Source organism: Triticum urartu, chromosome 2A (assembly GCF_056163025.1).
Source record: "Triticum urartu cultivar PI428250 chromosome 2A, HENAU_Tu73, whole genome shotgun sequence".
Lineage (NCBI taxonomy): Eukaryota > Viridiplantae > Streptophyta > Magnoliopsida > Poales > Poaceae > Triticum > Triticum urartu.
Genome location: NC_141874.1, coordinates 173,368,265 through 173,512,443, shown reverse-complemented (window position 1 = coordinate 173,512,443; position 144,179 = coordinate 173,368,265).

Sequence of the window (144,179 nt, the reverse complement as noted above, 5' to 3'; positions counted from 1 at the left end):
CTTGCCTGGGGGTGACGGAGACTCCAAGAGGAAGTGCGGTGAAGTCACAGAACGAAACACCGGCGGTTCTTTCTTGGAGGGGGGCTGATTTGAGGCAAGGGAAAATGGTCATTTTCACTATGAGACCACCTAGTGAAAATGTTACCAAAAGATAGAGCTTCACAATATGAAGAAGTGAGCGTTGGTTTCACCTCAATCGGAGTTACGGTTGCGGAGTTATGAGGTGTGGAAGAAGAAGGACCAATCTGTGAATATTTCTTCAGCAAACAGGTCCCTGAGTGGATAAGGCAGAGGTGCAAAATCAGAAATACGCTTTCTGAACAAGAAAACGCACTTTAGAGAAAAGAAGAAGGAAATACTCTTTCGGGCAAATGAAAGCGTATAAGCGAAATACGCTTTCAAAGAACTGAAAGTGCACTCACCTAAAGGGCGTCTCCACTTATCCACGTGGCAGGGCGCTGGGCCACTGGCGCGTGGGTCCCAGGCGCAGGGGGGCGATCGGGCGTGGCTTCTTCCTCCTTGCCCCTGTGCTCGCGTGAAGCAGAGCAGGGCGCGCGGGGAGGAAACGTCGATGGGGCCAGCCGGCCCAGGCTAGCTCCGGCCAAGGGGAGGGCACAGGGCGGCTGTGGCGGGCGGCGGCGACCCGAGGAGGACAGAGAGGCGGACATGCGGTGGCGGCAGGGGGCTTCCGGCGACTAGGAGGTGAGGGAGAAAGGGCGGGGCGACTCGCCGAAAGGAGGGGGAGGTTGTGGTGAGGTCGGGGAAGCACGAGGAGGCTCGGGACGGCCGGTCGGTGAGGTGCCAAAACGGAACGAGCGACGTCCGGACTTGGGAGACGCGACCACGAGGCTCTCCGGCCGATGGACAAGTGGGTGGGGCGACGCGTGAGGATGCGGGAAAGCTAGTGGACAGCTCTGGAGGAGAGGGGAGGGGCTAGGTTTGCCGGAACCGAGGCAGCCATGGCGATCTCCAGCGAAAAGAAGAGGGGGCCGAGGACTCCGGTGGGCTAGGGAAGCAAATGAGGAGTGGGAGGGAGTGATGCGGTGCGGAACACCTTGGGCACGCTATATATAGCTGCGGAGGAATGCTCTAGCGCTCAAGGACGAGCTCTCAACCAAGATTTAATGGCGGGCAAAGGCTGGACGCGGCACGGGCATGGCACTAGCTGCGCATTTAAGGCGAACCACGACAAGGCAGAGGCACAGGGCGACACGGGAGCTCACGGGGCAGCTACTATACATGGTTCGAGGTCGAGACGAGGAGGGAGGAGACGAGCATAGTGGCCGAACCGAGCTAGAGCTTGCAATGTGCGTCACGCCAGCGTGATCACCACAGGCACTGGTGCAAACGACGCATTCTAGCCAAGCCGACCATGTCTAAGGGCAAACAAGAGATTTGCAGATGGCCCCAAAGCAAACCAGCAGCCAAGTGTTTGTGCTGTGCAGTGGGGACACCAGCTTGGTAATGCAGTAAATAATTTTTCTGGTGATGATCACACACTAAGGTGATGTTGATCACCAAAAATTAGACTGAGAAGAGGAGTTTAGATGAGGGTTGTTGTAGAAACCACCATAGTGTCTAGAATTAGAGATGATGAAGTTGCACGCACACGAAGAGGCAAGTTGAGATGAAATTGGGCATGGCCCAATTATTTGAAGAGATGAAGATGCCCAAAAATTTTCAGGCCATTTGGATGAATCAAAATAGCACTTGTTTCACAATGCTTCTCTCCAGACAGAATTTTGGAAAATTTGCACAGGGCAAATGGATTAATGGATTGAGCCAAAAATTGGTGGAGAGAGTTGATATGGATAGGAGAATGATTTGGAAACTTTTCAGCTTAAATGAAGCAATATAAAATATAGTTGCTTCACAAACTGCAAATCTGACCAGAAACTAAGATTTGGAGTTGGGCTCACATAGACGAGTTACATGGGATCAAATTTGGTGGAGAGTCATGATTTAATCATATGAAAGACCTTGCAAAATTTCATCTCATTTGGATATGCCTAGCTTGTACTTCCTTCACAATGACTTCCCTCAGATAGGAACTTTGAAAAATTGCTCAGGAATATTTACTAGGCAAATTGAGTTAAATTTTGGCATGGGGAAATTATATGGACAGGAAAAGGTGTCCAACAAGGTTGGGGTCAACCAAGAAAAGATAAATTACACTTCCTTCTCAAATCACCACTTAGGGCAGAATCAGAAAAGGAATTTTTGTGAATTATCTTTAATGATTCCAAGGAAGGGTTTTGACATATTTGTGGAAGATATGACCCAAAAAATTTATGAGAATTATTTGGGAATTTTGGGAGTGACAGAAATATAGGTTGCTTCACAACCTAGGGTTTAAAAAGGGTTATTCCTTTATCAGAAAAAGGAATATTCCCAATAAAAAGAATATTGGGTTAGTTCAAGGATGGAAATGACATGATCTTGGCATGATGATGAGGGTGACAAGCCACTATAAAACCTAGGAAGACATGATCTCCCCAAGTTTCAGAACCACATAGCCACGGAAAAGCAACTCAAATCAGAAATCCAAGAAAATCAAAGGAAAAAAGAAAAGGGCAGAAATCCAGGCTGTTACACTACAGGAGATTTATCAAAGACTTTTCTAAAATTTCTAGGCCTCTTATGAATCTTTTGCAAAAGGATATTCCTTTTGTTTTTGGTGATGATTGTTTAGAAGCCTTTGAAACACTCAAGAAAGCCTTAATTTATACACCTATTGTTCAACCACCTGATTGGAACTTGCTTTTTGAAATTATGTGTGATGCTAGTGATTATGCTGTTGGTGCTGTTCTAGGACAAAGAGTTGATAAGAAACTGAATGTTATTCATTATGCTAGTAAAACTCTAGACAGTGCTCAACGAAACTATGCTACTATTGAAAAGAAATTCTTAGTAGTGGTGTTTGCTTGTGATAAATTTAGACCTTATATTGCTGATTCCAAAGTAATTCTTCACACGGACCATGCTGCAATCAAATATCTTATGGAAAAGAAAGATGCTAAACCTAGACTTATTCGATGGGTTCTCTTGTTACGAGAATTTGATTTACATATCATTGATAGAAAAGGAGCTGAGAACCCCGTAGCTGATAATTTATCTAGGCTTGAAAATGTGCGTGATGACCCACTACCTATTGATGATAGTTTTCCTGATGAGGAGTTAGCTGCAATAAATATTGCTCATAGTACTCCTTGGTATGCAGACTATGCTAATTACATTGTTGCTAAATATTTACCACCTAGCTTTACATACCAAAAAAAGAAAAAAATTCATCCATGATTTAAGGCATCACTTTTGGGATGACCCACATCTTTATGAAGAAGGTGTAGATGGTATTATTAGACATTGTGTACCTGAGCATGAACATGGATAAATCCTACAGAAATGTCACTCCGAAGCTTATGGAGGGCATCATGCTGGAGATAGAACTGCTCACAAGGTATTTCAATCTGGATTTTATTGGCCTACTCTCTTCAAGGATGCCCGTAAGTTTGTCTTATCTTGTGATGAATGCCAAAGAATAGGTAATATCGGTAAGCGTCAATAAATGCCTATGAACTATTCACTTGCTGTCGGACCATTTGATGTTTGGGGATTTGATTACATGGGACCTTATCCTTCCACTAATGGGTATACACATATTTTGGTTGTTGTTGATTATGTTACTAAATGGGTAGAAGCTATTCCAACCAGTAGTGCTAATCACAACACATCTATTAAAATGCTTAAGGAAGTTATTTTCCCAAGGTTTGGAGTCCATAGATATTTAATGACTGATGGTGGTTCACACTTTAGTCATGGTGCTTTTCATAAAATGCTTGCCAAGTATGATGTTAACCATAGAATTGCATCACCTTATCATCCTCAGTCTAGTGGTCAAGTTGAACTTAGCAATAGAGAAATAAAATTAATTTTGCAAAAGACTGTCAATAGTTCTAGGAAGAATTGGTCTAAGGAATTAGATGATGCACTTTGGGCTTATAGAACAGCATATAAAAATCCTATGGGTATGTCTCCTTATAAAATGGTTTATGGAAAAGCTTGTCATTTGCCTCTTGAGTTAGAACATAAAGCATATTGGGCCATCAAAGAACTCAATTATGATTTCAAACTTTCTGGTGAAAAGAGGTTATTTGATATTAGCTCATTAGATGAATGGAGAACCCAAGCTCATGAAAATGCAAAATTATACAAAGAAAAAGTTAAAAGATGGCATGACAAAAGAATCCAAAAGCGTGAGTTTAAAGTAGGAGAATATGTTCTTTTGTACAACTCTCGTTTCAGATTCTTTGCAGGAAAACTCCTGTCAAAATGGGAAGGTCCCTACGTTATCAAGGAGGTTTATCGGTCTGGAGCCATCAAAATAAATATTGCTGAAGGTACTAACCCAAAGGTTGTTAATGGGCAACAAATAAAACATTATATCTCAGGTACGACCATTAATGTTGAAAGTAATATTATCCAACTTTGACACCGGAAGAACACATAAAAGAGTCCTTCCGGAACACTCTAGAATCATGAAAAAAGGAGGTACGTGATACGTAAGTAAACGGACTCCAAAATCCACAGAAATATTTTTCGTTAGTTTTGGAATATTTAGAAAAATAGGAAATAAGAAACTTCCAGGAAGTGTACGTTGGTGGGAAAGACACCAGGGCGCGCCAGGCTTGCCTGGCGCGCCCAGGTGGGTTGTTCCCACCTGGGGCACCTTTCGGACTCCGTTTTTCTACAATTTTCTTGTCCCCCAAGATAAAAAATCTATAAATACTCCCCGAACCTGTTGATCACCGTATCGTGGAGAAATCCTCTGTTCTATTTTCTTGTTGTTTTCGGTCAGATCTATCAAGCCATGCATCATGTCGTCCTCCTCCAACAACAACATGGAAGAAGATTCTTGGTTGATGAAGATCGAGTTGAAGAGGGCGGAGCCTACGGACGCCGTCAAGGGAGGTAAGGGCAAGGAGGCTACCGTAGATCCACCCTTGGTGGTAGAACAAGCACTGCCTGCCGAGGAGGAAGAAGAAGATATCCTTAAGCCTTACCTTGCTCATCTTACCCTTACTGAGGTTGAAGCCTTTCGCATCATTGAAACAGTCCACGTGCAAAATAAGTATCTCACTCGCGAAAATATTCTGTATCAAGAGCATATCATCCATCTCTGGAGCGTCATCTGTCGATGGAGAATCTCTTGATCCTTAAAGATAGGATCGCTTCATCACCACCATCATATTCTTAATCACCAAAGGAAAAGTGAGTATCAGGTATGGGCACTCCCCTTCGCTTCTGCCAAGCTTGGGGGAGGTGCCCGGGTATCGTATTATCCCACTATATTTTTGCCTTTACTTATTGTAGTTCAATCTTTTTCTTTAGATGAATAAACGTTTAGTTTGATCATTTCTTCTTTGAGAGTTTTCTTAGTGATCTATCCTTGTAATCGTGTGCAAGATATATAATAAAGTTTAGTTTGAGTTTTTGCTTTCTTTACTTTCATGTTGCAAATAAAAGAAAAGAAATGAGGAAGAAAAAAGAGAAAGGAAATAAATCAAGAAGATCATATACTAATCTTATGGTAGGTGATGACACCACATAAGGAAAAGTATAAGTAGAAAATTTTATTAGAGATTGACAAACATAGAATTAGTCAATGATGCAACTCATGAAAGAATTAATAAGGGAAGAGAAGATTCACATATAAATATACTATCCTAGAAATCTTTTGTGATTGTTATCCCTCATCAAAATATTATATGCCAAAATTGTTGACGTTGCACAAGGAAGATAACCTAATGGTTTATGTTTGTTTGTATTCACATAGAAGTCATATTGTCATGGATCCTTTAACATGTGGTGCTTGCCTCCTATCTTTGCTAGCCAAAAATTCCGCACTGAGATACTACTTGTGCATCCAAAAACCCTTAAACCCTAATCTTATTTTCAAGAGTCCCCCATACCTACCTAAGGATTGAGCAAGATCCCTCAAGTAAGTTGTTGTTAGTGCAAAAAGGCAATAAAAATTGCTTCTAAAAGTGTGAGAGTAAGAGAAAATTGAGCATTGTACGAACTTGTGATGGTGAAGAATAAAAGCGACAGACTGCATAATAAAGGTTTCCATCACAAGGGGAAATGCAATGTGACATTCTTTTGCACTAAGGGGTTGAGCATACAAACAAATAAGCGCATGGAAACCTCTGCTTCCCTCTGCGAAGGGCCTATCTTTTACTTTTATGTATTTACTTTTATGCAAAGAGTCAAAGTTTTCCTTCTATTCCTTTTTTATTTTTCTCCTTTGGCAAGCATCATGTGGTGAGGAAACATCTAGGCACATATATCCAGTTGAATATAGATAGCATGAGTTATTATTGTTGACATCACCCTTGAGGTGAATACGTTGAGAGGCAAAACTACAAGCCCCTATCTTTCTCTGTGTCCGGTTGAAACGTTTTGCTCATGTGTACGTGGTGAGTGTTATTAATCATATAAGCCTATATGATGGTTGAGTATGTGGACTTTCCTAAAGGCTCCGATACGTGACCCTTCCTGAAAAGATGATGAATTGTAGTTACAAAGTTGACTGAGAACATAGTTTGTTGGTTTTTAATAGAGTTCTTGCTTTATACTTCAATAGTGTGATGAAATGTCACTTATTCATGAGAAGTATATGATAAGAGCTTTATGATAAGAGTCTTCTGTTTAAGTTTGTTGTTGTTATAATAATGAACATGATGCTTCTATGTCCGTATTTTGTTTTTATCGACACCTCTCTCTCTCTAAGCATGTGGACATGTTTTTTTATTTCGATTTTTCGCTTGAGGACAAGCGAGGTCTAGGCTTGGGGGAGTTGATACGTCCATTTTGCATCATGTTTCCTTACTATTATTTATGATGTTTTTATGCATAATAATGCTTTTTGGAGTAATTCTAATGCCTTTTCTAGCATAATTTACAAGGTACACACAAAGAGGGAGAATTCCGGCAGCTAGAAATCTGGACCTGTAAAAGCTACGCCAGGCCACCTATTCTGCACAACTCCAAACAAATTGAAACTTCATGGAGATTTTTTATCAAATATATTAGGAATATTGGAGCAAATAACTAGCATAGGGGCACCAGGTGGGCACAACCCACCTGGGCGCGCTAGGGAGCCCAGGCGTGCCCTCGTGGGTTGTGCTCACCCAGGCCCACCTCCAATGCCCATCTTCTGGTATATAAGTCATTTTGACCTAAAAAATTAGGAGAGAACTTTCGGGACGGAGTGCCGCCGTCTCGAGGCAGAACTTGGGAAGGAGCACTTTTGCCCTCCGGTGGAGCGATTCCGCTGAGGGAACTTCCCTCCTGGAGGGGGAAATCATCGTCGTCGTCATCACCAACAACTCTCCCATCTTGGGGAGGGCAATCTCCATCAACATCTTCAACAACACCATCCCATCTCAAACCCTAGTACATCTCTTATGTTCAATCTTGTTACCGGAACTATAGATTGGTGCTTGTGGGTGACTAGTACTGTTGATTACATCTTGTAGTTGATTACCATATGGTTTATTTGGTGGAAGATTATATGTTCAGATCCAATATGCTATTTAATACCCCTCTGATCTTGAGCATGAATATCATTTGTGAGTAGTTACTTTTGTTCTTGACGTGAGAAATCATGTTGCAAGTAATCATGTGAACTTGATATGTGTTCAATATTTTGATAGTATGTATGTTGTGATTCCCTTAGTGGTGTTTTGTGAACGTCGACTACATGACACTTCACCATATTTGGGACGAAGGGAATGCATTGTGGAGTAGCAATTAGATGATGGGTTGTGATACATCTCCAACATATCTACTTTTCCTAACGCTTTTCCTCTTGTTTTGGACTCTAATTTGCATGGTTTGAATGAAACTAACCCCGGACTGACGCTGTTTTCAGCAGAACTACCATGGTGTTGTTTTTGTGCAGAAATAAAAGTTACGGAATGGAACAAAACTTTGCAAGGATTTTTTATATCAATAATAAGAATTTCTGGAGCCAAGATCCACCGGAGAGGGGCACCTGGGTGGGCACAACCCACTAGGGCGCGGCCCCTCTCCTGGCGCGCCCAGGTGGGTTGTGTAACACCCCGGATATGACTTTCCCAATATGTATTCCAACTCTTGTCGTTTCTGGCCTTAAGTTATTTTATTTTCTCGGGTTCGGGTTTTTGTCTCCATGTGTTGTGGTCGTTGTCATGCATCTCATATCATGTCATCATGTGCATTGTATTTGCATACGTGTTCATCTCATGCATTCGAGCATTTTCCCCCGTTGTCCGTTTTGCATTCCGGCGCTTCGTTCTCCTCCGATGGTCATTTCTACCTTTCTTTCGTGTGTGGGGATTAAACATTTCCGGATTGGACCAAGACTTGCCAAGCGGCCTTGGTTTACTACCGGTAGACCGCCTCTCAAGTTTCATACCATTTGGACTTCGTTTGATACTCCAACGGTTAACCGAGGGACCGAAAAGGCCTCGTGTGTGTTGCAGCCCAACACCCCTCCATTTTGGCCCAAAACCCACCTAAACCCTCTCCATCATCTAGAGCGTTCGATCACGATCGCGTGGGAAAAAACCACACCTCTTTTGGACTCTCCTAGCTCCCTCCACCTCTATTTAAAGGCCCCTCCTCGAAAATCTCGGATCCCCTCCTCGAAACCCTAAAAAAATATCTTCTCCGCCGCCGCCGGACACGTCCAGACGGAGCGGACGTGTCCGCCCACCGCCGCCGACCAATCCGCGCGCGCCACGTGTCCTAGGCGGCGCCCACTTTGCTGCCGACCGCGAGGGCCCGCCAGGCCCGAGGCCGGCCCCCGCGGCCCATCCGCCACGCGCTGCAAGGTCTCCTCGCCCGCGCCTTCTTCCCGCGGCCGTGGCCGCTCTCACCGGCCGGCGCCGCCGCGCCACCGCGGCCGTCTTCAACGCCGGCGGCCGCCGCCGCCCTGCTCCGCCATGCTCCTCACCGGACGCCGCCCTCCGGCCGCCCCTCGTCACCCGCGGTCACCTCCACCGCGCCCGGGGCCGGCGAGCCTCTCCTCCGCCTCCCCGTCAACCTCCAGCGACCTTCATCTCCGTCGGTGAACAGTAACTCCAGCGGGCTGCTTTGAAATCCGTGCCAGATCCAGATCTGGAAATTGGGACGGTTGACTTTTTGCCCGAAACCCTAGTTCATATTGCCATGTTCATCGTGTTGTAACTTTGCATCCGTAGCTCCGTTTTGGGCATTTAGCATATCAAAATGTTCGCCTCAGAGAGTGCATCAATTCATCTCATTGCATCATTTTAATTTGAGTTCGTCTTGATGCCCGAAATGCTGTTCGAAGAGTGCTACTTGAGATAATTGTCAGATCTGCTGCTCCATTTAGATATTTGTCATTTTTGCCATGATTATTGTGTGCATGATATGCCCATGAGCTCTACATATGTTTTGTTAAGGGTTTTTCCATATTTCCAGAGGTGCAACCCATGTATTTTTGTGATGTGTGTGGTGACTAGCACAAGCTTGCCAAGTGAGGCACTTGGTAATGCTGATTTCAGGGACTTAGCATTTCCACCAAGTCCTTGACCTGTTTATCTCATATGGCGATATGTTCATGTTGTTTCCTAGTGATCCGTGCCTCTTTTGAGGATAATCAGTAAGGATGTTTTGTTAATATTGTAGTGCTCTATCCATCCATGTCTTTGTTTGCAATTATGGAGCACCCTAGTTTGAGTCAATCGAGCTCTACTTTTGCTACTTCATGAATCTGGGCAGATTGTCTACTTGTTAGCGATTATGCCGAGGATGTTGTAGTTGATCCGTGCATGCTATGCTATTATTCTTGCCATGTCTAGCTTGTATTTTGTGTATTCTTGATGGATGTATGCTTAGATTATCATGACATGCTCTGTAGTGAGTGCATCGAGCTCGTAAACATGCCTACTTGATATCTGTTTTCAGCATGCTCCAGTTTTCACCAAGTCTGAGAACTGATTATGTTTTTGCCATGTTCACATGCTTGCAATTGTATTTTCTGATCCCTTTTGGCTCAAGGTCACTAGGGGACTTTTGTTAAGCTCTTTGAGTAGCTCCATGCCATTCTTTACTTTGCCATGTTCAGGTCCTGTAGCATGTAGTTTTGTTGCTCCTAAGAGTGCTATCTGATCTGAAATTCCACACAAGTGTTAATTTCACCAAGTCTGAAATCTGTTTGCCATATGCATTTTTGCCATGCTTGTTTGAACCTGTTAATGGATGAATTGGCCGTAGTGCAGTGCTAGACTTTTGCTAAGCATCATGAATGCATCCCTGCCATGTAATTTTTTGTCATGTTTGGGTGCTGTAGCTTGTTCATCTCTTTGCATTTAGATGGCTACTTGCTGTAAATCGCAGACCGGTGTCATATTTGAATTGCTTGCCATTTCCAAACCGTAACTCCGATTCCGACGTTCTTTATATCGTTTTCAAGCGATTTCATCTCATATTTCCAGTGGAACAATTGGATTCCCATGTTGAGGCTAGGTTCATGCATCCCTTGTCAAATCTTGCATATGCATCCCGCATCGCATCCCGCATAGCATACCATCTTTGCATCATATTGTTTGAGCTTTGCCCGTGGTTGATTGTGTTCCGTTTGCTTGTTTGTCTTGTTTGGGTAGAGCCGGGAGACGAGTTCGCTAACGAGGAGCCCGTTGAGTTTGCTTTCGAGGATCCAGTCAACTCTGACCACTTTGCAGGACAGATGATCATACCCTCGAAATCACTACTATCTTTGCTTTGCTAGATGCTCGCTCTTTTGCTATGCCAATGCTACGATGCCTACCACTTGATTTCAAGCCTCCCAAATTGACATGTCAAACCTCTAACCCACCATGTCCTAGCAAACCGTTGATTGGCTATGTTACCGCTTTGCTCAGCCCCTCTTATAGCGTTGCTAGTTGCAGGTGAAGATTGGAGACCGTTCCTTGTTGGAACATTATTTACTTGTTGGGATATAATTATATTATCTTGTTATCTTAATACATCTATATACTTGGTAAAGGGTGGAAGGCTCGGCCTCTCGCCTAGTGTTTTGTTCCACTTTTGCCGCCCTAGTTTCCGTCATATCGGTGTTATGTTCCCGGATTTTGCGTTCCTTACGCGGTTGGGTTATAATGGGAACCCCTTGATAGTTCGCCTTGATTAAAGCTTTTCCAGCGATGCCCAACCTTGGTTTTACCATTTTCCACCTAGCCTCTTTTTCCCTTGGGTTTCCGGAGCCCGAGGGTCACTTATTTTAGCCCCCCTGGGCCAGTGCTCCTCTGAGTGTTGGTCCAAACTAGAGTCCTGTGCAGCACCCCCTCGGGGAAACTCGAGGTTTGGTTTTAGTTGTATGGAGAGCTCATCTGAGTGTGCCCTGAGAACGAGATATGTGCAGCTCCTATCGGGATTTGTCGGCACATTCGGGCGGTGTTGCTGGTCTTGTTTTAACCTCTCGAAGTGTCTTGAAGAACCGAGATACCGAGTCTGATCGGAACATCTCGGGAGGAGGTATATTCCTTCGTTGACCGTGAGAGCTTGTCATGGGCTAAGTTGGGACTCCCCTGCAGGGATTTGAACTTTCGAAAGCCGTGCCCGCGGTTATGGGCAGATGGGAATTTGTTAATGTCTGGTTGTAGGTAACTTGAACCTTAACTTAACTAAAATGAATCAACTGAGTGAGTTACCGTGATGGCCTCTTCTCGGCGGAGTCCGGGAAGTGGACACGGTGTTGGAGTAATGTTTGTGCAGGTTGCTCTCTAGTTTCTCGCTCGCGCTTTGCCTCCTCTTCTCGCTCTCTTTTGCGAACAGGTTAGCCACCATATATGCTAGTCGCTTGCTGAAGCTCCACATATTTACCTTGCCTTACCTATAAGTTTAAATAGTCTTGATCGCGAGGGTGCGAGATTGCTGAGTCCCTGTGGCTCATAGATTACTATTACACCTGATGCAGGGCCTGACGATTCCGCTCCAGGTGACGCGCTTGAGCTCAAGTGGGAGTTCGACGAAGACTCTCAACGATACTATGTTTCTTTTCCTGATGATCAGTAGTGGTGCCCAGTTGGGGTGATCGGGACCGTGTCGCATGTTGGGTTACCTTTTATTTTGGCGCCGTAGTCGGGCCATGAGTGTTTGGTTGATGTAATGTTATTTATGTACTTGATTGACGTGGCGAGTGTAAGCCAACTATGTTATCTCCCCTTTTATTACATATATATTACATGGGATGTTATGAAGATTGCCTAACTTGCGACATATGCCTTCAATGCGATTATGCCTCTAAGTCGTGCCTCGACACGTGGGAGATATAGTCGCATCGAGGGTGTTACAAGTTGTCCCCACCAGGTGGCCCCGCAGACCCTGAAACCGACACTATAAAATCCTATTTTTCTAGAAAAAATCAGGGAGAAAGAATTATCGTGATCCACGAGACGGAGCCGTCGTCACACTACAAAAAAATACACTTCCATGATGATACGTGTTTGTCACAGTAGGTCACGTTTTCTGTCATGCATGTACATCCATGACAAATTTATGACAGAATCAAGATAGTCATACCTGTGCTGTTCCTAGAAGTGTTCCATGACATTCCCAAAATTATCATCACGGAAGTGTCCACTTCCATGACGATAAATCGCGCGTCACAGAAGTGCTTTCATCAAGGGTGACCGACATGTAGCATCCACCATAACGGAACGCCATTAAGCTAACGGGTCGGGTTTTGGATCCGATAACCTGTTAACAGCCCCGACCAATGGGGATTTTCCACGTGTTAAATCATCATTGGCTAGAGGAAACACGTGTCGGCTCATCGTTGGGACAGATGTCAACCACTCATTGGACGGAAGGTGCCTATGATACGTCGACATGTGGCATGGCCCAACAGAGGCCCATTCATGTGAAAAGGCCGGCCCGTTTGACTTGGTCAAAAGCTGGCGGGCCGGCCCATGGAAAACCTGTTAACGGCCTGTTCGAATATATCCCATTTACAGCCCGCTAACCCAAGGCCCGTTACGCCCTATCCGAATTAGGCCCAGTAGCGTCATCTGGGCCATCCAATATGATTCCAGCCCGTTTTCACTTCTGGCCCATGTATGGCCCATGACGTTTTTCGGCCCATATGAGGCCCTATGTAACTCTTAGCCTACTAACCGCCCGTGGTGAAACTGGCCCGTAATGAACAGTGTATCACTTTACACCCATTAACGGCCCGTGGTGAAACTGGCCCGTAATGAACAGTGTATCACTTTATACCCACTAACGGCATGTTATTCCGTTGGGCCGTTTCCAGCCCATGTTATCTTTCGGCCTTCTCAGAGCCCATTTATTCTTGGGCTCATTTCCCGCATTCGTTTACTTACGACCCGTTACTGTCATTTTCTGCTTGTGGGCCAAATTTAGCCCGTGGTTACAGTCGGCCCGTTTGTGGTCCGTTAATACGTTGGGCCGATTTCATAGCGTCATCAAATACGGCCTATTAACGATGGCCCGTTATGGTCGGCCCATGAAGGGACGATTCCAACTCTAGCCCGTTTACGGCCATAATGCGGTCTGTTTGGCCCATATTTGGCCAATCGATTATACGGCCCGTATAAGGCCCATTGATAATACGGCCCATAGAAGGCCCACTGTTTCTACGGCCCGTAGAAGGCCCATTGTTTCTATGGCCCGTAGAAGGCCCATTGTTTCTACGGCCCGTAGAAGGCCCACTGTTTCTACGGCCAGTAGGAGGCCCAGTGTCACTACAGTAAATATTAGCCCATGGTTATTGTGGCCTAGTTTTAAAAAATAGGTTATTGCAGCCACTAGCTAACCGCGGAAATATAACTGCAATGACTACAAGCAAACAAATAAACAAGACAACAAGGAAATAAATAAGAAAGCAACTAGTGCTAAGCTATCACGGCTATTACACATATTACATCCACTGGGCATCAAAGTTCGCCACCAGTGCAAATATAGGGAACAAAGCAGCATATCATATAAACTGGTTGTCAAAGTTGGCGACCAGCGCAAATAAACGCCGCAGCAAAACAAATCCTGAACTGAAACCACTTCAGAAGATCTCAAGAAACAATATCCTGGGTACCCATAATGCTGGCAAGATGCTTAGCAAGCTTATTAACTTTTTCTTGTTTGGCGCTTAAATCCTCCAGCGCTTGCTGTTGCACCAGAAAATATGCATCTGAATTCTACAGGGACTTCCTCAGTCCTTCAGCTTCCTGTCGCAGCACATCTGATCGATGTCTTTCAACTTGAAGTTGAGAATCAAGAAGACGAACTGATTCAGGAAGCGAGTTCGAAGAGCTTGTGCCAGCAGTAGTGGCCAGTAACTTGAACACTACATCAAGACAGGACTTTTGGGTTCCCTCACTGTCGTCAAGATAGTTTTTATCAGCTTTCTTGGAGACCAACAGGGATTTCTCACTATCTTGAACCTTATTTGCATTACTTCCTTTACCATTGGATAACGCGGTACTGTTCTCCAATATTTTGTCCGCATTCTAAAAGAGAAACAAGCAGACACATCACATGTTTACCATGTTGTATATGAAACTCATTTTGGTAAATGAGTTCAGTAGTAAAGTGGACAGGATAACAACATGAAACAAACATATATCTATGTACCATGGTCACTTTATGCTCTATATCATTCTAGTTTTTGTTGCCAAATCAAGATAGAGACACAGTTAAAATAATATTTGTTCAAGACAAAGCAGAATAGACAGAATATAAGTGTGGGTAACTATAGAGCAATAACAACACTTGTAATGTGCATGACATGAGAACATAACTGTTTATTCAATTGAAACTGAAATCAACATAGAGCAGGTTACAACAACAAACCAGTTAAAGAAATAGGTTTAAAACATACCTGTTGCACCATTGGAGTTTCAATTCCATCCTTCAAATTTGAAAATAGTTGGTATGAGTAAATACAGTCATGCAAGAACAAAGGAGTATGAACCATAGCTACAGAACCTGACTTGGGAACAAATCTTCTTCTCCTTTAAGCATTGAGTTGGGATTCGGAGTGGTGGTCCTCGTGCTTTGGGCACTGCAGTTCCCTTACTAACTACTCGTGTTTGGGTGCTCTGTGGTGGAGACGGTGCTGTGTCAACTGGAACTGGGTTACTATCTGCCGGGGTTGGGGTTAGAAGGGGTGTAGTTGGATCTCTGTCCAACTAGGTAGGGGTACAATCTGCGAGAGTCTGGGTTATGTGTGGTGGATCTGGTCCTTGGGCAAGTACAATCGTGGTTCTATCTGCATCAACTGGTAGCACTATCTTTTCTGAAGACCGCGTTATTACTCCCTTAGATACTGCCATCACGCTCTCCAATTCAAATGGCTGATAAACACGAAAAGTAATTGAAAGTATAGACATTGTATGATAGACAGGTGCAATGGATAGTGGGGAATAAAAGAGGGCATGAAATAATTCATATTTATGTTGTCAAAACCAAACAAGATAGCATCAAACAATTTCATATATACGATGGCTAACTAAACAGGATAGCATGACACAATTTCACATTATGATGGCTAACTAAAAAAGATGGAAAGATATAGTTAAAAATATGAGACTATGTAAACAGGATGACATGACATAACTACATAATGTGTTTATTAAATAGGTTGGCATGCCATAATTCACATACATTCACAGATAGAATGCCATAATTCAAAATATGATGACTGTAAACACTAAACATGATGAGATGATATAACTATATGATGTCTTTATTAAATGGGTTGCCATGCCATAATTTAGATAGATGATGTGTATGTACTATGTAAACATGATGGCATGATATAATTCAAATATATGATTTATATAGTAAGCAAGTAAGCAGATGGCAATCCATATATGATGTAAAAACTAAGCAATGCAAGACAACATGCATGACATGGGTAATATAACCCTGCCAAGTTTGAGCATAGACCTCAGGGGGAAAATAGGACTGGTCATCAGTCTCTGAATCCTCCTCTGAGGAGATCTCTGTAACCAGCAAGATGTCTGCTTCAGCAAGTAGCATTGTCTGCTCTGAATACCTTGTTTTCACTCCAGATACTTCCATCACCGCTTCAAATGGCTGATGCACAGGAAGAGTAGTTGAATATACAAACGTTGTCGACAAATGGAACACGTAATACAAAAAAATTATAGCATGATATAATTCACATACATGATGATTGGCTAAACAACATGGCATTGCATAATTCACATATATAATGCCTTTGCAACAAGATAGCATTGTATAATTCACATATATAATGTCTTGCAACAAGATGGCAATGCATAATTCACATATATGGTAATTAGACACTGAACAGGTGGCATTCACACAAAGCATGTCTAAACTAATCAAATGACATAGCAATGTGAGACACCATACACACGATATGAGCAACATAACCCTGCCAAGTTAGAGCATACACCTCGGGGGGGGGGGGGGGGAATAGGACTGGTCATCTGTCTCTGAATCCTCCTCGGAGGAGCTATCCGTAACCAGCGAGATATGCGCTTCGTCAGATAGCATGGTCTGCTCTGAAGACCTTGTTTTCACTCCAGAATTTGCCATCATCGTGTCAAACGGCTGATGCACACGAAGAGCAGTTGAATGTAATAACATTGTTGACAAATGTAATATGTAACGAAAAAAAGGATGGCCTGATATAATTTACATATAAGATGACTGGCTAAGCAGGATGGCGTTGCAAAATTCACATATATGATGCCTGGCTAAACAAGATGGTGTTGCATAATTCACATAAACGATGAATAAACTAAACAGATGGCATTCGCACAAAGGATGTCTAAACTAAGCAGATGACATATTTGATGTATAAAGTAAGCAATGCAAGACACCATATGCATGATATAACCAACATCAGCATGCCAAGTTAGAGCGAAGACCTCAGGGGGTAAATAGGAGTTGTCTTCTCCTTCTGAATCCCCCTCAGAACAGATATCTTCCTCTCGATTACAATCCGAAATGCGTGGAGAGGGGCTGCCTTTGCGCCTACCATGGAGCGACGTCTGCATGAAATTTTATTGCCACGCAAGGCTTGTCTCTTTTGTTCTACATGTTCAGTTCCATTGTTTACAATAACTGTCATGCATAGGAATAAAACATAGTGAGATTATGTAAGGAGTGCATGCAGAAATCCAGAGTGATGGTAGCAACCTGTGGATAGACCCAAAACCAATAATAGCAGGCAGATAATAGCTTCAGTTAAAAAAATACAGATAATGGCTTCTTTACTGTTTGTTTCCCACCCAACATGAAACTCATAGTAGACACCGGAGATTAACCAGATAGTAGATAGATACTATTGATAGCGGCCCCGATATGTACCCCACAACCATTTAAAAACTCAAGTTTGACCATTAGTTTGGAGCTGACTCAGAGTCTAATCGATGAACATGACGATAAAGTAGCATGTAATATTAAGCGATGCATAACGTAAGCAGACACGAAAGAGTGCGACCTCTCTTGTGGACCCATGTAGTCCTCGAGGTCATCTGCTCGGTTCATGATGGTAGTGCAGTTTTCATGCCTGCCAGCGGCAGGAAAGAAGATCTGAGGCGGCGAAAGACAGTCTGGAGGCCGGATCCTTGTTGTGCTAGACCCTTCTGTCATTGGAGCAGCTGAGCTGGGGTGGACGACGACGCAGCAGGAGCGGGACAAACCACGCAAGGTTTTCTTTGACAACTATTTGTATGAGAAGTAATTCTGTAAGGGCTCGTTTGAATTGGAGGATTCCAATAATGCAGGGATAGGAAATAGACAGGAATAGGATAGGAATGCACGTGCAAAACAGAGAATTTAAAAACACAAGATTTCTGCCAATCTGGGTGTTTGATTCAGAACAATTGGAAGATCACAGGATGAAAAGAAGCATGGTGAGATTAAGTCAAACCACAAGAAGATGTACGGTTATAATGCTATTATGCTACTATCTCTTAGTCTTGTGCTTCATGAATAGGAATTTGAAAAGGAGGACAAGTGAAAATTAAATTCCTACGTTTTTTTCTTTCAAGGAGACACTAAAGGAACAAATCCGTGTGCTCAGTGGACAATATATATAACATGTAGAGTAAAAAAGAAATGCAACAAGTGTACAACCTCTTTGGCGAAGCCATGTCGATCTCAGCGTGGTTGGGTTGGCCGGTGAGGATGCTCTGGGTGACTTGGCTGTCGGAGGAGGGGAAGAAGGTCTTAGGCGTCTGGAGATGGAGCCCGAGGTACTGCTCCGCTGTGATGGAGGGTTTCGTCGTTGGATCAGCTCCAGTGAGTTGTACGACGCCGAGGCTGAAGCAGCACAAGAGAGACAACGAACAACGTTAACCTGAGTGGAATTCTAATAGCATCTCCAATACATGACATAAAATACGTAAACACAAAGTGCTAGATGTAAAATACATCAGCCGCTCATCTCTGAACTTAACTGTCGAAACTGAATTTAACTGTCGAAACTGAACTTAACTGTCGAAACTGAACTTAAGTGTCGAAACTGAACTTAACTGTCGAAACTGAATTTTGCTGTCGAAACTGAATTTTGTTGTCGAAACTGAACGCACTAGCAAGGTGAGGCTACACGTCGGTTGACTGACTTCTTCATCTCTGTTCAGTCGATTTTGCAGCCGTTGGATACGAAATCAAGGGCCTGCGGTTCATCTTCAACCTCCACCCCCCTGAGCCAGCCAAACAGCAGCCCCCCGCCGTCCGCGGTCGGCGGTGCACCGCCCCGCCCGCCCCGAAAACACACCCCACCGCCGGTCCGCCGCCGCCCCAGCCATCCCTCTAGGCCCCCCCGTGCCGAGCTTTTTCTCCGGTGATCCCCACGCCACCACCCGCCACCGCCGGCGACCACCGCCCCCATCCTGAACCCTAAGATAGATAGTGGGGTACCTCTCCGGCGAGCCCCCTCCCCGCTGTGGCTGGTTCTTCCTTCACCCCGGCGGCATCGGAGTGAAGTGTAGCTAAATCGGAGCAGCATTGCAAGCAAGAGCAAGAGCAAGAGCAGCAGCGCGAGCAAGAGCAATAGCAAGAGTAGACCAGGTAGGGGACCGAGAGCAAGAGCAGAGCAGCAGCGCGAGCGAGAGCTAAAGCAGCAGCAGGTCCTACTGATGTGGACGTCGCCGCCGAGGGAGCAACGCCATGGAGGAAGTGGCCGGCGACGCCGCCGTGGATGGAGCCGCGCAGTGTCGGCTCGGGACCGAGCGCTGGTAGCACTGTGAGATCGAATAAAGAAGAAAATGCGGCGATTAGTGTACAACCTCTTTGGTGGTGCCGATTAGGCCGCAGCTTCATCCGAGGAAACTATGATGATGATGCTCTTCCGGTGGTGCAGGTGAAGACGGTAGTGTGGGAATGGAGGTGGCGTGAAAGACGAGGGGAACGTCGGGGCAGCTCCTTGGAGGTGGAGGACGGGGTGGCTGAACCGACGGGACGATGAGATCGACGATAGATCCTCATCTGGTACGGTGGATGAGGGACGTTGAGGTGTTGTTGTGGACGACGTCGTCGGGGAAGAGGCTCCGGCTGGGTGGCGGACGGAGCAGGGTGTGGGGTTTCATCGTGGGTTTTCGCGGCCTCTGTGTTCGAATGGGTGGGCAGATGGGATGGCAGTGGGGAACCATGGCTTAGAGACGCGCTTGTTCGAAATGTGGGGTAAGTTATGAAAGTACCCCCACCGATTTGAGGTGGTTCTTTCAGTTCAAGGGTACCACGGGCATTTCACTTGTCGGGATTTCACAGGAGGTGGGAGTTTTCGCGCGCATTGTAATTTCGGAATAGCAAGGCGCGGGTTGAGATGGAGGGAGTTGTCGGAGCACAACGAGACAAAGATATATCTTAAATATTTCGGGCTAACAAGGCGCGGGTTGAAATTTCCGGACAAGCCTAACGTGTACTGTACCAAATCAATGCGCCCTACAAATGTCATTCAAAACTTTGAATTCATGTTATGTTCAATTAAAATATTTCGCTACGTGTATAATGCATGCAACCTATTACTCAAATGAACATTTTAGTGCATTCCAAACATATATACTACCGCTTCAATATGAACTAAGTTTGAATTCGTTTCTCTATTTGAATAAGATCTACAGTAATGATTGTTGTGAAGTCAAAGCATTTGAATTCGTTTCTCTGTTTTAATAAGATCTATAATCATCATTATTGTCAAGTTAAACCATCGTTTGTGTATTATCTTCACAGCACACCACATGATTAGTCTCGAGTTACATATGAACTATGTGTACTATATGAACTTGAACTAGATTTTTTTGAATCCACTTTATTTTGATTTCAAATCACATTACATTTCTAGCTCTAGCTAGATCTTCATAATCTAAGCCATGTCTCATATGTATAATGTGTTTATCACATTATGTATGGTGCCCCGCCCCCTACGCCACAAGTATTTAGATGTGAGTTGCAAACACCACACATTACCACAAATTCAAATAAAATGTGAGAATGTTTGATATATAGTATTGTTTAGATTGTTCGATATTTAGTTGTAAGCTGCAAATGCCACACATTATCACAAATTCAAATAAAATGTGAGATTGTTTGATGTATAGTATGGTTTAGATTGTTCGGCATTTAGCTGTGAGTTGCAAACACATGCATTATCACATTATGGTATAACATGTGCACAGCACGTGTATCACCGCTATATTCATGCATGCAATGTTTAAAACACTATGATCTCCTATTCAAATATATGAATCCGCTTTCATATCAAATTATGATCTTTGTTAGTATCTTACACCCACGCACTCCTCTAACCTTTGTAGCTACCACTAACTTTCTCTCGTGCATGCACACGCCCTCCTCGCCCTCCCCCTCCCTCGGCATTCTGTTCATCGGTCACATTCATTTTTTTCTTTAGGTCGTTCTCCCAGAGTCTCCACAACTCTTTTCCGACACACACCGATCGATAAACCTCTCCAGCGATGCCTGCCTACAACATACAAACACACCTTCAATCTCCTCCTTTATGTGTCCTTGCCTCGTGTCTCTCATACGGTCAGACACACGTGTAAACTCTCGCCCCTCTTTTCATCGCTCTCACAACCGCACACTCCTCCCCCTATCTAGCTAGTAGTTGGGCCTCTCGCACCACCTCCTAGCTCCATTCTCTCTGTCTATCCGTCTCGCTGGGCCTTATTTGCCTCTAACAAATGGACGTACACCGACCGATCTCTCGCTATACATATAGCTAGCTAGGTCCTTATAACTCGTTTTTACCCACACGTCAATAAATCTACCTCATTAGTTGTGTCTCTCCCTTCCTCCGACAAACAACAATTGATCTACCGATCTAGTTAGGTTTGCTTACCAAACACATAGTTCCCCTTCATCATCCATGGATGCGTCCCGACAGATCTATCATGCACAGGCACACACAGAAACACATCCCCACTCTTAGTGATAACATTGCAGTTCCACCCTCAGTTTGTCTAGTAGGCCTCTCCCACCATCTTCGAGAAGCAACTCCATCACCCATCCAGCACTCTATCCCTCTCCCTCCCTCTCCCTCCCTCTCTCTCTCCTCTATCTCTCTCCCATCATATTTCCCGTCCTTTAGTTATGTATGGATGTCGACCGATCTCCCTCAAGACATAGCTGGGTCTCTCCTTCTCAACACATATACGAGTCGTTCTACCTCTATAGTTAGGCCTCTGCCTACACCTCCCACCACCCCTCCCCCCCCACACACCGATACATCGAGCGCTCTAGTCATGTCTCCCTGCCACACACAAACTTGATGTGTGCCCTCTAACATTCCGGTAGGCCAGTCGCCCTATATCTTTGACTTGTACACACACAATTTCGATGGCTCTCTTCATCGATCTCGCACCCACCCACTTGATCCTCTCTTCGACTCTATCGATAGCTCTGACCCCTCCCTCTCTTCTCGTGGATTGCCCGACCCTCTACGTATGATATGGATAGGCCTCCATTTCACACACATTGCATGTAAATTTTCGTTTGAGATGTCATCGACACATATTCCCACAAATAATTCACGAAATCAACCCCCCACCCCAAAACAAAAAACACTCATGAACGCGGTTTGTATCTCTCACACACACCCACGTAGGTGGGGGACGTGCACGAAGAGAAGAGGTGCATGCACGACGCACGTACTCCCGTCTCTTTCCCAGCCACACCCGCGTGGGTACACGATGGAGCTCATTTCTGTACGAAAAAGGAAGCCCACGCGGTAATTTGGCACGTGTACTGGTTGTCCACTTGGTGGAGGGAGGATCGTCTACCACGGGTGAGCAAACAAATTGCGACTTGACGTGTTATGTTAAAAAAGAGGCAAACCATGTGGGGCCTACCTTAGAGGCAAGGCTCTATACACTGGAGTACTTTTTATGTGTCCCGTCAACTCGCAGAATGAGGAGAAGCTTGCTTAGTATGCCGTCTCCCCCGCCCACGGGCGCGGTGGCTCGCAGGATGAGGTGAAGCTTGCTTACTATGCCTTACGCCCGCTCCCTCTCCCATGCACGTGGTGGCTCGCAGGACGAGGAGAAAAATTTACTACTCCCTCCGTTTACTCCTCGTCCCTACTACCTTGGTTATAGAGATTATATCATATTGTTTGGAATATATATGTCCTTTAGTAGATTTCAATATGAACTACTAGTACATACTCCAAACACTGATGTATATAGACGTATTTTAGAGTGTAGATTCACTCATTTTGCTCCGTATGTAGCACTCTCCCTCGCCCCTCGACCCTCGCCCACGTGGTGGACGTGCGGCAATTCATTTGGTCTCATATAGCCAGAACGATATATACCGTACTACCATTATTGCTTGACTTCCCGAAGAAGCGAAGAGACAATCGCAAGGTTAATATTTTGGAGATGCCAAGCGCAAGGTTATGGGAGAACGAGTAGTAGGTGCCGCGTCATTTATAAATAAAGTTTTTTTTTCTTCAGTGGCACGTACGCAATATGATAGGTTCATATGGAGAGAAAAGGAAACCGCTCCACTATATACATAGTCAGGACGGGCCAGCCTACACGGTTGCTTGCTGGGGTTGCTCTCTTCACACACTCTCGCACAAAACGACTGTGGCCACATCTCTAACATCCCAGCGGATCACGTCCGCTTGGGGAAGGGGTGGTTGCTTAGTGTAGATGCGGTGGCCATTGCCGACGGCGAAAACTCATTGTCGGCACGTCCCGATCAGGGGTCCCCGCCGTTCTCTCTCACAAAGCCGGTGAGGTTGCCTTCGTACCTTGCTCACTTCTGCGATGTGGGCAGTTGCCGCCTCCCGCCGCCCTCCTCAAGGTTGAGCTACGTCCCTCAGGTACAACTCCCTTTACAGCCGGCTTGCACAACTCCTCCAGCTGCCCACATCACTCCCTGTGGATATTTCTCTACTTCTTTGCCCCGCACATACCTCTACTGGCTTCTACGTACTGTATTTGTGATGAGTTTATGTCTCATCAACTAGTCCCAGTAATCTTATTCTAATCACGCTTGTTCAATTTCTTTGCCACAGGGATGCTCATCTCGATTTTGGTGAAACTGCACAAAATGATCCGATGGTCAAAAGGTTGCGAACTTCATTTATTAGGAAGCTCGAACGTTGCCAGCAAATTGAAGCCTGGTCAGGGTTCACGGTTCAATGGCTAGGGACTGCATGGATCGTTTTTTTCTTTAGCTGCCTCTGTTCCAAAATAAGTGTCAACTTTAGTAGTAGTACAACTTTTTACTAAAGTTTGCACAAAGTTGAGAAACTTATTTTGGAACGGAGGGTGTACATATTTGCTATGATCTGTCAATCATTGAGATGCAATAGCATGCATGTTAGTCTCCTTTGTATTTGATGAAATGTTGCAACGGGCAACCTAGGATGCAAGATACATGTAACAGAAGCTGGAAGCTTCATAGCATTGTACAAATTTATCTCGCTGATAAATTACAGTACGTACTATACTAGTACTTCCTCCGTTCCTAAATATAAGTCTTTGTAGAGATTTCACCATGAACCACATGCGGATGTATATAGATGCATTTTAAGTGTAGATTCATTCATTTTGTTCCGTATGTAGTGGAATCTCTACAAAGACTTATATCTAGTAGTAATAACTAGCCCCCACTACTAGGAATTATCTATCCTCTCCTTGAGTCACGTCATCAAAATTGATGTAGCTGTTAGATGAAGTAAATCGGTCCATAATAGCTGTCTGATCTTGACGTTGAGAGGCTATGCACTAAGCCACATGCAAGCATGCAGAAATACCGTGCCACATGCATGTGAGTGGGTTTAAAATCACATCAACATGTCTGCATGCAAGCATGCACTGGTAGCATGCATGTAAGTGAGCTTTTAAGTCCCATTAACATGTCAAAAAGAAAAATATAATCCCATTATGCAGTAGGAGTTGGCTGATCTTTTTTTCTTACGTGGGATGATCTAAATGATGATGGGAGTTTATTTAGTTTGGCTACCAAATTTGTCGTGCGGTTATAGAGTTTTTTTTGTTCTATGAAATCGATAATTTTCCGCAGAGAGATATAGCGCTATTCTGCGCTAATGCGCGGGAACAGAGGGAGTACTATGTAAAGAGTTAGGTGTCGCACGGTGATAGTGTGAGGTGGGCCACGTAATCACAGAGCCTACGTGTTTTCACTGCTCTTGCATGCCTCCGCTGTAAGAATGGAGAAAATTGTAATCTAGTAGTAGTATACCTCCTTTCACCGAAAGCGTGGGACATCCAGCAGTCCTACCACATCAGTAATAAAGACCAATGAGCCGTCAAATCACACAGACCCAACAGTAAGTTGGACGGACGAAGCAACCATCACTCTTGCGCCAGTGAGAGGTCGTGTCCGCTCTGCCTGGGCATGAATGCAACACCGATTCTTTGGAGCGACACTGACCATTTAGGGCGGGAAGTGCACGCGGGCGATGGAGGGGCTTTGGGTGGGCCAGGCTGGTCAGGAGCGGGCGTGGCAGCTGTCCGCATGTCCCTACCGGACACGCCCGGAAGCAAGAGGATTCATCGACTCTCGCGGCTAAAATCGTACAATACACAACATCTCTCTGTAGGAGTAGGTCGATCTGTCGCTCTCTCTAACACACACATGGTGTTAAACACACACACACACACGCACGCACGCACGCACCTTGGTCCCGTTACTCCTTCTAACGTGACTTATTAATCCTAGACGGAGGGAGTAGTAAGTATACGAGATACGGTGGCACACTGACTTAAGTCGAATACAAGTGCCCAAAATTTGTGTGCATGTTATAATAAGGATTCACTTAAAATAGTACGTGAGCGAACAGAGGGATCAATTGGACAGTGTTCCCGAGCAGTAGCGAGATGTGTGAGGTAAGATACACCGCTGGCGCTTTTAATTTTTCTTATTAATTTGTTTGTTTCACCCTGACTGGTGGGACCCAACGCACTACGTGGAGAGAGGTAAGGTGACTAAGGCTGCATTATTTTCTGCACCACTGTGGATAGTATTACCACCAAAGCCACATGACACGATTATGATTGAAATCCCAATGACTCCCACACACACAAAAAAACACGGCATGCTTGTCACACGAATGCAAGAATGTATAAAAGGTTATTTCCCTCTCGTTGAACATAACGGGAGGGTTGTGTAGCTGGTTAGCCTGTTTGCTCATCAAACTTGAGGTCTCGGGTTCGATAACTACACTTGAGCATAATTTGTGCCAGGAGGATTCTTTGACTGGTCAAAATGTTTTCTGGGGTTTGCACGCTTCACATTCTCTCTCCAGTATATATATACACGCTGGAGCCTCAGCGCTTGTAGTTGCTCTCTTCACACTCTCTTTCCCTCTCCCGCTGGAGCCTCAGCGCTTGTAGTTGCTCTCTTCACACTCTCTCGCCCTCTCCAGATCTAAACAAGACTTCGTTGGCCTCTCTCTCCCCTCACTGCTGCTCAAAGAGCCGGCATGATCCGTCCGCCGGGAAGGGAAGGAGGCTTAACGCTGTCGCCGTCGGCGAGGGACTACCGGTGCAGCTGTTCACTTTCCACCCAGCGGCAGCGCGGGAGGGCCTCCGACCCCTTCTTCTTCGCCGTCGTCCCGTCGCCCACCGAACCACGCCCCAAGAACCTTAAGGTATAACTTACTTACTCCACATGCATTGCTCTAGCTGCATGTATACCATGAATCTAGGACGTGATTGAAACAGGAAAGGAGTGGGGGAAAGTAGTGGGAAAAGTTGTATATAGCATGAATCTAGGACGTGGTTCAAAGAGGAAATGAAGGGGGAAAGTTGTATAGCATTAATCTAGGACGTGGTTCAAAGAGGAAAGGAATGGGAGAAAGTAGTGGGGAAAGTTGTATCGCATAAATCTAGGACGTGGTTCAAAGAGGAAAGGAAGGGGCGAAAGTACTAGTTCAAAAAGGAAAGGAAGGGACAAGGCTGTAGATTTGAGCAGGACAAGATTTGTTGCGCTCACATAGGGAAAGGCGTCTAAAGATAACAAAACTAGGACCAACACAAATATGCTCCTTGGTTGTTTGTTCTTTGTTGCAACAGACTGTGCATGACCACAGTACATCGGTAGATGCACATGGCGCTGGTGCGTCCACTGTCCCGTGCAACTCATTAGCTGTTGTTAATCTAAGGCCCTGTTTGGTTAAAAACTCCCTAGTCCCTACCTGCTGGGTTCCAGGGACTAAACATGGACTAGAGGTTATTAAATGACATGCTAAAAGACCATGTTACCCCTAGTAATGAACTAATAGAGACAAGGTGCGATGCGTGGCAGAGGCAACTGTTGGAAAAAGTCCCAAAAAGACTCCCTCGGGGTCTTCTTTCTTTAGTCCCAAATGCCAACTTTTAGTCCCTAAAAGTCCCTCCTCTTTGGTTTAGATGGGACTGAAACGGACTTTTTTAGTCCATACACCAAAATGTCCCTGTAAACAAACACCCTCTAATAATGCCGCTGGAAAATTGATGCAATGCCACAGTTAAAAGCAAATTACATGTTTAATGAATTTTATTGTTAATATAATCTCTATGTTAATATTAATCAATGCCACCGTTTGGGAAATGGTACTGTCTTGCTTTCTTTCCCATTTAGATAAGGTAGATGCTTCTTTTTGTTGGCTTCTGTGTCATCCACCATTATTGACCACTAATTGTTTCCTTTGCACCTCTGTGTAAACAGGGTTATCTGCTTCACCTCGTTGCCATTGTGACCTTTTGTTGCACTGCACAAAACACTTTTGTTTTAAGAGTGTTTTGTGCAGTTCAACCAAAATGTCACACTGACAATGTTGCTTGATTGCTTGATCTTAGTGGAATTGCACAATAGGAGATCTTACTTCCTATCCGTTAAGGCGAATTTGGTTCAGATCTTCTTCTTGTGAGTTGTTTGAATTCCGCATCATGAGAGGTCAGTACTATCCTTCTTTCACATGATTCTGCAGTGTGCATTCATATGTTGTGCTACTTGTACGATAATGTTGCTTGATTTTAGTGAACTGCACAAATGGAGACAAGACTTCCAATCTGTATGTGCACCGTAATATCCCATTGAGGTAAGATAAGGATATTTCACAATTGCTGGACTATATTTTGCCACTTTCATCAGAAAATTAAGTTTAGTACTATACTTGTGCTCTCTAATTGACATGCCAAATGTTACATTGAAGGCGAAGCTTGTTTGTTATTGAAACAAGTGATGAAGGGGAAGAACAAGGGGAAGAAAAATAAAAATCAACTCCCGGTGCTGTAATGAAGCACTGGAACTGTGATGACTCAAGTAATGATATAGTTTTGCATCTTAATTTATTGCTATGGCTGGAACGAGCAATTGTTTTGCCACTGATTTGATGCCTCTCTTAATGTAATATGTAATTATCTCTACTTCTGCAAACATGGATCTTCTTTGAAGATACCATATATTTTAGTGGAACTGCACAAAAAGATGTTGGAAACATTAAACTAATCGAGGAGTATATAGTAAGCATGGCCACCACCATAGATAGCAACAGATGGTTCTGGAGAATTGCTTCATCTGGATGCTCTACACAATAAGCCTCCTGATAAAGGTTGATACTCGCCCACTGATTTCATCCATATGATTGAGCTTTGTCATCTCTATTGGTGTTGTGCTACTGTTTAGATACTGTCATGAAAAAGTGGTATTGTCCTTGAGAAGTGCTTCATCTGTGTTGTTTTAAATATTTCCTTTCCTCTTTTTCGAGCAAACAGTGATGCTAGCATTTAGTAGTCCTCTTGTCTTTGCACAATAGGACCATCTTCCTCTGAAGAAGAATATGGAGTACGTGAATTGACTAGTTCTGATTATGCAAGGATGAAGAAGCCCTGTCTATCTTATCATCAGAAGGAGCAGTTGAAGGATGGTTACATTACTCCCCACAAGACCAAAGTAACTTCAGCTCAGAAGGACTGACAAAATCTCCATTTTTTTGCTGTGATGCACGAGTACAATGTTGTTCTAGGATTCTTTCTGGTGAGTTCCATTTTTCTAAAAGTGTGCTCTACATGGACCATGTATGTGCCTGTTGAAACTGTCAATTCATAGTATAGTTTTCTCTATACTAATAACTTTTTTGTATTTGTGCAAACAGGGGTGCTCAGCTTGATTTCAGTGGGAACTGCACAAAATGTTCATGAATACATCGAATCATTCATTTCCACCACAAGAAAGGAGGTGCCGATAAGTTCAAGGCGCTGCAACATATAAGGGCGAAATCATACAAGCTACGCATGAATTTGGTTGATTTTGGTGGAACTGCACAAAAAGAATAGCTGGTTTATTTAGCACGAGGTGCCATGTCAATGTCCGAACTGATGGCAAACCCTGCACATTCCACAATCATAGGCATTTGATATTTTGGAATGGGACAACCTTGTCAAATTTTGCTCATTGATTTTAGCAAGACATGCGTTTGATATTTTCGACTGGGACCCCTTTGCTGTCAGCAACGTCTATCAATTTTTTCTTTATTCTTTAGTTGTGTAGTAAATATTGCCTCTGACATGTGTAACACCCCGGACACACCCGCCGGTGGCCGTTACTCCTGGCAGGATCTAGACTGGCCCCACAAATCAATACTAGTCTTTTCTGCGCACCTTGTCCTCACTCGTGCGCACCCGGGAGCAACTTCTCGGTCGGTCACCCATCCCGACACTACTCCAAGGTGAGCACGCTTAACTTTGGAGTTCTATCCGAATGGGCTCCCGGAAAAGAAGGAATTCCTTATTGATATGAGTAGTCTATCATCCCTAATAAGCTAGGCTATCACATACACCCCCACTCAGAGGAACCGACGTCCTCGTCGGGCCACAGGAACGTTCCCTCTTGGCACAAACGTCTGTGCATCCAGTCCGGTACATATACCATGCCTGTGCCACGACGGGTCACAAACGTCATGAACAACATGACCGCGCACCTGTCCGCAAACATCCGTGTAACCACGAGGGTCGGCTCTGATACCAACTTGTAACACCCCGGACACACCCGCCGGTGGTCGTTACTCCTGGCAGGATCTAGACTAGCCCCGCAGATCAATACTAGTCTTTTCTGCACACTTTGTCCTCACTCGTGTGCACCCGGGAGCAACTTCCCGGTCGGTCACCCATCCTGACACTACTCCAAGATGAGCACGCTTAACTTTGGAGTTCTATCCGAATGGGCTCCCGGAAAAGAAGGAATTCCTTATTGATATGAGTAGTCTATCATCCCTAATAAGCCAAACTATCACAACATGTGAGTCGCTGAGATGCATAATCATCGATTGTTTTGAATGTTCTCTATGAATTGTCAGGCCTGTGTGTTTGATTGCAATGTACAGAAATGCTAAAAAGCTGCTCAAACTCTTTGTACTCCTTCTGTTCCTTTTTACTTCGCACATTGTGAAAGTGCATACTTTTTTGTATAAGATTGGTCAAAGTAGAGATACTTTGACTGCAGACAAAACTTGTATGCTGACTAGAAAGGACCGAAGGGAGTACATGTGAAACTGCTGCAAACGAGGTGATCACCCTGGGAATAATGCTACTACGTATTGTTTTGCATGTTCATCCAATGCCAGTGATACAGGAATTCGAACTAATCGAATAAATTCATTCATACACGGTCAGATTTCATATAAACATGCCAGATTTCATTACATTTCATACATTCTTCAACTAAAAAGGGGTGCGCTGGAGGTATAATTAATTAACCGAAGCTACCCACCTGTGTCCTGATGAGCCGAACAGAAGCTTCAGCGACTTAACTACAAGTGCAGTTGCATAACTGACATGTGGCCTGTTGGGCCCACGTGTCAGTCAGCCAACTGCACCAGCAGTTAAGTAGAAGCAGCATTATTCTCCAGCAGAACTCCCCGACTCCACGTCAACACCAAGAAGCTCACCGGCCGTCAATGGTCAACCCGCCTAGCTTGGCTTCAACAGGAGGGTAGCAGCGGTGGCCTTACTTGGACCCGAGCGGCGGCGACCTACCGTGTTCTACTCTTCCACGTATTCTGTGTGGCACGGCCTCGGCGGAGCCGGCGATGTCCTCTGTCTCGTTGCCGGCGGGTGGCGCCTCAGCGGAGCAGTGGAAATCCACCCCCGCGTTGCCGGCAGGGTGGGGCCTCGACTGAGCCGACGATGTCCTCTGCCTCGTTGTTGGCAGGGCTGGGCCTCGGCGGAGCCGGCGGTGTCCTCTGCCTCATTGTTGGCGCCGCGGGGCCTCGGCGGACCAGGGCCTCGTCGACTCCAGCGGAGCGGGGACTCGTCGGAGCCGGCATTGTCCTCTACCTCGTCCTCAGTCTCGCCAAACAGCGCCTCGCCCGCTTCATTGCCCTCTTTGCTAGCCTCCGCCACCCGCATGCGGTACCGCCAGTGCTCGAGGCGGCCCTTGCGGGCAGAGCGGTACGAGTCGAGCAGCGCCTCCTGCTCCGCCCGCTCCACGGCGATCTGCTCATCCGCTTGCAGGTGCTCCTGGAGGAGATGGTGGTTGTAGGCGGCGTCGGCCTGCGCCTCCCGTAACTGCTCCTGACGCATCTGCCTCACACTGTCCATATATTGGGCACGGGCCTCGCCGATGGTCATGGTGCAATGCACCGGCGAGGATGGCGCGGAGGAGGGGGTTGGCGCCGGATCATCGACTACCATGTTCTCCATTGGGACGTCGTCGTCATTCGGCTGCCTGCCTGCCAGCCGGTCGGCAGCAATGGCTGCCAGCTCCTTTTGGTCTGTCGTCCGCCCGTCCCGAAGAGCGCTGGAGCGCGAGGAAGCCATGGTGGCCAGTAGTGGTGTGGACAGGAGAAAGGGAACAGATGCGAATGACTGCGGCTATGGCCGACGCAACAGTTTATATAGCAATGGTGGGTGGGGGGAGGGACAGACGTGTGGCACCGGAGTAGCCGCCTCGGTAACCGCGTATCACTAATGTGGGCGGAAGATGGACGGACGACACTTGTGTCCTTTGAAGGCGGAGCAATCGCCTGCACCGGGAAGCGAGGCGGGCGGCGCTGACTATTTCGGGCGGAAAGCGCGCGCGGGCGAGGAGATGACTTTACTTGGAGAGGATGACAATGGGGACCCACCAGGTCCATAGCCTCACGTACGCAAGTGCCTCCTTATTATATATATGTATTAAACTATACTCCCTCCGTCTAGGTGATTAGGTCGTATTAGAAGGTGCATCACGACCTAGGTGCAAGCAGATTGGTGGAAAAGAAGAATATTTCTCTCTTCTAAACACAACATTTAATCACAGCAGTTAAGAGGATGCCTTATTAGCTACCCATGCAGGCCATCGCAATTCATAGCATGCAAAGCACTTTTCTTTCTTGCCTAATAACCGCATGGACGTGCTGCATGCATTGGTCCTTGCCCGAGCAAAAAAAGGGAGGAAAGGGGTTTCCACGGGAGACAACGAGGCAGAGGTGGAAGCGCTCGCGGGAGTAATTTATTTTGCTTCCCCCTGGTTTCCTGATATCACGGTCCCACACCATTGTCAACCTATGTAGTAGTCAATAAATGAGACACCGACAGCTGGGACCAAGCAGCTCGAGCAGTATTTGTGTTTTTGAGGTGTGAGCACTGCAGAGTTTTTCGATGTTTAGCCCAGATATTAATTTTTCTCCTCTGAACAACAACGAAAACATCACTACAGGCATTAACTGGGCAGGCTGTTACCCGTCTAGCCCAGGCCAGATATCTAGCCCAGATATTAATTTTTTTCAAGCTAAAAATGGCTAGCCCAGCTATACTTTTTTTAGGAATACCCAAGCAAGGTCAAGTTGTTATTCTCTGCCCCGCTGGGCTGCAAATCTTTCCTAGGAGGGATGCATTAGGCTTAACAAGAAAATGGGCTTTAAGAAATAATAAATGGGATGTAATTATAAAAACTGGGCAGTACCTATAAAAAATGCACCAAACACGTGATTACTTTATAAAATATTATTTTTGGATATTGAAAATTTTAATTTCATTAATTGTTGCGAGTGTAATGTTTCGTTGGATTTTTACGCAATATAAATTTATATTGAAATTGTATTTAATCTGACTAGAAATTTCGGGATAAAAATATTTCGGATCCCATCAAAATGTGGGGAATTTGATTGAATTCTATTTTGAACGGTTGGTTGAAATGGGTTGTACTTTTAACAAACTGTAAATGGGTTGTAGTAAATTCCATTAGAATTCAAAAATGGGATACACATTCTTACAAATGTCAAATGGGCTATAAGTTCTCTGCCACACACTTCTGGCCTTACTAAGTTGACACGTCCCCTAAGAAAAACAGAGTTGACGCGTATGCAAGGCTTTGTCAACTTATAGTCAACACACGGTTCTAGCAGTAGTGCCCGTTGGATGTCCATCCAACGGATGTCGTGCTTCTTCTTCAATCTCGGATATTCTAGCTTCACCCGCCCAAAAAATGATTCCTCCCCCTGACATCTGGGGCGCACCATTTCGGAAGCTGACATGTGGGCCTACTAAGTTGACGTACCAAGGGCTTTGTCAACTTAGTCAATATAAACGATTCTAGCTGCAGTGATCGTACGATGTCCATCCAACGGTCGTAGTGCTTCTTCAACCTTTGGTCTTCTTGCTCCAGCCGCCCAAAGCAGCGCCGGTCGTGCCGCCTGCTCCTGCCTCCAGTGGCCGGCTGTGCTGCCGCGGAGGCCTCACCGCCCCTACTATTCCCACCGCTGGACAGGCCCTGCAGCGACGACAGCCTCACACCGCAGCCGAACGAGTGAACCCTCATACTCCTCTCCGCGTGGGCATCCACTGCCGCGTCTTCACCGGCTCCGTGTCGTCCCCTTCCTAGGCCTCGCCGTCGTCCACCGCCCTGGTGCTCTCGGCGCGGCGTGGTCAACGTGGTCAAGGAACGACTTCCATCGGACGTGGACTGTATGTGGAGAGGCTGACAGCTGGGTCCACGGCGGCAGCAAGGAAGTGCCTCCTTATTATGCACAAAAAAATGAATACTCCCCCGGCTAGCTGGGACCCACCTTGCTGGGAGGCTGACTTGTGGGCCTACTAAGTTGGCGGGGACGAAGGGCTTTGTCAACTTAGTCAATATGAATGATTCTAGCTCCAGTGACCGTACGATGTCCATCCAACGGCCGTAGTGCTTCTTCAACCTCTGGTCTTCTTGCTCCAGCCGCCCAAAGCAGCACCGGTCGTGCCGCATGCTCCTTCCTCCCGTGGCCGGTTGTGCTGCCGCATAGGGCTCACTGCCCCCTACTATTCCCACTGCTGGCCAGGCCCTGCTGCGACGGCAGCCTCACACCGTAGACGAACCAGTCAACCCTCGTAGTCCTCTTCGTGCGGGCTTCCACTGCCGCGTCATCCCCTTCCTAGGCCTCGCCGTCGTCCACCGCCATGGTGCTCCCCCCGCGGCGTGGTCAACATGGTCAAGGAACGACTTCCATCGGAAGAGTACTGTACGTGGAGAGGCTGACAGCTGGGTCCACGGCCACAACCCAGTTTTTTTGTGGTTTGCCAAGTAAGTCGCTTTGTCAGGCCTGTTGGGCTGCAAATCTTTTAAGGCGAGGAGAGCTTTCATTCGGCTGGCCAAGAAAATGGCCCATCAGTAATGAGAAATGGGTTGTACATTTTTAAAACACATCAAACCGGCAATTTGTTTCAAATATCTTTTTTTTCATTTCAAGATTTTAAATTACATTAATTTTTATGCATGGAGAATTTGTTGGATTTTATATTGATATACATTTACTTTTAAAATCAGTTTGAAGGTGAGTCGAAATTTCAGGATTAAAAACAGTTCGGACCGCACCGAAATATGCAAAATTTCGTATAATTTTTTAACCGTTGCCACAATATGGGCTGTAATGCTAACAAAAAGAATATGGGCTCCAAAAAAACCTTAAGAATTAGCAAATAGGCTGTAAATTATTAGAAATAATGGCAGATGGGTTGTATGCTGTTTTCCACAGATTTGAGGCTTTCCTAAAAAAAGGTTGACGCACAAGCACTGCCTATTGGATGTCCATCCAACGGCCGCCGTGCTTCTTCAACCTTTGCTCTTCCTGCTCCAGCCGCTCAAACAAGCGCCGGCGGGACTGCCTGCTCCCTCCTCCTCGCGGCCGGCTGTGCTGCCGCGCAGGCCTCACCGCCCGACCATACTCCCATCGCTGGCCTAGCCATCCCTCTACTCACCCACACCTGCTGTTACTCTCCGGCGACGGCAAACGAACCAGTAAACCCTCATACAGTCATACTCCCCTCTGCATGGGAAACAACTGCCGAGTCTTCCCTGCTTCCGTGTCGTCCCTTTCCTAGGCCTCGCCGTCGTCCACCGCCTTGGTGATCTCGGCGCGGTGTGGTCAATGTGGTCAAGGAACGACTTCCATCGGACGTGGACTGTACATGGAGAGGCTGACAGCTGGGTCCACGGCCGTAGCAAGGAAGTGCCTCCTTATTACGCGGAAAATAATGATTCCTCCACCTGACAGCTGGGACCCACCGGACGGGCCACTGTATTTCGCGAAAAAATGTTTCCCCTGACTGCTGGGACCCACTAGCTACATCTTCGCACGCAAGGAAGTGCGTCCGGGAAAAAAAATGATTCGCCCCCTGACTGCTAGGACCCACTAGCTACATCTTTGCAGGCAAGGAAGTTCCAGACAGTCGGGACCCACCTGGTCTAAGCGTACGTAGCGTTGTAATTCTGGTCGCGAACGTGTACGTACATACTCGTCGATGTAGAGGCGCGCACGTGTCGTAGTAGAGGCACGCACGTGTCGTAGTAGAGACGTGCACGTAGCATGTACACATACGTATAACGGCTAGGGTGCAAGAAAGAAAATACGGCCACGTATGTGTACATACGGGCGGGGTCTCGAACGCCTACTCGCGCATACGTACGGCGAGGGCTCATGTACATGGCTGGGTTGGAACGGAGAAACAGTGTCGTCGTCGTGTTCATGGGGAGGCAACGGAATGCGTCGTGTTCATGGGGAGGCAACAGAATGCTCGTGTTCATGGGGAGGCAATGGAACGCGTGGGAGCCAACCGACTGGGTTGGAACAGAATGCGTAGTCGTGTTCATCGGGAGGGCTTGGACGGAACATGCGAAGGAAACGAGGCCTGGTGTACCCCAAAACGGAGGAAATGGCCTTGTGTTTGACCGGCCACATTCGAAACGGGATCCTGTTCATCGGGAGGGGTTTGGCGTACCGCAAAATGGAGGAAACGGACCTCCTACAGTCGAAACGGGGGTCCTGTTGATCGGGAGGGGTGTGGCGTACCGCAAAACGGACAAAACGGACTTGTATTGGAGCGCTACGGTCGAAACGGGGGTCCTGTTCATCGGGAGGGGTGTGGCGTACCGCAAAACGAGACTCCACGGGATACTGTTCATCTCCACCGTCGACCCCCTCCAGCCTCCACGAGCTACTGTTCATCCACCGTCGACCTCCTCCAGCCTCCACCTGCGACTGTTTATCCACGGGCTACTATTCATCCAGCCTCCACCGCGCGCTACTCCACCGGCTACTGTTCAACATGCCCTACCACGGGCTCCTGTTCAACCACCCCTCCACGGGCTACTGTTCATCCTGCCCTCCACCTTCTACTATTCATCCTGCCCTCCACGGGGTGGTCCTGTTCATCCAGCCCTTCACGGGGTCCTGTTCATCCAGCCCCAACTGGCTCGATCGGTCGGGGTCCTGTTCATCCAGAGGCAACACCACGGGGTCCTGTTCATCCACCCCCACCGGGAACTGTTCATCCACCCCCCCGCAACACCCACTGTTCATCCAGAGGCAGCATCGATCGGCTTCAGTTAGCAGCAGTAGCGAAGGAATCGCTCGATCGGGTTCAGTTAACAACCATCGATCGATCGCTCGGGTTCAGTAACGCGTAGCCTGCAGTGCAATCGCTCGGGTTCAGTTAGAGCCCAATGCCTCGCTCGGGTTCAGCTAGAGCCAACGCCTCGCACACACGCGCCTACGTGTACTAGAGAAACGCGCATCGCTCGGCCCCCGACTTCCCACTGTAACCGGGAACTCCCCGAAATTTTCCTCGCCCTCGCTTCTACCATGGTTTTTTCCGTCATGGACGGCCGAAAGAATGTCATGCAGCTGCGTCTCCAGCCCGCCCAGGATGAAAAGCCCATTTTCTGTCATGATTTTTTGTCATAGAAGTAGGAGCCCACCACATGTATGATGATACCGGGTTTTGTCACAATTATCGTCATAGAAGTGTCATATGTATGACAGAAAAAAATTTCGTTCAGCCCAAAATGTCATGGATGTGTCTTTTTTTGTAGTGTCACCTCCTGTTGTTCATCGGGAGGCTAGATCTAGAGTCTGTTTGGGGCTCCAGAGAAGGGGATCTTTATTCTTCGTCATCACCAACCCTTCTCCATTGCCAATTCCATGATGCTCCCCACTGGGTGTTAGTAATTCATTCGTAGGCTCGCTGGTCAGTGAGGAGTTGGATGAGATTCATCATGTAATCGAGCTAGTTTTGTTAGGGCTTGATCCCTAGTATCCACTATGTTCTAAGATTGATGTTGCTATGACTTTGCCATGCTTAATGCTTGTCACTTTGGGCCTGGGTGCCATGATTTCAGATCTGAACCCGTTATGTTATCACCATTATATCCATGTTCTAGATCCAATCTTGCAAGTTATAGTCACCTACTACGTGTTATGATCCGGCAACCCCGGAGTGACAGATACCGGGACTTCTCCCGGTGATGATCGTAGTTTGAGGAGTTCATGTATTCACTATGTGTTAATTCTTTGTTCCAGTTCTCTATTGAAAGGAGGCCCTAATATCCCTTCGTTTCCAATATGGACCTTGCTGCCACGGGAGGGTAGGACAGAAGATGTCATGCAAATTCTTTCCATAAGCACGTATGACTATTTATGGAATACATGCCTATATATATTGATGAACTGGAGCTAGTGCCGTATCGCCCTAGGTTATAACTGTCTCGTGATGAATATCATCCAACAAGTCACCGATCCAATGCCTACGAATTTATCTTATATTGTTCTTGCTAAGTTACTACTGCTATCATCACTGTTACACTTGCTACAAAACTGCTATCACTGTTATTGTTACTGTTACTACTGTCACTACTATCAAAACTATCATATTACTTTGCTACTGATTACTTGTTGTAGATAATTAATCTCCAGGTGTGGTTGAATTGACAACTCAGCTGCTAATACCTTCAAATATTCTTTGGTTCCCCTTGTGTCCAATCTATAAATTTCGGAAAACTGTTGCAATCCCCTATACTTGTGGGTTATCAAGACCTTTTTCTGGCCCCATTGCCAGGGAGCATAGCTATATTTGTTGAGTCACTTGGGATTATTATCAATTTATCAGTATGAAGAATCTGAAGGATGCCAAGACTAAGATTTTTCCCTCAAAGACGAGGGGAGGTAAGGAACTGCCATCCAGTTCTGCTTTATGTCGCAAGTTATTGATGATGCTACTTCTGCTATGGATAATGCTTATGATGATGCTAGTACCCTTGCCTGATAATGATGATGTGCCACTTGGTAAATTTCTTGATGAACAAATTGCTAGCGTGATACAACATGATGTTGTTGAATCTGATGATGAGCTTGAAACTGAAACTCCTGAAACACCTTCTAGAACTAGTCTTCCTAGATATGAATTGCCTATGGTACCAGAAGGTTATGTTATGAGTGAAGAAACAACTAGAGATATTCTTGCTTGCAGAGATAGAGATGATCTAGAGAAATTATTATGCAAGCATAAAGAAATATCTCTAAATGCTAGAATGAAATATGATCCTAAGTTTGCTACTTCACCTATCTTTATTGATGATAAGGATTACGAATTCTCTGTCGGCCCAGAGTTAATTACTTTGGTTGAATCTGATCCTTTCCATGGTTATGAAATGGAAACTGTTGTGGCACATCTTACTAAGTTGAATGACATAGCCACCCTTTTTAATTACTCATGGTGAGAAAATTCGCTACTACTTTATTCTCAAATTAAAGGGTGATGCTAAAGCTTGGTACAATACTCTTGCTCCTGGTTGTGTGCGTAGTCCCCAGGATATGATTTATTACTTCTCTGAAAAATATTTCCTTGCTCATAAGAAACAAGCTGATTTACAGGAAATATTTAACTTTGTGCAAACTAAAGAAGAGAGTCTCCCATAAGCTTAGGGGAGGCTTTGCCAGTTACTTAATGCATTGCCAGACCATGCTCTTAATAAGAATGAAATACTTGATATCCTCAATAATGGACTAACCGATGCTTCTAGGGACTTCCTAGATAGTGCTGGTTGTGTTTTCAGGGAACGAACTATTGGACATGCTGAAGAATTATTGAATAATATATTAAAAAATCATGATGATTGGACTCTTCCTGAACCACCGCCTAACCCACTCCAAATAAGAGGGGTATATTACATCTCAGTCCTGAAGATATGCAAGAGGCAAAGAAATCTATGAAGGAAAAAGGTATTAAAGCTGAGGATGTTAAAAATTTACCTCCTATTGAAGAAATATATGGGATTAATACACCACCACTGCCTAAGGTGGTAGAGTTAAATTCTTTAATGAAGTTCAATGATAATGACAATCCTCACAATATACATCCTAGCCAATGCCTTTATGAGTTTGAAAATTATATTAGAAAACAAGATAACTTCAATGCAAACGTTATGAAACAATTGAAATACAATTCTGATATGATTGCTCGCTTGAGTCACTTGTTATTTAGAATCTCAAATGATGTTAGAGGTGTTGGAAAACATGCTTCTATGGTTCTAACACAGTTAGAACAAGTTGCTAAATCACAAAGAGAATTGCTTGATGAAATGAATAATAATATACAAGAGTTTGCTTTTAGGGTTGCAACTAGAGGAGGTAAAATGACTCAGGAACCACTTTATCCTGAGGGATACCCAAAAAGAATAGAACATGATTCACAAAGGAACAACATCACTACACCTAGTCCTTCTAAAAAGAAAAAGGAACAGGAAAATGATAGGGCTTTGCACACTTCTAGTGAACCTGAAATAGAAAAACCTCCTGATAATGATAATGAAACTTCTATCTCTGATGCTGAAACTCAGTATGGTAATGAACATTCACCTAGTGATAATGAAAAAGATAATGCTGATGTTCATGAAAATACTCAACCAAATAATAAAGAACCAGACAATGATGTTGAGATAGAACCACCAGTTGATCTTGAAAACCCACAACCTTAGAATGAAAGGTATGATAAAAGAGACTTCATTGCTAGAAAACATGGTAAAGAAAGAGAACCGTGGGTTCAAAAACCTAAGTTAACTAAAAAGAATGATGATGAAGAATTTGAACACTTTGCTGAAATGCTGAGGCCAGTCTTTTTGTGTATCGCTTGACTGATATCTTGAAAATGCCTCCTTATGCAAAGTATATGAAAGACATCATCACAAATAAGAGAAAAATACCGGAAGCTGAAATCTCCACTATGATTGCTAATTACACTTTTAAAGATGGAGTGCCTAAAAAAATTGGAGATCCGGGAATACCAACTATAACTTGCTCCATCAAAAAGAATTATGTGAGAACTGCTCTGTGTGATTTAGGAGCTAGTGTTAGCGTTATGCCTTCCTCTTTATATAAAAGACTTGATTTGAATAAACTCACACCCACTAAAATATCTTTGCAAATGGCTGATAAATCAACTGCCATACCTATCGGTACCTGTGAGGATGTGCCCGTTGTTGTTGCTAATGTTACTATTTTGACTGACTTTGTTATACTTGAGATGCCCGAGGATGACAACATGTCGATTATCCTTGGTAGACCCTTCTTGAATACTGTAGTGGCTGTTATTGATTGGAATAAAAGCAAGGTCACTTTTCATATCAATGGTAATGAGCATACGGTGCACTTTCCAAAGAAACAATTCAATGTGAATGGTATTAATGTTATTGAAAAATCTCTGGCAATCACATTTGGAAGTTTTCAGATAACTCTACCTACTGTCAAAAAGAAATATGAAATGCTTATTGTTGGGGACATTCATATCCCATTGAGGTAACTTAGTGATTTATGAAAGTTCTTCGGTTTCATGCTAATCGAAGGTGGTTGTTAATAAGACTTGATCAACGTTATTAATGGGTCATTTTTTACGGTATGAAGTTGATGAATTTAGTAAGCACTACCTTTTCTCCCAACGTTTTGTTCTCCGTTATTATTAGTGAAATAAAATAAAATGCCATGTTTTGTCTGTTTTCTAATTTTTCCGTGCTATAAAAAATTGACCCAAAAATAAAAGTTCTCAGAATGCCCTAAAAATTTAATACTATTTTTTCTGAATATTTCTGAATTTCTGGTGCAAATAATATCAGAGGGAGGTGCACCAAGTGGGCACAACTCACCTGGGCGTGCCAGGACCCCCCAGGCGTGCCCTGGTGGGTTGTGGTCCCCACGTGGTCCCCCCTCACTTATCTCTTCACACCACATCATCACTCACCTCCAGAAAAAAATCTCAATTGCTCTCTCTCCCGTGTTCTTGCTCTCAAACCCGCGGATTTCGATCTCTTTGCTCGAAGCTCGGTTTCCAAAACTGATGTAGGGTGGAACCCTATATGGCCGATCTTTCACGAAAGGAGCGGATCCCGCGAAGAACATGAAGAACACGAGGGGAAACAAGAGAGAATCACTCAAACCAACTAGAATGATTACACATGTGCTAGATCCTCGAACACAAAAGATATCACACGATCCACGATCAACAAAGGACGATACACGGCAACTGGTTCATCTCCAAAGGAGGTCTTGATGGGGCCACCCAAAAAGGGGTCTTGAATCCAAGGGGATCTTCTCCATAGAGGGGCCGCGGCCTCTCTCGTGGAGTAGATCCGATGTGGATGAGCGAGGCCTATCTCTAATATGAGCTATCACAATGCTAAACCTAACTAGGAGGAGGAGGAGGTCTATTTATACTCTTAGTGGAAATGGGGACGAAGTGAGGGGGTACATGGGCCTCGGGCCCGAATCCTGTACACAGACAGGTACCGGACGTCCGGTGTTGTAGCGGTCGTCCGGTGGCTCATGGGCGGCCGGACGTCCGATGGCTTCTGGACTTCCGTAGATTACGTTCTGTTGTGGAGGTAGCGGATGTCCGGTCTTCCATGGATTTCCGCTATTTTCATTCGGTCGTAGGGGCGCTGGTCGTCCGGAGCCTGGGAGGTGTCGGACGTCTGGTCCTGGGCGGTCGTCCGGCCGCTGTAGGCTTCGATGACCTGGTTTCCTTCGTCTGGTGTGGCCTTCAGTGGCCGAATGTCTGGTCTGGACCGGTCGTCTGGTGGCTGTAGTTTCCGTGGCAGCTCTTCTTCTTGTCCTTTGCACTTGGTGTCCTCGCCAGCTTTCCTATTGGATGTAGATGGTCCGTGGCTTTCCTCCAAGTACCTGAGCACACATAGTGTTTCCGCTTAAGGTAGCAGCCATGTCTCATGCATAAAGAGTGGTAGTTCGGAAAGGAGCGAGCTCACCTTATCTTCGATAGCTTTGGCTCGTGCTCTTGTCATTGGTCCAAGTGGTGTCGTGGGAGACGTAGGTAGGTCCATGGGGATGATCTTGGAATGCTCTGCATCATCTCCCCTCCCTTGGGAAAGATCTGTCTCCAGATCAAATTCTTCATCACCATGGTAGGGCGAGAGATCCTTGACATTGAAGACATCGCTCACGTTGTACTTGTCGCGTGGGAGGTCAGTCTTCTAAGCGTTGTTGTTGTCGCGTGCAAGCACCTTGAAGGGTCCATCCGCTCGTGGTAGGATTTTGGACTTGTGTTCGGTAGGGAAACGGTCCTTGCGAAGGTGTAGCCACACCAATGTTGAATACCATGGGGTGCTTGTTGATATTGAGCTTGGTCGCAAGTCATTGTACTTGGCGCTCGATGGTGTGCCTTATATCTTCATGCACCTTCTTTTTATGGTTCACACATGCACTTGCGTTCATATTGATGCGCTCATGGAGTGGTAGAGGAAGAATGTCCAATGGTGACAATGGGTTGAATCCGTAGACGACCTCTAACGGGGACTTGCCGGTAGTTGAGTGTCTTGCGCGGTTGTAGGCAAACTCGGCGATAGGTAGACACACCTTGATGTTCTTCTTGATTAGCACGCGAAGTAGAGCAGAGAGTGTGCGGTTGGTCACCTCTGTTTGGCCGTTGGTTTGTGGATGGTACGCCGTGGAGAAGAGTTGCTTGATTTCGAGCTCGGCACATAGGGTCTTCCAAAAGTAGCTTCGGAACTTGACATCACGGTCTGAGACTATCGTCTTTAGCACTCAATGTAGACGAAGTATTTCCCTACAAAAGATATTGGCAACATGTGAAGCATCATCTATCTTGTTGCAAGGAATGAAATGTGCCATCTTAGAGAATCGGTCCACAACAACAAATACCGAATCCTTTCCATTTCTAGTTCTAGGCAATCCAAGTACAAAATCCATGCTAATATCTTCCCATGGTTGATATGGAATTGGGAGAGGAATATAATATATGGAATTGGGAGAGGAATATAATGGCCATGGAATTGAGCTTTAGACTTAGCTTTGCGACATGTAGAGCATCGGTTGGTGAAGCGGTTGACGTTGCGAAACATCTTGGGCCAAAAATAGTTCTTGGAGAGCGTAGCAAATGTCTTGTCACGTCCAAAATGTCCCATTAGTCCTCCTCCATGAGATTCCTGCAAAACCAACAAACGAAGAGAAGACTCGGGGATGAAAAGTTTGCTAGCTCTCATAAGATATCCATCTTTGATGTAATAATGATCCCAAGAGGTATGCGTCAAACACTTGGCATAAGGAATAGCAAAAATAGGATCTTGCTCATACAAGTCTTTTATGTGCTCAAAGCCAATGACATCCAATTCAAGTTGAGTGACAAGCATGCATATGCGGGAAAGAGCGCCCGCCACAACATTTTCCTTACCTTTGATGTACTTGATTATATAAGGAAATGACTCAATCAGTTCACTCCATTTAGCATGACGCTTGATCAACTTAGTTTGACCCTTAAGGTATTTAAGCGTTTCATGATTGGTATGGATGAATGTAGCGACCAGACCTCAAACAGTCTGATCTCTGTGCTCCGATGTCATCCTTGGATCAGTAATGCTGACACCACACAGTACTCGGAGGATTTATAACAGAGTAGCAAACACAAACTTATTACATCGAGTGTCTCAAAGGAGAACTTATTACAATAAATATGGCTTAAGGCCATCTAATAACGATAGCAGCGAAAGGCTTGGAAGATAAGTGAGTCCATCAACTCCAACGGCATCACTGAGTATAGAACCACGACCTAAAACTCCTTAATCATCGTCTGAAAAGTCTGCAACATTAACGTTGCAGCCCAAAAACGGGTCAGCACATGGAATATGCTGGCAAGGTAACACATAGAGAGTAATGGAATGAAACAGCTATACTATATGCATATTTGGCTGGTGGAAAGCTCTATGGTTACAGGTTTGCGTAAAGCCAATTTTTCCCTACTGCAAAGGAATAAAATTTATTTAACTATCATCGTAGTTGTTAAACATTGAGAATGGTTGACAGCATTCTCAATCCCAATTAAGTAACATCATTAAAACCCAACAATATTAATTAAAGTAACATGATGAGATTCACATGATAATCCAAGTACTAGCTACTCAAGATGTCCATAACCGGGGACACGGCTAATCATGATTAGTTTGTTACACTCTGCAGAGGTTTGTGCACTTTTCCCCACAAGACTCGATCGCGTCCGTTTGGTTTCTCGCACTACAGGGTGTTTGACAAGACGGATGACCGAGACATAGTCTTTCAGAAGCGCTAGCACCTTACGATCGGGTAGACCGTACCACCTACATCCCCTACATCTGCTAGTCTACCACTGTAAGAGTTCGCACAACTTAGTCAACTATGCTAGAGCCCATAATAGCTTGTGGCTGCACACGGAAGTTTCTAGTATGAATAGTCTTATGATCCCTTTGAGCCTGGGTGGCGGTCCAAAAGAAAACAGGCAAGTCCTGGAATACCCAGGTGCCTCAATCCACCCAGATGTGTGTTTAAGTTGCCACCTTAGATAAACCATTTATTTAACAAACTCACATCTGTCATGGATTTCACTCACCCAATCCATGTCTACTAGCATAGCATGGCATAATAAGCAAACGTAGAAGTAACTCCCAAAGGTTTGATAATAAACAGGTAATAGGTACTACCTCATCTACTTCCCATCCCACAATTTAATTAGATCCTAATCATGCAATGTGTGAGGATTGATCTAATGCAATAAAAGTGGGTAGTAGGAAAGGTATGATCAAAGTGTTACTTGCCTTGCTGATGATCCGGGAAACCTAACGATTCGAAGTAACAGGCGGCGCACTCCGGGTATTCTATCGCAGACAAACAACAAGCATACATTAAGTACTCATCTAATGCATAGGTAAAACTCAAATAAGAGATCTAACCAGAAGGTTCAACTTAAGAACTCTAGTTGGCAAAAAGAATCAAATCGAACAAAGCAATGAAAGTCAAACGCCGAAAGAAAACAACTTTGTTCTACTAATCTAGATCTAGGGCAAATTTTACAGTAACAAAAACATGTTTAAGTTGGTTAAACGGATAAAGGGTTTCGAGACGAAACTCTAGGCGCTTGAATTGCCTGATTCTGACAAAGGAGCGAAAAGATAAACTAAAACGAAAATCGGATCAGGAATCGCGATCAGATAAATCGCGGATTTAATCCAAGAAAAAGAAAACTGACAAAAAGTTAATCGAACGGACGTTCCTTAACAGAAACTAACCGGTGAACACGTTCGCTAAAACGAACGGATCGGTGAACGTTCACTAATTAAATAAACCAGAAAAAAAAACCGATCTAGGGTTTCGAAAAAATAAACTGAGGCGGTTTTTTTTAAAAAACGAATGACGAACGGCGGCGGCTATACCTCCGGCGAGGCACTCCGGTGGGCGGGGCGGGGCTCCGGCGGGTCGGGGGGGGGGGGTGCGGCGCGGCGACGGGAGGCGGCGGGGCGGCTGCGGCGGCGCGGCTCGGCGTGGGGTGGGGTGAGGTGAGGGCGGCGGGGGGGGGGGGGTCCGGTATTTAAGGAGGGGGGGTGTGCTGCCTTGGGGAAGGGGCACAGCGGGGCGGCTCCGAGCCGGACTCGGGCGGCGGCGGCGGCGGCGGCGGCTCTAGTCTCCTGGAGGGAGACGGCAGGTGGCGGGGTGGGCCGTCGGCTGGGCCTTGGCCCAGTCGGCGCGCGGCGTGTTTTTTTTATTTCGCTTGGAAGAAAAAAAATAAAAAGAAAAACTAAACTGACTCCAAAAATTCCGAAATAAATTTTCACGGACTTCTAAAATCAAGCCTCACAAGGTGAACATTTATTTGGGACCTAAATGCAATTTTGAAAAACGCACATTTTTCCTAAATTCAAATAAAACACCGAAAAACTCCGGAATATAATCTTATTTGATTTAATTATTACATCCTCAATATTTCTTTATTTTGGGAAAGTCATTTTATTCCCTCTCTCATATTTTTGTAATAGAAATAATTGATGATAAAATAAATAAAATCAAATGATCCTATTCTCAAAATTTTAGAAAACTCAAATATGAAAATAACGAAATCCCCAACTCTCTCCGTGGGTCATTGAGTTGCGTAGAATTTCTAGGATCAACCAAAATGCAAAAATAAAATATGATATGCATTGATGACCTAATGTATAACATTCCAAATTGAAAATTTGGGATGTTACAAACCTACCCCCCTTAAGATGAATCTCGCCCTCGAGATTCGGGTTGGCTAGAAAATAGGTGAGGGTGGTCCTTGAACAAATCTTCCTCTCTCTCCCAGGTGGCTTCATCCTCTAAGTGGTGGCTCCACTGAACTTTGCAAAACTTGATAACCTTGCTGCGAGTAACTCGGTTGGCAAACTCGGGAATCTTGACTGGCTTCTCCTCGTAGGTCAAATCGTTATCCAACTGAATAGTTTCCAATGGCACTATATCTCTCAACGGTATGTCAACCATCTCCGTGTGACACTTCTTCAACTGGGAAACGTGGAACACATCATGAACTCCTGACAATCCTTCGGGCAATTCCAACTTGTAGGCCACTTCTCCCATACGCTCCAAAACTCGATATGGTCCTACAAATCGTGGCGCTAACTTCCCTTTAACTCCAAAATGCTTTGTACCTCGAAGTGGAGATACTCGAAGATAAGCTCTATCTCCAACATCGTAAACTGTCTCCTTGCGTTTAGAATCTGCATAACTTTTCTGTCTGGACTGGGCTACCTTGAGCCTATCGCGAATCAATTTCACCTTCTGTTCAGACTCCTTAATCAAGTCAGGTCCAAACAACCGGCGGTCTCCAACTTCGTCCCACGACAATGGTGTCCTGCTCCTCCTTCCATAGAAGGCTTCGAAAGGGGCCATTTTTAAACTGGTTTGATAATTGTTGTTGTAAGAAAATTCTGCATATGGCAAATTGTCGTCCCAACTAGATCCATAATCTAGCGCACAAGCTCTCAGCATATCCTCCAAAATCTGATTGACTCTCTCGGTCTGTCCATCTGTCTGTGGATGAAAAGATGTGCTGAATTCTAGCCTGGTACCCAAAGTTTCATGCAACTGCTTCCAGAACTTTGAGGTAAACTGGGTTCCTCTATCTGATATGATACTCCTTGGAATTCCATGCAAACATACGATCCTGGTCATGTATATCTTTGCCAACTTAGCACTGGTGTAAGTGGTCTTTACTGGGATGAAATGAGCTACTTTCGTCAATCGATCAACTACAACCCAAATTGAGTCATAGCCTGAACGAGTCCTGGGAAATCCTGTGATGAAATCCATGCCTAGCTTATCCCACTTCCATTCGGGTATCGGCAATGGTTGTAACAATCCTGCTGGCTTCTGATGCTCTGCTTTTACTCTCTGGCATACATCACAAACTGCTACATACTCCGCAATATCCTTCTTCATTCTGGTCCACCAGAAAATATCCTTCAATTCTAAATACATCTTGGTAGTTCCTGGGTGAATTGAATACGGTGAGTCGTGTGCCTCTTGTAAAATCAACTTCCTGATCTCCGGGTCGTTGGGCACGTAGACACGGTCTTCAAACCATAAGGTGTCATGCTCATCCTCACGAAATCCTTTAGCTTTTCCTTTGCTCAATTTCTCCTTTATAGTGGTAATCCCTTTGTTAGCTTTCTGAGCTTCTCTAATTCTATCCATCAAAGTTGACTGAATCTCCAACGCTGCTACATAGCCTCTCGGAACTATTTCCAAACATAGTTCACGAAGATTTTCTGCTAACTCCTTGGGTATTTCTCCCATCATTAACGTATTGACATGGTTCTTACGGCTTAATGCGTCAGCTACTACATTAGCCTTTCCGGGGTGATAATGCAATTTCATATCATAATCCTTGATAAGCTCCAACCATCTCCTTTGTCTAAGATTTAACTCCTTCTATGTGAAAATGTACTTCAAACTCTTATGATCCGTGTACACCTCACAATGATTTCCAATGAGAAAATGTCTCCATGTTTTCAATGCATGCACTACGGCTGCTAACTCCAAATCATGCATAGCATAATTCAACTCATGGGGCTTCAGTTGTCTTGAGGCATATGAAACAACTCTTCCTTCCTGCATAAGCATTGCTCCAAGTCCTCGACGTGAAGCGTCGCAATACACCTCATAATCCTTGGTCTGGTCTGGCAAAATCAACACTGGTGAGGTAACCAAACATTTCTTCAACTCCTGGAAACTAGCCTCACATTCCTCTGTCCGTACGAACTTGGTATCCTTCTTTAATAACTTCGTCATAGGCTTCGCAATCTTTGAGAGATTCTCAATAAATCTCCGATAGTATCCTGCGAGTCCAAGAAAACTCCGGATCTCTCCAATTGTGGTTGGGGCTTCCCACTTGGTCACGGTTTCAACTTTAGCGGGATCTACTGCTATACCTTCTCCAGATATAACATGTCCGAGGAATCCTACTTCCTTCAACCAAAACTCACATTTGCTGAATTTGGCATATAATTGATGTTCTCTGAGCTTTCCAAGTACCAAACGCAAATGCTCCTTATGCTCCTCTTCATTCTTCGAGTAAACCAGGATATCATCAATGAACACTACGACGAACTTATCCCAAAACTCCATAAACACTTTGTTCATCATGTTCATAAAATAGGCAGGTGCATTAGTCAGACCAAATGACATAATGGTGTACTCATATAGCCCATATCTGGTAGTAAAAGCTATCTTCGGAATATCCTGTTCTCGAATCTTCAACTGGTGGTATCCTGATCGCAGATCGATCTTGGAAAATACCTTAGCTCCTTGCAATCGATCAAACAAATCGTTGATCATTGGTAGTGGGTACTTGTTCTTGATCGTTACTTCATTCAATCCTCGATAATCTACAACCATCCTTAACGATCCATCCTTCTTCTCCACTAGAAGTACTGGCGATCCCCAAGGTGAAGAACTTGGGCGAATATACCCCTTATCTAGTAACTCCTTAATCTACTTCTTAATTTCCACCAAATCCTTTGCTGGCATCCTATATGGTCTCTTTGATATTGGCCCTGTGCCTGGCAATAGCTCAATCAAAAACTCGATATCTCTATCCGGTGGCATGCCTGGAAAATCTTCTGGAAATACATCAAGGAAATCCCTTACCACTGGTACTTCCTCCTGCACAACTCCTGTTAGGCAATTTACTTGAGTCCTCTTTGGCACATGCCGGGATACATACTTGATCCTTGTCCCTTCTGGGGTAGTAAGCAAAATTGACTTACTAGCACACTCAATATTTCCTTCATACTTTGATAACCAATCCATGCCTAATATCACATCCAATCCTTGAGATTCCAATACTATTAGGTCTGAGGGAAAAACGTAGTTACCAATCCTTAATGGTAACCGATCACACCATAGACTAGCCACATACTCTGCTCTGGGCGAGGTTACTAACATGGGTGACCTAAGGGCTTGGGTTGGTAGGTTATACTTATCCACAAATCCCCTTGAGATATATGAATGCGATGCACCAGTATCAAAAAGAACGAGTGCAGTAAATGACTTAACCAAAAACTTACCTATTACTGCATCGGGCTGAGCTTCAACCTCCTCCACGCTAACGTGGTTCACCTGTCCCCTGTTGAAAGGGTTCGGCTTCTTCCCAGAACTTCCATTGCCATTTTGGCCTTCAGGACATTCATTGGCATAATGTCCGGTCTTCGAACACTTAAAACAAGTGACTTGGCTCAGGTCCTTCTTGGCTGGGGTTGATGGGTTGGTGCGGTTCTGGCCGTTGCTTCCTCCATTGCCATTACCATTCTTGGTGCCATTGTGATTGTGCGAGCTACCTCCTCCATGGGTATGCTGGAAATGTCCTCCTGGTCTAGGGGTAAAACGTGGCTTCTGCTGAGCTCCTGAATTATACTTTCCTTGTCCATACTTCCTCTTGCGATTTTCAATTTGCTGTTGCTTCTCTTCAATCATAAGAGCACGATCTACCAACTCCTGGTAGTTGTTGAAGGTGGCTACCATCAACTGCATGCTCAACTCATCATTCAGTCCTTCCAGAATCTTCTCTTGCTTAGCTGCATCCATAGCGACGTCATCTGGGGCATAACGTGCTAGCTTACTAAATTCCTCCACATACTGGCCAACTGTCCGTCCTCCTTGGCGCAAGCTGCGAAACTCATGCTTCTTCATGGCCATAGCTCCTGCTGAAACATGTGCAGTACGAAAGGCCTGCTGAAACTGGTCCCATGTGACAGTGTCGACTGGGAAAGTGGCTATGAAATTCTCCCACCATGATGCTGCGGGTCCTTCTAGCTGATGTGCGGCAAACTTCACCTTCTCCGCATCTGTGCATCCTGCTGTGATCAACTCCCTAGCTATCTTGCGGAGCGAATCATCTGCTACTATCGGCTCGGTGCTACTGGAAAACACCAGCGGATTCAGCCTAAGAAAACAGGCTAAGTGGTCAACAGGTGGTGGTGGTGGGTTGTTGTTGTTGTTCCCCTGATTCTGATTCTGGACTAGCAACTGCATCAATGTGTTCTGCTGCTGGATCAACTGGGTGAGCTCCGGTGGGAAAGCAAATCCGGGGTCACGTCTCGGAGGCATCTGAGGGTTTAGAAAAGATGAGATATAAGAATAGAGGGGGTCTAAAGAGAAAACACTACCCATATGCACATGAGGCAAAAACAAACAATTCACTTCAATCAATCAAACCAAGGCATACAATCGATCTATCTATCGCAAAAGTGCTCGGACTACTATATTTACATGGTGGACTACTACTACTGAGGAGGTGGTCTACTAGAAATATTCTTCGGTCGTTGACTTCATGACATCTGATCCAGCTTCATCAACATAGTCATCATCGCTACTGTCTGATTCCGAGTCGGTGCCGTCGATGATGATGTAGTCTTCTGGGCTAATCTCCTTGGGTTCTTCGTCTTCATCTACTGGTGTAGGGCCTCCCATAAATATTCCAATCTTCTTGATCAAGTCGTTATTCTTCTCCACCAATACTTCAGTTTCCTCTTCATAATCTTCACGTGTAGCCTTGAGTTCTTCCTCCAGTTCCTTGATTCTAGTCTTAGCCTTCTTCAGATCTATCATGTCGGCGCACATCTGGTTCTCTTGTCGTCGAATGTGCTGGTTTAGCTCCTGGATAAAAGCTGCAATTGATCTATCCTTCCTGGTGCTGATCATCTCCCAGTGTTCATCTCAGCGCCCACAAATCTGGTAGATAGTATCTTTGAGATCCTTGCGGTAGACTTCTCCAATGCGTCCCATGGCGATGTGAGCTGCCATGCTCTTTTCTAGACTCCAAGTTGGTGCATCAAAAGAAAACTCTATGGGCTCAGTGACTGGCATGAACGTCCTTCCTGGAACTTGAACTTGAATCATCCAGCGCTCTTCTTCAGGTAAAGTGGCGTTGTAGGTTCCCGTGAAGCTTGGTACTCCTATGTTCAGGTATCTAGTGACTTCCTTCAAGTGTCGTCCAAAGGGTGTATCTTCATCCGGTTGTGTGAACTTGTTCCTTGCATCCGGCATACTAAAGACTAGAAAAGATGAGGAGTTAGAGAAGAAGAGAGTGAATAGTGATCTAGGTCTTTTAGCTTAGTGGTCGTGTCCTACAGTCAGCGTGTGCTCTGATACCATCTCTGTAGCGACCAGACCTCAAACAGTCTGATCTCTGTGCTCCGGTGTCATCCCTGGATCAGTAATGCTGACACCACACAGTACTCGGAGGATTTATAACAGAGTAGCAAACACACACTTATTACATCGAGTGTCTCAAAGGAGAACTTATTACAATAAATATGGCTTAAGGCCATCTAATAACGATAACAGCGGAAGGCTTGGAAGATAAGTGAGTCCATCAACTCCAACGGCATCACTGAGTATAGAACCACAACCTAAAACTCCTTAATCGTCGTCTGAAAAGTCTGCAACATTAACGTTGCAGCCCAAAAATGGGTCAGCACATGGAATATGCTGGCAAGGTAACACATAGAGAGTAATGGAATGAAACAGCTATACTATATGCATATTTGGCTGGTGGAAAGCTCTATGGTTATAGTTTTGCGTAAAGCCAATTTTTCCCTACTACAAAGGAATAAAATTTATTTAACTATCATGGTAGTTGTTAAACATTGAGAATGGTTGACAGCATTCTCAATCCCAATTAAGTAACATCATTAAAACCCAACAATATTAATTAAAGTAACATGATTAGATTCACATGATAATCCAAGTACTAGATACTCAAGATGTCCATAACCGGGGACACGGCTAATCATGATTAGTTTGTTACACTCTGCAGAGGTTTTCGCACTTTTCCCCACAAGACTCGATCGCCTCCGTTTGGTTTCTCGCACTACAGGGTGTTTGAGAAGACGGATGACCGAGACATAGTCTTTCAGAAGCGCTAGCACCTTACGATCGGGTAGACCGTACCACCTACATCCCCTACATCTGCTAGTCTACCACTGTAAGAGTTCGCACAACTTAGTCAACTATGCTAGAGCCCATAACAGCTTGTGGCTGCACACGGAAGTTTCTAGTATGAATAGTCTTATGATCCCTTTGAGGCTGGGTGGCGGTCCAAAAGAAAACAGGCAAGTCCTGGAATACCCAGGTGCCTCAATCCACCCAAATGTGTGTTTAAGTTGCCACCTTAGATAAACCATTTATTTAACAAACTCACATCTGTCATGGATTTCACTCACCCAATCCATGTCTACTAGCATAGCATGGCATAATAAGCAAACATAGAAGTAACTCCCAAAGGTTTGATAATAAATAGGTAATAGGTACTACCTCATCTACTTCCCATCCCACAATTTAATTAGATCCTAATCATGCAATATGTGAGGATTGATCTAATGCAATAAAACTGGGTAGTAGAAAAGGTATGATTAAAGTGTTACTTGCCTTGCTGATAATCCGGGAAACCTAACGATTCGAAGTAACAGGCGGCGCACTCCGGGTATTCTATCACAGACAAACAACAAGCATACATTAAGTACTCATCTAATGCACATGTAAAACTCAAATAAGAGATCTAACCAGAAGGTTCAACTTAACAACTCCGGTTGGCAAAAAGAATCAAATCGAACAAAGCAACGAAAGTCAAACAGCGAAAGAAAACAACTTCATTCTACTAATCTGGATCTAGGGCAAATTTTACAGTCAGAAAAACTTGTTTAAGTTGGTTAAACGGATAAAGGGTTTCGAGAAGAAACTCTAGGTGCTTGAATCGCCTGATTCCGATAAACGAGTGAAAAGATAAACTAAAACGAAAATCGGGTCAGGAATCGCGATCAGATAAATCGCGGATTTAATCCGAGAAAAAGAAAACTGACGAATAGTTAATTGAAGGACGTTCGTTAACAGAAACTAACCGGTGAACACGTTCGCTAAAACGAACGGATCGGTGAACGTTCACTAATTAAATAAACTAGAGAAAAAATAAACCGATCTAGGGTTTCGAAAAAAATAAACCGAGGCGGTTTTTTTTAGAAAAAAACCAAACGGCAGACTGCGGTGGCTATACCTCCGGCGAGCGGGGCGGGGCTCCAGCGGGTCGGCGGGGTGCGGCGCGGCGACGGGAGGTGGCGGGCGGCGGCGGCACGGGCGGCGGGGCGGCTGCGGCGGCGTGGCTCGGCGGGCGGCTCGGGGCGGGGTGGGGTGAGGTGAGGGCGGCGGGAGGGGGGGCGGGGGTTCGGTATTTAAGGAGGGGGGGTGTGCTGCCTTGGGGAAGGGGCACGGCGCGGCGGCTCTGAGCCGGACTCGGGCGGCGGCTCCAGTCTCCTGGAGGGAGACGGCAGGCGGCGGGGTGGGCCATCGGCTGGGCCTTGGCCCAGTCGGCGCACGGCACGTTTTTTTATTTCGCTCGGAAGAAAAAAAAATAAAAAGAAAAACTAAACGGACTGCAAAAATTCCGAAATAAATTTTCACGGGCTTCTAAAATCAAGCCTCACAAGGTGAACATTTATTTGGGACCTAAATGCAATTTTGAAAAACGCACATTTTTCCTAAATTCAAATAAAACACCGAAAAACTCCGGAATATAATCTTATTTGATTTTATTATTACATCCTCAATATTTCTTTATTTTGGGAAAGTCATTTTATTCCCTCTCTCATATTTTTGTAATAGAAATAATTGATGATAAAATAAATAAAATCAAATGATCCTATTCTCAAAATTTGAGAAAACTCAAATATGAAAATAACGAAATCCCCAACTCTCTCCGTGGGTCATTGAGTTGCGTAGAATTTCTAGGATCAATCAAAATGCAAAAATAAAATATGATATGCATTGATGATCTAATGTATAACATTCCAAATTGAAAATTTGGGATGTTACAATGAAAAATTCATGAGGGCGAAGATAACATTCCCATTCACGCAAAACTCGCACTAAAGCATATAACTATTTGTCATAGATGGGGTAATTGAGTTGCGCTCCGGAAAGTTTTTCACTAAAGTAAGCTATGGGGCGCTTCTCTCGCGTTAACACACCTCCCATGCCATTACCACTAGCATCGCAATGAATCTCAAAGGTTTTGTCAAAGTTGGGTAATGCAAGCACGGGAGCATGAGTAAGCAAATTCTTAATCTCATTGAATGCGGTATCTTGGGATGGTCCCCAAACAAAAGGCACATTTTTCTTGCTCAAAGAATGCAAAGGTGAAGCGATGGTGCTAAAGTCCTTCACAAATCTAGGGTAAAAACTGGCTAAACCAAGGAAGCTATGCACTTGTTGCAAGTTGGTTGGTTGTGGCCAAGTTTTAATAGCATTGATCTTAGAGTCATCAACATGAACACCCTTAGAGGACACAAGAAAACCCAAGAAAACAAGCTTATCAATGCCAAAAAGGCATTTTTCCATGTTAGCATAGAGACGCTCTTTTCGAAGAGTTTGCAAAACGGTTCGAACATGGGTGACATGATCTTTGAGAGATTTGCTAAAAACAAGGATCTCATCGAAGTAGACCACAAAAAACTCACCAATGTAAGGGCGAAACACATGATGCATAAGACGCATGAAAGTACCTGGTGATTCCGATAAACCCATAGGCATGACTAACCACTCATATAATCCAAACTTTATTTTGAAAGCGTTTTTCCATTCATCACCCTCTTTTAAGATCAATTTTGGAAAAAAATAGTGGCACCGCTAAGTTCATCAAGCATATCATCAAGGTGTGGAATGGGGTACCTATATCGAACGATGATAGCATTGATAGGTCTACAATTGGAACACATGCGAAAGCTGCCGTCTCTTTTTGGCACAAGAATGACCGGAACAGCACAAGGACTCAAACTTTCACGCACTTGTCCATGGTCTATGAGATGTTTTACTTGTTGTATTTCTTTGGTTTCTTCGGGGTTGACGCGGTAGGGAGCTTCATTTGGAAGTGGTGCTCCGGGGATGAGGTCGATGTAGTGCTTGATGCCTCGTAGTGGAGGTAGACCCGGAGGTAGCTCGTCGGGGAAGACATCTTGGAATTCCTGCAAAAGAGAATACAACACTAATGGTAGAGTGTGAGAGGCGTTAGCTTTTGGTGCGTCGTCCTTGCACAAAATTACATATCGTCGGGGAAGACATCTTGGAATTCCTGCAAAAGAGAAGACAACACTAATGGTAGATGGGTTCTCACACACTTCTCTTATCTCACTTTTGGTGGGAAATAGAACTGAGTTCTTCTTTTCTCTCATCGTGGAGGCACTCCATTTAGGCTTGTGGCGCTCACTCTCTTTTTGGTGGTTTTCTCTCTCACTATTCTCTCCACGATGGGTGGATTGCTTGTCGGCGATCACTTAGCTTGGAGACATAGGGCGAAGTACGTACTCATTTCCTTGCATCTTGAAGATGTAGTGGTTTGTTCGGCCGTTGTGGATGACACCTCTATCAAATTGCCATGGTCGACCAAGAAGAAGGTGGCAAACGGTCATTGGAACGACATCACAATCCAAAGTGTCTTTGTAAGCTCCGATTTTGAAGGAGACTTGCACCCTATGTTCGACTTGAATAGTGCCGGAGTTGCTTAGCCATTGAACTTTGTAGGGATGTGGGTGATTCGTCTTGGGAAATTGTAGCTTGGAGCAAAGTTCTTCACTTGCTAAGTTATGACAACTCCCTCCATCGATGATGACCTTGACGGACCTTCCATTGATGCCGGCCTTGGTATGGAATATGTGGCATCTTTGGTCTTCTTCTTGGTGATGTTGAAGAGTCAAGACCTTGGAGACAACTAGAGCGGGGCTTGAATATTCATCACAAAAGACTTGTTCTTCTTCATCGTTCACTTGCTGGTGCATGGCGACTTGCTCAACTGCTTCCGTTTCTCCTTCACTTAGGGAGTCGTATGTACCATCATCCTTGAGGATCATGGTTCGCTTGTTGGTACACTCAAATGACTTGTGGCCTCAGCCTCCGCATGTGAAACATTTGGAGGAAATTATGTTGACTGTCTCATCGGTTGGGGCAGATGATGATGAAGCTCTTGGCTTGAAGTTGCTTGTAGTAGGAGGATGACTTGAGGTTGTCGAAGCTTTCTTGTAACTCGACATGTCGGTGTTGCTTGTAGAAGGCTTGGTTGATGTAGAAGGTGTTGGAGTCGTTGAATCTTGGGTGTTGGAGAAGCCGTATGACTTGGATGAGAACTTGGCATACTTGAAGTCATCTTGCACTTGACATTCCTCTTTGGTAGCCTGATGGACTAGCTCGATGAGGTTCGAATATGGTTGGAAGTCGGTGATCTTCTTGATAGGATGATTGAGTCCATTCAAGAAACGTGCCATAGTTTGCTCATCATCTTCCGTGACATTGGCTCGTATCATTGCAATCTCCATTTCCATATAATATTCTTTAATGCTCTTGGTTCCTTGCTTGAGGAGCTGGAGTTTCTTGAATAGGTCGCGATTGTAGTAGGTTGGCACGAAGCATGCTCTCATGACATCCTTCATTTGCTCCCAAGTAGTGATGGGTAGTTCATCTTTTGCCTCTCGGCGCTCAATGACTTGTTCCCACCAAATGAGGACATAGTCTTGGAACTCAAGGGATTCCATCGCGATCTTCTTCTATTCTTCATAGTTCTGCAAGCGGAAGATTTTGTCGACCTTCAATGCCCATGAAAGGTACTCTTAAGGATCATTTCTTCCATTGAACTTGGGCATGGTGAACTTTAGCTTGCCGTAGCGTTGCTCTTCATTGTGTTCAGGTCGGGGATGATGACGTCCTAGACGAGGAGGATCGTCTCTCACAACTTGCTCTTGCCGTGGGGGATTTACATTGTCTTCTTGTTCTTTTTGAACTTGATGTTCTTGGCGAGCTTGTGGAGGAACTTGTTGACCTTGACGATGCACGCGAGCTTGGTATATTCATTCTTGAACTTCTTCACAAAGTTCTTCTTGATGTACACGAGCTTGTCGGCCTCGGTTGGCTACGGCTCGACTTGATTCTTGGAGGGCTTGTTGCGCCTCAAGTGCTTGAGCTTCTCGCAATTGTTGTTCTTGACGTTGTGCCTCAGCATCTTGTGCTTCTTGGTGTAGTCGCGCTCGCTCTTCCTCTTCGTGTTGGCGTTGTCGTTGCCGTTCTCGTGCTTGTGCAAAGGTAGCTTGGTTTTGACGATGCCGTTGTTCTTGAGAGTTGTTGTCGTGTAGAGGGTTGCGGTTTTCGTGATGATCTTGGCGCGTGGCACGACGATGAGTATTCGATGTCTGTGTACTTGAGCTGGAGATGGTGTAGTCGGAGTGTCGACTTGAGCGGCTCCGTCTTGATGAGGACGAAGTGGAAGAAGAGCGGTTGAGCAACAAAGCACGAATCTCGTCCATTCTTGCGTCATTTTCTTGCTTGTGGTCGTCGAGCTTGTGGTCGAAATAATCTCTTGTACATTGCTCGGGGAGTCACAAGTCGGTGGCGAGGTTGCCGATGCGTTCGCTCATTGCTTGTTGCTCTTGATGCAAAGCACGTTGTGCACCAAAGAGGTGGCTCTTTGTGACGTAGGAGTTCATGTCGTCGTCTTGCCCGATGAAGAGTGGGTTGGTTGAAGTACTTGGCCTATCCATCATTCTAAGGGAAATATGTGAGTGGGAGAAATAGAAGAACGTATACCAAACGTACCTTGACAGATGTTGAAGATGGATCAAAGATCACTCCAATGTAGAACAAGGAAATAGCACAATTGGTACCAATTCTTATCGGTTTCTCACACCTACACAAGTAAAAGCTTATGGTGGATCTTGGTTAGGATTGTGGAACAAAATTTGATGCAATTGTTAGTGAGCTTCAGTAATGTTGGAAAAGATTCGCAAGTTTGCAATGCAACAAGTAGACCAATAGCAAAATTTGGTACACTGAGACACACACGTAGAGAGATAAGTAGGGTCGTGCAACCAAGGATGAGCCAAAATGTGGAATCCACAAAAATGCTCTTGTTGCACAACACTAGAGAGATGCTAGCACGATTGCACGATAGGCGGATACGAAGACTTGTGCACAACCTACTAAGCAAAAATGCAACGACTTCTATCCCAAGTATGCTCTATGTATGGTATTCTGATGATATGATCCAAGATGATCTAGTATGACAATCTTAATGTTGTATGATGCTATGGTTCTTGCTTAAAAGCTCTTAGCTTATCTTTCCCTTTTGCTTAAAATCTTGTTTGGCTCTTTGTGTTTGAGCTCTTTTCTCAGGCAATTCTTTACGAACTAAGATAGCAAATGATTATGCGATGACACTTTGTGACACAAGAGATAATATGCACCAATGATATGTATGTATGCTATGGGGAGTATGATCACTAATGTGCACAAGTCACATTGCCAGCAATACTCAAAGGCTAGTCTCGATGGGTAAGTGATGTGAAAGAGTAAGGCTATGATGGCTAGCAATGTAATGGCAAGAATGATGTATCACAATACCAAGATGAGGTTACCATTCTTGCTTACAGTATGGTGTCAAAATGGTGGAGTGGTCGTTGTCAATGACGCGTCCATGGTGAAGATGAGAGGCAATAAGACACAATAGGACACGGAACCGCAACTCAAATTCTCAAAGCACAATGTGGCAAAAACGCATCGGAGAAACAAGTAAGCAATGGTGGTTTCGGAAAGTGGTGGTGGTATGGGGATGTGTATGCGGAAGTGGGGGCGGTGGCTGACATTTTCGGGGGGGGGAGGATTCAGTTTCGTTAGGGTTTTATGGACGTCCTGTGGTTTACGGTCGCCCGGTCGTCGGACGTCCGGTGCCTGGGCAAATTTCGGGCACGGGCGGAACAGTTAGGGTTTGTGGTGGAGAGGTCAAAATCCGTCGAATCGGGGCGATTTTGTGGATGAAAATGGTGGAGACGAAAGGGAAAAGTTAGATCTACTCAAGGCAAAGCAAATTCACGGATCAAATCCAACAAAATTTCATCACACCAACAAATCACAAATTTTTTTGGGGGGGGGGCCTATTTTTGTGGGGAATTTTCAAATTAGAGACAAAATCAACAAAACAAGGCTAGAAAACACAACGTGGAGGCTACGAAATCGTGATCAACATGGCTATAGATACCAAGATGATGTAGGGTGGAACCCTATACGGCCGATCTTTCATCAAAGGAGCGGATCCCGCGAAGAACATGAGGGGAAAACATGAGGGGAAACACAAATCACTCAAACCAACAAGAATGATTACACATGTGCTAGATCCTCGAACATGAAAGAGATCACACGATCCACGAGAAACAAAGGACGATACATGGTAACCGGTTCTTGTCGGATTCGGGTTCCGACAAAACCCTTGAGGTTCGAACTCTGGGGTGCGCACGAAGATCTCTCCTCCCTCTAGCTGACGCCCTCACCACAATCTCAAAGCTCGGCACGTCAAACTCGTAGAACAAAGGACACGGGGTTTATACTGGTTTGGGCCAGCGATGTGGTGTAATACCCTACTCCAGTGTGGTGTGGTGGATTGCCTCTTAGGCTGAGGATGAACAAGTACAAGGGATGAACAGCCTCCTGAGGGGAGGTGTTCTTGAGCTTGGTGAGCTTGTTGGTCGCCTTGGTGGAATGGATCTAATCCAAGATGAGATGCCTCCCTACGGTGGTGGCTAGTCCTATTTATAGGACCCTGGTCCTCTTCCAAAATATTAGGCGGGAAGGGATCCCACAATGGCCAGTTTAAAGGGGGGCAACTAGTACAAGTTATCCTGACAAAAGGTGGTCTTCACTTGCCAAAGGCTTTGGTGGTGATGCCGTCCTGGGCTCTTCGGTGACCTCCGTCTTGCCGTCCTGCTGGTCTTGGTCTTGTTGCACTGATATGGAAACCTTTACCTGGTGCCACGGGACTCCTTACCTGCGCTTGCGTCTTTAGCACCAAAGCGGAAGCGAGGACACTATGTGCGCTGGCGCCCGCCTGGCCTTGGTCATCATGGCTTCCGTCATAGGGATCTCGCGAGGTTGCCCCTTGCCTTGATCTCTTTGCCCCTCGCGAGTCAGCCTGGTGAGGCCGCCCCCGAGGAGGTCTTGCATTGTCTGCCTTGTGAGGCTCATCCCCTCGAGAGGGTCTTGAATGTTTGCTGGTGAAGATGGGCCGTACGAGGCTGCTGGCGGAGCCACGCCGTGGGCCGCATGCAGGAAAGTCTAGGAACACCCATTCCCAGGACGCCGACAGTAGCCCCCGGGCCCAAGGCACGCTCGGACTTGGCTTCGAGGTGAAGCCAAGGGGGCAAGTGCGGAGCGCCGCAGGCCCCAACAGCCTATGGCCTCGGTTGATGCGTGGCGATTGACAGGACATGGACGGCCCCGCTTCCCCATGCAGCCTTGATATCTGCCTAGCTTGGCGGCCACCGTGACTTACACAGTTATTCTCCCATTGCAGGTGACGCGCCGCTCCAACTCTCCCGCCTTTCCGAAACAATAACCTCCTCTTCCAATTTGTCCCGAGCTCGGCCCTCCTTGTTGCCATGGCGCCCCGGCGAATGGAGAAGGGGAAGAAGAAGTCTCAGTCTTCAGTCGGGCCACCCCCAGCCGTTGAACCCGCCATAGGCCGGTCGTTGGTGCTCAACCAGGAAGCCATGGACAAGGTGCGCCCCGCGCTCGCCGCTGACTTCAACGAATGGGGGAGGATGGCGGCCTGGCCCGCATCCCACGCCTCCGTCGACAGGACAGCCATCGAAGTCCAATTCTTCATCGATGCCCTGTCGGCTGGCCTGGTTCCTCCCTTCTCCGCCTTCTTCAACGATGTGCTCTCCCACTATAAGATCCATATGTTGCACCTAGATCCCCAATCTGTCTCACTTCTCGCCGGTTTTGCTTTCGTCTGCGAGGCCATGGTGGGCATTCCCCCTTCCATAGCCCTATTGTGCCATTTCTTCTCGCTGCACCTGACTAGCCCTTGGTAGTGCTCGGGAAGCTTGAGCTTCCAGGCTGTGGCTGCGACGGTTGGCTCAGGGATTTATTTTGAGCTTCCACCATCCACAAGCGAGTTTCGAACATGGTGCGTGTTTGTGGACGTCGGTGTGCTCAGCCCCTTCTCTGGCCCCCTTTGGCGCCCGCCGTTCCCAGGTCCGGCTGGGGCCACGAGAAGCTCGCAGACCCCTGCCTTGCCTTTGTCTGGCTCCGGTTGAAGAGGCTGAAAGATCTCGGCGTGACTGCACCCATGGTGATGAAGGAGTTCCTCCGACGCTGCGTCGCCCCACTCCAGCGCCATTCCCGGCCTATGTGGGCCCTGTCCGGCAGCCAGGATCACATGAGGCTTCAGGAGTCGGGCCTTCCGCCCGAGGAGCGAAGAATGGTGCTCGAGGTCCTCACGGGTGACCCCTCGCCAGCCGATATGCCTCAGGAGGGCTGTCTTTTGTACTGTTGCTCAAACTGGGTGGAGTTCGTGGGGCAGATGCCCCTCTTCGATGAATGTGGGTTGCGTCCAGTCGGCCTTGAAGAGCCCCGCGAGAACCCTATCTTCTTGGTTCCCCTCCTTGCCGCTAGCGCCGAATTTACCCCAAGAGTGGATGCAGGGGGGCGAGCACCGCTGGAGGCCGGTGGCGCAGGTGCTAAGGCGTCGACACTGCTCGAGGCTCTCAAGGTGCTATCCTCGGGAGCCTGTGACTCTTGCCCTGGGGTGACAGCTGAGGGGGCGACGCAATCCGCAGCTCCTGAGGCCGAAGACTCTGAGGTCTCAACAGGTCATCATGAGGCGCAGCCACAGGGCTCCTATCAGCCCAGCACTCCCAAGGTCGTCTCCTCGGGCGCCTCACCAGCAGCGCCCTGCGCTAGTTGCCACATCCAAGGCTTCGGCCGGCTCCGTCTGGACTTTGATGCGCTCCGCAAGAGGAAAGGGTCTCCAAGCTGTAGCAGTGATGCCTTCCGGCCGTTGAAGCAGAGGAAGTATATCGCCATAGACGAGTGAGTACCTTATGTTTGTAATTCCTCGAGTGCTCCTTCCCCTCGTGACTGTGGTTCCTCAGGGTCCCTTTTGCTAAGGCGGCGAAGTCTCCCGGGAAGCAACCTCCTCCTGCCTCGAATCCCCCGCTCGCCTTGAGCGCCCCAAGCCAGCATGCCGCACCCGGCGCGAGGTCGGCCGGAGAGGCAAATGTCGGTGTTCTGGGAACGGGGGTCCCCAGACTTGCCTACCTACGGCCTGCGGCGTGGCTCGAGTGGGGGGCCAGTGCGGCCCAGCTTCATCAGCTCAAGCTCAAGACCCTCGCAAGGGGCCAAGACTTGCAGGGCGGACAACAGGAGGCTTCCTCAGGAGCAGCCTTATCAGGCAGGCTCGCGAGGAGGCGGAGAGATCAAGGTAGGGGTGCCTCGCAAGGAGCCCATGACGCAAGCCATGACGATCGAGATTAGGCGGGCGCCAGGTGGGCGCCGGTCTACGTCGTGTCCTTGTTTCCCGTTCGGTGCAAAGGGAGCGAGCACATGTCAAGGCATCGGGCAAAGGTTACCATTCCGGTGCAACGAGACCAAGACCAGCAGAGTGGCAGGACGGAGGTCACCATGTACTAGATGTTCCCCTTCAAAATGGCCAATTGTTGGCGCCCTTCCCGCTCATTCTTTGGGAAGAGGACCAGGGCCTCTATAAATAGGACTAGCCACCATAGAAGGAGGGGAGAGGAGAAAAGGAAAGAAAAGAAAGAGAGAAGAGAAAGAGAGAGAGAGAGATCCAGACCGAGTAGAACACACTGCGCCAGCTCAAGAACACCTCTCGCGAGGCCGTTCTGCCCCCTGTATTGTTCACATCAGCCCCTGAGTTAATCCACCATGCCACACACTGGAGTAGGGTATTACACCACATCGGTGGCCCGAACCAGTATAAACCTCGTGTCCTTTGTGTGTTCTTCTTTCTAGCCTAGATTTCTTGCGAGCATAGAAGCGCGAGTCGGTAGGGGAAAGATCTCCGTGCGCACCCCGGAGTTCGAACCTTAAGGGTCTCCCGGAACCCGAAATCCGACATTTGGCGCGCCAGGTAGGGGTGCGCCGGAATCTTTCTTCCGCTGTTCGCGTGTGATCTTCCGTCGTGTCCATGGCTGACGCTCGTCGGGCTCGCGTCGAGCACCGGGCTGCTCTCGCCACCCACGTCTCCCAGACGGCGCCCGTCGGCGGATGCCCTCGTCGTTCCCCGTCGCCTGCCGCCAACGTCGCCACCTGCCCGGCGGGGAACGAGCAGCAGGCCTCGTCCGAGCATCCTTCGGTGCGGTGGGAGGGCCGCACTGCAACCCCGTCACTGACTCCAGCCGGTTCGTCGTCCCACGCCCGTCGCGCCCCCATGGACGCGCACACCGCGCTGCTCCTAGCAAGAGAGCTCCTGCACTACCGCCCCGTCGACGACCTATACGAGGACTGGCTCGCCCGCATCACCGAGCTCGTCAGTGCCGCAAGGGGCTCTCCTTTGTCGTCCCTCTCGCTGCCTCGCCCTCCATTCCGCGCAGGGGGCGAGGATCAGGAGGCGCCTCCGCCACCTCCTCCCCATGAAGGCGCCCTGGCTCCAAGGCGCGCAGCCCCAGGGCGAGACCCTCCATGTCCGGCGCCTCAGCGGCAAGAAGGGAGCTGCCAAGAGATCCCTCGTCCCCAAGAAGGTGCTCGCGCGCTCCCAGCACCGGCGCGCCAAGATCGCGTCCCTACGCCTCCATGCCGAGATCCTGTGCTGCTCCAAGCGGCAGCACGTGGTAATCACCAGGAGTAGGTCCAACGCCAGCAAAGGGCGCTGGTGGCCACAACAGGCTGCCACGCCTTCACCCCCGAGCTACGCGGCGTCACATGGCCAGGCAAGTTCAAGCCTGATCTGCCCGCTCGCTACGATGGCACGGCGGACCCCACGGAATTCCTGCAGCTCTATGAGCTGGGCATCGAAGCCGCCAACGGAGACAAAAAGGTCATGGCGAACTGGTTTCCCATGGCGCCCGCACCTGGCTCCTGAACCTGGCTCCTAGCATGATCTCCTCCTTGGACGAGATGCGCACTCGCTTCATCGCCAACTTCCAGGGCACTCGCGACCGGCCCCCGGCCACAAGCGACCTGCGCCACATCAAGCAACAGCTAGGGGAAACCCTGCAGAAATACATCCAACGCTTCAACAACGCTCGCCTCAAGATCGCCAGGTGACTGAGGAAGCCATTATCTCAGCCTTCTCCGACGGCGTGCGTGACATCAAGATGAAGGAGGAGCTGGCAATCCATGAAGACTTGTGCACATTCCTGGAGCTGTTCAACTTAGCGACCAAGTGCGCCAGGGCTGAGGAAGGACACCTCTCCCTCCTCGAGCTCCCGGCTGCCGACCCAGAAGAGAAAAAGACCAAGGCCAAGGACGTGAAGCATAAGGGAGCTTCCGTGCTTGCAGCGGAACCAGACACCAAGCGAGGCAAGGACCAGCCTGAGTCGTCCAAGGGCAGCCGATACTGCATGTACCACGACCTCCACACCCACAACACGAATGAATGCCAAGAGCTCAGGGCCGTGCGAGATGGGCGTATCGGCCGATGCCCCGAGCGCAATGACAGGGGCTATGGCCGAGGAGGAGGAAGAGGTGGAGGACGATGGAAAGACCGTGGCCCTCACTAAGGGTGGCGTGACCGACCTCGCAAGGATCGCTGGCAGGACCAGCCTCGTGAGGGAGGCTGGAGGGATCAGCCTCGTGAGAAACGCCCACACGGCAACGCAGGCCTCCCTCCTCTACCGCCACCACCAAGAAGGAACGAAGACCAACATCAAGACGAGGGGGCTGGGGGCTTCCAGGAGCCGCACGCAATCGCTTTCATCTTGGGTGGCGCCCAGGCCCCAGCCTCACAGCGCATCTTCAAGCAGTTTGCTCGCGAGGTGAATGTAGTCCTCCCCAAGCTTGAGGCCACGCGCCCTCTCAGGTGGTCTGCGTGAGCAATCACGTTCAGCTCAGCGGATCAGCTCAAGTGCACGGCAACGGCTAGAGTTCTCCCGATGCTTTGCTCCCCAGTCATCAGCAATGTGCAGGTCACCAGGACCCTCGTTGATGGCGGAGCAGGACTCAACGTCCTGTCCGTCGAGACGTTCGACAATCTCCAAGTGCCGTATGATCAGCTCCAGCCGACCAAGCCTTTCTCAAGAGTCATTGATGGCTCCACCGTTCCGATAGGGCAAGTTCGCCTGCCAGTCACCTTCGGGCAGCGCAACAACTACCGCACCGAGCTCATTGACTTCAACGTCGCCCACATTCGCCTGCCATACAACGCCATCCTCGGGTACCCAGCCCTAGCCAAGTTCATGGCAGTGACTCACCATGGCTACAATGTCCTCAAGATGCCAGGAAGCGGTGGAGTCATCACCATACCCTGTGAGGAAAGGGACGCAGTGTGTTCACTTGAGCGTGCGTTCCAAGCCGCAGCAATCGAAGACCTAGATCACAGGAGCGGAAGACTTCCCGAGGCGACCCTTAAGAAGAAGAAGGCTTCGCCTGGCCCAAGCCATAAGGAGGCATGCGCCTCCGGAGGCGTTGCGTCAGGATTCGTGCCCGTTCAGGGAGCGCCACCCTCTGTCTCATAGGAAAGCGCGCCCGGCGCCCTCCTCAGGCAAGGCTCGGGGGCTCTTTCTTGGAGAGCCACCGACTTTGCCAAGGTCATGAGGGAGGCGCTCGGGCACCACTTGGAGGGGTGCTTCCAGGCACATTTCCCTCAGGAAGGTACGAGGCAAGGAAGAGTAAACCCTCAGGAGTTCATCGTAGGAAACACCCAGGAGCTACAGGAGTCGAGAGTCATGCGCGACAGCCGCCGCTTGCCCGCTGTGGCCCCACATCCAGGAGAGGATGGTGGGCTGCGCGTCTGCATCGATGTGCCAGGGCTCAATCGAGCCGCGTCTCTGGAGCACCTCAGGCCTTCGCGCGTGGGGCGTTGCGAGGGTCCACCTCACAGCTACGCTCGCATGCCTTTCGGCCTGCCGAACGCGGTCGCCGCTCATCAGCGCCTGCTGAGGAGCATTCTGGAGGCTCAGGAGATCAGGCATTGTGCGGTCCTGGCGGAGGTGGAGATGGCCCTTGAAGACCTACCCGTGACCCCGGAGCCTCCCGAGGCTCCTGGGCCTGGGGGCTCGTGAGGGTCGACGTCTTCACCGCGCGTCGTCCACTTCTGCGGCATCACTTCATCTTCAACGGCATCAGGTGACATCTTTCAAGTTCCATTTTTAGCTGGGAGAGCCCATAGGGCCGCGTCGTTCCCAGGTCGCGTGGGTCCGTCCCTGTGGCATGTATCCGTTTTACTTACGCACTTTACCTACCTTGTTGGGGGCGCCCCTCGGGCTGCATCATCCCCAAGCTGCTCGGCCCTGGCCCAGCGGCGTTTGCTTTTCCCGCATCTACTTGAAATGAATTTGCTCCTCTGCGCTTAATCTGGTTCCCATGATAGTCATCTACTGCTTATCGCGGACTTCTCCGCTCTCATGCAAAGCGCTTGCACGTTAAAAGGGGGGTACCTGAGCATTGCGACTCATGGGCTCCTACTGGCTCTCCAGCCCTCACCCCCTGGCCTTGACCCACGGCATCGCGACCTGTCATACCAGCGGCGGCTGAGCTCACTCGAGGGCCGGGACCTGAGGACGTAGAGCATTTGTATTCTAACCACCCTGCAGGAACACACCATTGGTAAAGGCCCAGAGCTAGGCGCAACCCGCCTCGAGGTAGGGCCTCGTGAGTCCCGCGCTGGCTCACGAGTGCCCAGATACACCTCTCCTAGCCCTACCGTGCCGGCCATGTGTCAGGGCGGGGCTGTACACGCCCCAGGGGCTCCTCCTGGAGGGGAGCCCCCTCCCACGTACCAGTGGAAGCACCATGCTCCGTGCTGGCTGACGACACTGCCGAGGAGCGGCTATGCTCGTACACATACGGAAGCGCTATGCTCCGCGCTGGTGATAAACAACTGAGGGCCGCCCACGTACCAACCTCAGGGAGCCCGGAGCTCAGTATGTGGCACCATCGCAACGCCTCCCCTCGGGAGTGCCACGCGAGGGGGCTGGACACGGGGGCTACGCCCGGGCCATGCCCGAGCGCACGCCACCCAGCCAGGTCCCTCGGACCTGGTCGTCGCGCGCCCCTCCCCGAGCGGAGCCAAGGTATGAAAACCCATTTGAACGTCAAGGGGGACTCCTGAGCATCGCGACTCAGGAGCCTAAGTTGCCACGTAGCCCCTCACTCCTTAGTCCCATCCTGGTTTCCGGTCGGGGCTAACAGCGGTTGAGGTATGCGCGGGGCCGGGCCCTGCCGACGCAGAACGACCAATCCACTCCTTTGCTCCCCCCTTCCCTACTTGTTGCTCGCGCGTCAAGGGGGACTCCTGAGCATCGCGACTCAGGAGCCTAACTTGCCATGTAGCCCCTCACTCCTTAGTCCCGTCCTGGTTTCCGGGCGGGGCTAACGGCGGTTGAGGTATGCGCGGGGCCAGGCCCTACCAACGTAGAGCGCAAGCAAATAGGAGGGAAAAATGCAAATTCCAGGGAATTTAAAGCAAATATTACAAGCCATAGATTGTTTCACGACGCCAAACACAAGTTTAAACGCCTCCGCGAGGCATGGTGCATGTTGCAGGAGTAAAAACAGGACAGAAGCCGCGACGGGATCACTCTCAATTGGCGCCGCCACCTGTGGTGGAGTCACGCTGGGCGACTCCGCCTCCTGAGGCCGCGGAGCTGGCGGCATCTCACCCGGGCAAGCTACTGAAGGCGCGGAACCTCCCCAGCAAAGCCTCGGCTCGGCCTTTCACGGCCTTAGCGGCAGCGGCAGCAAGGTCACGGCTCACGCGTTCCAGCAGGCTATCGAAGTCGATGTTGGGGTCGCGCAGGTAGACGTGGCTGAGGACATGCGTCAGCGCTGCAGAAGACAGGGCACGCGCCGCGACATCTTCAAGCGCACGAACCAGGAAGGGTAGCAGCTCGGCAGGGCCATCCTACGCACCAGCCAACGGCTCCTCCAAGCCGCCCTCGTAAAGCGTCTTCAGGGCGGCGCGAGATTTCTTCTCCAGCTGCGCGAAGGCCACCGACCCTCGGCCAGCACCTTCGCCTTGGCGTCAAGCTTGGTCCTCTCCGCCTTCAGCGACCGCTCCAGCGTCAACAACCAGCCGCAGCGGTCATCAAGCTTGGCGCCCTGGTCCTTGATGGCATCCTCCCGAGCCTTCATCTCCTTATCCTTCTCCCGGCGGTCGCGGACCTCCTTGGCGAGCTCGTCACGCAGGCCTTGCAGCTCGACCTCCAGCGCCTTGCAGCGGCCCTGGGCAGCTGCGGCGTCGCCCAGGGCAGCGTCGCGAGCGGCCTTGGCTTGGCTGGCGGCCTGCTTCTCCCCATCGGAGGCCGATATGGCCTGGCTCAGCGCTGCTCGGACGGAGGCGGTAGAACGGGCCCAGCCAGAAGCTACCTCCAGGCGCCCGGCCATTAGGCGAGGGTCCGCGCTCAGGTGATCCTCCCGCAGCTGGCTCAATTCGTTGGCGACCCGGTCCAGGACGGCGACGGAGGGATCAGAAGAGACGGGAACCAGTGGAGCGGGCGGAGAGGACGGCAACATGATCATAGCTTGGCAGGAAGGAACCCCCTGGGCCTTGGCTACCCCGGCTGCAGCATCGAGCGCAGCCGCCTCCACAGTCAGCAGGACCACGGGGGCTGACTCCTCGCCGAAGCATCCCGGTTGGCCTCGCGAAGACGATCGGGCAGGAGAGGCGCGAGCCTCACCATCTCCTTCCCCAGCAGATGAAGGCGCCACCCCGGCAGATGGACTTGCCCCAAGCAGGGCCGCAGAAGCCCCTCTCAACCTCTTCGCTGTAGGTGCCGGCCTGGCAAAAGAATGTAGACGTCAAGCCTCGGCGGCAGAAACCAAGCGAAGCACGGATAGAGCACTTACTGGTCGTCGTTCGCGGACTCAAGCAGCTTCCGGCCAAACTTGAAGCCCGAGAGCCTGCAGCTGGGGTCAGCCTTGGGAGGCCCGGAAGCAGAAGGCACGTCAGGAGGGCTGGAGCTAGCCTCAGACCACCCGGGGACCAGAGCAGACCTTGGGAGAACCGGCCCCGACCTGCCCTTCATTGTGACCAAGGGAGAGTCCTCCCCTCCTCGCCTGGTGCCAGCCTCGTCGTCGTTCGGCATGGAGCGGATGGCCCGGGACCTGCGCCGAGGGAAGGACTCCCCTGACTCCTCGCCAGTCGCCTTAGAGTCAGACTCTTCCTCCTCTGCCTCTTCTTCCCTCTCACTCCCGCTGGAGCTGCCGGAGGACACGTCCACCATCACCAGCGCCGCCAGATCCTCGGGAGCTTCCACAGGCACCAGCCCCTCACCATTGAAGGTGGGCATGGAGTTCACCACCTGCTCCCAGTCGTCACGAAGGAACAGGGGGACGGGGGCACCCACCGGACTCGCCATGTCTCCCCCAACCAAGGAGTGGAGGGCCACGACCAGATCCTTGTCGGTCAGAGCCTCGGAGCTTAGGCGCAGGACGGCGTGCGCTTCCCCAAGCCTCCACAATGGGAGCGAGTGCTCCTGGAGTGGAGCCACCCGGTGCTCCAAGAACTCCCTCAGGAGTGTAGCCCCGGTCAGCTTCGTCGCCCCCAAGTTGCCTGGCCTCAGGTCCGCGTTCATCCTCTTCAGCACCGCCTTCGCACGGGGGTCGACGAGCTCCGCGCGGGACCACGCGTCAACGGCCTTGGGCTGCCCCGTAGGCAACACCAGTCGGGGGTGGAGGCGCCCGACGTCCACCATGACCCACTTGCTCCGGAAGCCTTCGATTCTCTTCCCAGGCTTCGAGTTAGCATTGGAGTTGGAGTATGCGATAAAGCTCGCGCATGCGGAGACATGGGCACGCGAAATCCGGAGGGAAAAATAGTGGCGCAACAAGGCCACCGAGGGCTTCACCCCAACGTGAGCCTCGCAATAGTAAGCGAAAACCGCCAGGAGAAGAACAGAGTTGGGGTGGAGATGCAGAGCTTGCAAGTTGTATTGGCGGAGAACAGCAAAGAAGAACTCGGAGAAAGGAGGCACAAGACCGGTGATGATGGCGCTCACAAAGAACGGATAGAAGGTGCTCCCCTTGCCCTCAGGCTGGTCGGAGCCGGTCTTGAGCACAGTCACCCCCTTGCCGCCCTGCGCGACCGTCATCAGGCGCGTGAGGGCAAGGTTCTTCTCTGACAAGTTCAGGGGATCCAGAGCGGCGAGTACCAGGCCTCGGTTGGGGACTTGCGAGGTGCCATGGCGTGCCAGATGGGAAGGATTGAGATAGATCTGGAGGATTTCGGGAGAAGGAAGGAGAAGAGCGAGAAAGGGGATCTGGGGCAAGGCGAACGAGAGAAAAGCAAGTAAGCCTGGCCTGGGCACCTCTTTGTCAAACGGACGGTTGCTGAGGCGTCGTGGGGAAGCGCAGATGCCCATGACCAATCAATCACCACGCGGTGCCCAAGGCCGCAGGCTATTGGGGCCCACGGTGCTTCGCGCTTGCCCCTTCGCTTCTCTGCTAAGCCAAGCCCGGGCGCGCCTTGGGCCCGGGGGCTACTGTCGGTGTTCTGGGAACGGGGGTCCCCAGACTTGCCTACCTGCGGCCTGCGGCGTGGCTCGAGTGGGAGCCCAGTGCGGCCCAGCTTCATCAGCTCAAGCTCAAGACCCTCGCAAGGGGCCAAGCCTTGCGGGGCGGACAACACGAGGCTTCCTCAGGAGCAGCCTCATCAAGCAGGCTCACGAGGAGGCGGAGAGATCAAGGCAGGGGTGCCTCGCGAGGAGCCCGTGACGCAAGCCATGACGATCGAGATTAGGCGGGCGCCGGCCTGCGCAGTGTCCTTGTTTCTCCTTCGGTGCAAAGGCAGCAAGCATAGGCCAAGGCATCGGGCAAATGTTACCATTCCGGTGCAACGAGACCAAGACCAGTAGAGCGGCAGGACGGAGGTCATCGTGGAGCCCAAGACGGCGTCATCACCAGTGCTTTTGGCAGCCGAAGACCACCTTTGGTCAGGATAACTTGTACTAGATGTTCCCCTTCAAAATGGCCAATTGTTGGCGCCCTTCCCGCTCATTCTTTGGGAAGAGGACTAGGGCCTCTATAAATAGGACTAGCCACCATAGAAGGAGGGGAGAGGAGAAAAGGAAAGAAAAGAAAGAGAGAAGAGAAAGAAAGAGAGAGAGAGATCCAGACCGAGTAGAACACACTGCACCATCTCAAGAACACCTCTCGCGAGGCCGTTCTGCCCCCTGTATTGTTCATCATCAGCCCCTGAGGCAATCCACCACGCCACACACTGGAGTAGGGTATTACACCACGTCGGTGGCCCGAACCAGTATGAACCTCGTGTCCTTTGTGTGTGTTCTTCTTTCTAGCCTAGATTTCTTGCGAGCATAGAAGTGCGAGTCAGTAGGGCAAAGATCTCTGTGTGCACCCCGGAGTTCGAACTTTAAGGGTCTGCCGGAACTCGAAATCCGACAGCAAACACGCTAGCCTGTCACCTTAAGCCCGCGCCTTTGCCGTCTCTCCTTCGTGGTCTCGCCTGGGGTGCGGCAAGTGTGCCAAGGGATCATCCTCTGGTTATGGAAGGCGGCTAGATGACTTCAATCATGGCTTCTTCTTCAAGCAACGGGCCTCAACACATCCGGGCCCCTACGGAAGCCCGATCGGTGACATGGGAGGCGCCAGCCCCCAGCCCCCTGCTAAAAGGGGGTGAGACGCTTCGGATCCCGTCGGCAACCCCCACTGTGGGCGACAGACCCGGTTGCGCACTTAACTTTGCGCATGAGCGGAGTGTCGTCCGCCCCGAGCTCTTTCAGGAGGCAATGGGCGCAATGAGCTGGCTTGGCGGAGAACTCGTGGATGTTGCCGCGCGCCTTGAGGCCGAGGGTCTCCAGCGGGTGGAGGAGTGGCATCAACTGAAGGTGGCTGTCAACCTCGGGCGCCTTCAGCGTGAGCACACCAATGCGAAGGCCGAGGCATCCTTGGCAACCTCGCGCGAGGCCAGCTTTCGAGCCTTAGAGGAAGCCAGGGAGGCAGACTGTCGCTGCGCGATTGCCGAGGAGCGCAGGCGGGAGCTCCAGGCCTTGAACGCCTCCTTGGAGCAGTAGGTGGAGGTGCGCATAGCCGCCTTAGCGGTGATGAAGGGCGCACCGTCCGACAAGGAGGAGATCTTGAGGCGCGAAGAAGCACGGCTGTTGGAGGCCACGGAGCGTAGCCTCAAGCTTGAGCGTTTGGAGACGAGGGAGCGCCAGGTCGCCCAAGCAGAAGATGACGTCGGTGCGCGTGAGGCCAAGGCTTAGGAGGAGGTCGACCGCCGGGTGGCCGAGGCTCGCGCGGTCCTTGTTGGCAGGTATGACCTGAAGCTGGTGCTCGTGGAAGCCGAAGCTATGGGCAGGACCACTGCCCTCAAGTCAGCACTGGCTAAAGCGGAATAATGCGAGAAAGCCGCCTCAGCCGCTCTGATCTCTGTGCAGGCCGAGCTGGCCTCCGCCCAGGCCGAGCTGCTCTCTCTTCAGCAGAGGGCTGCCAGAGCCGAGTCCTTTGTGCGGCAAAGCAGGGAGGAGGCACTTCACCGGTAGATGCTACTATGCAAGCACGCTCCCATGCTTCGGGACCTCAGGATGATGGCCAACCAGGCGCTTGGTACCATCTGCGATGAGCATCCCCCTCATCCCCACACCGAGGATTACGCCAGCCATCTTCGCTTCTTCACTGATGTTGTGATGTGCCTGGAGAGCCGTGCTGCGAGGGCTCGCGAGCTTGTGGACGAAAAGAGTCGAGGCCTTCTCGGGTGCGCATTCTCCCGCGTCTTCAGCCATCTCCTGAACACCAATCCTGACTTTGATTTTGCCACCGCCACTGCCACAGTGCCTGAGGTCATCCGGGACAACCTAGTGCACTGGGTGGACGACAATGTGGATGCTCTAGTTAGGGCCTTTGCTTCTAATGATGACGCAGTGGTGGTCGCGGCGGATGAGGGCGACGTGGTTGATGGTGGCGAAGACAGCGACACCAACGGTGCCAGCAGCCTGTCCGGAAGCGATTCGAGAGACGAGGTTAGCGATATGTCCGACTGAGCCCGCGCTCCTTTACTTTGAACCTGCACGCAAAAAGCTTGGGTACGGCCCCTCACAATGTAAGAGCATTTTGGGGAGGGGAAGCCCCTCATGTAAATAGACTACCACTTTATTCCTTAGGCTATGCTTAAAGCGCGCTTTTGGGTGCTCGCAACACCCCTTGCGGGCTTGCTGTTGTAACTTACTTTGGTTTAGTCGAGCTTCAAACTTATTTGGCAGCTGCGGATGTGCATTTCTTCTGAGAGGAGCCCCTCATGAGCTCGCGGGGTTTTGGTTTCCTGAGGGGTCTGCCGGTCCACCCGAGAGGGCCTCGCGAGAAGCGAACGCCAGTAATGGCGAGGTGCGCGCGTAGTGCGTGTGCGCCGCTCCAGCCCTACTCGCGAGGTTTTAGAAAGGGGGGAGATGGCGGACGCAAATCTCAACAAAACACGAATCCAGAAATTCACAAAATCAATGCGAACAAGAAAAGATGCTCCCCACGATTGCCAATGGAAATCCAACTTCAAATTCAAGATCAAAAGCTGCAAGTCTGAGCTACATAAAAGAGGTCAAAAGCAAATGGCCGCATCCGGCACCTAGCTAGTCTTCTTATCTTCGAGTCTTCTCACCAGCGCAGAGCTAAGTGCTTTCACTTGCCGTGAGCATAGTCATTGGGGGGCAGTGCTGAGGGCCAGCACGGAGCATGGTGCTTCCACTAGGACGTGGGCGGGAGCCCCCGTGGCCCGAGGGCGGCACTCCGGAGACTCCGGGGCATGTACAGCCCCACTCATTATTACGTGAGAGTGTCCCGAGCAGAGACCTTCACAGGCGTGAGCCTTGCTTCATATCGCTAGGCGAGGGCCCCGCCTTGTGCCTCCCTCGACCACTATACGCTAGCGGCGCCCTCGGCGACCGCAGGCCCTCTACTGAGGGGAAGGCTCGCCAGTGCCTCCCCGGCAGAGGACCTACCTCCGGGCGACGCCTTGCTCCATGTGATGCAGGGATGGGCCTTGCTCCCGGATCCTCCCACGCATCCCCCAATGCGCTTGCCCGGTGGAAGGGGGCTGCCGTGCTGTGGCCGTCGTCCACCGCTGTGACCTGATTCACTTGCGACCCATGGTTAGCGTAAGCCTGCTCCTGAGAGATTAGTGGTACCCTGTAGCTGTTGTCGCCAGCATGCTCGGCGAGGCTCCCGGGTGGCTCCTGGAAGGCCTCAACTTCTAGCATGCTCTCTTCCCAACCCGGCTCGAGGAACGAGCCGGGGTCATCATCCGGCATGTACTCCTGGTCCATCATGCGGGGCACATAGGCCTCCGGAGCCGTCGCCCCGGAAACCTCGCTCAGGTGCCGCTCTGAGGATGGTAGGGCGGCATCCTGCCGGGACCGTGGGTGGCAATGCTTATGCCTGCGCCCATTGGGGGAGGCACATCTGCGGTTGGGTGTCCGGTGCTGCTGGTTGCGCCGATGTCGACGAAACCTCCTGGTGCGCCTGGGGGCGCGCGGGCGCGACGAGGCCCACCGTGCGATCCAGCCGCAGCATGAGGCATAAGCAAGGAGCAGAAAGGCGGCGTACCCTGGCTGCGGTGTCCAACAGCTTGGCAATGCGCTCCAACAACGCATCTCGGTCACTCTCCATCAGTCGGCACTGCAGCAGCTCCCGCACCACTGTGAGCACGGCCCTAATGTTCGCTTGTTCCCGTCGAGAGTGCGGCGCCATCGCCACGGCGTAGCTTGAGGCCCTTGCGGCGGCCCGCGCGCGCCGTGGGGTAAGGGTGGAAGGTATCGGACCACGCCGCCCGCGCCCCGTGGCGTTTGGCAGTGCGCATGCCGCCTAGAGCACAGACTTGAGGTCTTCTTGGGCAGACGATGCCGCCCGGGCTGGCCAGGCTTCCCAGTGGTCGGCGTCGGCCCTCGGGTCACCGAACATCGATGCTGCAGTGCGTTGCCGGGTCTGCTGATGGAAGAGAGGCTTCGGCACACCCCTACCTGGCGCGCCAAATGCTGGATTTCGGGTTCTCGCAATACTCTTGAGGTTTGAACTCTGGGGTGCGCACGAAGATCTCTCCTCCCTCTAGCTCACGCCCTCACCGCAATCTCAAAGCTCAGCACGTCGAACTCGCAAAACAAAGGACACGGGTTTTATACTGGTTCGGGCCACCGATGTGGTGTAATACCCTACTCCAGTGTGGTGTGGTGGATTGCCTCTTGGGCTGAGGATGAACAAGTACAAGGGATGAACAGCCTCTTGAGGGGAGGTGTTCTTGAGCTTGGTGAGCTTGTCTAGTCGCCTTGGTGGAATGGATCCAGTCCAAGATGAGATGCCTCCCTACGGTGGTGGCTAGTCCTATTTATAGGGACATGGTCTTCTTCCCAAATATTAGGCGGGAAGGGATCCCACAACGGCCAGTTTGAAGGGGGACAACTAGTACAAGTTATCCTGACAAAAGGTGGTCTTTGCCTGCCAAAGGCTCTGGTGGCGACGTCGTCCTGGGCTCCACGGTGACCTTCGTCCTGTCGTCCTGCTGGTCTTGGTCTTGTTGCACTGATATGGAAACCTTTGCCTGCTGCCTCAGGACTCCTCGCCTGCGCTTGCCTCTTTAGCACCAAAGAGGAAACGAGGACACTATGTGCGCCGACACCCGCCTGGTGCCCGCCTGTCCTTGGTCGTCATGGCTTGCGTCACAGGGACCCAGCAAGGTGCCCTTTGCCTTGATCTCTCTGCCCCTTACGAGCCAGCCTGGTGAGGCCGCCCCCGAGGAGGTCTTGCGTCGTCCGCCTCACGAGGCTCAGCCCCTCACGAGGGTCTTGAGTGTTTGCTAGTGAAGATGGGCCATACGGGGCCGCTGGCGGAGCCATGCCATGGGCCGCAGGCAGGCAAGTCTGGGGACCCCCGTTCCTAGGATGCCGATGGTTCTTCTCCAAAGGAGGTCTTGATGGGGCCACCCAAAAGGGGGTCTTGAGTCCAAGGGGATCTTCTCCGTAGAGGGTCCGCGGTCTCTCTCGTGGAGTAGATCCGATGTGGATGAGCGAGGCTCTATCTCTAATAAGAGCTATCACAACGCTAACCCTAACTAGGAGGAGGAGGAGTTCTATTTATAGTCTTAGTGCAAATGGGGACGAAGCGAGGGGGTACATGGGCCTCGGGCCCGAATCCTGTGCACAGACTGGTACCGGATGTCCGGTGTGTAGCGGTCGTCCAGTGGCTTCCGGACTTCCGTAGATTACGTTCTGTTGCGGAGGTAGCAGACGTCCGGTCGTCCTCGGATTTCTGCTATTTTCGTTCGGTCGTAGGGGCGCCGGTCGTCTGGAGATGGCCGGTCGTCCGGAGCCTGGAGGTGTCGGACGTCCGGTCCTGGGCGGTCGTCCGACCACTATAGGCTTCGATGGCATGGTTTCCTTGGGCTAGTGTGGCCTTCAGGGGCCGGATGTCCGGTCTGGACCGGTCGTTCGGTGGCTATAGTTTCTGTGACAGCTCTTCTTCTTGTCCTTTTCACTTGGTGTCCTCGCCGGCTTGCCCGTTGGATGTAGATGTTCCGTGGCTTTCCTCCAAGTACTTGGGCACACATAGTGTTTCCGCTTGAGGTAGCAGCCATGTCTCATGCATAAAAAGTGGTAGTTCAGAAAGGAGCGAGTTCACCTTATCTTCGATAGCCTTGGCTCGTGCTCTTGTCATTGGTCCAAGTGGTGTCGTGGGAGACGTAGGTAGGTCCATGGGGATGATCTTGGGATGCTCCGCATCAAAAACTGTTTCCGAGGATTGTTGCTTGGTATGTGACTCCACCATTTGTCCAATTAGTTTTTGTTTTTGTGGTTTATATTTTGAATAATTAGCTACTCTTGGTGCTACTGTAGATGAGCTTGCGTGTTGAATTCTTAGTGTTCTAAGTAGTTTGACTGCTTGCTATAGCCTCTATGTACCCCTATGAGTAGTTGCTATCAATCTTATAAAGTTTTGATGATAAATTTTTGTCACTCAAAAATATTCAGAAAATTGTACGTGAACACAATGAACCTTTTTGGAAGGAGTTCTTCGAGGAGGCGATCCTCGGGGGCATCTTCTAGTGACAGCTCCGCTCGCCGGTCATATGTTGAACCGAGTGAAAGTTCCACATGAGATACCGCCACCAAAACATGCTTATGGCCTTGCGATGAGTATATGATGCATGTGGGCATTAAGGAGGAATTTGAGCAATATGTTCACAATGCCGGTCTCAGTCCCTACATTTCAGATAACAGTGGAGGCAGCATGGCAGGCCGAGGCATCCGCACTAAGAGCCTCCATGAGCTACCATGCCAACTACTACCATCCAGGCTTCTGATCGACTACCAAGTTAGGCCAAAAGCCTAAGCTTGGGGGAGTACGTGTTTCTCACCAACATTACATTCATATGCACTTATTTTCATTTGTCGATGTTCACACTTTTTCATTGTATCATCCATGTTTAGGTTTATTTTTCTTGCTTTCTTCTTGTGTGTTTGAAAAACTTCAAAAAAAACCAAAAAATTAGTTGTAGTTACTTTACTTCCTATGCATGCTTGATAACCCACAAGTATAGGGGATCGCAACAGTTTTCGAGGGTAGAGTATTCAACCCAAATTTATAGATTCGACACAAGGGGAGCCAAAGAATATTTGAAGGTATTAGCAGCTGAGTTGTCAATTCAACCACACTTGTAGATTAATTATCTGCAGCAAAGTGATCAGTAGCAAAGTAGTTTGATAGTTTTGATAGTAGTGACAGCAGCAATAGTAACAGTAACAATGATAGCAGTAATTTTGTAGCAAGTGTAGAAGTGATGATAGCTGTAGTAGCTTAGCAGAAACAATATGGAAAAGTTTGTAGGCATTGGATCGGTGACTTGTTGGATGATATTCATCATGAGACAGTTATAACCTAGGGCGTCACGGCACTAGCTCTAGTTCATTGATATAATGTAGGCATTGTTGGAAATATGCCCTAGAGGCAATAATAAAATGGTTATTATTATATTTCCTTGTTCATGATAATAGTCTATTGTTCATGCTATAATTGTATTATCCGGAAATCGTGATACATATGTGAATACATAGACCACAACATGTCCCTAGTGAGCCTCAGTTGACTAGATCGTTGATCAACAGATGGTCATGGTTTCCTAACTATGGACATTGGATGTCATTGATAACGGGATCACATCATTAAGGGAAAGATGTGATGGACAAGACCCAATCCTAAGCATAGCACAAGATCGTGTAGTTCGTCTGCTAGAGCATTTCTAATGTCCAGTATCTTTTCCTTAGACCATGAGATTGTGCAACTCCCGAATACTGTAGGAATACTTTGGGTGTGCCAAACGTCACAACGTAACTGGGTGGCTATAAAGGTGCACTACAAGTATCTCCGAAAGTGTCTGTTGGGTTGGCACGAATCGAGACTGGGATTTGTCACTCCATATGACGGAGAGGTATCTCTGGGCCCACTCGGTAAGACATCATCGTAATGAGCTCAATGTGACTAAAGGGTTGGTCACGGGATGATGTGTTACGGAACAAGTAAAGTGACTTGCTGGTAACGAGATTGAACGAGGTATTGGGATACGGACGATCGAATCTCGGGCAAGTAACGTACCGATTGACAAAGGGAATTGTATACGGGATTGCTTGAATCCTCGACATCGTGGTTCATCCTATGAGATCATCGTGGAACATGTGGGAGCCAACATGGGTATCCAGATCCCTCTGTTGGTTATTGGCCGGAGAGTTGTCTCGGTCATGTCTGCATGGTTCCTGAACCTGTAGGGTCTACACACTTAAGGTTCGATCACGCTAGGGTTATTAGGAAGATTTGTATGTGATTAACGAATGTTGTTTGGAGTCCCGGATGAGATCCCGGACGTCACGAGGAGTTCCGGAATAGTCCGGAGGTGAAGATTTATATATGGGAAGTCATCATACGGTTACCGGAAATATTCGGGGGTATGCCGGTATTGTACCGGGACCATCGGAGGGGTTCCGGGGGTCCATCGGGAGGGTCCACCTGCCCCGGAGGTCCTTATGGGCTGTAGGTGGAAGGGAACCAGCCCCTAGTGGGTTGGGCGCCATCCCACCCTAGGGCCCAAGCGCCTAGGGTTTGGGGGGAACCCTAAAGGGGGGCGCCACCCTTGCTTGTGGGGCAAGCCCCCTTCCCCTTTGCTGCCGCCCCCCTCAAGATCTCATCTAGAGGGGCCGGACCCCTTCCCCCTTGTCCCTATAAATAGAGGGGCGAGGGGAGGGCTGCAGCAACACATCCAAGGCGCAGCCCCTCCCCTCCCCAACACCTTTCCTCCTCCACGTGAGCTTGGCGAAGCCCTGCCGGAGAACTGCCACTCCATCACCACCACGCCGTCGTGCTGCTGTTGGAGCCTTCTTCCTCAACCTCTCCCTCCTCCTTGCTGGATCAAGGCGTGGGAGACGTTACCGGGCTGCACGTGTGTTGAACGCGGAGGCGCCGTTGTTCGGTGCTTAGATCGGATTCGGCCGTGATCTGAATCGCTACGTGTGCGACTCCTCCAACCGCGTCTTGCAACGCTTCCGACTCGTGATCTTCAAGGGTATGAAGATGCACTCCCTTCTCTCTTGTTTCTAGTTACTCCATAGATTGATCTTGGTGATGCGTAGAAATTTTTTAATTTCTGCAATGATCCCCGGCAGTGGCATCATGAGCTAGGTCTATGCGTAGTTACTACGCATGAGTAGAACACAAGTTGTTGTGGGCGTCGATTTTGTCAATTTACTTGTCGTTACTAGTCTTATCTTGATTCGGCGGCATCGTGGGATGAAGTAGCCCGGACCGACCTTACACGTACGCTTACGTGAGACTGGTTCCATCGACTAACATGCACTAGTTGCATAAGGTGGCTAGAGGGTGTCTGCCTCTCCCACTTTAGTTGGATCGGATTCGATGAAAAGGTCCTTATGAAGGGTAAATAGAAATTGGCATATCACGTTGTGGTTTTGGCTTAGGTAAGAAACGTTCCTGCTAGAAACCTATAGCAGCCACGTAAAAACTTGCAACAACAATTAGAGGACGTCTAACTTGTTCTTGCAGCATATGCCGTGTGATGTGATATGGCCAAAAGGATGTGATGAATGATATATGTGATGTATGAGATTGATCATGTTCTAGTAATAGGAATCACGACTTGCATGTCGATGAGTATGACAATTGGCAGGAGCCACATGAGTTGTCTTAATTTATTTATGACATGTGTGTCAACATATATGTCATGTAATTACTTTACTTTATCGCTAACCGTTAGCCATAGTAGTAGTTGATGAGAGAACTTCATGAAGACACGATGATGGAGATCATGATGATGGAGGTCATGGTGTCATGCCGGTGACAATGATGATCATGGCGCCCCAAAATGATATTGGCCATATCATGTCACTATTTGATTGCATGTGATGTTTATCATGTTTTACATCTTATTTGCTTAGAACGATGGTAGCACAAATAAGATGATCCCTCGCAATAATTTCAAGAAAATGTTCCCCCTAACTATGCACCGTTGCTAAGGTCCGTTGTTCCAAAGCACCACGTGATGATCGGGTGTGATAGGTTCTAACGTTCGCATACAACGGGTGTAAGCCAGATTTACACACGCAATACACTTAGGTTGACTTGACGAGCCTAGCATGTACAGACATGGCCTCGGAACACGAAAGACCGAAAGGTCAAACACGAGTCATATAGAAGATACGATCAACATAAAGATGTTCACCGATGATGACTAGTCCGTCTCACGTGATGATCGGACACGGCCTAGTTGACTCGGATCATGTATCACTTAGATGACTAGAGGGATGTCTATCTGAGTGGGAGTTCATTAAATAATTTGATTAGATGAACTTAATTATCATGTACATAGTCTAAAATTCTTTGCAATATGTCTTGTAGATCAAATGGCCCACACTAATGTTGCCCTCAACTTCAACGCGTTCCTAGAGAAAACCAAGCTAAAAGACAATGGCAGCAACTACATGGACTGGGTCCGTAACCTGAGGATTATCCTCATAGCTGCCAGGAAAGCATATGTCCTTAATGCACCGCTAGGTGAATCACCTGTTTTCCCAGCAGAACAAGACGTTATGAACGCCTGGCAGACGTGTAGTGATGATTACTCCCTGGTTCAGTGCGGCATGCTTTACAGCTTAGAACCGGGGCTCCATAAGCGTTTTGAGCAACACGGAGCATATGAGATGTTCCAAGAGCTAAAAATGGTTTTCCAAGATCATGCCCGGGTCGAGAGATATGAAGTCTCCGACAAGTTCTATAGTTGTAAGATGAAGGAGAATAGTTCCGTCAGTGAGCACATACTCAAAATGTCTCGGTTGCACAACCGCTTGTCTCAGCTGGGAGTTAACCTCCCGGATGATGCGGTCGTTGAAAGAATCCTTCAGTCGCTCCCACCTAGCTACAAGAGCTTTGTGATGAACTTCAATATGCAGGGGATGGAAAAGACCATTCCTGAGGTTTATTCAATGATGAAATCAGCGGAGGTGGAAATCAAAAAGGAACATCAAGTATTGATGGTGAATAAAACCACTAAGTTCAAGAAAGGAAAGGGTAAAAAGAACTTCAAGAAGGATGGCAAGGGAGTTGCCGTGCCCGGTAAGCAAGCTGCCGGGAAGAAGACAAAGAATGGACCCAAGCCTGAGACTGAGTGTTTTTATTGCAAGGGAAACGGTCACTGGAAGCGTAACTGCCCCAAGTACTTAGCGGATAAGAAGGCCGGCAATGTCAAAGGTATATGTGATATACATGTTATTGATGTGTACCTAACCAGCGCTCGTAGTACCTCCTGGGTATTTGATACCGGTGCGGTTGCTCATATTTGTAACTCAAAACAGGAGCTGCGGAATAAACGGAGACTATCGAAGGACGAGGTGACGATGCGCGTCGGGAATGGTTCCAAGGTCGAAGTGATCGCCGTCGGCACGCTACCTCTACATTTACCTACGGGATTAGTTTTAAACCTCAATAATTGTTATTTAGTACCAGCTTTGAGCATGAACATTATATCTGGATCTCGTTCAATGCGAGATGGCTACTCATTTAATTCTGAGAATAATGGTTGTTCTATTTATATGAGAGACATGTTTTATGGTCATGCCCCGCTGGTCAATGGTTTATTCTTATTTAATCTTGAACGTGATGTTACACATATTCATAGTGTGAATGCCAAAAGATGTAAGGTTGATAATGATAGTCCCACATACTTGTGGCACTGCCGCCTTGGTCACATTGGTGTCAAACGCATGAAGAAACTCCATGCAGATGGACCTTTTGGAGTCTCTTGATTATGAATCATTTGACACGTGCGAACCAAGCCTCATGGGCAAAATGACCAAGACTCCGTTCTCCGGAACAATGGAGCGAGCAACCAACTTATTGGAAATCATACATACTGATGTGTGCGGTCCAATGAGTGTTGAGGCTCGCGGAGGCTATCGTTATGTTCTCACCCTCACTGATGACTTGAGTAGATATGGGTATGTCTACTTAATGAAACACAAATCTGAGACCTTTGAAAAGTTCAAGGAATTTCAGAGTGAGGTTGAGAATCAACGTGACAGGAAAATCAAGTTCTTACGATCAGATCGTGGGGGAGAATATTTGAGACACGAATTTGGCACACACTTAAGGAAATGCGGAATTGTTTCACAACTCACGCTGCCTGGAAAACCTCAGCATAATGGTGTGTCCGAATGTCGTAATCGCACTCTATTGGATATGGTACGATCTATGATGTCTCTTACCGATCTACCACTGTCATTTTCGGGTTATGCTATAGAGACTGCTGCATTCACTTTAAATAGGGATCCGTCGAAATCCATTGAGACGACACCGTATGAATTGTGGTTTGGTAAGAAACCTAAGCTGTCATTTTTGAAAGTTTGGGGATGTGATGTTATGTCAAGAAACTTCAACCTGAAAATCTCGAACCCAAATCGGAAAAATGCATCTTCATAGGATACCCTAAGGAAACTATTGGGTATACCTTCTACCTTAGATCCGAAGGCAAGATCTTTGTTGCCAAGAATGGACCCTTTCTAAAGAAAGAGTTTCTCTCGAAAGAAGTATGTGGGAGGAAAGTAGAACTTGATGAAGTATTGCGTCTTGAACCGGAGAGTGGCGCAGCTCAAGAAAATGTTTATGAGGTGCCTGCACCGACTAGAGAGGAAGTTAATGATGATGATCATGAAACTTCATATCAAGTTGCTACTGAACTTCGTAGGTCCACAAGGACACGTTCCGCACCAGAGTGGTACGGCAACCCTGTCCTGGAAATCATGTTGTTAGACAATGGTGAACCTTCGAACTATGAAGAAGCAATGGCGGGCCCAGATTCCGACAAATGGCTGGAAGCCATGAAATCCGAGATAGGATCCATGTAAGAAAGCGAAGTATGGACTTTGACTGACTTGCCAGATGATCAGCGAGCCATAGAAAATAAATGGATCTTTAAGAAGAAGACAGACGCGGATGGTAATGTGACCATCTATAAGGCTCGGCTTGTCGCTAAAGGTTATCGACAGGTTCAAGGGTTTGACTACGATGAGACTTTCTCACCCGTAGCGAAGCTGAAGTCCGTCCGAATCATGTTAGCAATTGCCGCATTCTATGATTATGAGATATGGCAAATGGACGTCAAAATGGCATTACTTAATGGTTTCCTTAAGGAAGAATTGTATATGATGCAGCCAGAAGGTTTTGTCGATCCTAAGAATGTTGACAAGGTGTGCAAGCTCCAACGCTCAATCTATGGGCTAGTGCAAGCATCTCGGAGTTGGAACATTCGATTTGATGAGATGATCAAAGCGTTTGGGTTTACGCAGACTTATGGAGAAGCCTGTGTTTACAAGAAAGTGAGTGGGAGCTCTGTAGCATTTCTCATATTATATGTGGATGACATATTATTGATGGGAAATGATATAGAATTCTTGGAAAGCATAAAGGCCTACTTGAACAAGTGTTTTTCAACGAAGGATCTTGGAGAAGCTGCTTATATATTAGGCATCAAGATCTATAGAGATAGATTGAGACACCTCATTGGTCTTTCACAAAGTACGTACCTTGACAAGATATTGAAGAAGTTCAATATGGATCAGTCCAAGAAGGGTTTCTTGCCTGTATTGCAAGGTATGAGATTGAGCACGACTCAATGCCCGACCACGGAAGAAGATAGAGAAAAGATGAGTGTCGTCCCCTATGCCTCGGCCATAGGGTCTATATGTATGACATGCTGTGTACCAGACCTGATGTAAACCTTGTCGTAAGTTTGGTAGTAAGGTACCAAAGTAATCCCGACATGGAACACTGGACAGCGGTCAAGAATATCCTGAAGTACCTGAAAAGGACTAAGGATATGTTTCTCGTTTATGGAGGTGATGAAGAGCTCGTCATAAAGGGTTACGTCGATGCTAGCTTCGACACAGATCTGGATGACTCCAAGTCACAAACCGGATACGTGTATATTTTGAATGGTGGGGCAGTCAGCTGGTGTAGCTGCAAGCAAAGTGTCATGGCGGGATCTACATGTGAAGCGGAGTACATGGCAGCCTCGGAGGCAACACAAGAAGCAATTTGGATGGAGTTCATTACCGACCTAGGAGTTATTCCCAATGCGTCGGGCCCGATGATTCTCTTCTATGACAACACTGGAGCTATTGCCCTTGCCAAGGAGCCTAGGTTTCACAGGAAAACCAGGCATATCAAGCGTCGCTTTAACTCCATTCGTGAAAATGTTCAAAATGGAGACATAGATATTTGTAAAGTGCATACGGACCTGAATGTCGCAGATCCGTTGACTAAACCTCTTCCTCGAGCAAAACATGATCAACACCAGAACTCTATGGGTGTTCAATTCATCACAATGAAACTAGATTATTGACTCTAGTGTAAGTGGGAGACTGTTGGAAATATGCCCTAGAGGCAATAATAAAATGGTTAATATTATATTTCCTTGTTCATGATAATTGTCTAATGTTCATGCTATAATTTTATTATCCGAAAATCGTGATACACGTGTGAATACATAGACCACAACGTGTCCCTAGTGAGCCTCTAGTTGACTATCTCGTTGATCAACAGATGGTCATGGTTTCCTGATTATGGACATTGGATGTCATTGATAACGGGATCACATCATTAAGGGAAAGATGTGATGGACAAGACCCAATCCTAAGCTTAGCACAAGATCGTGTAGTTCGTCTGCTAGAGCTTTTCGAATGTCAAGTATCTATTCCTTAGACCATGAGATTGTGCAACTCCCGGATACTGTAGGAATACTTTGGGTGTGCCAAACGTCACAACGTAACTGGGTGGCTATAAAGGTGCACTACGGGTATCTCCGAAAGTGTCTGTTGGGTTGGCACCAATCGAGACTGGGATTTGTCACTTTGTATGACGGAGAGGTATCTCTGGGCCCACTCGGTAAGACATCATCGTAATGAGCTCAATGTGACTAAAGGGTTGGTCACGGGATGATGTGTTACGAAACGACTAAAGTGACTTGCCGGTAACGAGATTGAACGAGGTATTGGGATACGGACGGTCGAATCTCGGTCAAGTAACGTACCGATTGACAAAGGAAATTGTATACGGGATTGCTTGAATCCTCGACATCGTGGTTCATCCGATGAGATCATCGTGGAACATGTGGAAGCCAACATGGGTATCCAGATCCCGCTGTTGGTTATTGGCCGGAGAGTTGTCTCGGTCATGTCTGCATGGTTCCCGAACCCGTAGGGTCTACACACTTAAGGTTCGATGACGCTAGGGTTATTAGGAAGATTTGTATGTGATTACCGAATGTTGTTCGGTGTCCTGGATGAGATCCCAGACGTCACGAGGAGTTCTGGAATAGTCCAGAGGTGAAGATTTATATATGGGAAGTCATCATACGGTCACCGGAAATATTCGGGGGTATGTCGGTATTGTACCGGGACCACCGGAGGGGTTCCGGGGGTCCACCGGGAGGGTCCACCTGCCCCGAAGGTCCTTATGGGCTGTAGGTGGAAGGGAACCAGCCCCTAGTGGGCTGGGCACCATCCCACCCTAGGGCCCATGTGCCTAGGGTTTGGGGGGAACCCTAAAGGGGGGGTGCCACCCTTGCTTGGGGGGCAAGCCCCCTCCCCCTTGGCCGCCGCCCCCCTCTAGATCCTATCTAGAGGGGCCGACCCCCTTCCCCCTTGTCCCTATAAACAGAGGGGCAAGGGGAGGGCTGCAGCAACACATCCAAGGTGCAGCCCCTCCCCTCCCCAACACCTCTCCTCCTCCGCGTGAGCTTGGCGAAGCCCTACCAGAGAACTGCCACTCCATCACCACCACGCCGTCGTGCTGCTGTTGGAGCCTTCTTCCTCAACCTCTCCCTCCTCCTTGCTGGATCAAGGCGCGGGAGACGTTACCGGGCTGCACATGTGTTGAACGCGGAGGCGCCGTTGTTCGGTGCTTAGATTGGATTCGGTCGTGATCTGAATCGCTACGTGTACGACTCCTCCAACCGCGTTCTTGCAATGCTGCCGACTCGCGATCTTCAAGGGTATGAAGATGCACTCCCTTCTCTCTCGTTGCTAGTTACTCCATAGATTGATCTTGGTGATGCGTAGAAATTTTTTAATTTTTTCAACGATCCCCAATAGGCATGTATTCCGTAAATAGTCATACGTGCTTTATTAAAAGAACTTGCATGTCATCTTTTGTCCTACCCTCCCGTGACAGCGGGGTCCATATTGGAAACTAAGGGATATTAAGGCCTCCTTTTAATAGAGAATTGGAACAAAGCATTAACACATAGTGAATACATGAACTCCTCAAACTACGGTCATCACCGGGAGTGGGCCCGGTTGTTGTCACTCCGGGGTTTCCGGATCATAACACGTAGCAGGTGACTATAACTTGCAAGATCGGATCTAGAACATGGATATAATGATGATAACATAAACGGTTCAGATCTGAAATCATGGCACCCGGGCCCGAAGTTACAAGCATTAAGCATGGCAAAGTCATAGCCACATCAATCTAGGAACAAAGTGGATACTAGGGATCAAGCCCTAACAAAACTAACTTGATTACATGATGAATCCCATCCAACTCCTCACTGACTAGTGAGCCTACGAAGGAACTACTCACTCCCGGTGGGGGGCATCATGGAATTAGCGATGGAGATTGGTTGGTGATGACGAAGAACGATGATCCCCCTCTCCGGAGCCCCAAACGGACTCTAGATCTGCCCTCCTGGGGAAGAATAGAGCTTGGCCGCAGCTCCGTCTCGTGGATCGCAATAATTCTTTCTCCCTGATTTTTTTCTCCAAAAATATGAATTTACAGAGTTGGTTTCAGGGTCAGCGGGGCCACCAGGTGGGGACAACCCACCTGGGTGCGCTAGGAGAGCGGGCGTGCCCTGGTGGGTTGTGCCCACCCAGGGGGCCCTCTCTGGTAGGTCTTGGCTCCAGAAATTCGTATATATTATATAAAAATTCCTCACAAAGTTTTGTTCCATTCCAAGAACTTTTATTTCTGCACAAAAAAAACACCATGGTAGTTTTGCTGAAAACATCGTTAGTCCGGGGTTAGTTTCATTCGAATCATGCAAATTAGAGTCCAAAACAAGAGGAAAAGCGTGAGAAAAAGTAGATACGTTGGAGATGTATCAATGCTTAGTTGTACCATTAAAAAGAAAATCCAAAAAGATTTCCTTGTTCTTCTTTTTCTTGTTGGGAGCTTTCCCGTGTAAATAGTTTTTCTCTTTTTGCTTTTTCCCTTTTTATTTGTTTGTTCAAGAAACTCCAAAAACTCCAAAAATATTTCAGTGTGTTTCTCTGAATTTATTTTCTTTTTATTCGAGTTGCACCAAGGAGAAGACCACGATGAAAATGTTGAGTGGCTCTCATATGAATAATTGTTGAACTAATAAAGAGCACATTTTACATTGTATTCTCCTATTGAATAAAATGTTTACAGATTCCAGCTTAGTCCACGGCGCTCTTGCACTATTATTTTTTTCATATCGTTTGGTCGTGCAATTGAAAGGCAATAATGATGATATTCGATTAATTGGCCGTGGCAGAGAGAAACTGGTATGAACTCGACTTGTTCTGTTTGTGTAATTATGTTTAACCTAGTATCCTTGATCCAGCCCATTATGATTAAACATGTTTGCAATGACAATTAGAGATTATAGTTTCTCATGCCATGCATAAGTAGCTGGGAGTGGATAATGATTTATCTTGGATATCAACATTGCGTTAAAATGATTGTGATGTAGTATGATGATATGGTATCCTCCTCTGAATGTTCGAGTGGCTTGAGTTGGCACATGTTCATGCATGTAGTTGAATCAAAACCAACATAGCCTCTATGATATTTATGTTCATGGTGTTCATATCCTACTCATGCTAGTGTCCAATGTTACTTATGCATAATGCATGTTCATGATCGTTGTGGCTCTCTAGCTGGCTGCTTCTCAATCCAATTGCTAGCCTTCGCCTGTACTAAGTGGGGGTTCTGCTTGTACATCAAAAACCTTGAACCCGAAGTTATTCTAGATGAGTCCACCATACCTATCTATATGCGGTATTACCCTGCCGTCCTAAGTAAATTTGCATGTGCCACCTCTAAAAACTTCTAAAAAATATCCTTTTTGTGTGCCTGGATCGTTCATGGAACGACAGGAGGTGGTCGGTATCTTCCATGTTAAGCGGGTTATTCTCAGGTCAAGTGTTTATTCACTCCCCATAGCACGAGAAAAGGGAGGTAATAGGGATTCCCAGTCCCGAACTCAAAAATGCAAATAATTAAACCAAACTCCACTGGGACAGTTGTTGGTTTGGATGGCACCCATTGTTTCGGACAAGCCATGGAATGTGATTGTTGGTGGAGGGGGAGTAAACCTTTACTTTTATCGCTAGGGAACCGCCACTAGTGTGCTTAGCATGGAAGATATTGATAACTGATGGTCGTGAAGTAAATGAGAAGAGTGCATGTCTCAAAATATCATTTACCTATGTTTTAAAACTTGAGCTCTGGCACCTCTGCAAATCTATTTACTTTTATGTTGTGTCATCACCTTCTAAAACAAGCGCCAGAACCTGATAACACAACTGTCATGACTTATGCATTGTGTCTAGCTAATGTTGCGTGCATCACGACTGGATCTTTTCTACCATGAATTACAATGTCTAGTCGCTGCTTGGACTTTGGAGGTGCTCTGCATTTATGTTTTACGGTCTCAGAAAGGGCTAGCAAGATAGCACTATTGTCATATTAAATCATTGTTGTTTTGACAATGTGTTGCCATTTGAGATACCTTATTATTGTTCGCTAGCTGATTATGTCATTGATATGAGTTAATATAATCTTTAAGAGTTATTGTTGGCATGGTTAGTTATAATGTTGGCTAAAAACCTAGGTGCTGTTTAAGCTTATTTATGCAAACAAGAGCAAAAGAGTTCGTAAAAGTGTTTCTTTTTCACTTTCAGTTTGATCAACTGAATTGCTTGAGGACAAGAAAAGGTTTAAGATTGGGGGTGTTCATACGTCTCCAATGTATCTACTTTTTCCTAATGCTTTTCCTCTTATTTTGGACTCTAATTTGCATGATTTGAATGAAGCTAACCCCAGACTGACGTTATTTTCAGCAGAACTAACATGGTGTTGTTTTTGTGTAGAAATAAAAGTTCTCAAAATGGAACAAAACTTTGCAAGGATTTTTTTATATCAATACTAAGAATTTCTGGAGCCAAGATCCACCGGAGAGGGGCACCTGGGTGGGCACAACCCACCAGGGCGCGCCCCCCTCTCCTGGCGTGCCTAGGTGGTTTGTGCCCACCTGGTGGCCCCTCAGACCCTAAAACTGACGCTATAAAATCCTATTTTTTCCATAAAAACATCAGGGAGGAAGAATTATCACAATCCACGACACGGAGTCGCCGTCAACTCCTGTTCTTCATCGGGACGCCAGATCAGGAGTCCGTTTGGGGCTTCGGTGAGGGGGATCTTCGTTCTTCATCATCACCAACCCTTCTCCATCGCCAATTCCATGATGCTCCCCACCGGGAGTGAGTAATTCCTTTGTAGGCTCGCTGGTCGGTGAGGAGTTGGATGAGATTCGTCATGTAATCGAGTTAGTTTTGTTAGGGCTTGATCCCAAGTATCCACTATGTTCTAAGATTGATGTTGCTATGACTTTGCCATGCTTAATGCTTGTCACTTCGGGCCCAGGTGCCCTGATTTTAGATCTGAACCGTTTATGTTATCACCATTATATCCATGTTCTAGATCCGATCTTGCAAGTTATAGTCACCTACTATGTGTTATCATCCGGCAACCCCGGAGTGACAGAAACCGAGACTTCTCCCGGTGATGATCGTAGTTTGAGGATTTCATGTATTCACTATGTGTTAATGCTTTGTGCCGGTTCTCTATTAAAAGGAGGCATTAATACCCCTTAGTTTCCAATATGGACCCCACTGCCACGGGAGGGTAGGACAAAAGATGTCATGGAAGTTCTTTCCATAAGCACGTACGACTATTTACGAAATACATGCCTACATTATATTGATGAACTGGAGCTAGTGTCGTATCGCCCTTGGTTATAACTGTCTCATGATGAATATCATCCAACAAGTCATCGATCCAATGCCTACGAATTTATCTTATATTGTTCCTACTAAGTTACTACTGCTATCATCACTGTTACACTTGCTACAAAACTGCTATCACTGTTACCGTTACTGTTACTGCTGTCACTACTATCAAAACTGTCATATTACTTTGCTATTGATTACTTGCTGCAGATAATTAATCTCCAAGTGTGGTTGAATTGACAACTCAACTGCTAATACCTTCAAATATTCTTTGGCTCCCCTTGTGTCGAATCTATAAATTTGGGTTGAATACTCTACCCGCGAAAACTGTTACGATGCCCTATACTTGTGGGTTATCAAGTTGCGAGTGTGACAGAAGCTTAAACCCCAGTTTATGCGCTATTCCGTAAGGGACCGATTGGATCCAAAAGTTTAATGCTATGGTTAGAATTTATTCTTAATACTTTTCTCCTAGTTGTGGATGCTTGTGGGAGGGTCAAACATAAGTAGGAGGCTTGTTCAAGTAAGAACAACACCTAAGCACCGGTCCACCCACATATCAAATTATCAAAGTACCGAACACGAATCAAACCAACATGGTGAAAGTGACTAGATGAAAATCCCGTGTACTATAGCAACCAGACCTCAAACAGTCTGATCTCTGTGCTCCGGTGTCATCCCTGGATCAGTAATGCTGACACCACATAGTATTCGGAGGATTTATAACAGAGTAGAAAACACACACTTATTACATCGAGTGTCTCAAAGGAGAACTTATTACAATAAATATGGCTTAAGGCCATCTAATAATGATAACAGCGGAAGGCTTGGAAGATAAGTGAGTCCATCAACTCCAACAGCATCACTGAGTATAGAACCACGACCTAAAACTCCTTAATCATCATCTAAAAAGTCTGCAACATTAACGTTGCAGCCCGAAAACAGGTCAGCACATGGAATATGCTGGCAAGGTAACACATAGAGAGTAATGGAATGAAACAGCTATACTATATGCATATTTGGCTGGTGGAAAGCTCTATGGTTACAGTTTTGCATAAAGCCAATTTTTCCCTACTGCAAAGGAATAAAATTTATTTAACTATCATGGTAGTTGTTAAACATTGAGAATGGTTGACAGCATTCTCAATCCCAATTAAGTAACATCATTAAAACCCAACAATATTAATTAAAGTAACATGATGAGATTCACATGATAATCCAAGTACTAGATACTCAAGATGTCCATAACCGGGGACACGGCTAATCATGATTAGTTTGTTACACTCTGCAGAGGTTTGCGCACTTTTCCCCACAAGACTCGATCGCCTCCGTTTGGTTTCTCGCACTACAGGGTGTTTGAGAAGACGGATGACCGAGACATAGTCTTTCAGAAGCGCTAGCACCTTACGATCGGGTAGACCGTACCACCTACATCCCCTACATCTGCTAGTCTACCACTGTAAGAGTTCGCACAACTTAGTCAACTATGCTAGAGCCCATAATAGCTTGTGGCTGCACACAGAAGTTTCTAGTATGAATAGTCTTATGATCCCTTTGAGCCTGGGTGGCGGTCCAAAAGAAAACAGGCAAGTCCTGGAATACGCAGGTGCCTCAATCCACCCAGATGTGTGTTTAAGTTGCCACCTTAGATAAACCATTTATTTAACAAACTCACATCTGTCATGGATTTCACTCACCCAATCCACGTCCACTAGCATAGCATGGCATAATAAGCAAACGTAGAAGTAACTCCCAAAGGTTTGATAATAAACAGGTAATAGGTACTACCTCATCTACTTCCCATCCCACAATTTAATTAGATCCTAATCATGCAATGTGTGAGGATTGATCTAATGCAATAAAACTGAGTAGTAGAAAAGGTATGATCAAAGTGTTACTTGCCTTGCTGATGATCCGCGAAACCTAACGATTCGAAGTAACAGGCGGCGCACTCCGGGTATTCTATCGTAGACAAACAACAAGCATACAATAAGTACTCATCTAAAGCACAGGTAAAACTCAAATAAGAGATCTAACCAGAAGGTTCAACTTAAGAACTCCGGTTGGCAAAAAGAATCAAATCGAACAAAGCAACGAAAGTCAAACGGCGAAAGAAAACAACTTCATTCTACTAATCTTGATCTAGGGAAAATTTTACAGTAACAAAAACTTGTTTAAGTTGGTTAAACGGATAAAGGGTTTCGAGACGAAACTCTAGGCGCTTGAATCGCCTGATTCCAATAAACGAGCGAAAAGATAAACTAAAACAAAAATCGGATCAGGAATCGCGATCAGCTAAATCGCGGATTTAATCCGAGAAAAAGAAAACTGACGAACAGTTAATCGAATGGACGTTCGTTAACAGAAACTAACCGGTGAACACATTCGCTAAAATGAACGGATCGGTGAACGTTCACTAATTAAATAAACCAGAGAAAAAAAATAAACCGATCTAGGGTTTCGAAAAAAATAAACCGAGGCGGTTTTTTTTAAAAAAAACCGAACGGCGAACGGCGGCGGCTATACCTCTGGCGAGGCACTCCGGCGGGCGGGGCGGGGCTCCGGCGGGTCGGCGGTGGTGCGGCGGGGTGCGGCTCGGGCGGCGGCTGCACAGGCGACGGGGCGGCTGTGGCGGCGCGGCTCGGCGGGCGGCTCGGGGCGGGGTGGGGTGAGGTGAGGGCGGCGGGGGGTCTGGTATTTAAGGAGGGGGTTGTGCTGCCTTGGGGAAGGGGCACGGCGGGGCGGCTCTGAGCCGGACTCGGGCGGCGGCGGCGGCTCCAGTCTCCTGGAGGGAGACGGCAGGCGGCGGGGTGGGCCGTCGGCTGGGCCTTGGCCCAGTCGGCGCGCGACGTGTTTTTTTATTATTTCGCTTGGAAGAAAAAAAATAAAAAGAAAAACTAAACGGACTCCAAAAATTCTGAAATAAATTTTCACGGGCTTCTAAAATCAAACCTCACAAGGTGAACATTTAATTGGGACCTAAATGCAATTTTGAAAAACGCACATTTTTCCTAAATTCAAATAAAACACCGAAAAACTCTGGAATAAAATCTTATTTGATTTTATTATTATATCCTCAATATTTCTTTATTTTCGGAAAGTCATTTTATTCCCTCTCTCATATTTTTGTAATAGAAATAATTGATGATAAAATAAATAAAATCAAATGATCCTATTCTCAAAATTTGAGAAAACTCAAATATGAAAATAACGAAATCCCCAACTCTCTCCATGGGTCATTGAGTTGTGTAGAATTTCTAGGATCAACCAAAATGCAAAAATAAAATATGATATGCATTGATGATCTAATATATAACATTCCAAATTGAAAATTTGGGATCTTACATGTACCCTCAAGAACGCTTTGCTCATCATAAGAGACCGTTTTGGCCTGTCCTTTGCCTCAAAAGGATTGGGCTACCTTGCTCCACTTTTATTGCTACTATCGTTACTTGCTCATTACAAATTATCTTGCTATCAAACTACTCTGCTACTTACAACTTCAGGACTTGTAGACATTACCTTGATGAAAACCACTTGTCATTTTCTTCTTCTCCTCATTGGATTCGACACTTCTACTTATCGAAAAAAGCTACAATTGATACCCTATACTTGTGGGTCATCATTTCGTTCCCAAAGGTGGCACGTTCCCTACCGAAACCATCATGCTTGTTGTGAGAAGCTTATACCCAAACCTGACCCAAATGGGACAAAATTTTTACCATGGCATGTTGATGCCGCTCCATGATAGCATGCCAAGTTTCATGAATTTCAAATTCAATCCCATTTCTTGCATGGGACCTAAGCATGCACCGAAGGACACAGATTTGATTTTTCAACCAATTTTTATGCACTGGAGCATGTGCATGTAGTTCAAATTTGAATTATGCACATAAAATGCCTAGAAAACCCAGTTAATGTATAAAAATGTCCAAATGAACCCCGAAAAATTCCAAAATTAAACACAACACTCCTGTTGTTCTATGTTGACACTAGAAAATTTTGAAAGCAATAAGAGGCAACGGATGCCGTTTCGTCCCCAAAGGTGGCACGTTCCCTACCGAAACCATCACGCTTGTTGTGAGAAGCTCTAGTTTGTGAGAAGATTATACCCAAACCTGCCCCAAATGGGACAAAAAATTTAGCACGGCATGTTGATGCCGCTCCATGATAGCATGCCAAGTTTCATGAATTACATACGAGTTCTGGATTAACTAGAATTTAAAAACCAGGTATCTCAATGTTTGCGGTCGAGCGACGGTGGCAGGGTATTTCAAATTCATTCCCATTTCTTGCATGGGACCTAAGAATGCACCGAAGGACACATATTTAATTTTTCTACCAATTTATAAGCATTGGAGCACGTGCATGTAGTTCAAATTTGAATTATGCACATAAAAATCCTAGAAAACCCAGTTGATGTATAAAAATGTCCAAACGAACCCCAAAAAAATCCGAAATTAAACACAACACTCATGTTGTTCTACGTTGACACTAGAAATTTTTGAAAGCAATAAGAGGCAACAGATATCGTTTCGTCCCCAAAGGTGGCACGTTCCCTACCGAAACCATCATGATTGTTGTGAGAAGCACTGTTTTGTGAGAAGCTTAGACCCAAACCTGCCCCAAATTGGACAAAATTTTTTACCACGGCATGTTGATGTCGCTCCATGATAGCATGCCAAGTTTCATGAATTTTAGACGAGGTTTGGATTTACTAGAATTTAAAAACCAGGTATCTCAATGTTTGCGCCCGAGTGACGGTGGCAGGGTGTTTGAAATTCATTCCCATTTCTTGCATGGGACCTAAGCATGCACTGAAGGACACTGATTTGATTTTCAACCAATTTATATGCACTGGAGCTTGTGCATGTAGTTCAAATTTGAATTATGCACATAAAATGCCTGGAAAATCCAGTTAATGTAAAAAAATGTCCAAACGAACTTCGAAAAATTCTAAAATTAAACACAACACTCATGTTGTTCTATGTTGACACTAGAAAATTTTTGAAAGCAATAAGAGGCAACAGATATCGTTTCGTCCCCAAAGGTGGCACGTTCCCTACCGAAACCATCACGATTGCGGTGAGAAGCTCTGATTTGTGAGAAGTTTATACCCAAACCTGCCCCAAATGGGACAAAATTTTAACACAACATGTTGATGCCGCTCCATGATAGCATGCCTAGTTTCATGAATTTCAGACGAGTTTTGGATTCACTAGAATTTAAAAACTAGGCATCTCAATGTTTGCACCCGAGTGACGGTGGCAGGGTGTTTGAAATTCATTCCCATTTCTTGCATGGGACCTAAGCATGCGCCGAAGGACACATATTTGATTTTTCAACCAATTTATATGCACTGGAACATGTGCATGTAGTTCAAATTTGAATTATGCACATAAAATGCCTAGAAAACCCAGTTAATATATAAAAATGTCCAAACGAACCCCGAAAAATTCCAAAATTAAACACAACACTCCTATTGTTCTATGTTGACACTTCAAAATTTTTGAAAGCAATAAGAGGAAACAGATACCGTTTCGTCCCCAAAGGTGTCACATTCCCTACCGAAACCATCATGCTTGTTGCGAGAAGCTCTAGTTTGTGACAAGCTTATACCCAAACCCGCCCCCAGTGGGACAAAAAATTTACCACGACATGTTGATGCCGGTCCATGATAGCATGCCAAGTTTCTTGAATTTCAAACGAGTTTTGGATTTACTAGAACTTAAAAATCAGATATCTCAATGTTTGCGGCCGAGTGACGGTGGCAGGGTGTTTGACATTCATTCCCATTTCTTGCATAGGACCTAAGCATGCAACCAAGGACACATATTTGATTTTTCAACCCGCTTATATGCACTGGAGCATGTGCATGTAGTTCAAATTTGAATTATGCACCTGAAATGCCTACAAAACCAATTTGAATTATGCACCTAAAATGCCGGTCTTTAATTTGTTCGAGTAATGTTTAGGTCAGCTAGCTTTGTTTAATTGCGGAACTTGCTCGATTAAGAAGTGTGGGTGTGTTGTAGTCTCCTTTGTGTACCAAAATTATGCAATGACGTGGATGACCACTCTAACCAAGGAAATTCGAACCAAAATTTTTGACGTTCAAACTCATCACACACGGGTTAAGCTATCTGAATCGCTTGTGATGTTCACATATCGTACATAGTTCTGAATAGGGGACCGTGTCTGATGACACTTTGCGCGCTAGTTTTTTCGCTGAAGCAATTCCAAATTTTCGGCTTCCGTGGAAATATGTACCTCCCCGCCCCTCCCCCTTACCAAAAGCCACATTTCCCCTGTTTCTGCCTTCCTTTCCAAGTTGAAACCTTCACTCCTTGCTTGCAGCGTTGCCTCCTCGCCGGTGACCCTGCTTCATGCTGTTCGGCCTCGTCTATCCAAGCAGGTAATCCACACTCGAGCCCCATCCTCCTCCTTCCACTTCCCACATGCCCCGACCGCCGGCGCAACACCTTCCACCCAAATCACTGACCCCTCCACCAAATAAGCATCGCCCTAAGCCATGGTGCGCGCAGTATAGCCAGGATCTCAAGGAGCATTTGGTAGTGGAGAAGCAAATCGCGGCCGCACGTGCAGATGAGGTCGCGATGGCTGCCATTCGTGTCGACCCCCAGATCTTGGAGGAGCACCTCGCCATCGAGGCCACCGTCGACGCCTCATGCGCCGACGATATGCCGCGGTTGGCTGTTTGGTTCTACTCTGCAATGTGATGTTCAATTGTTGTGGGTGCATTCTCTTATTGTATACCATGTGAGAAATATATCGAATTTGGGTGTAGTAAATACATGAGAAACAAATACAATTTCTATATTTCCAAGTTGTTAAGCATGCTTAGTTTGGTTAACTATCTGATCTTCTATTAGGAGTATGTTATATTGTGCAATGTGGTGCTCAGTTAATGTTTGGTTCATTTGTTGTAGTGTTTAGTTAACTTTTTGGTTCAATTCTGCGATCCGAAGTTCAATTGTTGTGGGTAAATTCTATTATTGTATACCATGTGATGAATAGATTGAATTTGGTTGTACTAAATACATGAGAAACAAATACAATTGCTATAATTCCAAGTTGTTAAGCATGCTTGGTTTGGTTAACTGTCTGATCTTCTATTAGGAGTATGTTATATTGTGCAATGTGGTGCTCAGTTAATGTTTGGTTCATTTGTCATGGTGTTTAGTTAACTGCTTGGTTCAATTCTACAATGCAAAGTCCAATTGTCATGGGTAGAATTTTGTATTGTTGTGCATGTGAGGAATAAATCGAATTTGGTTGCACTTAATACATGAGAAACATATACAAGTGCTATATTTCCTAGTTCTTAATCGTGATTGGTTTGGATAAATGGGTTTTCCATGTAGCTTGAATTAATCTGATGAATCTGCAATGTGCTTATTTTTCATCAACATTTTTTATAGATAGCATGTGAACCCTCACTTAACCTGATGACTAACTACCTTATATGTGTTGTAGGGAAACAATGGGAAGCACTGAGGTTTACAATCGAGGTTTGCACATTCATGGTCCTTTTGTCTAATAGCACATTATTGTGCAATTACAGGAACCATTCTAATATTTAGGTTTTTAACAATTTTGTCTTGCACATGTAGGTCCCGCTATCAGCGGTTTTGACCCACTGTTCGACCCTTTTTGCATATTGGGAAATGAGTTGTCCATGAATATCAGTCAAGTCAAGAAACTCAGCAAGATGGTTAGGATAAAGAAATTAGCGACAAAAAAACAACAAGATCTTTGTCTGCACAATGAAGAAGACATCAGTTCAGTACAGGATGGTACTAACTATTATACCTTGCCTTTTTTATTCCTTTGCCCGATTTCCAATATAGAGAGATATTTATGCACATCCTTGTTTTCAGGCCTTTCCAAAGCAGTTCGTTGATGATTACCTCTCAAACCACCTGTATGGTCAGGAGGCAAGGAAGGTATTCATATAACACCCACGGTTTAATATTGAACTCTTCCTGAAGAGGAAGAAGGATGGACGGTAAATCATCCACAGGCACTGGCTTAAAGTTGCAAAGACCTTCAATATCAATGAAGGCTCAATGTTCGCCTTCTACTTCAGCAGTTTTCCAGATGAGATACATCTGTCTATGTACCATCTATGATGCTAATTTCGAAAGGTTATGGATGTTGCGTGTGAAACTCGGTGCTGGTGCAGTTGCGTAATGGGGTAGCATAGTGCTGAAGCTATATAATGTTGTACTATGATGTATTTCAATTATGAAAATGAAATATATTGTGTGCTTAATATGAAATGTCAATTAGATTAATAAATGGATTACTAATAATAGGATAATTAGCCTGCTAATTGGGTTTTATTATTGCAAACGGTTATTGAGAAAACACCATGTGTGATGCATTCAATAACGCACACAGTGTCTAGGAATAAATCGTGTTAGATTAATCAACAATCACACACGACATCCTCTTGAAAAATGTTTGCATTAGGCCACCTGGGAAAATTGTGTGTGATGTACCTGCGAATAGAAACGTTTTCCTTGGACCGACTGCGTGGGATGTATATATGAATGGAAACGTTTAGCGGGGACTGACTGTGTGGGATGTACTTACGACCGGAAATGATTTTGCCTGTATAATTGTATTTTTTGAGCACTACTGTACGTATAACCGTATTTGGTCGCTCGCCAGTCGCACACGACCTCATTTTGCTGAGCATGTGTGCCAGGAGGGCATATCCCCGATGGTTTCTGGGTCGTGTGGGAAGGACCCCCCTATCCCCCACACTCACTTGGCGACGGTTCCAAATGCCGTCGTGGAAAGGGGTTAAAAACCATTTGTATAGCACCTCGCTGTACTAGTGTGGTGTCAACAATAATAACTCATGCTACCCATATCCAACTGGATATATGTGCCTAGATCTTTCCTCACCACATGATGCTTGCCAAAAGAGAAAAATAAAGAGGAATAGAGAGAGAAACTTTGATTCTTGCATGAATGTAAATACATAGAAGTAAAAGATAGGCCCTTTGTAGAGGGAAGCAGAGGTTTCCATGCGCTTTTTGTTTGTATGCTCAATCTCTTAGTGCAAAAGAACGTCACGTTATATTGTCCCTTATGATAGCAACCTTTATTATGCAGTCTGTTGCTTTTATTCTTTGCCATCACAAGTTCGTACAACGCTCAATTCTCTCTTACACTAAATGATCTAGCACTTTTAGAAGCAAATTTTATTGCCTTATTGCACCAATGAAAACTTACTTGAAGGATCTTACTCAATCCTTAGGTAGGTATGATGGACTCTTGAAAATAAGATTTGGCTTTAAGGGTTTTTGGATGCACAAGTAGTATCTCTACTTGGGGGGGGGGGAGCACCACATGTTGAAGGATCTATGACAATATAACTTCTATGTGAATATGGACAAACATAAATCATTACGTTGTATTCCTTGTCCAATGCCAACAATTTTGGAATATAATATTTTGATGGGGGCTCACAATCACAAAAGATTTCCAAGATAGTGTATTTACATGTGAATCTTCTCTTCCCTTATTAATTCTTTCATGAATTGCATCATTGACCAATGCTATGTTCGTCAATCTCCAATAAAATTTCCTACTTATACTTTTCCTTATGTGGTGTTGTAACGCCCACGATGCGGCTATATCTCCCACGTGTTGGAGCATGACTTAGAGACATAACCGCATTGTAAGCAATGTCACAAGTGAGGTAATCTTCACACAACCCATGTAATGAATAAGAAAAGAGGTACATAGTTGGCTTACAATCGCCACTTCACACTATACATGAATAAATCATTACATCACCCAGATACAATCAAGGTCCGACTACGGAACCAAAATACAAGAAGACTACCCCAAATGCTACAGATCCCCGATCGTCCCAACTGGGCTCCACTACTGATCAACTGGAAATGGAACAACATAACGAACACGATCTTCATCGAGCTCCTCCTTGAGCTCGGTTGCGTCACCTGCACAGTATCATCGGCACCTGCAACTGGTTTTGGAAGTAATCTGTGAGTCACGGGGACTCAGCAATCTCACACCCTCGCAATCAAGACTATTTAAGCTTATAGGTAGGGTAAATGGTATGAGGTGGAGCTGCAGCAAGCACTAGCATATATGGTGGCTAACATATGGAAATGAGAGTGAGAAGAGAAGGCGACGCACGGTCGAGAATCTATGATCAAGAAGAGATCCTAGACTACTTACGTTCAAGCATAACTCCAACACCGTGTTCACTTCCCGGACTCCGCCGGAAAGAGACCATCATGGCTACACACGCGGTTGATGCATTTTAATTTAGTTAAGTGTCAAATTCTCTACAACCGGACATTAACAAATTCCCATCTGCCCATAACCGCGGGCATGACTTTCAAAAGTTCATAACCCTGTAGGGGTGTCCCAACTTAGCCCATCACAAGCTCTCACGGTCAACGAAGGATAATCCTTCTCCCAGGACGGCCCGATCAGACCCAGAATCCAGGTTACAAGACATTTCGACAATGGTAAAACAAGACCACCAAAGCCGCCCGAATGTGCCGAGAAATCCCGATAGGAGCTGCACATATCTCGTTCTTAGGGCACACTCGGATGAGACATCCTATGAGTAAAACCAACCCTCAAGTTGCCCCGAGGTGGCCCCGCAGTCTACTCAGTTCGGACCAACACTTAGAGAAGCACTGGCATGGGGGGGTTAAAATAAAGATGACCCTTGAGTCTGCAGAACCCAAGGGAAGGTGATAGGTTGTTAGTGCAAATGGTAAAACCAAGGTTCGGCCTTGCTGGAGGAGTTTTATTCAAGGCAAAGTGTCAAGGGGTTCCCATTATAACCCAACCGTGTAAGGAACGCAAAATCAAGGAACATAACACCGGTATGACGGAAACTAGGGCGGCAAGAGTGGAACAAAACACCAGGCATAAGGCCCCGAGCCTTCCACCCTTTACCAAGTATATAGATGCATTAATTAAATAAGAGATATTGTGATATCCCAAACATATCCATGTTCCAAACATGGAACAACTCCATCTTCACCTGCAACTAACAACGCTATAAGAGGGGCTGAGCAAAGCGGTAACATAGCCAAACAACGTTTTGCTAGGACTGATAACCCACAAGTATAGGGGATCGCAACAGCTTTCGAGGGTAGAGTATTCAACCCGAATTTATTGATTCGACACAAGGGGAGCCAAAGAATATTCTCAAGTATTAGCAGCTGAGTTCTCAATTCAACCACACTTGGAAACTTAGTATCTGCAGCAAAGTGTTTAGTAGCAAAGTAATATGATAGTGGTGGTAGCGGCAACAAAAGTAAAGACAGCAAAAGTAATATTTTTGGTATTTTGTAGTGATTGTAACAGTAGGAACGGAAAAGTAAATAAGCGTAAACCAGTATATGGAAAACTCGTAGGCACCGGATCAGTGATGGATAATTATGCCGGATGCGGTTCATCATGTAACAGTCATAACATAGGGTGACACAAAACTAGCTCCAATTTGTCAATGTAATGTAGGCATGTATTCCGTATATAGTCATACGTGCTTATGGAAAAGAACTTGCATGACATCTTTTGTCCTACCCTCTCGTGGCAGCGGGGTCCTATTGGAAACTAAGGGATATTAATGCCTCCTTTCAATAGAGAACCGGAACAAAGCATTAACACATAGTGAATACATGAACTCCTCAAACTATGGTCATCACCGGGAGTGGTCCCGATTATTGTCACTTCGGGGTTGCCGGATCATAACACATAGTAGGTGACTATAGACTTGCAAGATAGGATCTAGAACTCACATATATTCATGAAAACATAATAGGTTCAGATCTGAAATCATGGCACTCGGCCCCTAGTTACAAGCATTAAGCATAGCAAATTCATAGCAACAACACTCTCTGAACATAATGGATACTAGGGATCAAACCCTAACAAAACTAACTCGATTACATGATAAATCTCATCCAGCCCATCACCGTCTAGCAAGCCTACGATGCAATTACTCACGCACGGCGGTGAGCATCATGAAATTGGTGATGGAGGATGGTTGATGTTGACGAAGGCGACGAATCCCCCTCTCCGAAGCCCCGAACGGACTCCAGATCAGCCCTCTCGAGAGGTTTTAGGGCTTGGCGGCGGCTCTGTATCGTAAAACGCGATGATTTCTTCTCCCTGATTTTTTCTCTCCAAAAGAAAATATATCGAGTTGGAGTTGGCGTCGGAGGGTTTCCAGGGGGCCCATGAGGTAGGGGGGCGCGCCCTAGGGGGGGCACCCTCGTGAGAAGGGTGTGGGCCCCCTGGTCTTCATATTTGGCGAGGATTTTTTTTATTTTTTCTAAGACCTCCCGTGGAGTTTAAGGTCATTCCGAGAATATTTGTTTTCTGCACATAAAACAACATCATGGTAATTCTGCTGAAAACAGCGTTAGTCCGGGTTAGTTCCATTCAAATCATACAAGATAGAGTCCAAAATAAGGGCAAAAGTGTTTGGAAAAGTAGATACGACGGAGACGTATCAACTCCCCCAAGCTTAAACCCTTGCTTGTCCTCAAGCAATTCAGTTGACAAACTGAAAGAAAGAAAGAAAAACTTTTACAAACTCTGTTTGCTCTTGTTGTTGTAACTATGTCAAACCAGCATTCAAGTTTTCAGCATAGATCATAACTAACCACATTTGCAATAATTCTCAGGTCTCATCATTACTCATATCAATAGCATAATCAACAAGCAAGTCATAATAATAAATCTTGGATGACAACACTTTCTCAAACGCAATCATAATATGATATAATAAGATGGTATCTCGCTAGCCCTTTCCGAGACCGCAAAACATAAATGCAGGGCACCTTTAAAGATCGAGGACTAACTAGAGATTGTAATTCATGGTAAAAGAGATCCAATCATAGTCACACCCAATATAAATTAACAGCGATGAATGCAAATGACGGTTGTGCTCTCCAGCTAGTGCTTTTTAATAAGAGGGTGATGACTCAGCATAAAAGTAAATGGATAGGCCCTTCGCAGAGGGAAGCAGGGATTTGTAGAGTAGCCAGAGCTCGGTTTTGAAATATAGATAAATTGTATTTTGAGAGGTATACTTTCATTGTCAACGTAGCAACTAAGAGATGGTGATATCTTCCATGCTAAACACATTATAGGCGGTTCCCAAATAGAATGGTAAAGTTTATACTCCCCCTCCACCAACAAGCATCAATCCATGGCTTGATCGAAACAACGAGTGCCTCCAACATACATCAGGTCCCAGGGGGAGTTTTTTTGCAATTAATTTTGATTTAGTTTGCATAAAGCATGGGACTGGCCATCCCGGTGACCAGCCATTTTCTCGTGAGTGAGGAGCGGAGTCCACTACTCTTGAGAATAACCCGCCTAACACGGAAGATAAGGACAGCCTTGGTTGATACATGAGCTATTCAAGCATACAAAACAGAATGTTTATTTGAAGGTTTAGAGTTTGGCACATACAAATTTACTTGGAACGGTAGGTAGATACCGCATATAGGAAGGTATGGTAGACTCATCTGAAATAAATTTGGGGTTTAAGGGATTGGATGCACAAGCAGTATTCCCGCTTAGTATAGGTGAAGGCTAGCAAAAGACTAGGACGCGACCAACTAGAGAGCGACAACAGCCATGTACATGCATTAAAATTAATAAACATTGGATGCAAGCATGAGTAGGATATAATCCACCATGAACATAAATATCGTGAAGGCTATGTTGATTTTGTTTCAACTACATGTGTGAACATGTGCCAAGTCAAGTCACTTAAATCATTCAAAAGAGGATACCACCCCATCATACCACATCATAATCATCTCAATAGCATGTTGGCATACAAGTTAAACCATTATAACTCATAGCTAATCAAGCATGGCACAAGCAACTATGATCTCTAATTGTCATTGCAAACATGTTTATTCATAATAAGCTGAATCAAGAACGACAGGCTCATCATATTTACAAAAACAAAAGAGGTCGAGTTCATACCAGCTTTTCTCATCTCAGTCAGTCCATCATATATCATCATAATTGCCTTTCACTTGCACGACTGAATGGTGTGAATAATAATAAGAGTGCACGTGCATTGGACTAAGTTGGAATCTGCGAGCATTCAATAAACAAGAGAAGACAAGGCAATATGGGTTCTTGGTTAAATCGACAATAATGCATATAAGGGCCACTTCAACAATTTAATTATGGTCTTCTCCTACTGACCCCCAAAGAAAAGAAAAGAAATAAAACTATTTACACGGGAAAGCTCCCAACAAGCAAAAGAAGAACGGGAAATATTTTTGGGTTTTCTTTTTAATTATTACTACTACAGCAGAAAAATAAACTACTACTAATTTTTTTGGTTTTTCTTAAGGTTTATTACACACACAAGAAGAAAGCAGGAAAAAGAAAATAAACTAGCATGGATATTACAATGAGAAAGTATGAGCACCGACATCTAGCAATGAGTGTGTGTGAACATAAATGTAATGTCGGTGAGAAATAGATACTCCCCCAAGCTTAGACTTTTGGCCTAAGTTGGTCTGTGGCCACTGCTGGCCTGGCGGATATCCATAATAATAGTTGTTGGGGTCGTACTATGATGAGGAAGGATAGTTGGGGTCATATTGATGTGCGGCGGTTATCGCCTGCTGAGCTGCAGCGTGGAGTCGGGTTGCCTCCGCTCTCCTCTCGTACTCTTCTGCCTCCTCTCTGGTAATATCATATCTTCCTTTTGTCTATGAATCAAAGAAGGCAGGAGCAGGGAGAGTAATACGGAAAACACGTCGTTTATCAAAAATTAAACGATATAAGAGAGGTGATTCAGGCCTCTCGACAAACTGGTGCGAAGCCATAGAGTTATAATCTAAATATGCAGGAGGCAACTCCATATCACCCTCACGAATGTCTATTTCAAGAAAATGAGCTAAGCAGGTTGCATAAATTCCTCCAAAGAAATCTCCATTATGTCTATTGTGATGCAACCTACGAGCTACAATGGCTCCCATATGATAGGATTGGTCTCCTAACACAGCACTCCTAAGAATGCTAAGATCAGGGACACACATGTGACATGCTTCATCCTCAGGATTTATGCATCTACCGATGAAAAGAGCAAAATAATGTATAGCAGGAAAGTGAATGCTCCCTATGGTAGCCTGCGTTATATCTCTAGATTCCCCCACAGTTATACTAGCAAGAAAGTTTCTAAATTCAGATTTAGGGGGATCTCTAACACTACTCCATGATGGAAGTTCGCAAGCAGAAGTGAAATCCTCTAAGTCCATGGTATAAGATTTATCATAAAGATCAAACATGACTGAAGGAGAATTATGCGAAGATGAATACTCAAACCTCCTCACAAATGAACTTGTGAGATCATGATACTGGGGGCATTTGTTAGCCTCCAAATCCTCAAGACCAGCATTGTGCAAATATGATTTGAATTCTTCTTTAATTCCCGCACAGTCCATAAAATTTTCCGACGGCCATTCGCAAGGCCGTACCGGAGCGTCTCTTGGTGGATCCTCGTCAGCATCGCGCATAGCAATCATGGGTCCTTGCTTCTTAGAGGAACCACCTTGGAACATCTTCCTAAACATATTGTTTTCCTCTGAAAAATTCTGAAATTTTTAGTAACTTTAAAATAAAAGTAAACCAAACTCAATAATATTGATAGTAACTACTCCTACAAGTGCCTAGAGCCTATATCAAGCATTAGAACTACATGGAACCGTATAAATTTGACATGCAAGCTCAAGAACATGGTCACCTATGCAACACAAATTTGCAAAGAATAAAGCACTAGAACAAAAACTAATTGGACCAATGGAGGAGTCACATACCAAGGAACAATCTCCCCAAGCAGTTTTGCGAGAGGTGCTTTGAGCAAGGAGATCGAAAATCACAGCAAAAGTGGCTGGAACTCGTGCTTGAGTTGGTTTTTCGGGTTTGTGTGAGATAGAGGAAGAAGATGGGTGCTGGGATAAGTGGAGGAGGGCCACCGTGGGCCCACGAGGCAGGGGGCGCGCCCTATAGGGGGGCGCCCACCACCCTCGTGGCCAGGTGGCAGCTCCTCCCGCGGTAATTTTTGCACAGTAAATTCTCAAATATTCCCGAAAAAATCATATTAAATTGTCATGGCATTCTGAGGACTTTTATTTTTGGTATATTTTTATATTGCATGGATAATCAGGAAGCAGACAGAAAAATACTATTTTTACTTTATTTAATACAAATAACAGAAAATATAAAGAGGGTACAGAAGTTTGTGCTTCTAGTTTCATCCATCTCATGCTAATAAAAGAGAATCCACTAACAAGGTTGATCAAGTCTTGTTAACAAACTCGTTCCGATAATCATGAAACCGGAGAAATTTCGAATAACACTAAGTTACCTCAACGGAGATATGCACATCCCCAATAATAAGAATATCATATTTCTTCTTGACAGTAGGAAGAGGAAATTCAAAACCTCCAAATATAATTGATGGAATTTTTCCAATAGAGTTGATACTATGAACTTGAGGTTGTTTCCTCGGAAAGTGTACCGTATGCTCATTACCATTAACATGAAAAGTGACATTGCCTTTGTTGCAATCAATAATAGCCCCTGCAGTATTAAGAAAAGGTCTTCCAAGAATAATAGACATACTATCATCCTCAGGAATATCAAGAATAACAAAGTCCGTTAAAATAGTAACGTTCGCAACCACAATAGGTACATCCTCACAAATACCAACAGGTATAGCAGTTGATTTATCAGCCATTTGCAAAGATATTTTAGTAGGGGTCAGCTTATTCAAGTCAAGTCTACGATATAAAGAGAGAGGCATAACACTAACACCGGCTCCAAGATCACATAAAGCGGTTTTAATGTAATTTCTTTTAATGGAGCAAGGTATAGTAGGTACTCCGGGGTCTCCAAGTTTCTTTGGTATTCCACCCTTAAAAGTATAATAAGCAAGCATGGTGGAAATCTCAGCTTCCGGTATCTTTCTTTTATTAGTAATGATATCTTTCATATATTTAGCATAAGGATTTGTTTTGAGCACATCAGTTAATCTCATACACAAAAAGATAGGCCTAATCATTTCCGCAAAGCGCTCAAAACCCTCATCATCCTTTTTCTTGGATGGTTTTGGAGGAAAAGGCATGGGTTTCTGAACCCAAGGTTCCCTTTCTTTACCATGTTTCCTAGCAACAAAGTCTCTTTTATCATAACGTTGATTCTTTGATTGTGGGTTATCAAGATCAACAGCAGGTTCAACTTCTACATCATTATCATTACTAGGTTGAGCATCATCATGAACATCATCATTAATATTTTTACTAGGTTCATGTTCATTACCATGTTGTGTTTCAGCATCAGACATAGATATATCATTTGGATTATCAGGTGGTTCAGCAATAGGTTCACTAAAAGTTTGCACAGTTCTATCATTTTTCTTCTTCTTCTTTTTAGAAGAACTGGGAACATCAATATTATTTCTTTGAGAATCTTGCTCGATTCTCTTAGGGTGGCCTTCAGGATACAAAGGTTCCTGAGTCATTCTACCAGTTCTAGTAGCCACTCTAACAGCATAATCATTTTTCTTACTATTCATTTCATCAAGCACTTCTTTTTGATCCTTAAGTACTTTTTCTACTTGAGTGGTAACCATAGAAGCATGTTTTCTAATAAGTTTAAGTTCACCTTTAATATCAGCCATATAATCACCCAAGCATCTAATAATATAAGCATTTTCTTTTAATTGTCTACCAAAATAAGCATTGAAGTTGTCTTGCTTAAACATAAAGTTATCAAACTCATCCAAGCACTGACTAGCAATTTTAGTAGGAGGGACTTCAGCTTTATCATATCTATAGAGAGAATTTACCTTTACTACCTGTGTCGGGATATCGGGATCAGGAGGTTCTTTAGTAAATAAATAATTAAGATCATATGTTTCTTCAACAGGCGGTATATTAAGACCATGTATTTCTTCAATAGGAGGTAAATTCTTAACGTCTTTAGCTTTAATACCTTTTTATTTCATAGATTTCTTTGCCTCTTGCATATCTTCGGGACTGAGAAATAGAATACCTCTCTTCTTCGGAGTTGGTTTAGGAATAGGCTCAGTAATTGGAGCAGGAGTTGGCTCAGGAGCTGGCTCAGGAGGTGCCCAATTACTTTCATTTGTCAACATATTATTCAATAGAATTTCAGCTTCATCTGGTGTTCTTTCCCTGAAAAGAGAACCAGCACAACTATCCAGGTAATCTCTGGAAGCATCGGTTAGTCCATTATAAAAGATATAAAGTATTTCGGGTTTCTTAAGAGGATGATCAGGCAAAGCATTAAGTAACTTGAGAAGCCTCCCCCAAGCTTGTGGGAGACTCTCTTCTTTAATTTGCACAAAGTTGTATATTTCCCTCAAAGCAGCTTGTTTCTTATGAGCAGGAAAATATTTAGCAGAGAAGTAATAAATCATATCCTGGGGACTACGTACACAACCAGGATCAAGAGAATTAAACCATATCTTAGCATCACCCTTTAATGAGAACGAAAATATTTTGAGTAAACAGAGGTAACGTGATCTCTCATTATTAGTGAACATGGCAGCTATATCATTTAACTTAGTAAGATGTGCCACAACAGTTTCAGATTCATAGCCATAAAATGGATCAGATTCAACCAAAGTAATTATATCAGGATCAACAAAGAATTCATAATACTTATCAGGAACACATATAGGTCAAGTAGCAAAAGCAGGGTCGGGTTTCATTCTATCTCTAAGTGATTCTTTGTTCCATTTAATTAATAACCTCTTAAGCTCATATCTATCTTTGCAAGCTAAAATAGCTAAAGAAGCATCTTGATCAAATAAATAACCCTCAGGAATAACAAGTGATTCTTCATCATCACTTTCATCTTCATAATCAGATTCAATATTTTCAATCTCTCTCGCCCTAGCTAGTCGTTCTTCTAGAAAATCACTAAGTGGCATAGTAGTATTAGGCATAGAGGTAGTTTCATCATAAGTATCATGCACAGCAGAAGTGGCGTCATCAATAACATGCGACATATCGGAACAAATAGCAGAAGTAGGTGTAGGTGTCGCAAACTTACTCATAACAGAAGGTGAATCAAGTGTAGAGCTAGATGGCAGTTCCTTACCTCCCCTCATAGTTGAGGGATAGATCTTGGTTTTTGGATCTCTCAAGTTCTTCATAGTGTCCAGCAGATATAAATCCCAAGTGACTCAAAGAATAGAGCTATGCTCCCCGGCAACGGCGCCAGAAAAATGTCTTGCTAACCCACAAGTATAGGGGATCGCAACAACTTTCGAGGGTAGAGTATTCAACCCAAATTTATTGATTCGACACAAGGGGAGCCAAAGAATATTCTCAAGTATTAGCAGCTGAGTTGTCAATTCAACCACACCTGGAAACTTAGTATCTGCAGCGAAGTGTTTAGTAGCAAAGTAATATGATAGTGGTGGTAGCGGCAACAAAAGTAAAGACAGCAAAAGTAATATTTTTGGTATTTTGTAGTGATTGTAACAGTAGCAACGGAAAAGTACATAAGCATAAACCAGTATATGGAAAACTCGTAGGCACCGGATCAGTGATGGATAATTATGTCGGATGCGGTTCATCATGTAACAGTCATAACATAGGGTGACATAGAACTAGCTCCAATTCGTCAATGTAATGTAGGCATGTATTCCGTATATAGTCATACGTGCTTATGGAAAAGAACTTGCATGACATCTTTTGTCCTACCCTCCCGTGGCAGCGGGGTCCTATTGGAAACTAAGGGATATTAAGGCCTCCTTTTAATAGAGAACCGGAACAAAGCATTAGCACATAGTGAATACATGAACTCCTCAAACTATGGTCATCACCGGGAGTGGTCCCGATTATTGTCACTCCGGGGTTGCCGGATCGTAACACATAGTAGGTGACTATAGACTTGCAAGATAGACTCTAGAACTCACATATATTCATGAAAACATAATAGGTTCAGATCTGAAATCATGGCACTCGGGCCCTAGTGACAAGCATTAAGCATAGCAAAGTCATAGCAACATCAATCTCAGAACATAATGGATACTAGGGATCAAACCCTAACAAAACTAACTCGATTACATGATAAATCTCATCCAACCCATCACCATCCAGCAAGCCTATGATGCAATTACTCTCGCACGGCGGTGAGCATCATGAAATTGGTGATGGAGGATGGTTGATGATGACGACGGCGATGAATAACCCCTCTCCGGAGCCCCGAACGGACTCCAGATCAGCCTTCACGAGGGGTTTTAGGGCTTGGCGGCGGCTCCGTATCGTAAAACGCGATGCTTTCTTCTCCCTGATTTTTTCTCTCCGAAAGCAAATATATAGAGTTGGAGTTGGCGTCGGAGGGTTTCTAGGGGGCCCACGAGGTAGGGGCGTGCCCTAGGGGGGAGGCGCCCCCCACCCTCATGAGAAGGGTGTGGGCCCCTGGTCTTCATATTTGGCAAGGATTTTTTATTATTTTTTCTAAGACCTCCCGTGGAGTTTCAGGTCATTCTGAGAATATTTGGATTCTGCACATAAAACAACATCATGGTAATTCTGCTGAAAACAGCGTCAGTCCGGCTTAGTTCCATTCAAATCATACATCCGGGTTAGTTCCATTCAAATCATACAAGATAGTGTCCAAAACAAGGGCAAAAGTGTTTGGAAAAGTAGATACGACGGAGATGTATCAAGGACAAGGTGGGTTAGAGGCTTGACATGGCAACATGGGAGGCATGATATAGCAAGTGGTAGGTATCGCAGCATAGGCATAGCAATAGAGCGAGCAACTAGCAAGCAAAGATAGAAGTGATTTCGAGGGTATGGTCATCTTGCCTGCAAAGTTCTCCGAGAAGACGAAAAGCTTGATCCTTGTAAACGTACTCAACGGGTCCTCGATCACGTACTCGTCTCCCGGCTGTACCCAAAGCAAGAACACAAGCAAAGGGAGACACAATCAACCACGGTGCAATGCACAAGCAACATGATGAAAAACATGGCATGATATGCGGGACGTGATATGCGATGCATATGCATGTTTCGGAAAGGAAATATTGAACCTGGCCTCAACTTGGAAAACCAAGAGTGCCACTGGAAAGAGGAGTTGATTTCGGTCGAAAATCGATATAAAGATCACCGGAATCGGACGCACGGTTAGCAAATGACAAGCAAAACAAATATGGCACCGATCTGCGATTAACAGCACGAGGCCATCTAAATCCGTCAAGAACAACAAGCTACTGCACTCTAACATAGCAACAAAATACATGGCAGGGATCCACTCAAGATGCTTGACAAAAGATGAACACTGAGCTACGGCTAATTCACTCAATAGCAGGTTCAAACAAGCATGGCAAAAGTGCAAAAGATAATAGGTTACAGACATAGTGAAAACATGTCAGGAATTTAACATCAGGAAGCAATGTTTAGAGCAAGATAACAACATGCTACAGGAACATATCATGGCAAAGCAAGGCATGGCATGAAGCTACTAAAAGCATACAACAAAAGTCCCTTACTGACCATAAGCCAAAAGGGATCAGAAAATACAATGGCACCCATGTAAACATAGCAAGTTACGTTAACAGATTCAGACTTAGAAGAAAACTGGAACATGGCAAAACAGATATTAAGTAGGCATGTTTATGAGCCCGATGCACTCACCACAAGGCATTGCATGACAAACTAAGCATACACCCAGCAAGTAGACATGGCATAGAAGCTAGACATGGCAAGAACAACTTCATAGCATGCAAGGATAAACTAAAACAACCTCGGCAAAATTAATTAACATGTAAACAATCTGCCAAGAACATTCTATAGCAAAAGTAGAGCTCGATTGAGTCAAGCTAAGGTGCTCCACAAGTGCAAACAAAGACATGGATGGATAGAGCACAACAATATCTTCAAAACATCCTTACTGATCATGCTCAAAAGAGGCATGGATCACTCTGTAGCAACATGAATACATGGCATAAAAATATTAACAGGGCAAAGACTTAGAAGATTTCTATGTCCCTGAAATCAGCAACATTACGAGGGCTACTTTGCATGCTTGTGCTAGTCACCACAGAGATCACAAAAATACATGGCATACACCCCTGTAAAGATGGCATGGCATACTTCAAAACACATGTAGGGCTCAAGTTCATAGGAGGCACACATTAATCATGGCAAAAATGACAAATGACCAATTACTGATAAGAATCTGAAACTAATATTAACTAGCACTCTTGCAACAGCATGTAGGGCAACAAGATGAACTCAAATGAACATGGTGCAATGGAATGAAATGAATTACTCGTCGAGGCGAACAATTCGATATGCTACACGCTCGAAACGGAGCCACGGTGATGAAGTTATGATGCGATGAATATGGCATGAAAATATGCACACCTGGGGACTTAGTCGAAATTAGACCTCGCGAAAACTGGACGGAGAAGACCCGGGACAGAGGGATCCGGGCGCAGAGAGGCGTTTGGTTGGCGGGATGGGTGGATCTAGTCCCGCTTCGTCTCCGGCGAGGCGTGGTTCTCCAGGGAGCTCAAGGAAGTCCGGCGAAGTCGAAGATGGCCGGAGTTGACGGATCCGGGCCGGATCTCGACGAGGGCGGCGCGGTGAGGTAGCTGCCGGCTTGAGCGACGAGAGTGGCGCGGGCTGCGGTCAAGGTGGCCTGTGGCGGCGCTTGGGAGGCAAGGCAGCGGCACCATGGCTGCGGGCGGCGGGGAACGGGCTCCGCGGCGGAGCGGCGGGGCGCGCGAGCTGCGGCGGTGCTCGGGAGTGGCCGGGGCGAGGCACGAAGGCGGCGTGGCGGTTGTAGGCGGCACGGTGGTGCGGAGCCGGGGCGGCGACGTGGTGGCGGAGAAGCTCCGGCGATGCGGCCGGCGAAGTCCGGCGAAGTCCCGGCGAGCAGGCGCGGGCGACGGCGCGCTGAGGCGCGGGCCGAACGGGCGGACGGTGGCGGCGCGAGCTCGCGCCGGCCCGATCCGGGTCCCGCGGGCCGCGCGCTGGAGCAGAGAGAGGCGGTGACAGGTGGCTCGCCGTAGTTTGGTGAGGCGGCGGCGGAGCTGACGTGGCACGCCATCATTGGTTGGAGTGAGGTGTCCGGCGGACATGTCCGGCGTGGTTGGACATGTCCGGCGGCGCGAGGAGGAAGACACTAGGGTTTCGTCCGCGAATTTTGGAGGGGACCACATATATATAGGTAGAGGGAGCTAGGAGAGTCCAAATGAGGTGCGGTTTTCGGCCACGCGATCGTGATGAACGTACGAGATGATAGAGGGGTTTTAAGTGGGTTTTGGGCCACTTTGGAGGGGTGTTGGGCTGCAACACACACGAGGCCTTTACGGTTCCTTGGTTAACCGTTGGAGTATCAAACGAAGTCCAAATGGCACGAAACTTGACAGGCAGTCTACCGGTAGTAAAACAAGGCCACTTGGCAAGTCTCGGTGCAATCCGAGAACGTTTAATACCCGCACACGAAAAGAGGCAAAAGGAGACACCGGAGGACATAGGAGCGCCGGAATGCAAAACGGACAACGGGGAAAATGCTCGGATGCATGAGACGAACATGTATGCAAATGAAATACACATGATGACATGATATGAAATGCATGACATGCAAGCAAATGACAAGACAACAACAACGAATGAATGGAAGACACCTGGCACATCGGTCTCGGGGGTTTACAACACTCCACCACTATGAGAGGATCTCGTCCAGAGATCTAGAATGGCACCGGAGGGACAACGGAAGAGGACGATAAGCGGTAGAACTAAGTTGCTTCTTTGACCAATAAGTGAAACCAAAAAAACCTTGAGATGTTGAACAAATTGGACGGAAGAAAACAACGAAGATGCACAAAGTTGAAAACACTCCGATAGAAACGAGGAACAAGAACAAATTCAGACAGCACTCCGGTTGAAAGAGATGAAAGACTTGGTAAAATGAAAGAACTTGAGCAGCGGGCACACACTCTGGTTAAAAGGATAAGCATGAAAAGATCATGATCTTCATAATTCGAGATGATGACTGAAAAGAGCAACATCACAAAGCCTCCGGAAGAAAGAATAGAAGATAGATAATTGAAATAAAAGAATGGAGAAGAAAATGCCAACCTCTGCCACAAAAGAGCTTGAAAATGCATCCTTAGGACAAGGGTCGAACGGAGTTGTTGAAAAAAAAACCAACAACGAAATGAGTAAGCTTGTAGTGGGCTTATGGAGAACATCTCAAAACTATGAGGTAAAATTCTGCCACTAACGAAAAACAATAGATTGGATTGCTATCAACAAGGAGACGAGAAGCTTATTTCACCGGGAGGATAAATGAAGAACTTGGGTCATTTATGAGCACCACAATTAGCAACAATCCTTAGGGAAGGCTTTAGGTGAAATATAACCCAAGATATCTCGAATGAAGAGATTGGTGGATTTAAAATACCTCATTCTTAACAACATGTGAACCATGAAACATGAACTCAAATTATCAAGAATGACATAATACCACCTCCAATGATACGGTAGAAAGGATTGCACTTCGGAATGCGAGATGAAGAATGCTTGAGCTCCTCTGAAAAGAATCTCAAAGAACACTTCGTGACGGAATTAAATCCTTGATGACCCATCATGTAGAGCCTCCATGAAGAACTCCGATACCAAAAAGGATGATCAAGACGGAAGGAAAAGAAGTTGAAAACACGAGGTGAAGCCTTGCAATGGTTGGATGAAGCTTTGAAATGATATAACCGAGAAAACTTAGAACTCCGGAAAGAAAAGATAAAGCATCTCGAACCGAGAATGAGATATGATGAACCACTCCGGAAAGAAGAAATTGAATTTACTCCATGAAACAAGAATAAGAATTACATAGTCTAAAATTCTCTGCAATATGTATTGTAGATCAAATGGCCCACGCTAATGTTGCCCTCAACTTCAACGCATTCCTAGAGAAAACCAAGCTAAAAGACGATGTCAGCAACTACACGGACTGGGTCCGTAACCTGAGGATTATCCTCATAGCTGCCAGGAAAGCATATGTCCTTAATGCACCGCTAGGTAAAGGACCTGTTTTCCCAGCAGAACAAGACGTTATGAACGCCTGGCAGACGCGTAGTGATGATTACTCCCTGGTTCAGTACGGCATGCTTTACAGCTTAGAACCAGGGCTCCAAAAGCGTTTTGAGCAACACGGAGCATATGAGATGTTCCAAGAGCTAAAAATGGTTTTCCAAGCTCATGCCCGGGTCGAGAGATATGAAGTCTCCGACAAGTTCTACAGTTGTAAGATGGAGGAAAATAGTTTCGTCAGCGAGCACATACTAAAAATGTCTGGGTTGCACAACCGCTTGTCTCAGCTGGGAGTTAACCTCCCGGATGATGCGGTCGTTGACAGAATCCTTCAGTCACTCCCACCTAGCTACAAGAGCTTTGTGATAAACTTCAATATGAAGGGGATGGAAAAGACCATTCCTGAGGTATATTCAATGTTGAAATCAGCGGAGGTGGAAATCAAAAAGGAACATCAAGTATTGATGGTGAATAAAACCACTAAGTTCAAGAAAGGCAAGGGTAAAAAGAACTTCAAGAAGGACGGCAAGGGAGTTGCCGCGCCCGGTAAGCAAGCTGCCGGGAAGAAGACAAAGAATGGACCCAAGCCTGAGACTGAGTGCTTTTATTGCAAGGGAAACGGTCACTGGAAGCGGAACTGCCCCAAGTACTTAGTGGATAAGAAGGCCGGCAATGTCAAAGGTATATGTGATATACATGTTATTGATGTGTACCTAACCAGCACTTGTAGTACCTCCTGGGTATTTGATACCGGTGCGGTTGCTCATATTTGTAACTCAAAACAGGAGCTGTGGAATAAACGGAGACTGGCGAAGGACAAGGTGACGATGCGCGTCGGGAATGGTTCCAAGGTCGATGTGATCGCCGTCGGCACGCTACCTCTACATTTACCTACAGGATTAGTTTTAAACCTCAATAATTGTTATTTAGTATCAGCTTTGAGCATGAACATTATATCTGGATCTCGTTTAATGTGAGATGGCTACTCATTTAAATCTGAGAATAATGGTAGTTCTATTTATATGAGAGACATGTTTTATGGTCATGCCCCGCCGGTCAATGGTTTATTCTTATTTAATCTTGAACGTGATGTTACACATATTCATAGTGTGAATGCCAAAAGATGTAAGGTTGATAATGATAGTCCCACATACTTGTGGCACTGGTGCCTTGGTCACATTGGTTTCAAACGCATGAAGAAACTCCATGCAGATGGAATTTTTGGAGTCTCCTGATTATGAATCATTTGACACGTGCGGACCATGCCTCATGGGAAAAATGACCAAGACTCCGTTCTCTGGAACAAGGGAGCGAGGAACCAACTTATTGGAAATCATACATACTGATGTGTGCGGTCCAATGAGTGTTGAGGCTCGCGGAGGCTATTGTTATGTTCTCACACTCACTGATGACTTGAGTAGATATGGGTATGTCTAATTAATGAAACACAAGTCTGAGACCTTTGAAAAGTTCAAGGAATTTCAGAGTGAGGTTGAGAATCAACGTGACAGGAAAATCAAGTTCTTACGATCAGATCGTGGGGGAGAATATTTGAGTCACGAATTTGGCACACACTTAAGGAAATGCGGAATTGTTTCACAACTCGCGCCGCCTGGAAAACCTTAGCATAACGGTGTGTCTGAATATCGTAATCGCACTCTATTGGATATGGTACAATCTATGACGTCTCTTACCGATCCACCGCTGTCATTTTGGGGTTATGCTATAGAGACTGCTGCATTCACTTTAACTAGGACTCCGTCGAAATCCGTTGAGACGACACCGTATGAATTGTGGTTTGGTAAGAACCCTAAGCTGTCGTTTCTAAAAGATGGGGATGCGATGCTTATGTCAAGAAACTTCAACCTGAAAAGCTCGAACCCAAATCGGAAAATGCGTCTTCATAGGATACCCTAAGGAAACTATTGGGTATACCTTCTACCTTAGATCCGAAGGCAAGATCTTTGTTGCCAAGAATGGATCCTTTCTAGAGAAAGAGTTTCTCCTGAAAGAAGTAAGTGGGAGGAAAGTAGAACTTGATGAAGTATTGCCTCTTGAACCAGAGAGTGGCGCAGCTCAAGAAAATGTTTCTTAGGTGCCTGCACCGACTAGAGAGGAAGTTAATGATGACGATCATGAAACTTCAGATCAAGTTGCTACTGAACTTCGTAGGTCCACAAGGACATGTTCCGCACCAGAGTGGTATGGCAACCCTGTCCTGGAAATCATGTTGTTAGACAATGGTGAACCTTCGAACTATGAAGAAGCAATGGCGGGCCCAGATTTCGAGAAATGGCTGGAAGCCATGAAATGTGAGATAGGATCCATGTATGAAAACGAAGTATGGACTTTGACTGACTTGCCCGATGCTCGGCGAGCCATAGAAAATAAATGGATGTTTAAGATGAAGACATACGCGGATGGTAATGTGACCATCTATAAGGCTCGTCTTGTCGCTAAAGGTTATCGAAAAGTTCAAGGGGTTGACTACGATGAGACTTTCTCACCCGTAGCGAAGCTGAAGTCCACCCGAATCATGTTAGAAATTGCCGCATTCTATGATTATGAGATATGGCAAATGGACATCAAAACGGCATTCCTTAATGGTTTCCTTAAGGAAGAATTGTATATGATGCAGCCAGAAGGTTTTGTCGATCCTAAGAATGCTGACAAGGTGTGCAAGCTCCAACGCTCAATCTATGGCCTGGTGCAAGCATCTCGGAGTTGGAACATTCGATTTGATGAGATGATCAAAGCGTTTGGGTTTACGCAGACTTATGGAGAAGCTTGTGTTTACAAGAAAGTGAGTGGGAGCTCTGTAGCATTTCTCATATTATATGTGGATGGCATACTATTGATGAGAAATGATATAGAATTCTTGGAAAGCATAAAGGCCTACTTGAACAAGTGTTTTTCAATGAAGGATCTTGGAGAAGCTGCTTATATATTAGGCATCAAGATCTATAGAGATAGATCGAGACGCCTCATTGGTCTTTCACAAAGTACGTACCTTGACAAGATATTGAAGAAGTTTAGTATGGATCAGTCCAAGAAGGGGTTCTTGCCTGTATTGCAAGGTATGAGATTGAGCACGGCTCAATGCCCGACCACGGCAGAAGATAGAGAAAATATGGGTGTCGTCCCCTATGCCTCGGCCATAGGGTCTATTATGTATGCCATGCTGTGTACCAGACCTGATGTAAACCTTGCCGTAAGTTTGGTAGGAAGGTACCAAAGTAATCTCGGCATGGAACATTGGACAACGGTCAAGAATATCCTGAAGTACCTGAAAAGGACTAAGGATATGTTTCTCGTTTATGGAGGTGACGAAGAGCTCGTCGTAAAGGGTTACGTCGATGCTAGCTTCAACACAGATCTCGATGACTCCAAGTCACAAACCGGATACTTGTATATTTTGAATGGTGGGGCAGTCAGCTGGTGTAGTTGCAAGCAAAGTGTCGTGGAGGGATCTACATGTGAAGCGGAGTACATGGCAGCCTCGGAGGCAGCACAAGAAGCAATCTGGATGAAGGAGTTCATTACCGACCTAGGAGTTATTCCCAATGCGTCGGGCCCGATGACTCTCTTCTGTGACAACACTGGAGCTATTGCCCTTGCCAAGGAGACCAGGTTTCACAGGAAGACCAGGCATATCAAGCGTCGCTTCAAATCCATTCATGAAAATGTTCAAAATGGAGACATATATATTTGTAAAGTGCAAAAGGACCTGAATGTCGCAGATCCGTTGACTAAACCTCTTCCTTGAGCAAAACATGGTCAACACCAGAACTCTATGGGTGTTCGATTCATCACAACGTAACTAGATTATTGACTCTAGTGCAAGTGGGAGACTGTTGGAAATATGCCCTAGAGGCGATAATAAAATGGTTATTATTATATTTCCTTGTTCATGTTAATTTTCTATTGTTCATGCTATAATTGTATTATTTGGAAATCGTGATACATGTGTGAATACATAGACCACAACATGTCCCTAGTGAGCCTCTAGTTGACTAGCTCATTGATCAACAGATGGTCATGGTTTCCTGACTATAGACATTGGATGTCATTGATAACGGGATCACATCATTAAGGGAAAGATGTGATGGACAAGACCCAATCCTAAGCATAGCACAAGATCGTGTAGTTCGTCTGCTAGAGCTTTTCTAATGTCAAGTATCTTTTCCATAGACCATGAGATTGTGCAACTCCCGGATACTGTAGGAATACTTTGGGTGTGCCAAACGTCACAATGTAACTGGGTGGCTATAAAGGTGCACTACGGGTATCTCCGAAAGTGTCTGTTGGGTTGGCACGAATCGAGACTAGGATTTGTCACTCTGTATGACGGAGAGGTATCTCTGGGCCCACGTGGTAAGACATCATTGTAATGAGCTCAATGTGACTAAAGGGTTGGTCATGGGATTATGTGTTACAGAACGAGTAAAGTGACTTGCCGGTAACGAGATTGAACGAGGTATTGGGATACCGACGATCGAATCTCGGGCAAGTAACGTACTGATTGACAAAGGGAATTGTATACGGGATTGCTTGAATCCTCAACATCGTGGTTCATCCGATGAGATCATCGTGGAACATGTGGGAGCCAACATGGGTATCCAGATCCCGCTGTTGGTTAATTGCCGGAGAGTTGTCTCGGTCATGTTTGCATGGTTCCTGAACCCGTAGGGTCTACACACTTAAGGTTCGATGAAGCTAGGGTTATTAGGAAGATTTGTATGTGATTACCGAATGTTGTTCGGAGTCCCGGATGAGATCCCAGACGTCACGAGGAGTTCCAGAATAGTCCAGAGATGAAGATTTATATATGGGAAGTCATCATACGGTTACCGGAAATACTCGGGGGTATGCCGGTATTGTACCGGGACCACCGGAGGGGTTCTGGGGGTCCACCGGGAGGGTCCACCTGCCCCGGAGGTCCTTATGGGCTGTAGGTGGAAGGGAACCAGCCCCTAGTGGGCTGGGCGCCATCCCACACTAGGGCCCATGCGCCTAGGGTTTGGGGGGAACCCTAAAGGTGGGGGGTGCCACCCTTGCTTGGGGGGCAAGCCCCCTCCCGGTTGGCCGCCGCCCCCCTCTAGATCTGATCTAGAGGGGCCGGCCCCCTTCCCCCTTGTCCCTATAAATAGAGGGGCGAGGGGAGGTCTGCAGCAACACATCCAAGGCGCAGCCCCTCCCCTCCCCAACACCTCTCCTCCTCCGCGTGAACTGGTGAAGCCCTGCCGGAGAACTGCCACTCCATCACCACCACGCCGTCGTGCTGCTGTTGGAGCCTTCTTCCTCAACCTCTCGCTCCTCCTTGCTGGATCAAGGCGCAGGAGACGTTATTGGTCTGCACATGTGTTGAACGCGGAGGCGCCGTTGTTCAGTGCTTAGATCGGATTCGGCCGCAATCTGAATCGCTACGTGTACGACTCCTCCAACCGCGTTCTTGCAACGCTTCCGACTCGCGATCTTCAAGGGTATGAAGATGCACTCCCTTCTCTCTCGTTGGTAGTTACTCCATAGATTGATCTTGGTGATGCGTAGAAAATTTTTAATTTTTGCAACGATCCCCAATAGGTATGTATTCCGTAAATAGTCATACGTGCTTTATTAAAAGAACTTGCATGTCATCTTTTGTCCTACCCTCCCGTGGCAGCGGGGTCCATATTGGAAACTAAGGGATATTAAGGCCTCCTTTTAATAGAGAACCGGAACAAAGCATTAACACATAGTGAATACATGAACTCCTCAAACTATGGTCGTCACCAGGAGTGGGCCCGGTTGTTGTCACTCCGGGGTAGCTAGATCATAACACGTAGCAGGTGACTATAACTTGCAAGATCGGATCTAGAACATGGATATAATGATGATAACATAAATGGTTTAGATCTGAAATCATGGCACCCGGGCCCGAAGTTATAAGCATTAAGCATGGCAAAGTCATAGCAACATCAATCTAAGAACATAGTGGACACTAGGGATCAAGCCCCAACAAAACTAACTCGATTACATGATGAATCCCATCCAACTCCTCACTGAGCAGTGAGCCTACGAAGGAATTACTCACTCCCGGTGGGGAGCATCATGGAATTAGTGATGGAGATTGGTTGGTGATGACGAAGAATGAAGATCCCCCTCTCCGGAGACCCAAACGGACTCTAGATCTGCCCTCCCGAGGAAGAACAGGGCTTGGCGGCAGCTCCGTCTCGTGGATCGCAATAATTCTTTCTCCCTGATTTTTTTCTCCAAAAATATGAATTTATAGAGTTGGTTTTAGGGTCAGTCGGGCCACCAGGTGGGGACTCCCGGTCCCGAACACAAAAATGCAAATAATTAAACAAAACTCCACTGGGACTGTTGTTGGTTTGGACGACACCCATTGTTTCGGACAAGCCATGGAATGTGATTGTTGGTGGAGGGGGAGTAAAACTTTACTTTATCGCTTGGGAACCGCCACTAGTGTGCTTAGCATGGAAGATATTGATAACTGATGGTCATGAAGTAAATGAGAAGAGTGCATGTCTCAAAATATCATTTACCTAAGTTTTAAAACTTGAGCTCTGGCACCTCTGCAAATCTATTTACTTTTATGTTGTGTCATCACCTTCTAAAACAAGCGCCAGAACCTGAGAGCACAACTGTCATGACTTATGCATTGTGTCTAGCTAATGTTGGGTGCATCATGACTCGATCTTTTCTACCATGAATTACAATGTCTAGTCGCTGCTTGGACTTTGGAGGTGCTTTGCATTTATGTTTTGCGGTCTCATAAAGGGCTAGCGAGATACCACTATTGTCATATTATATCATTGTTGTTTTGACAATGTGCTGCCATTTGAGATACCTTATTATTGCTCGCTAGCTGATTATGTCATTGATATGAGTTAATATAATCTTTAAGAGTTATTGTTGGCATGGTTAGTTATAATGTTGGCTGAAAACCTGGGTGTTGTTTAGGCTTATTTATGCAAACAAGAGCAAAAGAGTTCGTAAAAGTGTTTCTTTTTCACTTTCAGTTTATCAACTGAATTGCTCGAGGACAAGAAAAGGTTTAAGATTGGGGGAGTTCGTACGTCTCCAACGTATCTACTTTTCCTAATGCTTTTCCTCTTGTTTTGGACTCTAATTTGCATGATTTGAATGAAACTAACCCCAGACTGACGTTGTTTTCAGCACAACTAACATGGTGTTGTTTTTGTGTAGAAATAAAATTTCTCAAAATGGAACAAAACTTTGCAAGGATTTTTTATATTAATACTAAGAATTTCTGAAGCCAAGATCCACTAGAGAGGGGCACCTGGGTGGGCACAACCCACCAGGGCGCGCCCCCTCTCCTGGCGTGCCTAGGTGGTTTGTGCCCACCTGGTGGCCCCTCAGACCCTAAAACTAACGCTATAAAATCCTATTTTTCCAGAAAAATATCAGGGAGGAAGAATTATCGCAATCCACGAGACGGAGCCACCGTCAACTCTTGTTCTTCATCGGGAGGCCAGATCTGGAGTCCGTTTGGGGCTTCGGTGAGGGGGATCTTCGTTCTTCGTCATCACCAACCCTTCTCCATCGCCAATTCCATGATTCTCCCCATCGGGAGTGAGTAATTCCTTCGTAGGCTCGCTGGACGGTGAGGAGTTGGATGAGATTCATCATGTAATCGAGTTAATTTTGTTAGGGCTTGATCCCAAGTATCCACTATGTTCTAAGATTGGTGTTCCTGTGACTTTGCCATGCTTAATGCTTGTCACTTCGGGCCCAGGTGCCCTGATTTGAGATCTGAACTGTTTATGTTATCACCATTATATCCATGTTCTAGATCCGATCTTGCAAGTTATAGTCACCTACTATGTGTTATGATCCAGCAACCCCGGAGTGACAGAAACCGGGACTTCTCCCGGTGAAGACCATAGTTTGAGGAGTTCATGTATTCACTATGTTTTAATGCGTTGTTCTGGTTCTCTATTAAAAGGAGGCATTAATACCCCTTAGTTTCCAATATGGACCCCACTGCCATGGGAGGCTAGGACAAAAGATGTCATGCAAGTTCTTTCCATAAGCACGTACGACTATTTACGAAATACATGCCTACATTATATTGATGAACTGGAGCTAGTGTCGTATCACCCTAGGCTATAACTGTCTCTGATGAATATCATCCAACAAGTCATCGATCCAATGCCTACGAATTTATCTTATATTGTTCCTGCTAAGTTACTACTGCTATCATCACAGTTACACTTGCTACAAAACTGCTATCACTGTTACCGTTACTGTTACTGCTGTCACTACTATCAAAACTATCATATTACTTTGCTACTGATTACTTGCTGCAGATAATTAATCTCCAGGTGTGGTTGAATTGACAACTCAGCTGCTAATACCTTCAAATATTCTTTGGCTCCCCTTGTGTCGAATCTATAAATTTGGGTTGAATACTGTACCCTCGAAAACTGTTACGATGCCCTATACTTGTGGGTTATCAAGTTGCGAGTGTGACAGAAGCTTAAACCCCAGTTTATGTGCTATTCCGTAAGGGACCGATTGGATCCAAAAGTTTAATGCTATGGTCAGAATTTATTCTTAATACTTTTCTCCTAGTTGTGGATGCTTGTGGGAGGGTTAAACATAAGTAGGAGGTTTGTTCAAGTAAGAACAACACCTAAGCACCGGTCCACCCACATATCAAATTATCAAAGTACCGAACACGAATCAAACCAACATGGTGAAAGTGACTAGATGAAAATCCCGTGTACCCTCAAGAACGCTTTGCTCATCATAAGAGACCGTTTTGGCCTGTCCTTTGCCTCAAAAGGATTGGGCTACCTTGCTGCACTTTTATTGCTACTATCGTTACTTGCTCGTTACAAACTATCTTGCTATCAAACTACTCTGCTACTTACAACTTCAGCACTTGTAGACATTACCTTGATGAAAACCACTTGTCATTTTCTTCTTCTCCTCGTTGGATTCGACAATTCTACTTATCGAAAAAAGCTACAATTGATCCCCTATACTTGTGGGTCATCATTTCGTTCCCAAAGGTGGCACGTTCCCTACCGAAACCATCATGCTTGTTGTGAGAAGCTTATACCCAAACCTGCCCCAAATGGGACAATTTTTTTCCATGGCATGTTGATGCCGCTCCATGATAGCATGCCAAGTTTCATGAATTTCAAATTCAATCCCATTTCTTACATGGGACCTAAGCATGCACCAAAGGACACAGATTTGATTTTTCAACCAATTTTTATGCACTGGAGCATGTGCATGTAGTTCAAATTTGAATTATGCACATAAAATGCCTAGAAAACCCAGTTAATGTATAAAAATGTCCAAATGAACCCCGAAAAATTCCAAAATTAAACACAACACTCCTGTTGTTCTATGTTGACACTAGAAAATTTTGAAAGCAATAAGAGGCAACGGATACCGTTTCGTCCCCAAAGGTGGCACGTTCCCTACTGAAACCATCACGCTTGTTGTGAGAAGCTCTAGTTTGTGAGAAGCTTATACCCAAACCTGCCCCAAATGGGACAAAAAATTTACCACGGCGTGTTGATGCCGCTCCATGATAGCATGCCAAGTTTCATGAATTTTGTACGAGTTCTGGATTTACTAGAATTTAAAAACTAGGTATCTCAATGTTTGCGGCCGAGCGACGGTGGCAGGGTATTTCAAATTCATTCCCATTTCTTGCATGGGACCTAAGCATGCACCGACGGACACATATTTAATTTTTCTACCAACTTATATGCATTGGAGCATGTGCATGTAGTTCAAATTTGAATTATGCACATAAAAAGCCTAGAAAACCCAGTTGATGTATAAAAATGTCCAAACGAACCCAGAAAAAAATCCAAAATTAAACACAACAATCATGTTGTTCTATGTTGACACTAGAAATTTTTGAAAGCAATAAGAGGCAACAGATATCGTTTCGTCCCCAAAGGTGGCACGTTCCCTACCGAAACCATCACGATTGTTGTGAGAAGCAATGTTTTGTGAGAAGCTTAGACCCAAACCTACCCCAAATTGGACAAAAAATTTACCACGGCATGTTGATGCCGCTCCATGATAGCATGCCAAGTTTCATGAATTTTAGAAGAGTTTTGGATTTACTAGAATTTAAAAACCAGGCATCTCAATGTTTGCGCCCGAGTGACGGTGGCAGGGTGTTTGAAATTCATTCCCATTTGTTGCATGGGACCTAAGCATGCACTGAAGGACACAGATTCGATTTTCAACCAATTTATATGCACTGGAGCATGTGCATGTAGTTCATATTTGAATTATGCACATAAAACGCCTGGAAAATCCAGTTAATGTAAAAAAAATGTCCAAACGAACTCCGAAAAATTCTAAAATTAAACACAACACTCATGTTGTTCTATGTTGACACTAGAAAAATTTTGAAAGCAATAAGAGGAAACGGATATCGTTTCGTTGCCAAAGGTGGCACGTTCCGTACCAAAACCATCACGATTGTTGTAAGAAGCTCTGATTTGTGAGAAGCTTATACCCAAACCTGCCCCAAATGGGACAAAATTTTACCACAACATGTTGATGCTGCTCCATGATAGCATGCCTAGTTTTGTGAATTTCAGACGAGTTTTGGATTTACTAGAATTTAAAAACTAGGTATCTCAATGTTTGCGCCCGAGTGACGGTGGCAGGGTGTTTGAAATTCATTCCCATTTCTTGCATGGGACCTAAGCATGCGCCGAAGGACACAAATTTGATTTTTCAACCAATTTATATGCACTGTAACATGTGCATGTAGTTCAAATTTTAATTATGCGCATAAAAGGCCTAGAAAACCCAGTTAATATATAAAAATGTCCAAACGAACTCTGAAAAATTCCAAAATTAAACACAACACTCTGTTGTTCTATGTTGACACTACAAAAATTTTGAAAGCAATAAGAGGAAACGGATATCGTTTCGTCCCCAAAGGTGTCACATTCCCTACCGAAAGCATCATGCTTATTGCGAGAAGCTCTGGTTTGTGACAAGCTTATACCCAAACCCGCCCCAAATGGGACGAAAAATTTACCACGACATGTTGATGCCGCTCCATGATAGCATGCCAAGTTTCATGAATTTCAAACGAGTTTTGGATTTACTAGAACTTAAAAATCAGGTATCTCAATGTTTGCGGCGGAGTGACGGTGGAAGGGTGTTTGACATTCATTCCCATTTCTTGCATGGGACCTAAGCATGCAACCAAGGACACATATTTGATTTCCAACCCGCTTATATGCACTGGAGCATGTGCATGTAGTTCAAATTTGAATTATGCACCTGAAATGCCTACAAAACCAATTTGAATTATGCACATGAAATGCCGGTCTTCAATTTGTTAGAGTAATGTTTAGGTCAGCTAGCTCTGTTTAAATGCGGAACTTGCTCGATTAAGAAGTGTGGGTGTGTTGTAGTCTGCTTTGTGTACCCAAATTATGCAATGACGTGGATGACCACTGTAACCAAGGAAATTCGAACCAAAATTTTTGACGTTCAAACTCATCAAACACGGGTTAAGCTATCTGAATCACTTGTGATGTTCACATATCATACATAGTTCTGAATAGAGGACCGTGTGTGATGATACTTTGCGCGCTAGTTTTTTCGCTGAAGCGATTCCAAATTTTCGGCTTCCGCGGAAATATGTACCTCCCCGCCCCTCCCCCTTACCAAAAGCCACATTTCCCCTGTTTTTGCCTTCCTTTCCAAGTTGAAACCTTCACTCTTTGCTTGCAGCGCTGCCTCCTCGCCGGCGACCCTCCTTCACGCTGTTCGGCCTCGTCTATCCAGGCAGGTAATCCACACTCAAGCCCCATCCTCCTCCTCCTTCCACTTCCCACATGCCCCGACCGCCGGCGCAACACCTTCCACCCAAATCACCCACCCCTCCACCAAATAAGCGTCGCCCTAAGCCATGGTGCGCGTAGTATAGCCAGGATCTCAAGGAGCATTTGGCAGCGGAGAAGCAAATCGCGGCCGCACGCGCAGATGAGGTCGCGATGGCTTCCATTCGTGTCGACCCCCAGATCTTGGAGGAGCACCTCGCCATCGAGGCCACCGTCGACACCTCACGCGCCGACGACACGACGTGGTTGGCTGTTTGGTTCAATTCTGCAATGTGATGTTCAATTGTTGTGGGTGCATTCTCTTATTGTATACCATGTGAGAAATATATTGAATTTGGGTGTAGTAAATACATGAGAAACAAATACAATTGCTATATTTCCAAGTTGTTAAGCATGCTTGGTTTGGTTAACTGTCTGATCTTCTATTAGGAGTATGTTATATTGTGCAATGTGGTGCTCAGTTAACGTTTGGTTCATTTGTTGTGGTGTTTAGTTAACTGTTTGGTTCAGTTCTGCAATCCGATGTTCAATTGTTGTGGGTACATTCTGTTATTGTATACCATGTGATGAATAGATTGAATTTGTTGTACTAAATACATGAGAAACAAATACAATTGCTATATTTCCAAGTTGTTAAGCATGCTTGGTTTGGTTAACTGTCTGATCTTCTATTAGGAGTATGTTATATTGTGCAATGTGGTGCTCAGTTAATGTTTGGTTCATTTGTCGTGGTGTTTAGTTAACTGCTTGGTTCAATTCTATAATGCAAAGTCCAATTGTCGTGGGTAGAATTTTGTATTGTTGTGCATGTGAGGAATATATCGAATTTGGTTGCACTTAATACATGAGAAACATATACAAGTGCTATATTTCCTAGTTCTTAATCATGCTTGGTTTGGATAAATGGGTTTTCCATGTAGCTTGAATTAATCTAATGAATCTGCAATGTGCTTATTTTTCATCAACATATTTTACAAATAGCATGTGAAACCTCACTTAACCTGATGACTAACTACCTTATATGTGTTGCAGGGAATCAATGGGAAGCACTAAGGTTTACAATCGAGGTTTGCACATTCATGGTCCTTTTGTCTAATAGCAAATTATTGTGCAATTACAGGAACCATTCTAATATTTAGGTTTTTAACAATTTGGTCTTGCACATGTAGGTCCCGCTGTCAGCAGTTTTGACCCACTGTTCGACCCTTTTTGCATATTGGGAAATGAGTTGTCCATGAATATCAGTCAAGTCAAGAAACTCAGAAAGATTGTTAGGATAAAGAAATTAGCGACAAAAAAAACAACAAGATCTTTGCCTGCACAAAGAAGAAGACATCAGTTCACTACAGGATGGTACTAACTATTATACCTTGCCTTTTTATTCCTTTGCCCCATTTCCAATATAGAGAGATATTTATGCACATCCTTGTTTTCAGGCCTTTCCAAAGCAGTTCACTGATGATTACCTCTCAAACCACCTGTATGGTCAGCAGGCAAGGAAGGTATTCATACAACACCCATGGCTCAATATTGAAGTGTTCCTGAAGAGGATGAAGGATGGACGGTCAATCATCCACAGACACTGGCCTAAAGTTGCAAAGACCTTCAATATCAATGAAGGCTCAATGTTCGCCTTCTACTTCAGCAGTTTTCCAGATGAGATACATCTGTCTATGTACCATCCATTGTTGAGGAAATTTTTAACTGGTAGCTGCTCGGTTGGCTAGCAAGTAGGGGGTTAATCGGCTAATCGGCAAGTTAATCGGCCATTTAATCAATTAATCGGACGATTTTTCGGTTTATCGGCTACTCGGTGGCCCTATGAGTAGCGATTAATCGGCAAGTTAACTAGTTAATCGGATGAATTCTGGAACAGGGGTACCATCTATGATGCTAATTTCGAAAGGTTATGGATGTTGCATGTGAAACTCGGTGTTGGTGCAGTTGCGTAATGGGGTAGCATAGTGCTGAAGCTATATAATGTTGTACTCTGATGTATTTCAATTATGAAAATGAAATATATTGTGTGCTTAATATTAAATGTCAATTAGATTAATAAATGGATTACTAATAATAGGATAATTAGCCTGCTAATTGGGTTTTCCTATTGCAAACGGTTATTGGGAAAACACCGTGTGTGATGCAATCAATAACACACACAGTGTCTAGGAATAAATCATGTTAGATTAATCAACAATCACACAGGACATCCTCTTGAAAACTGTTTGCATTAGGCCACCTGGCGCGAACATTTACCACATAAAAATTGTGTGTGATGGACAACCTTTGCCACATAGTTTCTTCTACGCACCGTGTGTGATGCATTTAATAACACAAACGATAAAACTGTTAATACCGTGTGCAATGGAAACGCTATCACAAATGATTTAACGGGGAAAATTGTGTGTGATGTACCTGCGAATAGAAATGTTTTCCTTGGAGCGACTGTGTGGGATGTATATATGAATGGAAACATTTAGCGGGGACGGACTGTGTGGGATGTACTTACGACCGGAAATGATTTTGCCTGTATAATTGTATTTTTTGAGCACTACTGTACGTATAATCGTATTTGGTCGCTTGTCGGTCGCACACGGCCTCATTTTGCTGAGCATGTGTGCCACGAGGGCTCGTGTGGGAAGGACCCCCCTATCGCCCACACTCACTTGGCGACGGTTCCAAATGCCGTCGCGGAAAGGGGTTAAAAACCATTTGTATATCACCTCGCTGTACTAGTGTGGTGTCAACAATAATAACTCATGCTACCCATATCCAACTGGACATATGTGCCTAGATTTTTCCTCACCACATGATGCTTGCCAAAAGAGAAAAATAAAGAGGAATAGAGAGAAAAACTTTGATTCTTGCATGAATGTAAATACATAGAAATAAAAGATAGGCCCTTTGCAGAGGGAAGCAGAGGTTGCCATGCTCTTTTTGTTTGTATGCTCAATCTCTTAGTGCAAAAGAACGGCACGTTATATTGTCCCTTATGATAGCAACCTTTATTATGAAGTTTGTCGCTTTTATTCTTTTCCATCACAAGTTCGTACAACACTCAAGTTTCTCTTACACTAAATGATCTAACACTTTTAGAAGCAATTTTTATTGCCTTATTGGACCGATGACAAGTTACTTGAAGGATCTTACTCAATCCTTAGGTAGGTATGATGGACTCTTGAAAATAAGATTTGGCTTTAAGGGTTTTTGGATGCACAAGTAGTATCTCTACTTGGTGCGGAATTTTTGGCGAGCAAAGATGGGGGGGGAGCACCACATGTTGAAGGATCTATGACAATATAACTTCTATGTGAATATGGACAAACATAAATCATTACGTTTTATTCCCTGTCCAATGCCAACAATTTTGGAATATAAGATCACAAAATATTTCCAAGATAGTGTATTTACATGTGAATCTTCTCTTCCCTTATTAATTCTTTCATGAATTGCATCATTGAACACTGCTATGTTCGTCAATCTCCAATAAAATTTCCTACTTATACTTTTCCTTATGTGGTGTTGTAACGCCCACGATGCGGCTATATCTCCCACGTGTCGGAGCATGACTTAGAGGCATAACCGCATTGTAAGCAATGTCGCAAGTGAGGTAATCTTCACACAACCCATGTAATGAATAAGAAAAGAGGTACATAGTTGGCTTACAATCGCCACTTCACACAATACATGAATAAAGCATTACATCACCTAGATACAATCAAGGTCCGACTACGAAACCAAAATACAAGAAGAGTACCCCAAATGCTACAGATCCCCGATCGTCCCAACTGGGCTCCACTACTGATCAACTGGAAACGGAACAACATAACGAACACGATCTTCATTGAGCTCCTCCTTGAGCTCGGTTGCGTCACCTGCACAGTATCATCGGCACCTGCAACTGGTTTTGGAAGTAATCTGTGAGTCATGGGGACTCGGCAATCTCACACCCTCTAGATCAAGACTATTTAAGCTTATAGGTAGGGTAAAAGGTATGAGGTGGAGCTGCAGCAAGCACTAGCATATATGGTGGCTAACATACGCAAATGAGAGCGAGAAGAGAAGGTAAAGCACGGTCAAGAATCTATGATCAAGAAGAGATCCTAGACTACTTACGTTCAAGCATAACTCCAACACCGTGTTCACTTCCCGGACTCCGCCGGAAAGAGACCATCACGGCTACACACGCGGTTGATGCATTTTAATTAAGTTAAGTGTCAAATTCTCTACAACCGGACATTAACAAATTCCCATCTGCCCATAACCGCGGGCACGGCTTTCGAAAGTTCATAACCCTGCAGGGGTATCCCAACTTAGCCCATCACAAGCTCTCATGGTTAACAAAGGATAATCCTTCTCCCGGGACGGCCCGATCAGACTCGGAATCCAGGTTACAAGACATTTCGACAATGGTAAAACAAGACCAGCAAAGCCGCCCGAATGTGCCGACAAATCCCGATAGGAGCTGCACATATCTCGTTCTCAGGGCACACTCGGATGAGACATCCTACGAGTAAAACCAACCCTCAAGTTGCCCCGAGGTGGCCCCGCAGTCTACTCAGTTCGGACCAACACTTAGAGAAGCAGTGGCCCAGGGGGGTTAAAATAAAGATGACCCTTGAGTCTGCAGAACCCAAGGGAAGGTGATAGGTTGTTAGTGCAAATGGTAAAACCAAGGTTGGGCCTTGCTGGAGGAGTTTTATTCAAGGCGAAGTGTCAAGGGGTTCCCATTATAACCCAACCGTGTAAGGAACGCAAAATCAAGGAACATAACACCGGTATGACGGAAACTAGGGCGGCAAAAGTGGAACAAACCACCAGGCATAAGGCCGAGCCTTCCACCCTTTAACAACTATATAGATGCATTAATTAATAAGAGATATTGTGATATCCCAAACATATCCATGTTCCAAATATGGAACAACTCCATCTTCACCTGCAACTAACAACGCTATAAGAGGGGCTGAGCAAAGCGGTAACATAGCCAAACAATGTTTTGCTAGGACAAGGTGGGTTAGAGGCTTGACACGGCAACATGGGAGGCATGATATAGCAAGTGGTAGGTATCGCAGCATAGGCATAGCAATAGAGCGAGCAACTAGCAAGCAAAGATAGAAGTGATTTCGAGGGTATGGTCATCTTGCCTGCAAAGTTCTCCGAGAAGACGAAAAGCTTGATCCTTGTAAACGTACTCAACGGGTCCTCAATCACGTACTCGTCTCCCGGCTGTACCCAAAGCAAGAACACAAGCAAAGGGAGACACAATCAACCACGGTGCAATGCACAAGCAACATGATGAAAAACATGGCATGATATGCGGGACGTGATATGCGATGCATATGCATGTTTCGGAAAGGAAATATTGAACCTGGCCTCAACTTGGAAAACCAAGAGTGCCACTGGAAAGAGGAGTTGATTTCGGTCGAAAATCGATATAAAGATCACCGGAATCGGATGCACGGTTAGCAAATGACAAGCAAAACAAATATGGCACCGATCTGCGATTAACAGCACGAGGCCATCTAAATCCATCAAGAACAACAAGCTACTGCACTCTAACATAGCAACAAAATACATGGCAGGGATCCACTCAAGATGCTTGACAAAAGATGAACACTGAGCTACGGCTAATTCACTCAATAGCAGGTTCAAACAAGCATGGCAAAAGTGCAAAAGATAATAGGTTACAGACATAGTGAAAACATGTCAGGAATTTAACATCAGGAAGCAATGTTTAGAGCAAGATAACAACATGCTACAGGAACATATCATGGCAAAGCAAGGCATGGCATGAAGCTACTCAAAGCATACAAAAAAAGTCCCTTAGTGACCATAAGCCAAAAGGGATCAGAAAATACAATGGCACCCATGTAAACATAGCAAGTTACGTTAACTGATTCAGACATAGAAGAAAACTGGAACATGGCAAAACAGATATTAAGTAGGCATGTTTACGAGCCTGATGCACTCACCACAAGGCATTGCATGACAAACTAAGCATACACCCAGCAAGTAGACATAGCATAGAAGCTAGACATGGCAAGAACAACTTCATAGCATGCAAGGATAAACTGAAACAACCTCGGCAAAATTGATTAACATGCAAACAATCTGCCAGGAACATTTTATAGCAAAAGTAGAGCTCGATTGAGTCAAGCTAAGGTGCTCCATAAATGCAAACAAAGACATGGATGGATAGAGCACAACAATATCTTCAAAACATCCTTACTGATCATGCTCAAAAGAGGCATGGATCACTCTGTAGCAACATGAATACATGGCATAAAAATATTAACAGGGCAAAGACATAGAAGATTTCTAAGTCCCTGAAATCAGGAACATTACGAGGGCTACTTTGCATGCTTGTGCTAGTCACCACAGAGATCACAAAAATACATGGCATACACCCCTGTAAAGATGGCATGGCATACTTCAAAACACATGTAGGGCTCAAGTTCATAGGAGGCACACATTAATCATGGCAAAAATGACAAATGACCAATTACTGATAAGAATCTGAAACTAATATTAACTAGCACTCTTGCAACAACATTTAGGGCAACAAGATGAACTCAAATGAACATGGTGCAACGGAATGAAATGAAGTACTCGTCGAGACGAACAATTCGATATGCTACACGCTCGAAACGGAGCCACGGTGAGGAAGTTATGATGCGATGAATATGGCATGAAAATATGCACACCTGGGGACTTAGTCGAAATTATACCTCGCGAAAACTGGACGGAGAAGACCCGGGGTGGAGCGATCCGGGCGCAGAGAGGCGTTTGGTTGGCGGGATGGGTGGATCTGGTCCCTCTTCGTCTTCGGGGAGGCGCGGTTCTCCGGCGAGCTCGAGGAAGTCCGATGAAGTCGAAGATGGCCGGAGATGACGGATCTGGGCCGAATCTGGCCGGATCTCGACGAGGGTGGCGCGGTGAGGTAGCTGCCGGCTTGAGCGACGAGAGTGGCGCGGGCTGCGGTCAAGGTGGCCTGTGGCGGCGCTCGGGAGGCGAGGCAGCGGCGCCATGGCTGCGGGCGGCGGGGAACGGGCTCCGCGGCGGAGAGGCGGCGCGCGCGAGCTGCGGCGGCGCTCGGGAGTGGCCGGGGCGAGGCGCGAAGGCGGCGCGGCGGTTGCAGGGCGGCGCGGCGGTGCGGAGCCGGGGCAGCGACGTGGTGGCGGAGGAGATCCGGCGATGCGGCCGGCGAAGTCCAGCGAAGTCCCGGCGAGCAGGCGCGGGCGACGGCGCGCCGAGGCGCAGGCCGAACGGGCGGACAGCGGCGGCGCGGGCTCGCGCGGGCCCGATCCGGGTCACGCGGGCCGCGCGGTGGAGGAGAGAGAGGCAGTGACAGGTGGCGCGCCGTGGTTGGGTGAGGCGGCGGCGGAGCTGACGTGGCATGCCGTCATTGGTCGGAGTGAGGTGTCCGGCGGACATGTCCGGCGCGGTTGGACATGTCCGGCGGCGCGAGGAGGAAGACACTAGGGTTTCGTCCGTGAATTTTGGAGGGGATCACATATATATAGGTAGAGGGAGCTAGGAGAGTCCAAATGAGGTGCGGTTTTCGGTCACGCGATCGTGATCGAACGTCCGAGATGATAGAGGGGTTTTAGGTGGGTTTTGGGCCACTTTGGAGGGGTGTTGGGCTGCAACACACATGAGGCCTTTACGGTTCCTTGGTTTACCGTTGGAGTATCAAACGAAGTCCAAATGGCACGAAACTTGAAAGGCGGTTTACCGATAGTAAACCAAGGCCGCTTGGCAAGTCTCGGTCCAATCCGAGAACATTTAATACCCGCACACGAAAAGAGGCAAAAGGAGACACCGGAGGACATAGGAGCGCCGGAATGCAAAACGGACAACGGGGAAAATGCTCGGATGCATGAGACGAACACATATGCAAATGAAATGCACATGATGACATGATATGAAATGCATGACACGCAAGCAAATGACAAGGCAACAACAGCAAGTAACTAGAAGACACTTGGCACATCGGTCTCGGGGCGTTACAACACTCCACCACTACGAGAGGATCTCGTCCCGAGATCTAGAATGGCACCAGAGGGACAATGGAAGAGGACGATAAGCGGTAGAACTAAGTTGCTTCTTTGACCAATGAGTGAAACCAAAAAAACCTTAAGATGTTGAACAAATTGGACAGAAGAAAACAACGAAGATGCACAAAGTTGAAAACACTCCAATAGAAACGAGGAACAAGAACAAATTCAGACAGCACTCCGGTTGAAAGAGATGAAAGACTTGATAAAATGAAAGAACTTGAGTAGCGGGCACACACTCTGGTTAAAAGGATAAGCATGAAAAGATCATGATCTTCATAATTCGAGATGATGAATGAAAAGAGCAACATCACAAAGCCTCCGGAAGAAAGAATGGAAGATAGATAATTGAAATAAAAGAATGGAGAAGAAAATGCCAACTTCTGCCACAAAAGAGCTTGAAAAGGCATCCTTAGGACAAGGGTCGAATAGAGTTGTTGAAAAAAAAACCAACAACGAAAAGAGTAAGCTTGTAGTGGGCTTATGTAGAACATCTCAAAACTATGAGGTGAAATTCTGCCACTAACAAAAAGCAGTAGATTGGATTGCTATCAACAAGGAGACGAGAAGCTTATTTCACCGAGAGGATAAATGAAGAACTTGGGTGATTTATGAGCTCCATAATTAGCAACAATCCTTAGGGAAGGCTTTAGGAGAAATATAACCCAAGATAACTCGAATGAAGAGATTGGTGGATCTAAAATACCTCATTCTTAACAACATGTGAATCATGAAACATGAACTCAAATTATCAAGAATGACATAATACCACCTCCAATGATACGGTAGAAAGGATTGCACTTCGGAATGCGAGATGAAGAATGCTTGAGCTCCTCTGAAAAGAATCTCAAAGAACACTTCGTGACGGAATTAAATCCTTGATGACCCATCATGTAGAGCCTCCTTGAAGAACTCTGATACCAAAACGGATGATCAAGACAGAAGGAAAAGATGTTGAAAACACAAGGTGAAGCCTTGCAATGGTTGGATGAAGCTTTGAAATGATATAACCGAGAAAACTTAGACTCCGGAAAGAAAAGATAAAGCATCTCGAACCGAGAATGAGATATGATGAACCACTCCGGAAAGAAGAAATTGAATTTACTCGATGAAACAAGAATAAGAATTACACAGTCTAAAATTCTTTGCAATATGTCTTGTAGATCAAATGGCCCATGCTAATGTTGCCCTCAACTTCAACGCGTTCCTAGAGAAAACCAAGCTAAAAGACGATGGCGGCAACTACACGGACTGGGTCCGTAACCTGAGGATTATCCTCATAGCCGCCAGGAAAGCATATGTCCTTAATGCACCGCTAGGTGAAAGCACCTGTTTTCCCAGCAGAACAAGACGTTATGAACGCCTGGCAGACGCACAGTGATGATTACTCCCTGGTTCAGTGCGGCATGCTTTACAGCTTAGAACCGGGGCTCCAAAAGCGTTTTAGCAACACGGAGCATATGAGATGTTCCAAGAGCTAAAAATGGTTTTCCAAGTTCATGCCCGGGTCGAGAGATATGAAGTCTCCAACAAGTTCTACAGTTGTAAGATGGAGGAGAATAGCAAGCCTTTGCACAATTCGCCTCTGCTCTCAGACATCCATCCCTGCGCTCGCCCGCCCTATCTATCTGCGCGCTGGTTTTCGTCAGCGAGCACATACTCAAAATGTCTGGGTTGCACAACTGCTTGTCTCAGCTGGGAGTTAACCTCCCGGATGATGCGGTCGTTGACAGAATCCTTCAGTCGCTCCCACCTAGCTACAAGAGCTTTGTGATGAACTTCAATATGCAGGGGATGGAAAAGACCATTATTGAGGTATATTTAATGCTGAAATCAGTGGAGGTGGAAATCAAAAAGGAACATCAAGTATTGATGGTGAATAAAACCACTAAGTTCAAGAAAGGAAAGGGTAAAAAGAACTTCAAAGGACGGCAAGGGAGTTGCCACGCCCGGTAAGCAAGCTGTCGGGAAGAAGACAAAGAATGGACCCAAGCCTGAGACTGAGTGCTTTTATTGCAAGGGAAACGGTCACTAGAAGCGGAACTGCCCCAAGTACTTAGCGGATAAGAAGGCCGGCAATGTCAAAGGTATATGTGATATACATGTTATTGATGTGTACCTAGCCAGCGCTCGTAGTACCTCCTGGGTATTTGATACGGGTGCGGTTGCTCATATTTGTAACTCAAAACAGGAGCTGCGGAATAAACGGAGACTGGCGAAGGACGAGGTGACGATGCGCGTCGGGAATGGTTCCAAGGTCAATGTGATCGCCGTCGGCACGCTACTTCTGCATTTACCTACGGTATTAGTTTTAAACCTCAATAATTATTATTTAGTACCAGCTTTGAGCACGAACATTGTATCTGGATCTCGTTTAATGCGAGATGGCTACTCATTTAAATCTAAGAATAATGGTTGTTCTATTTATATGAGAGACATGTATTATGGTCATGCCCCGCTGGTCAATGGTTTATTCTCATTTAATCTTGAACGTGATGTTACACATATTCATAGTGTGAATGCCAAAAGATGTAAGGTTGATAATGATAGTCCCACATACTTGTGGCACTGGTGCCTTGGTCACATTGGTTTCAAACGCATGAAGAAACTCCATGCAGATGGAATTTTTGGAGTCTCCTGATTATGAATCATTTGACACGTGCGGACCATGCCTCATGGGAAAAATGACCAAGACTCCGTTCTCTGGAACAATGGAGCGAGGAACCAACTTATTGGAAATCATACATACTGATGTGTGCGGTCCAATGAGTGTTGAGGCTCGCGGAGGCTATCGTTATGTTCTCACACTCACTGATGACTTGAGTAGATATGGGTATGTCTAATTAATGAAACACAAGTCTGAGACCTTTGAAAAGTTCAAGGAATTTCAGAGTGAGGTTGAGAATCAACGTGACAGGAAAATCAAGTTCTTACGATCAGATCGTGGGGGAGAATATTTGAGTCACGAATTTGGCACACACTTAAGGAAATGCGGAATTGTTTCACAACTCGCGCCGCCTGGAAAACCTTAGCATAACGGTGTGTCTGAATATCGTAATCGCACTCTATTGGATATGGTACAATCTATGACGTCTCTTACCGATCCACCGCTGTCATTTTGGGGTTATGCTATAGAGACTGCTGCATTCACTTTAACTAGGACTCCGTCGAAATCCGTTGAGACGACACCGTATGAATTGTGGTTTGGTAAGAACCCTAAGCTATCGTTTCTAAAAGATGGGGATGCGATGCTTATGTCAAGAAACTTCAACCTGAAAAGCTCGAACCCAAATCGGAAAATGCGTCTTCATAGGATACCCTAAGGAAACTATTGGGTATACCTTCTACCTTAGATCCGAAGGCAAGATCTTTGTTGCCAAGAATGGATCCTTTCTAGAGAAAGAGTTTCTCCTGAAAGAAGTAAGTGGGAGGAAAGTAGAACTTGATGAAGTATTGCCTCTTGAACCAGAGAGTGGCGCAGCTCAAGAAAATGTTTCTTAGGTGCCTGCACCGACTAGAGAGGAAGTTAATGATGACGATCATGAAACTTCAGATCAAGTTGCTACTGAACTTCGTAGGTCCACAAGGACATGTTCCGCACCAGAGTGGTATGGCAACCCTGTCCTGGAAATCATGTTGTTAGACAATGGTGAACCTTCGAACTATGAAGAAGCAATGGCGGGCCCAGATTTCGAGAAATGGCTGGAAGCCATGAAATGTGAGATAGGATCCATGTATGAAAACGAAGTATGGACTTTGACTGACTTGCCCGATGCTCGGCGAGCCATAGAAAATAAATGGATGTTTAAGATGAAGACATACGCGGATGGTAATGTGACCATCTATAAGGCTCGTCTTGTCGCTAAAGGTTATCGAAAAGTTCAAGGGGTTGACTACGATGAGACTTTCTCACCCGTAGCGAAGCTGAAGTCCACCCGAATCATGTTAGAAATTGCCACATTCTATGATTATGAGATATGGCAAATGGACACCAAAACGGCATTCCTTAATGGTTTCCTTAAGGAAGAATTGTATATGTTGCAGCCAGAAGGTTTTGTCGATCCTAAGAATGCTGACAAGGTGTGCAAGCTCCAACGCTCAATCTATGGCCTGGTGAAAGCATCTCGGAGTTGGAACATTCGATTTGATGAGATGATCAAAGCGTTTGGGTTTACGCAGACTTATGGAGAAGCTTGTGTTTACAAGAAAGTGAGTGGGAGCTCTGTAGCATTTCTCATATTATATGTGGATGGCATACTATTGATGAGAAATGATATAGAATTCTTGGAAAGCATAAAGGCCTACTTGAACAAGTGTTTTTCAATGAAGGATCTTGGAGAAGCTGCTTATATATTAGGCATCAAGATCTATAGAGATAGATCGAGACGCCTCATTGGTCTTTCACAAAGTACGTACCTTGACAAGATATTGAAGAAGTTTAGTATGGATCAGTCCAAGAAGGGGTTCTTGCCTGTATTGCAAGGTATGAGATTGAGCACGGCTCAATGCCCGACCACGGCAGAAGATAGAGAAAAGATGAGTGTCGTCCCCTATGCCTCGTCCATAGGGTCTATTATGTATGCCATGCTGTGTACCAGACCTGATGTAAACCTTGCCGTAAGTTTGGTAGGAAGGTACCAAAGTAATCCCGGCATGGAACACTAGACAACGGTCAAGAATATCCTGAAGTACCTGAAAAGGACTAAGGATATGTTTCTTGTTTATGGAGGTGACGAAGAGCTCGTCATAAAGGGTTACGTCGATGCTAGCTTCGACACAGATCTCGATGACTCCAAGTCACAAACCGGATACGTGTATATTTTGAATGGTGGGGCAGTCAGCTGGTGTAGTTGCAAGCAAAGTGTCGTGGCGGGATCTTGTAAGTGCATCTAGTGCCACCCCTAGTTGGTTTTGGAGTATTGACGACAAACCTAGTTGAGGGACTAATGTGTTTGTGAGAATTGCAGAATAACACAGGTAGAAGTCCCTCATGATTCGGTTTTACTACCAGAGATGACCCCTAAAACTTTATGAAGACATTGAAGTCAAAGGTGGTATATGAAGATATTCACATTGAAGACTATGACAAGAGAAGACACGATATGAAGCCTATGGAGCTCGAAGACTTAGATCTTTCGTAGTTCTTTTTCTTTTGTGTTGAGTCATAGGAACCACCGTACTGTTAAGTGGGGTCCAAGAGAACCAGTCAGAATGACTGTAGTGATGCCTAAACCAAAAACCTATGTCTTCGAGTGAAGACAATGAGAGCGAATCTTGTCCAGAGTCGGACAAGTCAGCTTTGCTTGTAGCCCAAGTAAAGTTGCCGTGTGAGTTTGAAATCTGACCGTTGGAACACGTGTCAGTTACTTAGTGACCCAGGATCATTTCGGACAAATCAGGTCGGGTTCCCAAGTGGCTATAAATAGCCCACCCCTACAACCATAAACGGTTGGCTGCTCAGATTGAAAGTACGGCTTTTGTCGTTTGAGAGCAACCCACCTCGAAGCCTTTGAGAGAGAATTCCTTGCGAGGATAAAGACCTAACCACCAAAGCCAGAGAGAATTGGGCATCACTTAAGTCTTCTTGTCTGTGTGATCTGAAGACTTATTACACTTGAGGACTGTGCATCCTCCAGCCGGTTAGGCGTCGCGTTCTGAGCTTCCAAGAGACATTGTGGATTGCTAGTGAACAAAGTCTGTGAAGGTTTGGGAGTCTACCTTGAAGACTTACCAGAGTGATTGGGCGAGGTCTATGTGACCTTAGCTCAAGGAGAATACGGTGAGGACTGGGTATCCCGAGCTGCGTGTTCAGGACTGGGTGTCCGGGACTGTGTGTCCTAAGGTTTAAATACCTAGCCGCTCCAACCAGACGTACAATTGTCACAGCAACTGGAACTGGTCCAACAAATCATTGTCTTCAACGAGTCACTGGTTTCATCTTCACTTCACTTTACTTACTGTTACTCCTTGTGAAGTCATTGTGTGTTTGCTCTATCATTTGTCTTCACTGAGTGACTGCGTGTTCTGTTTGGCTTCACAATATCTTCCTACCTGATCCTTACTACCTAGCTGCTATTAGTCTTTGTGCTTTCACTACGTTGAATACTTGACTATGGTTTGCCTAGCGTAGCCTACCTTCCGCTGCATGGTAATAGGTTTAATTTTATCGTTTGTCTTCAAAACTCCCATGTTCTGAAGACTTTCATAAAAATCGCCTATTCACCCCCCCCCTCTAGTCGATATAACGCACTTTCAATTGGTATCAGAGCGAGGTGCTCCCTTGTTCTGTGTGATTCGGTTTAACCACCTAGAGTTTTAGCTATGTCAACTGCAGGGATAATTAAAGTCTCCGCTGCGTGCCCCGTCTTTGATGGAACTGAATATCCCTACGGATGTCTTCAACGCATCTTGAAGCCATTGACGTCGACCTATGGTATGTCGTCGAGAACGGCGTTCCCAAGGCTGGAGAAGGTGTCACTGCTATTGATGTCAAGAAATTTGTTCAACTGGACTCTACTGCCAAGAATATTATCTGTGGTCATCTGACCAAAGGACAGTATGGCCGTGTGAGTGCTTTGAAGACATCCAAGCTGGTCTGGGACTGGCTCTCCAAGGTCAATGAAGGCATCTCAACCCAGAGAGATCAGAGAATCAGTGTCCTTCGCAACCTCTTCAACCGCTTCAAGCGAAATGACAATGAGAATGTCCAGCACACATTTGACCGACTCACTGACATCACAAATGAGCTTCAAGCCCTCGGCGCCACTGAGATTACCAAACACGAAGTCGTCAAGACGCTGCTGAGATCACTTGATAGTTCGTTTGACATCCTGGCCCTGATGATTCAAGAATGTCCTGATTTCAAGACACTCGAACCGTCTGACATACTTGAGAGGCTCAACACACATGAGTTTCAGCTTTCGGAGAAAAGAGAGATCTACGGTCCAAACTATGGGCGAACTTGTGCCTTAAAGGCAAAAGCTGTCTCCTCATCTGAAGAGGAATCTGACAGCAGTTCTGATGACCCTGAAGACATTGGAAGGGAACTTGCTATGCTTGTCAAGAAGTTCCAAAATTCACCAAGAAGAAAGGCTTCAGAAAGTCTTCCCGATCAAGTTCAAGGAATGATGAAGCTCCTGCTCATGACTACAAGAAGAAAACATGTCACAAGTGCAAGAAACTTGGCCACTTCATCTCTGAGTGTCCACAGTGGGACAATGAGAACAAAAAGAAGAAGAAGAGCAAGGAATATGACTCTGACGACAAGAAGAAGAAGAAGAAATACCCAAAGTCTTCTTCCAAGTCTTCCTCAAAGTCTTCATCACACAAGAAGAGCTCATCTGGCAAGGCACGTGCGTTTGTTGGCAAGGAAATGGATTCAGAGGAGGAGTCTACTTTTGAGGAGGCGAAGGTGGAGTCTGAGGAGGAATCCGACTCAGGCGTCGCAAGTCTGGCTACAACATACGTTGCCAAGTCCATCTTCAACACTAAAGACAATGACTTCATCGCCGACACTGATGCAAATGACAAGGATTACTCCGCTTCTACCTACTGCTTCATGGCACGCGGTGCCAAGGTAAATACACGCACTACTCACTATCAAACATCTAGTGATGATGACTCTGATTGTGGTTCAAAACCTAGCTACAAAACACTTGCTAAAATTGCAACTGCACAACAGAAAGCTATGGAACATATTCAAAAACTGTTAGACAGAAGCGATGATCTGTTAGGTGCTGAAATGACTCGATCTGAATCCTTAATTGAAGACATAAAAAATCTTCACGTTAAGTATCAGGAACTTGAAAGTCGTCATGAAACTCTCTCAACAACTCATGAAAGCTTTCCTATGATTATCTTCAAAGGAAGCAAGATCTTGAGAAATTGAGAGCGGTTCATGAAGATCTTCAAATGGAAAA